At 38.1% G+C, this 110,716-nt stretch overlaps 1 protein-coding gene across 1 annotated transcript; it reads left to right on the plus strand.

Moving 5' to 3' along the window:
* Window positions 1–45,039: 45,039 nt before the first annotated feature.
* LOC121379697 (RYamide receptor-like) lies at window positions 45,040–101,930 on the plus strand. Its single transcript, XM_041508348.1, has 4 exons — window positions 45,040–45,795; window positions 52,558–52,570; window positions 66,055–66,086; window positions 101,421–101,930. Exons 1-4 carry the CDS (start codon window positions 45,040–45,042, stop codon window positions 101,928–101,930), a joined length of 1,311 nt encoding a protein of 436 aa, XP_041364282.1.
* Window positions 101,931–110,716: the final 8,786 nt, after the last annotated feature.

The raw sequence follows: 110,716 nt of genomic DNA on the forward strand, positions 1-110,716 counted from the left end.
TGTACGTAGCCCAGTGGTAAAGCGCTCGCTTTATGCGCGGTCGGTCTAGGATCGATCCCCGTCGGTGGACCCATTGGGCTATTTCTCGTTTCCGCCAGTGCTCCACAACTGGTGTAACAAAGGCCGGTGTATGTCCTGTCCTGTCTGTGGGATAGCGCATATAAAAGATCCCTTGCTGCTAATCGAAAAAGAAATATGAAAAACAAAATTCTCATTTTTTATACACGCGGAATTTATGTATTCATAAGATATTTTAAATAGCATGTTCCTACGAGGCAGGCATCGGTTCTATGGCGATGCATGCAATTTTGCCACCGTGGATCAAAGCATGAGTATAATAACAGAAGAACGCTACGATCGTACAAAAACACAACAAACCGAACCCACAATTGTCTTCATTCCATTGGCTTTCATATGCAACATTTAACTAAATAATATTTGGTCACCACTATTGTATGACGCATCCATGACATTAATATACCTACCAATGTTATTTTATTCAAGTTAGTTAAACAATAACGCAATTTTTTTTTTATGCATAGGCACCCCAAAAGTGTTACTCTAATAGTAATATAAGCGTAATGCAGAACGACAGCAAGTCTTAATGTGGGTAGCAGACGTTTCGTCCCCGAACCAGTTCACCACAAATCAGTTCGACCCCACTACCTGCATATGATGAAATAGTACACATTTGGCTATGTATCTACATAAACATCACACTAGTCCCAAGTTTGTTTGTCACTTTATTGCTAATCTGCAGGTGGGAGTCTTAAATTATTGTCTTAAACTGTAATATAATATTTGTTAATAAAGTGGGTTTTTAAGTGTTTTTTTGGTGTGTTTGTGTGGGTAGGAGGGAAGTTCCAATTGACATATAAATAATTATATACTCATTTGTATTGTCATTTTGCAAATATATGTCAAACATGACATTTTTCGCGCTGGTTAAAATTACTTTTATGAAAATGGTGTTTTCGCGTGCTTTAAATTATAGTTTTGAAAAGGACGTTCGCGCGCATAAAAAATGAAAATATCAGAAAATTCCGGGAAAATATTTCCATTAGGTTGGTCGCCCTGAAGTTGAGACAGGTAGGCCTTGGTGTGGACAGCTCAGAAGACAGAGTCGGACGAAACTGACAGAAAGGGTGGAAACAGATTGAAATCGTAGGAGAAATTGGAAATTGTTTTTTTATATTAAGGTAATGAGAATGATACGGGTGTAGTCTTACACATACCCATTGAGCCGTTAAAGCTCACTCTGGGTGGGAGCCGGTTAATGGTTAGTGAGAGAGCAAGGGTTAAATCAAAACACAGCGTAAAGAGATGTTAAATAATCCGCCTACAGAAGACACAGGAAATATCTTCTATAAGAATTGTGCTGGTCGTCTCAAAATCTTTGCCAATGACCAAAAAGTAAAGTTTGTTTTATTTAACGACGCCACTGGAGCACATTGATTTTTTTATCTTATCATCGGCTATTGGACGTTAAAGCAAATGACCAAAAATAACATCTTGATTTTTCCTTCCATTACCGTTAAACATACACCTTGTGCAGTAAATACACAGTAAATAAAATAATATTTGTAGCGCCCGTTGTAGACAGGTTGTTTTTATACAAAATGCCTTACATATCACGTTCTTTTGTTTGTAAATATTCATTATTCATATAAAGAATTCGCTAGCACGCCAACAATCAAAATTACGATTTCGCCGCAAGGGTCTGTCAAGGTCTTGTTTGACGAGCGATCGATATACGGGATTTCGGTATGCATCAAAATATTTGCTTACACGTCGATCGAGAAACAATTTAAATAACTCAGCAAACTATACGTGAAATGAGCATGTTGCTTTATATACCTTTTTTCTTGGGAGCAAATGTTTATCCGGACGAGAGCTAAATAGAGAGATCATTTCCAGTTTTCAAAGTCACACGCTTTGAAATGGACGCTAATGGTGTACCAAGAAAAGCAATAAAGCTTCTTATCTTTTTTTCAAAGTAACTACTAACCACCTGAAACCCCGCAAGCTTTCGTCTGATGCTTACATACCATTAGATGTGGATACATTAATTAATTATCTTCATGGAGATCAATATTAAACGAAAAGGTCGTGAGATTAACGGGAGTTGAGAAAAAGTGGGCATTTACGTATCGCTTGCCAGTTCCTATCAGAAATCGCCAAATTGAGCGCATCAGATATCATCAAATCTGCGAAAGACAGGCATGTTTTGATAGGTAAACAATTGTTCTGGGATTGTGTCCTTGGGGAAAAGAGCTTCAATAGCTTAGAAGAAATTTACGGAACGAAGCGCGGCTTAGGTGGTGGAACATGGTTGTTTTTCTGTATTCACATTGTACTGACGTTTTGAGACCCACAAAGATTATTTAGTAGACGTTAAAAATAAATAGTGTTTAGAAAGACCTTATTATAGTCAATTGTCCGTTAAAGTAAAAGTCTAATTTTTTTCTCCGTCTGTCTGTCTGTCCATCTGTCTGTCCGTCTTCCTGTCTCTAATTCTATCTATATATCTATCAAGCTATCTATCTATCTACCTGCTTGTCTGCCTGTCTGTCTGTATGTATATTTATCTGTATATCTACCTTATATCTCTCTTTGTATCTCCCCCTCCCCTCTCTAATTTTGCATGTTATGATTTACAATGTAAAATTGATAGAAAAGAAAATCACTTGATATTGTGTTTAAATTAAACACATACATTTCAATGCGTTACACGTCTTTAACGCACTCATTTAACACTTGTTTATTTTATTATAAAATCTTTGCATGTACTATACAATTCCATTGCATTTAATCCAAAAATACTATAATAAAAATACATTATTATTTTTTTACCAATTCATTGTTCTAGTTTTTGTTGTCCACCAGGTAATGTGAACTGGAGAACTGTAAGGCCACAACATAATGTTGTGAGTGTGTGTGTGTGTGTGTATGTGTGTGTGTGTGTGAGTTGTGTGTGTGTGTGTGTGTGTGTGTGTATGTGTGTGTGTATGTGTGTGTGAGTGTGTGTGTGTGTGTGTGTGTGAGTGTGAATGAGTGTGTGTGTGAGTGTGTGTGTGTGTGTCTATATGTGTGTGAGTATGTGCGTGTGAGTGTGTGTGTATGCGTGTGTGTGTGTGTGTGTTTGTGTTGTGTGTGTGTTTGTGTGTGTGTGTGTCTGTGTCTGTGTGTGTGTGTATGTGTGTGTATGTGTCTCTGTGTGTGTGTGTCTGTGTCTGTGTGTGTGTGTCTCTGTGTGTGTGTGTGTCTGTCTGTCTGTGTGTGTGTGTGGGTGTGTGTGTCTGTCTGTGTGTGTGTGTCTGTAGGGGGCGAGACGTATATGTAGCCCAATAGTACAGCGCTCGCTCGATGCGCGATCGGTGTGAGATCGATCCCCGTCGGTGGCCCCATTGCGCTATTTCTCGTTCCAGCCAGTGCACCACGACTGGTATATCAAAGATCGTGGTATGTACTACCCTGTCTGTGGGATGGTGCATATAAAAGATCCCTTGCTGCTAATCGAAAAGAGTAGCCCATGAAGTGGCGACAGTGGGTTTCCTCTCTCAATATCTGTATGGTCCTTAACCATATGTCTAACGCCATATAACCGTAAATAAAATGTATTGAGTGCGTCGTTAAATAAAACATTTCTTTCTTTCTCTCTCTGTATCCCTGTCTTCGTCCGTCCGTCACTCACTCAATCTCTCTCTCTCTCTCTCTCTCTCTCTGTGTGTGTGTGTGTGTGTGTGTGTGTGTGTGTGTGTCTCCCTCTCACCTCTATCTCTCCCTCCCCTCTCGCTGTAACTACCACCAACTAACCATTAACCCCTGTTATGCTCTGATAGCCATGCGTTTAGCCATATCCAGTATTTACATGTAAAAATAGGGCTAGAGTGCGCATATGTTTAAAACAGTTCATTTTGAAATTAATGGTGTACAAAGAAAAGCTATACAGTTTAAAAAACAACAAACTACCAACCACTTATGCGTTGTCCTGTCTGTGGGAAAGTTCATGTAAAAGATCCCTTACTACTGATAGAAACATGTAGCGGGTTTTCATTCTAAGACTATATGTCAAAATGACCAACAGCTGATGATTAATGCTAGTAGATCAAAGAAAGAAATGTTTTATTTAACGACGCACTCAACACATTTTATTTACGGTTATATGGCGTAAGACATATGGTTAAGGACCACACAGATTTTGAGAGGAAACCCGCTGTCGCCACTACATGGGCTACTCTTCCGATTAGCAGCAAGGCATCTTTTATTTGCGCTTCCCACAGGCAGGATAGCACAAACCATGGCCTTTGTTGAACCAGTTATGGATCACTGGTCGATGCAAGTGGTTTACACCTACCCATTGAGCCTTGCGGAGCACTCACTCAGGGTTTGGAGTCGGTATCTGGATTAAAAATCCCATGCCTCGACTGGGATCCAAACCCAGTACCTACCAGCCTGTAGACCGATGGCCTGCCACGACGCCACCGAGGCCGGTTACTAGTAGATCAATGCCCTCTAGAAACGCTGACTTGCACGAGTGAACAGCACAAAACAGGTTTGACGTCAGCAGCGATGATGCTGTCGTATACTTCCTACAGCGACGGCATAACAGTTTGTTTGTAGTAGTTTCGCGTACCATATACGGCTACGTTTGAATTTGTTTCATTGGATTACACCAGGGAAGTAATAGAAAAGATTTTGCGGCATGTCTAGATAACTCTATATCTTCAACAAGTAATCTGCATTACGTTTACTGTCACTGAATTATAAAAAATAATAAAAAATAACTACTAACCACTTGAAACCCCGCACACTGGTATTGGATAGGAGTATTGGATCTCTCCTTGTATTAAATATCATTTGTGCTATCAGCAACAGGTAATTTTAATAGTCTAACCCCTGCGCGTGCTGTAACCTCACCGTGGTGCTGGGGTGTAACATTCTCTTTGAGAATGGCCAATACAGAATAAATTGAAATTTTGAGCAAAAGTCAGTATCTATCTGTGATATTTGTATTTTTGCACAGTTCTTTACACTGTTTTTATTTAAATCTTGAATTTTTATATTGATGTTGATCATCACCTTATTTGTTTGCATTACCATAGTTTGACAGCCAATAGCCGATGTATTGTTCGTGCTGGGGTGTCGTTAAACATTCATTCATTCATTTTAATATTATAAGTGAGCTCTAAAACGATTAAAGGAACTATGCTGAGTTTTCGGCGATAAGGCCATGCGTCAGACTAAAAAAATGCTAAGCTTGTCATCCAATAGGCGATAAATAATGATTAACTAATATGCTCTTGTCGTGTCGTTAAACAAAATACTCTTTAACTGTTTATATAGACTGGCAGAGAGAAACATAGATAGACAGACAAACACAGAGAATGAGATGGTGTGGAGAGAGAGAGAGAGAGAGAGAGAGAGAGAGAGAGAGAGAGAGAGAGAGAGAGAGAGAGAGAGAGAGAGAGAGAGAGAGAGGGGGGGGATGGAGGGAGGGAGGGAGAGAGAGAGAGAGAGAGAGAGAGAGAGAGAGAGAGAGAGAGAGAGAGAGAGAGAGAGAGAGAGAGAGAGAGAGGGAGGGAGGGAGGAAGAGAGAGAGAGAGAGAGAGAGAGAGAGAGAGAGAGAGAGAGAGAGAGAGAGAGAGAGAGAGAGAGGAGGGGAGGGGAGAGAGAGAGAGAGGGAGGGAGGGAGAGAGAGAGGGAGAGAGAGAGGGGAGGGAGGGAAGGAGAGAGAGAGAGAGAGAGAGAAAGAGATGGTGGAGAGAGAGAGGGAGGGAGGGAGGGAGGGAGGGAGGGAGGGAGGGAGGGAGGGAGGAGGAGAGAGAGAGGGAGAGAGAGAGAGAGAGAGAGAGAGAGAGAGAGAGAGAGAGAGAGAGAGAGAGAGAGAGGGAGGGAGGGAGGGAGGGAGGGGAGGAGAGAGAGAGAGAGAGAGAGAGAGAGAGAGAGAGAGAGAGAGAGAGAGAGAGTTATGTTGTGGCCTCTCTGTTTATCACCCAGTAGCCGATATTTAAGTGTTAATCAATGTGTTCTATTGGTGTCGTTAAACAAAACACACGTACATTTTTCAAACTTTGCGGATCCTGACAGGTGAAACTATTTCATAAGATATAAATTTATACTCCCGCCCTCCCCCCACCCTCCCCCGAAACAAAGCGTTTTAGTTTTTTCTTCGTCACATAAATAAACCTATACCAGACGAACATCTACCCATTAGGCGGAAATATGAACTTCCATTAATGTCTATTCAAAAACCCAGACAAATGGGTATTGTAATGTAATGCACGTCTCGATTAAGGCGCTTCCTGGGTTAATAGCAATATATACTTACATTAAATCACGAATGCGCTATTAAAGTCGCAAACCCAAGTTTCAACCCGTGAAAAATGGACTTTAAATGTGGTTAATTTACAGACCTCTATGACATTTTGGGTAGAGTGAACCAAGACTCGGTGACGTCGATATGGGAAAATACCCTTACAACCAGACTGGAGCTCGTCTATATGACCGTTATTTCTCAGAGGTATATGTGCGTGAGTAAAAATAGGATGGCCAGAAACACTTCGTATGTACTGAAATGGATAATTTGAACAATGAAATGTCAACAATGTCTGATTTCAGTTATGGTCAGGTCAGGTCAGGTCATCTAGGGCTTAACGTGCACACTTAGAGCAAACTGTTGTAGCGCACGCCTGTCATGGGCGAAGGTGTCGACCCATGTTGGCTCCTCCGTCTAGGACAGGTAAAGGTTTGGGGTTGGTGGGAGGAGGAACCGCCCGCGCTGGCAAGTGCAAGAGAACACCAGCAGCCGACCAGGGTTGGTAGTGGGCGAGGGCATTTGTTGTGCTATTGAATTTTGAATGTCCCGTAGTATTAATAATTCCAAAATATAAGAAAGAAATGTTTTATTTAACGACGCACTCAACACATGTGGTTAAGGACCACACAGATTTTGAGAGGAAAACCGCTGTCGCCACTACATGGGCTACTCTTTCTGATTAGCAGCAAGGGATCTTTTATTTGCACTTCCCACAGGCAGAATAGCACAAACCATGGCCTTTGTTGAACCAGTTATGGATCACTGGTCGCTGCAAGTGGTTTACACCTATCCATTGAGCCTTGCGGAGCACTCACTCAGGGTCTGGAGTCAGTATCTGGATTAAAAAGCCCATGCCTCGACTGGGATCCGAACCCAGTACCTACCAGCCTGTAGCCAAAATATAAAGAAACGGAGCTATTTAAGCAAGTTTGACTTAGTTTGCTGAAGTGTAGCTCATAATTCAGTTATAAAACATCCAGCTTTAAGATACAGTGTAGTGTTTAAAAAACTAGGATATGTCACTTCAACATTATGCATCTTGGATCAACCGTCCTCACTTATTCTGTTTAAATGTACTGGTATAAGCAAGATGGCTAGAACTAGAAGAGACTCGAAAGCTAATTTCATTCACTCATTTATTTTCATGTCAGTGACCAGCTAAAACACTACAAGAAGAAAATGTGTTGAGTGCGTCATTAAATAAAACATTACCTTCGTTCTAGCCGTATTATCGCACATAAACAGTATACGACCAGACGACACTCGAGCTACAGTGGAACGCACATGGAAATATGCCCATGCAATTTGCAAGTGTATTGAATGTAATGGTGATTAGTCCGGGACGTAGATACACTTGTATAAATGGTCCTTGTCACGGGGATTCTATAATTCCCGTAACTGAATAAAACACGATTATCAAATATCTCTCCTAACTGTATATCTATTAGATCTCTCTGTAACAGGCTGTTAAACCCTAGTATGGCTCGTCTCTAGGTATGATCAGAGATACGATCTTATATAAAGTATATATTAATATAGCACGTTAGTTCTCTAGAAAACACAACAAAAACACAATACACTTTGGAATCTGTATTAATCTACGCTGACAAATGTACAGCCGTAGTAGTTAATTAATAACAACAATAATAACAACCCAGAACTGATCACTTAATTAGTTAATCTCTGGGTGTCTAGTTACACAATATGCGAATCACTTCACCGTTACACCACACCCACACGTGTGATAATTGAGAAACGTTTCCAGGAGAAGTTAATTAATAAAGGCATTACAACACCATTCCTAACTGGTTAATTTTTAGTTAACCCTACTACTCGTTCAGTAACGTGTGATAATTGAGAAACGCTTCTTGGGGAACTTAATTAATAAAGGAATTACAGCTCTATTCCTAACGGGTTAATTTTTAATTAACCCTTAACTACTCTTTCAGTAATCTGTAACACAAAATTAATACTGGTACCTATCACAATAAAGACAATAACCTACAGTTTACCTAGGGTCTTCTAGGATGACTGGCTACTTTATATTACCAAATACTCATATAATGTTAGAACAAAAAGTCTACGATTTACTTCGTCAGATGACCGAAGACACTGTCTAAAGAATATTGGTATAATACAGTATTAAACTATTTAAAGTCACATCAATCACATCAAGGTTATACACAGAGCAGAAATGATATTTACCAAGTCCGAACGGACTAACGTTCCCTCGGAGCCTTCCTATTCGTTCTCCTAGATATCTCTAAATTCTAGCTATTTATTATAAATCAGGATTTTGCCTGGGAGTACAAGGCGGTACCTCACGTATCATCTCATAGTCTGACTCTACTAGAGTCAGTATTATTTCTCTCTGATCGTCAGACTTACTGACGCCATCGTCGCCAAAATCACGGTTGTAAAACCGCACTCGCAGAGGTATTACGTAACTACTCGCCACATGGCCTCCGCAGCTGGACTAAGTGCATATTGGAATGTCCGATCGAGGACGGTCGTGCAGAAGTCTTACGTAACAAGTTGCCCATCTGGGCTACGGGCAATAAACTGCACACGGCCCTCTAACACAAGTAAAATCGCCACAGGCGAAAACAATTTAAGAGCATGTACCGTGACAGTCCTAAAATGAATTCTACGTCGCGGGACTTGTTGATGTGTACTAATTAGGATCTATCTACGTCCCGGTACTCGTTAATTGCCGTTTTACCTGGTTCACGGTGTGTGCAGTCAAAAGGTAACAACGAACTAATTCTGTACCACAGTGCATTTATTAGCACTAAGAATTCGTGTCACTGGTTATTTTGTAGGTATTACAAATAAATAAAATAAAATATTTTTTAAAAATGATACACAATAACATCGGCTCCAACCTAAGTTTTAACAGCTCTGGTGTAAATATTTTATGGTACCATCCTTTCAAATGGTTATTTATCCGGTGGCTGTCATTGCCAAAGTGGTTCCACTTTTCTGGAGTCCATGGCCCTTCTATCCAGGTGTTAGTAATGTTACCTTTTCATTCTGGGGACTGTCAGCAATTGTGTCAACCCAAACGTCCTCAACTTTGTCCAGCGGAACCATCGGAAGGGCTGAAGCACGCTTTACCACCTTTTGTACATCATCGTGTTCAATATAGTCTGATGCTAGTCCTACTTTTTGCGCGTACAAAGAAAGAAATGTTTTACCCCCCGAACCACCCCCCCCCTGCCCAACCTACGCCCCTGCATTTTATTTACGGGTATATGACGTCAGACATATGGTTAAGGACCACACAGACTTTGAGAGGAAACCCGCTGTCGCCACTACATGGGCTACTCTTTCCGATTAGCAGCAAGGGATCTTTTATTTGCGCTTCCCACAGGCAGGATAGCACAAACCATGGCCTTTGTTGAACCAGTTATGGATCACTGGTCGGTGCAAGTCGTTTGCATCTAACCATTGAGCCTTTCGGAGCACTCACTCAGGGTTTGGAGTCGGTATCTGGATTAAAAATCCCATGCCTCGACTGGGATCCGAACCCCAGTACCTACCAGCCTGTAGACCGATGGCCTAACCACGACGCCACCGAGGCCGTTTTTTGCGCGTACAACGCCAAATACACTGAGTTTAATGGAAAATTAAAAACAAAAAAACCCCAGCTTCTCAATCGTGTGGTGGGGAACTGGGAACTGGGAACTCTATTAACGTGCCCATATCCACCCCGGACTTAGCCTCTGACTTCGCCAATGACTAATTCCGGGGCAGGAACGGAGAGAGTGTGTGTGTTGGGGGGGGGGGGGGGAGGCAGTTGAGATGACGGGGACAATTTAGAAATGTTGATGGTATGACCATGGTCAAAACCTAATGGGGGGGGGGGTTAATAAAAAAATAAACACTTTAAAATAAAATAAAAAATTAATTTAGGATATGAATTTATAATTTAAATTAGTTGGTGCCATTTTCAGTCGGGCTGGTCTAAACATAATAATTAATATTAAACAATATATTTACTTATTAATCAATCATTACCATTTACCCTGGAGGAGAAGGAGGTGTGTGTGTGGGGGGGGGGGGGGGAGGAGGGGGGCTTCGCGCCCAATCCAGTTAGCGATTCAACAGGCAGGCAAGCCCAAGGTAGCTGGACCGGACTTCCTAAAATACTACCCAGGACAGTAATCCTTTAAAACAGTAGAGACCAATACGAGCAAAATGAAACAAAACTGAGGAGAAAAAGAAGAAATAACAATAAAAGAGAAGAAAAAAAACCCCACACATAAGCGCCTGCTCAATTGCTACCCCGAACAGTAATGCTAGATTATAAACGCTTCTCATTTCGTTGGTAAAGAAAACACGGCTCACACTGCAATGCAGAACATGTAAACCAATTAGTTCCTTCTACTTCCCGGGACATTCATAATTTGGCAAACCGGTACTACACAAAATAGGATTTTCTACGTCCCGGGCCGACACCGATGTAATATTTTAGGTGATAATTATAGACGTGCCATCTTTATAATTAGACGATCTAATGAATAACACGGAAACTGACGTACTAAATGAGATTCGCGAAGCGGACAAAGATAATGTCATGGCTGGGTGATTGTCAATTGATTTGAGGATCTGGGCCCCGCTCCACGAAGCGATCTTAGCCCTAAGATCAACTTAAGTGCTTAGGGTAGCTATGCGCTTACGTTAATCTTAGGGCTAAGATCGTTTCGTGGAACGGGGCCCTGGAGAACACAACCACAGCGACTGTGGTCCCATAAAACAAATCTTTCGTCAGCGTCGATCTGCGTTACTCGGCTACCTGTGAAAGATTTTATGGGAACCGGGCTTTGCATATCAATTTAATTTTGTAATAACATTTTTATTGGTTAAAAGATCGAATTAAAGCTGCGACTGTTCGTCCCCATCGTATATAATATTGTCTACTAATGGAAAATACAAACGCAACTACAATTGTAACACAAGTTAAAGTTTGTTTTGTTTTACAACACTACTTGAGCACGTTGATTTATTAATCGTCAGCTATTGGATGTCAAACATCGGATTATTTTGCAATATAGTCTTAGAGAGGAAACTTGCTACATTTGTCCCATTGGTAGCAAGGGATTTTTTTTATGCACCAAGCCACATCCAGGATAGTACATACCACGGCGTTATAATATTCCATTGGCTGGAAAGAGAAACAGTTCAATGGGCCCACCGACGGGGATCGACCCAAGACCGACCGCGCACCAAGCGTGCGCTTTACCATTGAGCTACGTCCCGCCCCCAGTTTTAACAAATCCGTGTGTTTTATGAATTAACAGTTTTCGGCAGTTTCCTATATCTCCGTATGACATATGAGTCGTATCAGACAGCTACTAAATGTGTTATAATATTAGAATAGTTGTGTCTCAAGTTGATTAAAATTAATTAAAATGAAGGTCAAAATTTAAAATGACAGACCCCAGTTTTTAAACACTTGAAATCAGACATAGCTTAGATTTTATTTCCGTATATATATGTTTCTGGTCATCATGGTGTTTTTAATAGTACAAAATGCTTTTTTTTCTTCATATTTTAAAAAACGCACGTGCGTCTAAGAACTATCGGTTTTGGAGTCGTGAATGGATGAATGTTTAACGACACCCCAGCACGAACAATACATCGGTTATTGGGTGTCAAACTATGGTAAATGCAACAATAATGTGGTTTTGGAGTCGTGAATGAATGACTGAATGTTTAACGACACCCCAGCACGAACAATACATCGGTTATTGGGTGTCAAACTATGGTAAATGCAACAATAATGTGGTTTTGGAGTCGTGAATGAATGAATGAATGTTTAACGACACCCAAGCACGAACAATACATCGGTTATTGGGTGTCAAACTATAGTAAATGCAACAATAATGTGGTTTTGGAGTCGAGAATGAATGAATGTTTAACGACACCCCAGCACGAACAATACATCGGTTATTGGGTGTCAAACTATGGTAAATGCAACAATAATGTGGTTTTGGAGTCGTGAATGAATGAATGTTTAACGACACCCCAGCACGAACAATACATCGGTTATTGGGTGTCGAACTATGGTAAATGCAACAATAATGTGGTTTTGGAGTCGTGAATGAATGAATGAATGTTTAACGACACCCCAGCACGAACAATACATCGGTTATTGGGTGTCAAACTATAGTAAATGCAACAATAATGTGGTTTTGGAGTCGTGAATGAATGAATGTTTAACGACACCCCAGCACGAACAATACATCGGTTATTGGGTGTCGAACTATGGTAAATGCAACAATAATGTGGTTTTGGAGTCGTGAATGAATGAATGTTTAACGACACCCCAGCACGAACAATACATCGGTTATTGGGTGTCAAACTATAGTAAATGCAACAATAATGTGGTTTTGGAGTCGTGAATGAATGAATGAATGTTTAACGACACCCCAGCACGAACAATACATCGGTTATTGGGTGTCAAACTATGGTAAATGCAACAATAATGTGGTTTTGGAGTCGTGAATGAATGAATGAATGTTTAACGACACCCCAGCATGAACAATACATCGGTTATTGGGTGTCAAACTATGGTAAATGCAACAATAATGTGGTTTTGGAGTCGTGAATGAATGAATGTTTAACGACACCCCAGCACGAACAATACATCGGTTATTGGGTGTCAAACTATGGTAAATGCAACAATAATGTGGTTTTGGAGTCGTGAATGAATGAATGTTTAACGACACCCCAGCACGAACAATACATCGGTTATTGGGTGTCAAACTATAGTAAATGCAACAATAATGTGGTTTTGGAGTCGTGAATGAATGAATGTTTAACGACACCCCAGCACGAACAATACATCGGTTATTGGGTGTCAAACTATGGTAAATGCAACAATAATGTGGTTTTGGAGTCGTGAATGAATGAATGTTTAACGACACCCCAGCACGAACAATACATCGGTTATTGGGTGTCAAACTATAGTAAATGCAACAATAATGTGGTTTTGAAGTCGTGAATGAATGAATGAATGTTTAACGACACCCCAGCACGAACAATACATCGGTTATTGGCTGTCAAACTATGGTAAATGCAACAATAATGTGGTTTTGGAGTCGTGAATGAATGAATGTTTAACGACACCCCAGCACGAACAATACATCGGTTATTGGGTGTCAAACTATGGTAAATGCAACAATAATGTGGTTTTGGAGTCGTGAATTAATGAATGTTTAACGACACCCCAGCACGAACAATACATCGGTTATTGGGTGTCAAACTATGGTAAATGCAACAATAATGTGGTTTTGGAGTCGTGAATGAATGAATGTTTAACGACACCCCAGCACGAACAATACATCGGTTATTGGGTGTCAAACTATGGTAAATGCAACAATAATGTGGTTTTGGAGTCGTGAATGAATGAATGAATGTTTAACGACACCCCAGCACGAACAATACATCGGTTATTGGGTGTCAAACTATAGTAAATGCAACAATAATGTGGTTTTGGAGTCGTGAATGGATGAATGTTTAACGACACCCCAGCACGAACAATACATCGGTTATTGGGTGTCAAACTATGGTAAATGCAACAATAATGTGGTTTTGGAGTCGTGAATGAATGAATGAATATTTAACGACACCCCAGCACGAACAATACATCGGTTATTGGGTGTCAAACTATGGTAAATGCAACAATAATGTGGTTTTGGAGTCGTGAATGAATGAATGAATGTTTAACGACACCCCAGCACGAACAATACATCGGTTATTGGGTGTCAAACTATAGTAAATGCAACAATAATGTGGTTTTGGAGTCGAGAATGAATGAATGTTTAACGACACCCCAGCACGAACAATACATCGGTTATTGGGTGTCAAACTATGGTAAATGCAACAATAATGTGGTTTTGGAGTCGTGAATGAATGAATGTTTAACGACACCCCAGCACGAACAATACATCGGTTATTGGGTGTCGAACTATGGTAAATGCAACAATAATGTGGTTTTGGAGTCGTGAATGAATGAATGAATGTTTAACGACACCCCAGCACGAACAATACATCGGTTATTGGGTGTCAAACTATAGTAAATGCAACAATAATGTGGTTTTGGAGTCGTGAATGAATGAATGTTTAACGACACCCCAGCACGAACAATACATCGGTTATTGGGTGTCGAACTATGGTAAATGCAACAATAATGTGGTTTTGGAGTCGTGAATGAATGAATGTTTAACGACACCCCAGCACGAACAATACATCGGTTATTGGGTGTCAAACTATGGTAAATGCAACAATAATGTGGTTTTGGAGTCGTGAATGAATGAATGAATGTTTAACGACACCCCAGCACGAACAATACATCGGTTATTGGGTGTCAAACTATGGTAAATGCAACAATAATGTGGTTTTGGAGTCGTGAATGAATGAATGTTTAACGACACCCCAGCACGAACAATACATCGGTTATTGGGTGTCAAACTATAGTAAATGCAACAATAATGTGGTTTTGGAGTCGTGAATGAATGAATGAATGTTTAACGACACCCCAGCAGGAACAATACATCGGTTATTGGGTGTCAAACTATGGTAAATGCAACAATAATGTGGTTTTGGAGTCGTGAATGAATGAATGTTTAACGACACCCCAGCACGAACAATACATCGGTTATTGGGTGTCAAACTATGGTAAATGCAACAATAATGTGGTTTTGGAGTCGTGAATGAATGAATGTTTAACGACACCCCAGCACGAACAATACATCGGTTATTGGGTGTCAAACTATAGTAAATGCAACAATAATGTGGTTTTGGAGTCGTGAATGAATGAATGTTTAACGACACCCCAGCACGAACAATACATCGGTTATTGGGTGTAAAACTATGGTAAATGCAACAATAATGTGGTTTTGGAGTCGTGAATGAATGAATGTTTAACGACACCCCAGCACGAACAATACATCGGTTATTGGGTGTCAAACTATAGTAAATGCAACAATAATGTGGTTTTGGAGTCGTGAATGAATGAATGAATGTTTAACGACACCCCAGCACGAACAATACATCGGTTATTGGGTGTCAAACTATGGTAAATGCAACAATAATGTGGTTTTGGAGTCGTGAATGAATGAATGTTTAACGACACCCCAGCACGAACAATACATCGGTTATTGGGTGTCAAACTACAGTAAATGCAACAATAATGTGGTTTTGAAGTCGTGAATGAATGAATGAATGTTTAACGACACCCCAGCACGAACAATACATCGGTTATTGGGTGTCAAACTATGGTAAATGCAACAATAATGTGGTTTTGGAGTCGTGAATGAATGAATGTTTAACGACACCCCAGCACGAACAATACATCGGTTATTGGGTGTCAAACTATGGTAAATGCAACAATAATGTGGTTTTGGAGTCGTGAATCAATGAATGTTTAACGACACCCCAGCACGAACAATACATCGGTTATTGGGTGTCAAACTATGGTAAATGCAACAATAATGTGGTTTTGGAGTCGTGAATGAATGAATGTTTAACGACACCCCAGCACGAACAATACATCGGTTATTGGGTGTCAAACTATGGTAAATGCAACAATAATGTGGTTTTGGAGTCGTGAATGAATGAATGAATGTTTAACGACACCCCAGCACGAACAATACATCGGTTATTGGGTGTCAAACTATAGTAAATGCAACAATAATGTGGTTTTGGAGTCGTGAATGAATGAATGTTTAACGACACCCCAGCACGAACAATACATCGGTTATTGGGTGTCAAACTATGGTAAATGCAACAATAATGTGGTTTTGGAGTCGTGAATGAATGAATGTTTAACGACACCCCAGCACGAACAATACATCGGTTATTGGGTGTCAAACTATAGTAAATGCAACAATAATGTGGTTTTGGAGTCGTGAATGAATGAATGAATGTTTAACGACACCCCAGCACGAACAATACATCGGTTATTGGGTGTCAAACTATAGTAAATGCAACAATAATGTGGTTTTGGAGTCGTGAATGAATGAATGTTTAACGACACCCCAGCACGAACAATACATCGGTTATTGGGTGTCAAACTATGGTAAATGCAACAATAATGTGGTTTTGGAGTCGTGAATGAATGAATGAATGTTTAACGACACCCCAGCACGAACAATACATCGGTTATTGGGTGTCAAACTATAGTAAATGCAACAATAATGTGGTTTTGGAGTCGTGAATGAATGAATGTTTAACGACACCCCAGCACGAACAATACATCGGTTATTGGGTGTCAAACTATGGTAAATGCAACAATAATGTGGTTTTGGAGTCGTGAATGAATGAATGTTTAACGACACCCCAGCACGAACAATACATCGGTTATTGGGTGTCAAACTATGGTAAATGCAACAATAATGTGGTTTTGGAGTCGTGAATGAATGAATGAATGTTAACGACACCCCAGCAGGAACAATACATCGGTTATTGGGTGTCAAACTATAGTAAATGCAACAATAATGTGGTTTTGGAGTCGTGAATGAATGAATGAATTTAACGACACCCCAGCACGAACAATACATCGGTTATTGGGTGTCAAACTATGGTAAATGCAACAATAATGTGGTTTTGGAGTCGTGAATGAATGAATGTTTAACGACACCCCAGCACGAACAATACATCGGTTATTGGGTGTCAAACTATAGTAAATGCAACAATAATGTGGTTTTGGAGTCGTGAATGAATGAATGAATGTTTAACGACACCCCAGCACGAACAATACATCGGTTATTGGGTGTCAAACTATAGTAAATGCAACAATAATGTGGTTTTGGAGTCGTGAATGAATGAATGTTTAACGACACCCCAGCACGAACAATACATCGGTTATTGGGTGTCAAACTATAGTAAATGCAACAATAATGTGGTTTTGGAGTCGTGAATGAATGAATGAATGTTTAACGACACCCCAGCACGAACAATACATCGGTTATTGGGTGTCAAACTATAGTAAATGCAACAATAATGTGGTTTTGGAGTCGTGAATGAATGAATGAATGTTTAACGACACCCCAGCACGAACAATACATCGGTTATTGGGTGTCAAACTATAGTAAATGCAACAATAATGTGGTTTTGGAGTCGTGAATGAATGAATGAATGTTTAACGACACCCCAGCACGAACAATACATCGGTTATTGGGTGTCAAACTATGGTAAATGCAACAATAATGTGGTTTTGGAGTCGTGAATGAATGAATGAATGTTTAACGACACCCCAGCACGAACAATACATCGGTTATTGGGTGTCAAACTATGGTAAATGCAACAATAATGTGGTTTTGGAGTCGTGAATGAATGAATGAATGTTTAACGACACCCCAGCACGAACAATACATCGGTTATTGGGTGTCAAACTATAGTAAATGCAACAATAATGTGGTTTTGGAGTCGTGAATGAATGAATGTTGAACGACACCCAAGCACGAACAATACATCGGTTATTGGGTGTCAAACTATGGTAAATGCAACAATAATGTGGTTTTGGTTTATGTTTAGCTCTTTAATTTAGTGTTTGAACATGGCATCTTTCCTGATTCGTGGCTAGTTGGCATAATCAAACCGATCTATAAATGTGGCGATAGAACTGTTCCAGAAAATTATAGACCTATTACTTTACTTAGTTGTCTCGGGAAACTGTTTACAGCTGTTTTAAATAATAGACTGAAATTATATTTAGAAACTAATGATTTGTTATGTGAAGTTCAAGCCGGATTCAGGAAGGAGTACTCGACGAACGATCATATTTTTACATTATATGGACTCATCGAATTGCTAAAAGCACGGAAGAAAAAACTGTATTGTACTTTTATAGATTTTAGCAAGGCATTCGACTCAGTATGGAGAACAGGACTTTGGGGAAAACTAATACAAAATGGTATTAATGGTAAATGTTTTAAAGTAATATATAGCATGTATCAGAACATTAAGTCATGCATTAGTGCACATAACACAATGTCGGAGTATTTTCAATGTTCCATGGGTGTTAGACAGGGAGAAAATTTATCGCCCCTATTATTCTCCATGTTTCTCAATGATTTAGAGGATACGTTTAAAACTAATGATTGTAATGGCATCCGCATAGATAACTTATTCACAGATTCCACTTTGTATACAAATATTGTTCTTTTTGTGTTACTATATGCTGATGACACAGCGCTCTTTGCCGAAAATTATGACGACATGCAGAATTTATTAAATATTTTCGACTCTTATTGTACAAAATGGAAACTAAATGTAAATTGTAAAAAAACTAAAGTGCTAATTTTCAGTGGTAATAAAAAAGATTATTCCAAAAGGTTCCATTTAGGAAACACAAATCTAGATAATGTAGAAATATACAAATATCTTGGAATTATATTCATAAATCCAATAAATTCACTAATGCTCGAAAACATCAATATGATCAAGCTCAAAAAGCTATGTATTTTACACTTAGACAAGGAAAACGTTGCCATCTTTCCATTCAATGCCAACTTAAATTATTCGATTGTATGGTTTTACCTATTGCTTTATACGGATGTGAAATTTGGGGTTTTGAAAGTCTGTCCTGCATAGAAAAATTGTATAGCAAATATTTAAAGTTATTATTGCCTGTTAGAAAATCCACCCCATTATATATGTTGTATGGAGAACTTGGATGCTTCCCGGTAGATATAACAGTAAAAATAAGAATGATAGGATTTTGGTTTAGGATGATTACTGGGAAGCAGTCCAAGCTATCATTATTAGTGTACAGAATGTTATTGAATGATTATAATACACATTTTTATGATCACAAATGGATAGCTTTTATAAAATCAATTTTAGATAATATTGGTTGCACATACATATGGTGGTCACATTGTGAGCGTATTAATAGTGCTTCATTGTTGAAAATGTTTATTTCAACAAAACTCATAGATCAATTTTTGCAAACATGGTACAGTCATATTGACACTTCATCGAAAGCATCTTGTTACAAAATATTTAAAAGCAGTATAGCATTCGAAAATTATTTAAATTTATTAGAAAAAAAACATTGGTGCCCATTGTTACGTTTTAGAGTATCAAACCACAATCTTCCAATAGAGACAGGTAGATGGATACGTAAACCATTACATGATAGATTGTGTTTTTTATGCAACACTAACGACATCGGAGATGAATTCCATTATATTTTTACATGCCCATATTTCAACCAATTCAGACTTCAATATATACCGAAATATTATCGATCCAAACCAAACACATATAAATTTCACGAATTATTTAATTGTAAAAAAACTGGTGTCCTCCGAAAACTTGCAATATTTTGTAAACATATTATGAATACTTTCAAGCCCTCCGGCTCATAGCTTTATTGTATTATTATTGTGTATGCAAACCCAAACCAATTATTTATAATTATATTCCCATGTTCGTTTTATGTAGATATACTTATGTGAATAGTTTTACTCTGTCATCTTGTTAAAAAGTGTGAATTGTTGTATTATATATTGTTCCTCATATGCCGTGGATTACGGCCTGAGAGAAATAAATGTTCAGTTCAGTTCAGAGTCGTGAATGAATGAATGTTTAACGACACCCCAGCACGAACAATACATCGGTTATTGGGTGTCAAACTATGGTAAATGCAACAATAATGTGGTTTTGGAGTCGTGAATGAATGAATGAATGTTTAACGACACCCCAGCACGAACAATACATCGGTTATTGGGTGTCAAACTATAGTAAATGCAACAATAATGTGGTTTTGGAGTCGTGAATGAATGAATGTTTAACGACACCCCAGCACGAACAATACATCGGTTATTGGGTGTCAAACTATAGTAAATGCAACAATAATGTGGTTTTGGAGTCGTGAATGAATGAATGAATGTTTAACGACACCCCAGCACGAACAATACATCGGTTATTGGGTGTCAAACTATAGTAAATGCAACAATAATGTGGTTTTGGAGTCGTGAATGAATGAATGAATGTTTAACGACACTCCAGCACGAACAATACATCGGTTATTGGGTGTCAAACTATAGTAAATGCAACAATAATGTGGTTTTGGAGTCGTGAATGAATGAATGAATGTTTAACGACACCCCAGCACGAACAATACATCGGTTATTGGGTGTCAAACTATAGTAAATGCAACAATAATGTGGTTTTGGAGTCGTGAATGAATGAATGAATGTTTAACGACACCCCCGCACGAACAATACATCGGTTATTGGGTGTCAAACTATAGTAAATGCAACAATAATGTGGTTTTGGAGTCGTGAATGAATGAATGAATGTTTAACGACACCCCAGCACGAACAATACATCGGTTATTGGGTGTCAAACTATAGTAAATGCAACAATAATGTGGTTTTGGAGTCGTGAATGAATGAATGAATGTTTAACGACACCCCAGCACGAACAATACATCGGTTATTGGGTGTCAAACTATAGTAAATGCAACAATAATGTGGTTTTGGAGTCGTGAATGAATGAACGAATGTTTAACGACACCCCAGCACGAACAATACATCGGTTATTGGGTGTCAAACTATAGTAAATGCAACAATAATGTGGTTTTGGAGTCGTGAATGAATGAATGAATGTTTAACGACACCCCAGCACGAACAATACATCGGTTATTGGGTGTCAAACTATAGTAAATGCAACAATAATGTGGTTTTGGAGTCGTGAATGAATGAATGTTTAACGACACCCCAGCACGAACAATACATCGGTTATTGGGTGTCAAACTATGGTAAATGCAACAATAATGTGGTTTTGGAGTCGTGAATGAATGAATGAATGTTTAACGACACCCCAGCACGAACAATACATCGGTTATTGGGTGTCAAACTATAGTAAATGCAACAATAATGTGGTTTTGGAGTCGTGAATGAATGAATGAATGTTTAACGACACCCCAGCACGAACAATACATCGGTTATTGGGTGTCAAACTATAGTAAATGCAACAATAATGTGGTTTTGGAGTCGTGAATGAATGAATGAATGTTTAACGACACCCCAGCACGAACAATACATCGGTTATTGGGTGTCAAACTATAGTAAATGCAACAATAATGTGGTTTTGGAGTCGTGAATGAATGAATGAATGTTTAACGACACCCCAGCACGAACAATACATCGGTTATTGGGTGTCAAACTATAGTAAATGCAACAATAATGTGGTTTTGGAGTCGTGAATGAATGAATGTTTAACGACACCCCAGCACGAACAATACATCGGTTATTGGGTGTCAAACTATGGTAAATGCAACAATAATGTGGTTTTGGAGTCGTGAATGAATGAATGAATGTTTAACGACACCCCAGCACGAACAATACATCGGTTATTGGGTGTCAAACTATGGTAAATGCAACAATAATGTGGTTTTGGAGTCGTGAATGAATGAATGTTTAACGACACCCCAGCACGAACAATACATCGGTTATTGGGTGTCAAACTATGGTAAATGCAACAATAATGTGGTTTTGGAGTCGTGAATGAATGAATGTTTAACGACACCCCAGCACGAACAATACATCGGTTATTGGGTGTCAAACTATGGTAAATGCAACAATAATGTGGTTTTGGAGTCGTGAATGAATGAATGTTTAACGACACCCCAGCACGAACAATACATCGGTTATTGGGTGTCAAACTATAGTAAATGCAACAATAATGTGTGGTTTTGGAGTCGTGAATGAATGAATGTTTAACGACACCCCAGCACGAACAATACATCGGTTATTGGGTGTCAAACTATGGTAAATGCAACAATAATGTGGTTTTGGAGTCGTGAATGGATGAATGAATGTTTAACGACACCCCAGCACGAACAATACATCGGTTATTGGGTGTCAAACTATAGTAAATGCAACAATAATGTGGTTTTGGAGTCGTGAATGAATGAATGTTTAACGACACCCCAGCACGAACAATACATCGGTTATTGGGTGTCAAACTATGGTAAATGCAACAATAATGTGGTTTTGGAGTCGTGAATGGATGAATGAATGTTTAACGACACCCCAGCACGAACAATACATCGGTTATTGGGTGTCAAACTATAGTAAATGCAACAATAATGTGGTTTTGGAGTCGTGAATGAATGAATGTTTAACGACACCCCAGCACGAACAATACATCGGTTATTGGGTGTCAAACTATGGTAAATGCAACAATAATGTGGTTTTGGAGTCGTGAATGGATGAATGAATGTTTAACGACACCCCAGCACGAACAATACATCGGTTATTGGGTGTCAAACTATAGTAAATGCAACAATAATGTGGTTTTGGAGTCGTGAATGAATGTTTATCGACACCCCAGCACGAACAATACATCGGTTATTGGGTGTCAAACTATGGTAAATGCAACAATAATGTGGTTTTGGAGTCGTGAATGGATGAATGAATGTTTAACGACACCCCAGCACGAACAATACATCGGTTATTGGGTGTCAAACTATAGTAAATGCAACAATAATGTGGTTTTGGAGTCGTGAATGAATGAATGTTTAACGACACCCCAGCACGAACAATACATCGGTTATTGGGTGTCAAACTATAGTAAATGCAACAATAATGTGGTTTTGGAGTCGTGAATGAATGATTGTTTAACGACACCCCAGCACGAACAATACATCGGTTATTGGGTGTCAAACTATGGTAAATGCAACAATAATGTGGTTTTGGAGTCGTGAATGAATGAATGTTTAACGACACCCCAGCACGAACAATACATCGGTTATTGGGTGTCAAACTATGGTAAATGCAACAATAATGTGGTTTTGGAGTCGTGAATGAATGAATGAATGTTTAACGACACCCCAGCACGAACAATACATCGGTTATTGGGTGTCAAACTATGGTAAATGCAACAATAATGTGGTTTTGAAGTCGTGAATTAATCTGTGCTCAAGGGTATGTCACCGTGTCAATGTCACAGACCCTTGTTTCACTCTGTTGTAACTTTATCCAGTTGTGTTACAGGTTTATAGATAAACTAAACTTAGTGTCCATTTTTACGGGTTAAAACTAGTGTCTGCGACTTTAATTCTTCTATTATGTTTTGTGACTTGTTGGTACAGGCGATGAAAATGAAGTGTACAAAATAGACAGATAAATGTACCAAATTTTTATTTTTATTTCAGAAAAACTAAAATAATAATGTGTTTCTGACTGGTTTTCTTTTCTTTTCTTTTTTAGGAAACGTCTCACGTTTAACTTTTTTTTTTTTTTTTTGAGATGTCCGCCTTAATAGGCTTTGCCTTGTCACGTGAATATTCCATTTTCGCTCGCAAAAGGTTTCGTCTGAGAAATGTCCATAGCTTGTAAACAATGTTTCATAATTTTTTTAACATTTCTTTAAAGGCATATAGTGGTCTTCTACATTCACTCTCAGCTTTAAGAAAAAAACACTACGAAGACAATTAATCCTTTTAAGGCTTTGCATCATTTGAGTATTTTTTGGGCCGATCGATCGATTATGCACGGACTACATGCAAGGTTTTATGTGCAGCTGCTTACACTGGCTGTTCCTACATAACTTTTACCCCGCTATAAAAAGTAATGTGTGAATTTAAATATAATTTTTTATCTTTTTATTTAACGACAGCACTAGAGCCCATTAATTTACTACTAATAATGATAATAAAACCACCCTCGCAATACATTGTTTATGTTTTAAAGTTTGTTTTATTTAACAACACCACTAGAGCACCGTATAACCGTACATAAACTGTGTTGAGTGCGTCGTTAAATAAAACTTTTCCTTCCTTCCTTCGTTCCGTCCTACCAATCTGGATAGCTGCACTGTATTTGGAACGTTATTACATACTGGATGTAGCCCGTGCTTTTAGATGGTGTTACATAGTGGGCTTATACTGGGCTTTCCCCTATAAATACAACCACTTCTATATTAAGTGACACATATGGCCACTTCCCTTGCCGTTGTATTTATGGTAGTTATATTTGTACGCAATATTTAGCATGATGTATACATGACACTCGACTTTACCTGAGCGCAAAGAGACACTTGATAAGTGCGGCATTGGGTAAGTACAAAGAAGGCTGTCGGCAGTACGTATTGCAAGAGGAGAAGCGATCAGAACGATCGGAAACTGTTAAAATGGCCTGGCGTATTATATTGTAGATTATGCATCTGGTCTGCAGTAATCTACGATGTGTTACATATTTTACTGGAGCCAGGCGTAATCTGAAATCATTTATTAAAGCGACTGTCCTGAGTTTCCTGCATTGTAAGATATTTTACTGGAGCCAGGCGTAATCTGAAATCATTTATTAAAGCGACTGTCCTGAGTTTCCTGCATTGTAAGATATTTCCGACTAATAAAAACGTTCGACGTCTTAAAATACGCATTAAATATTTTATTGTTTAGAATATCAGTGTTTGTATATTCATTGTGTTTCTGGTCGTCTTAATATTTGTAAGAAGCCCAAACTGGATTTTGTCTTCAAATAATTTCGTTTGAAATTTAACTTGTACCAATACTAGAACGATCAGAAACACGTTTAATATACCACCACTCATATTTTATGCAGAAAAAAAAATATTTGATATGTAATTACAATCGTTAAAAAGACTCTGTTAGTCAAGATATTCGATAATTCCCTGATAATTCAACTTTCCCTCTCTAATTAGTCTACTCATAATTTTGGCGTTGGCAGATATCCACTGAGATATGGAGGTTTCTTCCGACTTTAATTTCGACGGTCCGTTTTTAATTATTATGTTCGAGCCGTTGTCCAAAAGTCCAATTACATTGTTTGTCTCATTATCGTCAACCACACACCTGGGTCGTGTAATAAAGCCATCTATGAACAATGGTTTCTCACCTGGGGTGCGGTTTCTCACCTGGAGTGCGGTTTCTCACCTGGAGTGCGGTTACCCAGCCCAACTGGGCCCGGCCCCGCATAGTTTCTGTCCATTTGCAATACGTCCTTTATGTCCAGTCACATTTGCCGCGGCGGCCGTAGGGTCTAAAATATCTACGGCCAATAGCAATTATAGGGCCGCCGCAGCATTCCCACGGTCACATCCTGTAGCAGTCACATATGTTAGGGTAGCCGCATGGCGTATTTTGAATTTGTGGTAACAGAAAACCTGCGGCTTCCGTACGGCCTTTGAAGTGATGACGCACGGGCGTAGGGGGACCATACTTTTGTGACACAGCGGTGTGACGTAAAATTAACTTGTTAGAATTGTCGCGCATATGTCGGAGTTGCATGAAAAGTGAAAAGTGAAATCATTTAAGAATTGAACGTGAAATTTTTTGAGTTTCATGCTAGTATGAAACGCAAAACCGCTTTACACACTGTATGAATGGCGTAGCGCGTTAGCGCGAAGCCATTCATACTAAAGTGTGTAAAGCGGTTTTGCGTTTCATACTAGCATGAAACTAAAAAATATTCACGTTCAATTCTTATAATTCCAAACACATAACCATATCATTAATGTAAACCTCTTTAAAATAAAAAGTGAACTCTATTTTCCAACTATTTACAATTTTATTAACACGAAATTCATACTCAACATTAGCGGAATGCCTATGGTAGTTTCGGCTTTTTCCGTCAATAGCCGAATGAGAGAATGACAATGTTACAATCATTAATACAATTCATATTAATTTTTTGCATTAAATATCAATACCAAGTAGAAACATTTTGAATTCACTAGAAACATATAACGTAAGTAATTTTAATAGCTTTTAACCTGTAATAAAAATGTCTGAAGCGATCTATTTTGTATGGTATAATTTATATGTGAAGCGGTTGGTGTATGAATATTTAACTACGAACTGTGGATGGGCGCCATTTTTTTATTACTGTCCAGATTAACCAATTACGACGTTGAAATTACAGTTATAAAATATTTGAGTGCGTGAAAATTCCATGTGTTGATAGATTTGACATGGAGAAAGTGGTTTCAGTGTTTCCGGTATTGGATGAAACAGGTGTGTCGCGAGTTTCTGTGTTTACTGGCCTTGTAATTGTGGAAGTGGCAACACAGGATGGTTTTGGCTTCAAGTGGTGCGACACAAGTATTCGTGACATTTGACAGTGCCATGTTGATGTTTCGTTTTTGGAAAGTGGAACATTCTCTGTTGTAGCTTCGAATTGAAGCTTCGTTCCTGTGTCCCGACATGTACATGATATGCCTAGTTTCAAAACCCGAGTCGTTTAAAGATTGGATCGCAGTGGCTATGTGTTGTGTACCGTGTACGTCATACTATAATGCCGTTGAATGCGCGTTACTGCTAATGGTTGGCATGAACTGACTGAATTTTGTTTTTGAAATCGCTTTTGTAAAAGACCAAATTCCATTGGAATTATACACTTTTTTTGGATCGACAAAATAGATTTTTAGCTGTGGGATTTTGAATTCACTATAAACATGTAACGTAAGTAATTTCAATAACTTTTAACCTTTAATAAAAAATGTCTGAAGCGACCTATTTTATATGGTATAATTTATAAGTTGACGGCAGACGATTACTGTTTGATGTCTAAAAATAGAATCTCAAGGAAATTCCTCGGGGATTCCTTTGTTGACATAATTCATAAAGTAGTTCCGGCTATATAGCCAAAAATAGTGCTAAACTGAGATTCATGGTGCTATGAATGCCAGTTTTTATCATCACGTGATACGAATTTAACCAATCCAAGGGTTTATAATAAAGGGATTTTTAGAGATTGGAATTATAATAAAATGAAATAAAATAATGAAATCGCAATTTTTTGGGGGTCCGCAAAGGTCAATTGTAATTCATAAGACCCTAGGACAGCCGCACGGCAAACGCAAGGCCACCGTACGCCCGACGTACGGTCGCCGTGAACCGCTGTACGGCATGGCTACGGCGTGTCGAATTGCTACGGCGAACCTAGAAATGAAAAAAGGTTATAACTCCGCGCTATAATCCCACGGCGACCCCTAGGGCCCGTAAAATATAGGGATACGCCCTAGGGCGACCCTGAGGCCACAGCAGATCCTCTGCGGCCGCCGCAGGTATCTTTCGATTTCGGGGGCGTACGGCCGCCGTATCCTAGCCGTAGAGCAAATGTGACTTAGGCATTAAGGCATTAAGGTTGTTTCCCCTGCGCGTGCTGTAACCTCACCGTGGTGCAGGGGTGTAACATTCTCTTTGAGAATGGCCAATACAGCACAAATTGAAGTTTAGAGTAAAAGTCAGTATCTTATCTGTGATATTTGTATTTGTATTTTTGCACAGTTCTTTACACTGTTTTTATTTATATCTTCAATTTTTCTATTGATGTTGATCATCACCTTATTTGTTTCCATTACCATAGTTTGACACCCAATAGCCGATGCACTTTTCGTGCTGGGGTGTCGTTAAACATTTATTCATTCATTCATTCATTCATTCATTAAGGTTGTTGTGCCGATAGATTCGAGTAAACTATTCAGTTTTCTGAAGAATTTTACGTTGTGCCATTTTAAATTTAAACTGCTCAATGTCATTCTTATCTAAACCGGCTAACTCATCAGGGGATACAAATTATTCTTGTAGTATCGTTGAAATAGAACACTCGTCTAGTCCTCTGCTGCGAAGCCACTCTTAAAAATCTGCCATTTCGCTCATCTCGGGTGACTGATTTATGTTGCTCACACGCGTGCAAGCTCAACACTGACTGACTCGGGTGGCCGGCTGCACGTGCGTCAACTACTGCGCGTGCGCATAAATATTTTAAGTTAAAACCAAATAACCGCCAGCTGATTATTTGTCAAGAAAAATATATTTGATATGTAATTACAGTCGTTAAAAAGTCTCTGTTAGTCGATAACATCTTAAAAATTGCAGCAAAGTCAGGACTGTCCTTTTAAAAAACCACAACAAACCAACAAAAACACCCAAACAAAAATACACAAAAACCACAACAAAAAACCCCAAACAAACAAAAACAAACAATAACAAAACAACACAATAAAATGTTTGAAATGCTTTTCATGTTGACATTGATATGTTTAGTATTATTAAATAAACGGTAATGTGAAAATCCACCGCTTTACTTCTCATAAAAAAACACACTATATGCTTGTAGACTACCTACTCCCACGACAAACGTTGGCCAACTTTCTGTTCTCACGACTTCTCCTTCTGTCCTGTTGCTAATACGAGCGCCCTTACAACTCGATTCTCGTCGTATAACCCATTAGTTGTTGATCTGAACGCTCTTACAACTCGATTCTCGTCGTGTAACCCATTAGTTGTTGACCTGAACGCTCTTACAACTCGATTCTCGTCGTATAACCCATTAGTTGTTGACCTGAACGCTCTTACAACTCGATTCTCGTCGCATAACCCATTAGTTGTTGATCTGAACGCTCTTACAACTCGATTCTCGTCGTATAACCCATTAGTTGTTGATCTGAACGCTCTTACAACTCGTTTTCGTCGTATAACCCATTAGTTGTTGATCTGAACGCTCTTACAACTCTATTTTCGTCGTATACGACTTCTACGATCAATTAGTTATTAATCTGAGGGCGCCCGTCGTAAGTCAGGAAAGGGGGAAATTACATACAACGCAGGCGTCGAGTTGGTCAACTTCATCGTGACAGTTGACAGTCTGAGACTAGCATTACCCAACAGCCTTAGTTTTAACTATGTTGGGATGTAGTCAACCATGCATTCCTTTACTTTACGTTTTAAATATTTTAAAATTATTTTTATTTTACATAATGTTTTATCGATAAATGTATGTGTGTATTGATGTATGAATATCTATATATTGTATGTATGTATGTCAAGGTTGACTGTTACATACATAGATATTAACGCACTAGCGCAGGGGAAAATTAAATCCTTTCTGGCCTCACAAATTGTCCTATGCCGTTGCTGGGACTCGAACCTGTGGCTCCGAATCGACCGCAAATTGCAAGATTAACCACGATGCGCTCTGAGCTATTGAGGCATGTATGTATGTATGTATGTATGTATGTATGCATGCATGCATGCATGTATGTATGTATGTATGTATGTATGTATGTATGCATGCATGCATGTATGTATGTATGTATATATATATATATATATATATATATATATATATATATATATATATATATATATATATATATATATATATATATACACACACACACACAAACCACTGGCTGATCGAAAAATTCGAAAACAAAATTCAGAAGTTATCTTTAAATCTTTACTTCTCAGACAACCGACAATGCGCTGTTGAAAGAAATGGGATCAGTTTAACACAAACAAAAATACTATAACGGACGAATGCTCTAAAACGTCTGAATGAAAATGAAGCAAGAAGAATAACACTGCAAAGTGAAACGAAAGACTGAACTCCACAGAGTAATGCGCCGTCTCGTTATAAGAGTGATTACAACTGGTCATCAGTCGAATGCAATGGTACTTAATGGCAGAGGACCGTTGCACGCAGTAGACGCGTTAATAATGTGTATTTGAAAACGACTCACGAGGTGATCCAAACCCATCTCGTTTGTAACACAATATGTAGTTAAAATACTAATACTGGGGGGGGGGGGGGGGGGAGGAATTTGTGTCATACACCGCCTGACATAAAAAAAGAAATATATTGAGAAACGGAATACTATCTAATTCCAAGGACTGTATAAAATAGGACTCCCTGGAGATCGAGGCAATCTCTGTACAAGCACTTTACTGATGGGTTGACATATCCAGGCACTCTACAGATTGTCAGGAACATAATCATATAATATAAGACCGTATTTGTTTTGTGACAAAAGGCAAAGCAGTTTATTTTGCCTTTACGACACCATTAGAGCACATTGATTAATGAATCATCGACTACATGATGCTAGACATTTGGTAGGTTTGACATATTGCATTAGAGATTTGGATTTGGAACTGTATATTAAAGTGACATTCCTGAGTTTGCTGCATTGTAAGATGTTATCGACAAATAAAATATTTCTACGATTAAACTTACATATTAAATATATTTTCTTGTTTAGAATATCAGCGTATATATATTCAATGTGTTTCTGGTCGTCTTAATATTTGTAAGAAGCCCAAACTGGATTTTGTCTTCAAATAATTTCGTACGTACAAAAAAATATATTTTAGGAAATAAAATGAAAATTAACCTAGTACAAATATTAGAATGATCAGAAACACATTTAATATACAGCCACTAATATTCTAAACAAGAAAATATATTTAATATGTAAGCTTAATCGTAGAAATATTTTATTAGTCGATAACATCTTAAAACATTGCAGCAAACTCGGAAATGTCCCTTTAACATGCCCCCATATACCACTAAAGTTTCACGCATGTCTATCCAGGGTCCTGAATAGCCAGGGACCGGATCCGGGACAGAAGACGTATTAAAGAGGATACTTGCGAATTTCCCCATTAGCACACGGTCCACAGACAGGACAACACATACAACAGTCTTTTATTTAACCGAAACTGGTCGGGAGGGGGGTGAGGTGGGAGAGGGGGACTAGCAGATATAATTAAGAGAGTCAACTAATGGATAATTGTAAGCAGCATGTTTGTGTTAACACCCGTCCCTCCTCTTAGCACCCATTTCGTGTTTAATGTGTACACACGCACACACACACACACACACACGCACGCACGCACGCACGCACGCACACACACACACACACACACACACATATTAAACACTAAAAAGAAACGAGAATAAACTTTTCAGCTCTATCATTAAATTTCAAATTGAGACTCATGTGAATTGAAGGTTTAAAACCTTGATATACAGTAAAAACAAAAAACTAAAAGAAACGCGAATAGACTTTTCAACTATAACATTAAATTTTGCTTTTTTTTTAAATGGGTTGAGATTCATGTGAATTGGAGGTTGACATACCATAAACACACTAAAAGAAACGTCAATAAACTTTTTACCTGTAACATTTTATTTATTTATTTATTTATTTATTATTATTATTATTTTTTTTTTTTTTTAAAGAAGGTATAAAAACACACTGTGACTCATGAAAATTGCAGGTTGCTATTACCGTCTTTTATTTCACAGAATTGGGCGTCTGAAAGCAAATATTCCATATCTTGATTTGCATTTCTTTTGTTGTCCAGCATACAAACTTCAGTAAAAAAAAATTATGTGGTGTAAATATGTTGCCTGTGACCATGACAGACTGGTTTCCATACAATATGTAACATATCACCGATCGACGCAGATCAATGCAGACTTATGCTCGGCTCAAACTACCAACTGCCAGCAGAAAGTTGGCCAACACGACGGTTGCGTTGTAATTTCCCCAACTCCCTACTTAGACGGGTGCGCTCAGACTGACAACTGGGCGTCACGTTGAGATGTAATTCGCGATCAGACTAGCGACAACTGTCGGGCCCGATTCATCTTTTGAATCGCATACGATTGCCGTCGCAGAAGTCATAAGAGCGCTCAGACTAGCAACAAAAGTCGGGCCAGATTTAGTTTTTGAATCGCATACGATGGCCGTCGTAGAGGTCGCAAGAGCGCTCAGACTAGCAACTGGACAGTCGTAGAAGGAAAGAAGGAAATGTTTTATTTAACGACGCACTCAACACATTTTATTTCGGTCATATGGCGTCAGACATATGGTTAAGGACCACACAGATATTGAGAGAAGGAACCCGCTGTCGCCACTTCATGGGCTACTTTTTTTTATTAGCAGCAAGGGATCTTTTATATACACCATCCCAAAGACAGAATAGTACATACCACGGCCTTTGTTACACCAGTTGTGGAGCACTGGCTGGAACGAAAAATAGCCCAATGGGTCCAGACAGTCGTAGAAGTCGTGACAGCAGAAAGTTGGCCAACATACTGTCACGCTATGGCAGTTTTTTTATATATATATAATTGAAACATCCAGTAAAGATGACCGATAGGTTAACATGTGACGTTACATTTTGAATTTGACAAAGAATAATTGTCTTTTACTTTCATGCATTAAATAGAAGATAATAAACGAGTTACCAGTTATTATCAAATTTATGCCCCGAGTGAAATCATTTTAATTTTTCACGAGCTTTAGCGAGTGACAAGTGAACATTATTTCACGAGGGATATAAATTTGATAATAACTGGTACCGAGTTTGTTATTATATTTATTACCTCAGCTATTGGCGTTCTTTTTTAGCCTTCAGTTTCGATATAGCCTACATCGGCTACACGTCCATGTATATGGAAATGACGTAAACTACTTTACTGTGCTGGGTATTGCTTTAACTTTGTATTTATTTCAGTAAGAAATTATGATTTTTATTTTCCCCGTTATGAAAAAAACGAAAGAAATGTTTTATTTAACGACGTACTCAACACATTTTATTTACGGTTATATGGCGTCAGACATATGGTTAAGGACCACACAGAGTTTGAGAGGAAACCCACTGTCGCCACTACATGGGCTACTCTTTCCGATTAGCAGCAAGGGATCTTTTATTTGCGCTTCCCACAGGCAGAATAGCACAAACCATGGCCTTTGTTGAACCAGTTATGGATCACTGGTCGGTGCAAGTGGTTTACACCTACCCATTGAGCCTTGCGGCGCACTCACCCAGGATTTGGAGTCGGTATCTGGATTAAAAATCCCATGCCTCGACTGGGATCCGAACCCAGTACCTACCAGCCTGTAGACCGATGGCCTAACCACGACGCCACCGAGGCCGGTCCCCCGTTATGAATGCCTATTAGAGTAATAATATTTTTTTTATGTACTTTATATTTTTGGCATCAGCAATCCTGCTGTTGACGAACTATGGATAATTACTGTACATAGACCTACGCTATTTCATTTCAACTTATTTTCACGCTTATATCCAATTAAGGTACAAGCACTCTGTCCTGGGCAGACACCTCAGCTATCTGGGCTGTCTGTTCAGGAGAGTGGGTTAGTGGTTAGTGGCTAGTGAGAGAGAAGAGAGTGTAGTGGTATTAAAACTTGCTCTGGGTGTAAACCGGTACAGGGCTGCGAACCCAATACCTACCAGCCTTATTTCCAATGGTTTACCCACGACACCACCGAGGCCGGTGACCTGCGCTACCTTTATTCCCTATTAAGTACGGACCCAGTGGGTGGGTACTGGATGTGTGCATTGCAATCGTATTTCGACATTTTCCGTTACGTTACGAAAATTACCGAACACGTAACCATATTAACGTCAACATTCCTTTGACATGACGTCAACAATGCGTTACCGTTTTGATATGCATATTGATGTCAACGCGATACAACGTACATTCTTCCGAATATAGTTTAACTTCAGAAAATGTGCGAATAGGATCGCTGTTTGACATTTATAATCATATTTATTTTTAATATTTTTAATAAATATGAAATGACTGTGCATAGATCTAATACTACATAATGACAACTGCTAACGACTGCGCTGTTCTGAAATTGGCAATGGATCAATCAATAGAGGTAAGTGTTTGATTGTTTGTTGTTTATTATTATTATTTTAATCAGGACCGTTGAAGTAGCAGGTGTGTGTGTGTGGGGGGGGGGGGGGATAGCAAATTTTCCTAGCAACGAGTATACGGGGGGGGGGGGGGACCCACACTGTCAGTGAGTCATGTTAGGCCTCACTATACAGTTCACTTCCGGGTGTGAATTAATTAATCACGGTCCAATATAGTTCCTAATTGGATCCTAATAGTTTGCTTGTTTGTTTTGTTTACCGACACCACTGGAGCAAATCGGGTATTGAGTGTAAAACATTTCATAATTCTGACACAGTCATCAGAGGAAACCCGCTACGTTTTCACTAATGCAGCAATGGGTCTTTTATGTGCCTTTGATATACCAGTCGTGGTGCACTGGCTGGAAAGAGAAATAACCCAATGGGCTCACCGACGGGATCGATCCCTAACTGACCGCGCATCAAGCGAGCGCTTTACCACTGGTCTCCGTCCCGCCCCTGTGTCTTAATTGTGATACTACAGCGATACTACAGCGATACTACAGCCAGATGCGGTCATATAGCAAACAAACAGTGTTTAGCAGTTTAAAGCAGCATTATCCGGAATATTTTTATTATTTAAGCATATAGAACAGAAAATCCAATTACGTTTGGTGCATATATGATGCCGCACTCCGCATTGGTTTCACTACGCTGGCTTATTCAGGTCAAAAACAAAGCCAGTATTTCGAAAGTGGGACACTTTTGACGGACTCGTACCGATCTCGGTTTTCAATGGCTTATCACAAGTATAGAATTCCCCAACAAGAGATCACGTGAGATTTCGCAATTTTTGAACAAATTTAACTGTCTTGATTGAGGGGTCGTCTCATATCTCCAAAACATATTTATATCCACAACGCCTTTCCAGGAGTCGGTGGGTGGGGGATTTGCCTTGAAATTTTGACAGTGGCCAGCTGTTGGCATACGCGTTACGTGTAAGGGGGTGTTACTAATTACGTAACGCTCTAGGGGTAGAGGAACAGGGCACTGTGTTCGATTTACGTAACATTTTTGAAGACTATATGCTATTTTTATTCATTACTTACACCTAAAAAGGTGTTTTTTGGAAATGCGCGGTTAGTCTAGGATCGATCCCCATCGGCGGGTATATAAAATACCATGATATGTGATATCCTGTCTGTGGGATGGTACATATAAACGATGCCTTGCTAAAAAAAAGAAAGAAAAAAGGCGCGTGTGCAGGGATTTTAGCGGGATTGGGGTTATAGACTGTGTTGAGCGAAGTTTATATGGGGCCATGCTCCCCCCAAAAATACATTTCAATTTTTTTTAAGCTTGGGCAAGTAAGGGTTTCGACCTCCAATACCCTCCCCCTGCACATGCACCCGATTCCTCTCTAAGATTATATGTCAAAATTACCAAATGTTAAACATTCAACAGCAGATGGAAGGAAGGATAGGATATGCTTTATTTAACGACGCACTCAACTCATTTTATTTACGGCTGTATGGGGTCGGATGATTATTAAATCAATATGCTTTATCTTTGATGTCGTTAACCCCCCAAACGAAATAATATTTATTTGAATTTGTCGATTTTAACACGTAAAATTAAGAAGTGAAAACGTTCATTGTCTACTATAGGTTGCATAGTACCAAAGAAGAGAGTACCGTGTCAAAGTTCGATGTGCACCGTCAAATATTTACGGAGTAAAAGCAGCTGTGGGTGTGATTGGTAGTAATATGTGACATTGATTATTTGTGCAAATACTATTATCCATTGACAATAAATAAATACACTTTTATTTGTTATACAGTTGTTATGCAGTATATACCAGAGGTTGAAACTAATGCGGGGTACCCCCAAAAATGGAACTGCAATTTTCAGCAAAAATGACGGTTGCTATTAAAAACATAAATTAAATCTCTTAAATGATACGTGACCCCCCATTTTCTTGCAGCTAGATTAGATGTGAGGTGCCACACTTTCTATTGCTGTACTTCCTGGGTGTGTTGAAACGCTGCTTATATCAGTTTTATTAGTAAACGTTAACATTATCGGCAATAGGAATTGATTTGGTCTAATGGAACCTTTAGTATATTTTATTTTAAAAATATATACATGATTAATGTGTTACTAGTATACAAACTAAACTTTGAAAGTTCTACTAACACTTTATAAAATATCAATTCTGAAATAGGAAGGTACAACTGTCGATAATACGTTGTCAAGATCAAACCGGTTTTAACTACAGCGTAAGATTTCTCTTTTAATTTTTTGAGACGAACCCTACAATTTGAAATCGGCAAACGCACGTGTTAACTGAAACTGACAACAGGCTGTCGTTTGTGCTTTGCCGAGCTATGGCGGCACAGGCGGCACAGGCGACGAATCAAGCGTATACGTTTGACGATCTCCGTTCATAGCGAACACACACGAGTGTTTTAAAAGTGGATTTGAGCTTGTATTTCACATTTGTACATGATGTTATAATATGGTAACACACGATAATGTGTTTTAAAGGGACATTGGAGTTTTGAATTTTTAAGATGTTTCACACCTGAAGCTTTTTACATGATTGTATTACATATAAATATATTTGTCTGCATAAAATTTTAGTGGCTGTATATTAAACGTGTTTCTGATCGTTCTAATATTTGCACTAGGTTAAATTTCATTTTATTTCCTTAAATATATTTTTTCGTACGCACGAAATTATTTGAAGAAAAAATCCAGTTTGGGCTTCTTACAAATATTAAGACGACCAGATATGCATTGAATATACAGACACTGATATTGTAAACAAGAAAATATATTTAATATGTACGTTTAATAGTAGAAATATTTTATTTTTCGGAAACATTTTACAATGCAGCAAACTCAGGAATGTCCCTTTAATACAATGTATTTGTTGCTTTTTAGTGGAAACATGTTAACAATGGTCACCTTGATATTTCTGTAGACGATATAAAGAAAGAAAAGAAAAGAAACGTTTTCCTTAACGACGCACTCAGCATATTTTATTTAGGGTTATATGGCGTCAGTCATATGGTTAAGGACCACACAGATATAGAGGGAGAAAACCCGCTGTCGCCACTTCATGGGCTACTCTTTTCGATTAGCAACAAGGGATCTTTTATATGCACCATCCCACAGACAGAGAAATACATACCACAGCCTTTGATATACCAGTCGTAGTGCACTGGCTGGAACAAGAAATAGCCTAATGGGTCCACCAACGGGGAACGATCCCCACCGACCGAGCGAACTGTGAACGATTTAACCATATAGGTAATATAATGTTAGTGTACCATTGAATATTATATGTGACCTTTTTAAGCATTTCACCTATTACCAAAACAAATGCTGCATCCACCACTGATAATTGTAAAAAAAAAAAAAAAAAAAAAATAATAAATAATAATTGCACCACTAGAGCATATTGATTTATTAACCATCGGCTATTGGATGTGAACAATTTGATAATTTTGCCATAAAGTCTTAAAGAGAAAACCCGCTACATTTTTCAGTTCGTAGCAAGGGATCTTTTATATGCACTATATCACAGACAGGCTAGCAAATACCAGTCGTGGTGCACTGGCTTGAACGAGAAGTAGTCCAATAAGCCCACCGACAGTGATCAATCTAGACCGACAGCGCATCAAACGAGCGCTTTACCACAGCGTTACCTCTCGCCCTTTCGGTTGAACTACACCAAATAAAATTCCATTGGCGACAACGTCAACGTTTGTGTTGGAAAGCACTTTATGCAACAGATCAACCAAACTATACTACAACCACTACCTCAATGTATTAAAGGGATATTCCTGAGTATGTTGCAATTTTAAAGATGTTATCGCCTAACAGAGACTTTTTAACGATTGTAATTATATGTCAAATATATTTTTCTGCATACAATATTAGTGGCTGTATATTAAACATGTTTCTGATCGTTCTAACATTTGTACTGGGTTAAATTTTCATTTTAGTTCCTAAAATATGTTTTTTTTCGTACGTACGAAATTATTTGAAGACAACATCCAGTCTGATCTCCTTACAGATATTAATACGAGCAGAAACACATTAAATATAGAGGCACTGATATTCTAAACAAGAAAATATGTTTAATATGTAAGTTTAATCGTAGAACTATTTTATTAGTCGGAAATATCTTACAATGCAGCAAACTCAGGAATGTCCCTTTAACTGAAGAAAATACTGAAGAACATACTGAAGAAAATGGTACCTATACGGCTCATTTTCAATATTACTGCATGTTTTACAACACCACACCTGGTTTCGCACAAATGTGTTGTAATTTTATTTCACAGGTACCCCATACATGTTTCAAACATAAGGCTACTTGACACAGTAGAACTAGATGAAATAAAATTGCATACATTTATTGGCCAGATAAAACTTTTTTTTTTTTTTTTTTTTTTTTACAACAAACACTGTCACAATTATCACGAATGGTGTGGTTTAGTACTACCTTTAAGTAATATTTTATGCAAAAATATATATTTAATATGTATTTACAGTCATGCCTCTAATAATCTGTACCGGTTTTTTTCTGTGGATTAAAGGCATATTGTCACAGACCACTGATCTATTACATGGCCTAACACAGTATTATTTAAATATATATCTACACACACACACACACACACACACACACACACACACACATATATATATATATATTTGATTTGTCCCTAAATGTATTTATTCAACCTACGTAACCACCAAAGTATAACAAAGTATTACCTGAAACAAATAATTCGATTTGTCCCTAAATGTACTTTATTCAACCATTTTCATAACCACCATACTCCATTTATTAATGATATTTTATAAAAATGAGTGAATTATGGCAATGGTCCATAATTCAAAAACTAACATTGCTGAGAGGGTTGACATGGATTTCACTTCATCATGGTGTAGTTAAAGTGATGCAATAGCTAGGTTTGGTCTGTAATAATTAATGTAATTTTGATTTATGATTAATTTTTAGAGAAATAAGATCCTTAAATCAGTGACAGTATTGCCTTTAACGGTTAAGGCTAATAGGTAGTGTCTTCGCATCCCAAGACCAGTCCCTCCCACAAGCAGTTTCAATGTCTCAATGGGATATGTAAGATCAACACACTGACTTTGTTCTTACTAACAACTAACCATAGGCGTACGGGCATCCATTATTGTAGGAGGCAGGCTGACTTTTGCCAAAACTAAATGAAGATGCACGAGTAACAACATTGTTTTTATATTAGCATTTCTGCCAAACAGCTAGCGTGTATTATAGGGTTGCAAACGAATCACTGTGCATTTTACCCATGGATTGCAACAGTATACTGATGGAAATACTGTGAAAAGGTTTCAGTCCAACTTATTTTGCTCGAAAGAAAAAGAAAGAAATGTTTTATTTAACGACACACTCAACACATTTTATTTACGGTTATATGGCGTCAGACATATGGTTAAGGACCACACAGATTGAGAGAGAAAACCCGCTGTCGCCACTTCATGGGCTACTCTTTTCGATTAGCAGCAAGGGATCTTTTATATGCACCATCCCACGGACAGGGTAGTACATACCACGGCCTTTGATATACCAGTCGTGGTGCACTGGCTGGAACGAGAAATAGCCCGATGGGCCCACCGACGGGGATCGATCCCAGACCGACCGCGCGTCGAATATCTGTATCGATTTTGCCCAAATTTGACCCCCTCCCCCTGCCCCGTCTCGTACGCTTATGCCGAAAGACCAAACATCGCATATGTGTGCATGATTGAACTTTAACTGTAAATGGCAAAAGTTAAATAAATATGAGAAATAAGGAGATTTGTTTTTTTCTATATGATTGCGACTTTTCGCACCTCAGTGGACACTCGAGCACTGGGGTAATTGGAATGAAAACCAATCAAAGACAAAGATTTATTGCCGGGGTCTGGAACTCTATTTGTCTGCACAGATTAGTTTCGGGTTATCATCGAAGACTTAATGGTTAAAATGGTCTCTAACCACTAAGGAAGATTGCCTTCCGAGACGAACGCAGTCGGCACGCAATACTAGCGCTCTCAATTTTACTGAATTACCTTTTTTTCGCAGATGATAAGTGGCAAAACTAATCGTTCATCCTAAGTACATTTTCAAATATGGTTCAACGCCGAGATGAATAGGATACCCATGTATATCAGACGCAAGAGGCGTTAAAATAGCATTTCTGTCCAGTGACAAACGACCGACGTTAACATCAGCGGACAATTTAAATGATTTTCCGATGTGGTCATTCGGTTTAACACGAATCGCAAATTCCTGCTTGGCGAGCGTTTTCTGTGTACTGTCTGACTGAACTCGGACAACGTGTAACTAAATAGCGAACAAGTAATCTTAGCCCACGTGCGGATACCAATCACGCGGGCTCTTTAAAGGCCAAGTGTCGAAATAATCATGTAACACAAAATACGAGGTTTTTCCCATTAAAATGCGCTTCACTATACACTGACAGAGTATGTTGATAAAATTCGAAGAAAATTAATGGGGACGTAACTGCCCGTACTCCTTTCCCTCGAACCGAAGATATTTTCTCTTAATTTCGAAAGCAAAAGGCACTACGCTACGATGGCGGAAAAGAGCGTTCGTTGTTTGCGTTTGCGTTCGCTTGATGGAAAAAGCATTGAGTTACAGTGAGACACCAGATTTGCTAAAGTTGCAATTTGGTGGTTTTAGTGGTGTTTTGGGGGTGGGTTTTTTTTTTTTTTTTTTTTAATTTTAATTTTAATTTTATTATTATTTTTATTTTACTTTAGTTTTGAACTTGATGTGCAAGTTTTTGAATATCTCCAAATCTATAACTATTTTACGCAAATCCTTTTGAACATTTTCCGATAGTTCTGACCGCTTCTCCTGTTAGTGGAAATATCAAAGGCCGTGGTATGTGCTGTAGGATGATGCATATAAAAGACCCCTTGTTATTGAAGGAAAAATATAGCGGGTTTCCTTTCTAAGACTACATGCCCGAATTAACAAATGTTTGACACACAATACACACATGTTGCGTACAAAGATGAATTCTATAAACACAGCTGAAATGGAAGCCGCCATCTTTGTTACTTAACACAGAAATATATATATATATATGGGTGTTTCATCTTCTCTCTTTTGGGGTGTATGGGGTTGTGGTGTGGTGGGGTGTGTTGGTGGGAAGTCTTAGATAAAGCCACCATACAGCCATTCTAAACTTTCCAGTGCGTAGTGCGGGTTACATCTAGTGATAAGGTTGTTCGGGAACCATCGAAAATATTCGGAATTCGTGAATTAATATTATATACGTTTTTCATTTTAACAACTTTTATATTTACATCTTTTTAAATTTTTTTTTTTACCAATGGTATCAAATGAGTTGCACTGTTGCGATCATTGTAATACGAAATTTGAGACATCACGATTATGAAATAATGAATGAATGGATGAATGTTTAACGACACCCCAGCACGAAAAATGCATCGGCTATTGGGTGTCAAACTATGGTAATGCAAACAAATAAAGTGATGATCAACATCAACACAAACATTCAAGATTCAAATAAAAACAGTGTAAAGAACTGTGCAAAAATACAAACATCACAGATAGATACTGACTTTTACTCAAAATTTCAGGTGGGCTGTATTGGCCATTCTCAAAGAGAATGTTACACCCCTGCACCACGGTGAGGTTACAGCACGCGCAGGGGTCATCTTTGATTGAAGGGACATTCCTGAGTTTGCTGCATTTTTAAAGATGTTATCGACTAACACAGACTTTTTAGAAATTGTAATTAGATATGAAATATATTTTCCTGAATAACATATTAGTGGCTGTATATTAAACGTGTTTCTGGTCGTTGTGATATTTGTACAAAAATAAAAAAAATTCGTACGTACGAAAATATTTGAAGACAAAATCCAGTTTGGGCTTCTTACAAATATTAAGACAACCAGAAACACATTGAATATACAGACACTGATATTCTAAATAAGAAAATATATTTAATATGTAAGTTTAATCGTAGAAATATTTTACTAGTCGAAAACATTTTACAATGCAGCAAACTCTGGAATGTCCCTTTAAAAATATATTAAAAAAAAAAAAAATCCTGTTATGTATAAACCTACTGGGTATGAATGACAGTATGTGTACAGAGAGGTACTATAACACATTATTACGGCACTTCAAGATGGAAATGGTGTTAAATTGTGTTACATTTTGTTTAACGACACCACTGGACTACATTGATTTATTAATCATTCGCTATTGGATGTCAAGCATATGGTAATTTTTGATATATATCTTAGAGAGGAAACCACTACATTGTTCCATTAATAGCAATGGAAGGAAGGAAATGTTTTATTTAATGACGCACTCAACACATTTTATTTACGGTTATATGGCGTCGGACATATGGTTAAGGACCACACATATATTGCGAGAGGAAACCCGCTGTCGCCACTTCATGGGCTACAATTTTCTATTAGCAGCAAGGGATCGTTTATATGCACCATCCCACAGACAGGATAACACATACCACGACCTTTGATATACCAGTCATGGTGCACTGGCTGGAGCGAGAAATAGCCCAATGGGCCCATCGACGGGGATTGATCCCAGACCGACCGCGCATTGAGCGAGCGCTTTAACACTGGGCTACGTCCCGCCTTCACCCCCCCCCCCCCCCCCCCCCCCCCCTCCCCCGTCAAGATGACTGCACGTTACGATTATCAGCACGTTTTAGTGATTTTGTTGTTGTTGCTTTTGGTTTGTGTTATTGTTTTGTTTGTGGGTTTGCTTGTTTGTTTTGTTTGTTTGTTTGTTTGCAGGTGTGTTGTTGTTTTTAGGGAGGAGGGGTTCTTTGTATTTGTATTTGTCTTTGCTTTGGAGGTGGTCGATGGTTGGTGGGGTTTTTTGGGGTTTTTTTGTTGTTGTTGTTGCGGGTTTTGTTTTTGGGGGGGTGGGGGTGGGGTGGGGGGTGTCTTGTTTTCTTGTTTTCTTTTGCTTGCATACATGTGACCCCTATATATATTAGTGCAATCAAAGTATGTGATATTTTTCAAATCACAAACTTTAAGAATTTGATAACTTTGCAAATTACATGTAAATTAATCGAGGTCACGGCACCAGGTTTGTTGACACTTGGGTGGCACTCTATAATTGACGTATGCATTCATAGTCATCAAATAAAAACATTTCAATAGCAATTTTACACTGAAAGCTCCCCAGCGTTCAGAACACACACACACACACACACACACACACACACACACACACACAAACTACAAAAAAAAACCGTTATGCAGTAGTTTATTTTGATGTAAGGACATTCGAGTTTGACGTCTTTTTCATTCAAAAAGTGCTGGGGTGTCGTTAAAGATTCATTCATTCATTCCATTCAAAAGACACCGCGCTACATAATCTTATGTCATTTATATTAGACATAAAAATAATGTATTATGCGAGCGTCTGACATGTTTGTGCCCCTCCCAACCCCCACCCCCACCCCACCCCTCCACACTTTAGCATAGATACGATTTAAATTGGAGAGTGCATGCAAACTGTCTATTAGCCTGTTAGGTCCCACTTTTATGGCGGAATTCGAAACTAATAGCATTCTTTAAATGTCTTTTTAAAACCTAATCCAACCCTCCCCCACACACAAAACCCCACTTTTTCTTTTTTTAAATTATAAAACAAAATTAAGCAAACAAAAGACAACAAAAGAAAAACACCCAACAACAACAAACAACAAACATCTAGTAGGTGCTATTGGCACAGCAAGAGGAGCGAATTATACAGGTCCTTTGGACTATTTTTATAAGTGTATGGGGATAATATTGAGGAATGTGATATAACATCACACGCCCACATCATTTTAAAACGCTAGTGCCGATGGCGCGAAGTCCTTGATGAATGGTATGTGCGTTCTACGCCAGAAAATATACACCCTTTAGTACTAACCTGTCGTTTTTTGTGGTATTTTTGAAGAAATTTTTAAAACATTATTATTTTGATCTGAACCACAAAACACATCATAATTTAGTTACTTGCGAGATCGGAGTGAGCTATGCAGTGATACAGTTAAAAGGAAGGAAGAAATGGGTTACCGTACTTTACGACACACTCAACATGTGCAGCATCCCATAGACAGGATAGTACATACCGCGGTCTTTGTTAGAGATACAGTAAACGTTTGTGTTCTAGTAAGGTTTTTGTTCGTAGTGTTTAATTGAACATATAGAATTGTTTGGATTTATTAAATGTGCAGATCCTAGTTTTAACCCGTAAAAAATGGACACTAAGTTTAGTTAGTTTACAAACCTGTAACTCATTTGGATGTGATGTTAAAACGGGAAATATCCTTAAAAATAGACTAGAACTTGATTCAATACACCGCTACTTCTCAGACGCACGTGCGTTTTTAAAAATATGAAAAAAGGTTTTTCGTGTTATTAGAAACATAAGGATGATAAAATATTTCAATGATCATAAACGGAAATAGAGAACAAATATGCCTTAGTGTTTAAAAACTAGAGTCTATCCCTTTAAACAAAGTGACTTTTCAAAAGTAGGGAGACCCCTGCATCGACGTCCCTTATAAAAGACTTGGACAAAAAACCCAACGACAACGAAAAAAACTATTAATTTAGTGCCACCCCTCTGATTGAGCAAAGCTGTCCCCAATCCCCGTTTCACCTATCGTTAATACGCCCCTGCTAAAACAACATATAAATAAATTTCCGTGTGTAGAATATCGGTTTCATGATCGTATTAACGTGTGTAGGCTACTCGTTCTCCTATGCCAGCAACTATATAACGTGAATCATCGATCGGTATATAGACTTATCAGAAGAATAGTTTTTCTCAAGTCATAAAAACAGCGGTGGAGAGGGCTAAAGGTGAGACAGATAAAACAATTTATAAAGTACTTGTTCAATAACTACTGATTATGGTCTAGACAATAACCGCTGATATTAACGAAACAATTACTGCAGCAAGACGTTTTACCGACATACTGCGCAGAAGTCAGTAAGGCACGCCCACCTCCCTTTTACCCCTCCTCTTGTCCATGTCATTCAAAAAAGACATCGAACGAGTCAGCTGGCGCGAAATCTATAAGAGAGCAACGGTCGCAGCGTTGGCTACAGTTTCATTAATATTGATCCATTGTTAACCTCCCCGCGCCACTTATCTCGGAAGAGCCATACCGTTATGGGCTCCACAGCGGCGGTGGTGCAAGGTGTTGCGAACGCCACGGAGCCAGACGACGACCCGACGACAGTGACAGTTTTGGAAGGGACGCAGACGACCATCATCTGTCTGTACTCTCTGATCTGCGTGACGGCCATCGTGGGCAATGGGATGGTCTGCTACCTGGTCCTCGGGTTCAGGAGGATGAGGACGGTCACCAACCTGTTCATAGCCAGCCTGGCCACCAGCGACATCCTCATGGCGGTCATCTGCATCCCGTTCACCTTCGTGGCCAACGTCCTGCTGGACCACTGGCCCTTCGGTCGCTCCCTGTGTCCGGTGATGACCTACGTCCAGGTGGTGGTGGTCTTCCAGAACGCCTACACGTTGCTGGCCATCAGTTTCGAGCGCTACTTCGCCATCATCTACCCGTTCCACCCGAGACTGCCCAAGCGCAAGGCGGTGTGGATTATCGCGATCTGCTGGGCGCTATCCTTCATGACGCCGCTGCCGACGGCGATCACGTCGACGCTGGTCGAGCTCCCCACCGACGACGTCAGCAAGAACAAGACCGTCCCGGTGTGTCTCGAGGTTTGGTCGTCGGAGTCTCAGCGCTTCACGTACACTCTGACCATCATGATCCTGCAGTACTTCGTGCCCCTGGTGGTTCTCGTATACACGTATCTCAGGATAGTGCATGTCGTCTGGCTGAAGAATGCCGCACCTCACGTGAAACAGGATCAGGATGCTGAAGGATCCGGCGGAGGAGGTAAACGGGTAAGTTATGGCAAACTGTGATATTAACGGGGCGGGAATGTAGCTCAGTGGCACAGCGCTTGCTTGATGCGAGGTCGGTCTAGGATCGATCCCCGTCGGTGGGCCCATTGGGATATTTCGTGCACCACGACTGGTATATCAAAGGCCGTGGTATGTGCTATCATGTCTGTGGGATGGTGCATATAAAACGACCCCTTGCTGCTAATCGAAATGCCCATGAATTGGCGACAGCGGGTTTCCTCCCTCAATATCTGTGTGATCCTTAACCATATGTCCGACGCCATATAACCGTAATTAAAATGTGTTGAGTGCGTCATTAATAAAACATTTCCTTCATTTCCTTCCTGTTGAATTAACATTTTCGTTTTTTCTTTGGATTCCTACAGAAATGTAAGTAACTGTTCACATTTCGTAACATTGTTCACAAACGTATAAAAAGTACTAGTTTTACAAGCCCCTAATTACCCCGAAAGTGTACACCACTAACTACTAACAATTAACACGCTGTTCCTAGATAGCTGAGGTGTGAGCCCAGAACAGCCTACTTGAACTTTAACTGGATTTAAGCACGAAAATAAGTATAAAAAGAAAACACGTACATAGGAAATTGTGATCTTGCATAGAGTATTGTCATCCATATTGTTTTACGTTTTAAAAACGCACAATGAGATTATCCCCTCAAAGAGGAGGGTATGTGCGTTCACAAAAATGTTGATGGCTCCTAGCACAGACAGATACAACGTACATGAATGGAGATGAGCTGATTGATGGAGTTAAAGTATTTTCATTTCGGTATATGACTATTTGTTATCTCGATATTATTGGACCCCAGAATACATTGAATCTGCAATGCCTGCCAGATATCATCCCGCATGTAAAGAAAGAAATGTTTTATTTAACGACACACTCAACACATTTTTAGTTACGGTTATATGGCGTCAGACATATGGTTAAGGACCACAGACTTTCAGAGGAAACCCGCTGTCGCCACATAGGCTACTCTTTTACGACAGGCAGCAAGGGATCTTTTATTTGCGCTTCCCACAGGCAGGATAACACAAACCATGGCCTTTGTTGAACCAGTTATGGATCACTGGTCGGTGCAAGTGGTTTACACCTACCCACTGAGCCTTGCGGAGCACTCACTCAGGGTTTGGAGTCGGTATCTGGATTAAAAATCCCATGCCTCGACTGGGATCCGAACCTAGTACCTACCAGCCTGTAGACCGATGACCTAACCACGACGCCACCGAGGCCGGTCATCCCGCATGTGTCACCATACACTCGAACCCCCCACCCCCCCCCCCCCGCCACACACACACACAATCGCACCCGTGAATGAGTGAAAGTTTACGTATGATACCTTACATCTATCGAGCTTTGCGTTTTTTTTATCTTGCCCCCAGCCTTTATTGTAAAGCAAAAAAACAACAACAACAACAACAACAACAACCCCAAAACACCCATCCCCCAAATAAGTCCCCAACCCTCCCCCCACCAAAACACCCCAACAAAAACCCCAAACAACAACAACAAAACAAACAAAACAAAACTAAAAAAAACACCCTATGCCTCGAATGGGACACGTGTCCACTACCTACCTGTCGTGAATGAACGACAAAATCCCGACTTCGATTGTAACTTAGTGTGTTTTATGGCTGTCTAACATTTCACGCGACATTATAAGAATCGAACAATGTAATATACACGTACATGTAATTAGTTTGTCTTCTAAAAGATAGTAGTTTTAAAGATATATATGTAAATGAACTATATATAACTGGTGGTAGAACGTTCACGAAAACTGATAGGACCGGTCATCATTATTGGGTTATTTCCCTTTGCAATAAATGCTCGTCTGTGGAGAAAGGCAATAAAAGACCTTCTGCTGCTAATCAGAAGGACAAGTTCATATGGTGGACACGCGCTTTTCTCCTTAACACTCTAGAAATAACCCGGGCAGTCTTCTCCAACTAAGATTTAAGTAAGAGGACATTTGCTTTATTAACCACCCACTAGGTGTTGGATGTCAAACATTTGATAATTCTGATTTATGGGGTCTAAAGGCATTGCCACACGATACGAGTGCGTCATACGAGAATAGCCACGAGAATCGCCGATTGCGACAAGATAACATTACGATTTCATCGGTTGCTCTGCAATCTGCTATTCTCGTTCCAGCGATTCATATCGTGTGCTGTCGCCTATAAAGAAAGAAATGTTTTATTTAACGACTCACTCAACACATTTTATTTACGGTTATATGGCGTCAGACATATGGTTAAGGACCACACAGATTTTGAGAGGAAACCCGCTGTCGCCACTACATGGGCTACTCTTCCGATTAGCAGCAAGGGATCTTTTATTTGCGCTTCCAACAGGCAGGATAGCACAAACCATGGCCTTTGTTGAACCAGTTATGGATCACTGGTCGGTGCAAGTGGTTTACACCTACCCATTGAGCCTTGCGGAGCACTCACTCAGGGTTTGGAGTCGGTATCTGGATTAAACATCCCATGCCTCGACTGGGATCCGAACCCAGTACCTACCAGCCTGTAGACCGATGGCCTACCACGACGCCACCGAGGCCGGTACCTGTCGCCTATAAAGGAAACCCTCTAGCGAAACTAAAATGCTCCCTACCCGTGTTACCACCGGTTCTGGTTGACAGCGATTATGTGCCTAACCGTGCTGAGGTGTTGTTAAACATATTTTCCTTTACATAAAAGGGGTATTTAATGAATAAGTTAATTGAAATTTTGTAGCTTAATTGTTGTTTTTCACAGAAACTTTAATAGAAGAATGGTTATATTTGTTGAAAGATGCATTATCACATTGTTTAACCGTGTGTTATTAGGGTTGGGCAAACTTAAACTTTTTTCTTAAACGCTGAGTTTGCAGAGCTGTTTCTGTGGCCATTTTGCCCGTAGAATCTGAATCCAATGGAATTTTTTACGTAGCTGGACGTTTGATATCGGTTAATGACAAAAATAAAAAATGGCTGCCATAAATGACAATTTTCGTAATGTTAGGTTTATTTTTAATAGCATTGCTTGTAATATACTATTTGTTATGTTTCTCAGGGCGCTGATATCAAATATGATGTCCAAAATCTGATCTGATGCATTGATATTTACTGGCAAGGTATATAGAATCGAATTAATTTTGACTAGTATGTCGTCCAGGTGCCAGATCCCATATGTAAAGACTGGTTGCAGTCTTTATGCAGTTCTCAGATATGCCATCCACTGTCCTGGGTTTTTTTTAATAATTAATTACTGAGTAAATGAATATAGAAACACAAAATAAGAACGTGAAAACTATTTTTGGATGGAACATTGTATAAAAAAGAATGAGTGACGAATGATATATTTACGTAAGAAACCAACCAGAGGACCTAATTTATATATGACTGTAGGTACTAGTAATAATCTATTAGCAGAAAATATGTTACGATTGCATTCAATTCATTATCGTACCTTTGAGGTGCTTATAAATGGAGGTTTCCTGTGCCAATTGGGAAGGCAACATGACTGTTGATTGAAGCTGATGCCATACTATCAACAAATGTAGACCAGCTAAATATCTGAAAGACTCTCGGTACTATTGTTGTATCTTGTTCTAATAGTAACAACGGAAGACACGATTGCATTCAATTCATTATCGTACCTTTGAGGTGCTTATAAATGGAGGTTTCCTGTGCCAATTGGGAAGGCAACATGACTGTTGATTGAAGCTGATGCCATACTATCAACAAATGTAGACCAGCTAAATATCTGAAAGACTCTCGGTACTATTGTTGTATCTTGTTCTAATAGTAACAACGGAAGACACGATTGCATTCAATTCATTATCGTACTTGAGATGCTTATAAATGGAGGTTTCCTGTGCCAATTGGGAAGGCAACATGACTGTTGATTGAAGTTGATGCCATACTATCTAAGTCTGGATCCAAGTCCCTAGGTTCTTCTATTTATTATTTTGTGCTTATAAGTCTCATCTGTTTGATCTTTTTATTCCAGACTCATTCAAGATCTTAATACCGATGTCCTACTTTACGTATTGCGGTGCAGCTTTCATCTCTCATTAAAAAAACCCATCATGCTCCAGCTCTCTGCGATACTCTTCGTTTTTCTTATTTTATCATAGGCATTCATTCATGTTCATGCTATTATTAAATGTCCTTACCTTCTTGTACCATTTTTCTGTTTTATTATACTTATCTTCGTAGTCTTTCTTCATCTTTTGATCAAAACCCTTAGATCAGTAAAGGAATATACTGTTGTATTTATCTACTCGCTATACAATTTCTTACCTACTAGATTCTTTGAAGTATCTACAGTTAGAGCTTTATTTCCTTTCTTTGGTTTCTTTAGTATGTAACCGGCCTCGGTGGCGTCGTGGTAGGCCATCGGTCTACAGGCTGGTAGGTACTGGGTTCGGATCCCAGTCGAGGCATGGGATTTTTAATCCAGATACCGACTCCAAACCCTGAGTGAGTGCTCCGCAAGGCTCAATGGCTAGGTGTAAACCACTTGTACCGACCAATGATCCATAACTGGTTCAACAAAGGCCATGGTTTGTGCTATCCTGCCTGTGGGAAGCGCAAATAAAAGATCCCTTGCTGCTAATCGGAAGAGGAGCCCATGTAGTGGCGACAGCGCGTTTCCTCTCAAAATCTGTGTGGTCCTTAACCATATGTCTGACGCCATATAACTGTAAATAAAATGTGTTGAGTGCGTCGTTAAATAAAACATTTCTTTCTTTCTTTAGTATGTATATCATTATTGCCATTCCCTGGAGAACAGCCTCATTTTGTAGTTTGCTGGTGACTTTGAAGGAAGGAAATGTTTTATTTAACGACGCACTCAACACATTTTATTTACGGTTATATGGCGTCAGACACATGGTTAAGGACCACACAGATATTGAAAGAGTAAACCCACTTTCACCACTTCATGAGCTACTCTTTTCGATTAGCAGCAAGGGATCTTTTATATTCACCATCCGACAGACAGGATAGTACATACCACGGCCTTTGTTACACCAGTTGTGGGGCAATGGCTGGAACGAGAAATAGCCCAATGGGCCCACCGACGGAGATCGATCTTAGACCGACCGCGCATCAAGCGAACGCTTTACCACTGGGCTACGTCTCGCCCCTTCTGGTGACTTTGAATGTATATTCTGATGTTATTCCAACCAGAACTGTCTCATGTTTTCATTTTACGTTTCATTATCAGTTTATTATATAACAAATAAGTATAGGACACAAACAAGGAGAACTTCAACCAATCTGCACATCTAGGATATTGCACCTGGAAGAATGGATACAACATAATATTGGTCAATATTAATGTGATTCTATAAATAAATTCAGTAATTGCGCAGACCCTAGTTTCAACCCGTGAAAATGGACACTAAGTTTAGTTAATCTATAAACCTGTAACACATTTGGATAAAGTTAGAATAAGAGTCTGTTACACTGAAACGGGGAAATGCCCTTAAAAATAGACTACAACTCATCTCTATAACCGATACTTCTCAGACGTACACGCATTTTTAAAAATATCAAAAAAATGCCTTTTGTTATACATGTATTAAAAACACCAGGATGACCAGAAACACTTCGGATGTACGGAAATGGATAATCTAAACAATAAAATCTAAGTAAAGTATGATTTCAATTATGGAAAACGGATCTGCCACTTTAATCATAGGTCACTGTGACAGCACATTCTGATATCCATGCTTTTTATCAAACGTTTGGCATCATATTTGAAATAAGCATTCTGAAAAACGTAAGGAATCATGTATTACAAGCCACAGTGTATTGAAAATAAACACAATGTTGTGTACAATTATACTTTTTTGACCGCCATTTAGAATTTTTGCCATTAACCGATATCAAACGTCAAGATAGGACCGGAATTCCATCAGATTTTGGATTCAATAGACAAAATGGCTATAGAAACAACTCTGCTTTAAAAAAAAATGCCACCGTTCGCACAACCCTAGTGTTATGAGATTCAGTGTATCTTTCCTTTTTTCTAGTTGTTTTAGTTTCTGTATTTATTGTACCGGCCTCAGTGGCGTCGTGGTTAGGCCATCGATCAACAGGCTGGTAGGTACAGTCGAGGCATGGGATTTTTAATCCACATACCGACTCCAAACCCTGAGTGGGTGATCCGCAAGACTCAATGGGCTCGATGGGTACGTGTAAACCACTTGCACGGACCAGTGATCCATAACTGTTCAACAAAGGCCATGGTTTGTGCTATCCTACCTGTGGGAAACGCAAATAAAAGATCCCTTGCTGCTAATCGGAAAGAGTAGCCCATGAAGTGGCGACAGCGGGTTTCCTCTCAAAATCTGCGTGGTCCTTAAACATATGTCTGACGCCATATAACCGTAAATAAAATGTGTTGAGTGCGTCATTAAATAAAACATTTCTTTCTTTCTGTATTTATTGTCTTTATGAAAGTGACAGACCCTAATTTAAAAAAAAAAACTACGACGTATGTTTTACTATTGGGCTATTGTTTTTGGCAATTGAAATAAGACATTAGTTACCTTTTATTGTTAAGAATATCCATTTCCATAGATTCAGTGTTTATGGTCATCCTGGTGTTTTTAATGCCATGAAATGCATTTTTTTTTTACAATTATAAAAACGCACATACATCGGAGAAGTAACGGTTATGACGACGAGATCTTGTTTATTTTATAGGGTATTTCCCCGTTTCATCGCCACAGACTCTTGTTTCACTCTGTTGTAACTTTATCCAGATGTGTTACAGGTTTGTAGATTAAATGGACATTCCCGAGTTTGCTGCATTGTAAGATATTTCCCACTAATATAATATTTCTGCGATTAAATTTACATTTACATTTATATTTTCTTTTTTAGAATATCAGTGTCTGTATATTCAATGTGTTTCAGGTCGTCTTAATATTTGTAAGAAGCCCAAACTGGATGTTGTCTTCAAATAATTTCGTACGTACCAAAAACTATATTTAGGAAATAAGATGAAATTTAACCTAGTACCAATATTAGAACGATCAGAAACACGTTTAATATACAGCCACTAATATTTTATGCAGAAAAAAAAAAATTTCATATGTAATTTCAATCGTTAAAAAGTATCTGTTAGTCGATAACATCTTAAACTGTGCAGTAAACTCGGGAATGTCCCTTTAACCAAACTTAGTGTCTATTTTAACGGGATTAAAAGAGATCTGCGACTTTAACGAGTCTCAAATGCACATGCTTCGAGAACTAGTGTTAACATTTTACAGAGGTAACCTGCCAGATACAGGTCGTTTTTATAATTAAACGCTGTCTTCACGTGTCAGTACTGAAACTACTGGTATCGAGTTACAAAAGCTAATATCCTTTCACAATTTGCTTCATGCTAAAAATAAATAACAAAGAAAGACACCTACGCCAAGTCCTGTTACTCACAAAATTAGTTTAACTTTTTTGTGTGAGTTTCAGTTATTTTGTCTGTATGACAGTGGGGAGACAGTTTCAGTTATTTTGTCTGTATGACAGTGAGGAGACAGTTTCAGTTATTTTGTCTGTATGACAGTGGGGCGACAGTTTCAGTTATTTTGTCTGTATGTATAACATTGGGGAGACTGTTTCAGTTATTTTGTCTGTATGACAGTGGGGAGACAGTTTCGGTTATTTTGTCTGTATGACAGTGGGGAGACAGTTTCGGTTATTTTGTCTGTATGACAGTTGGGAGACATGATTTAAATTCCCGCTAGCAGTTGACCAAGATGCCTAAAATGGACATTCTTGAGTTTGCTGCACTTTTTAAGATGTTATCGACTAACAGAGACTTTTTAACGATTGTAATTACATATCAAATATATTTTTCTGCATAAAATATTAGTGGCTGTATACTAAACGTGTTTCTGGTCGTTCTAATATTTGTGCTAGGTTAAATTTCATCTTATTTCCTAAAATATTGTTTTTTCGTACGTACAAAATTATTTGAAGACAAAATCCAGCTTGGGCTTGTTACAAATATTAAGACGACCAGAAACACATTGAATATACAGACACTGATATTGCAAACAAGAAAATATATTTAATGTGTAAGTTTAATCGTAGAAATATTTTATTAATCGGAAACATCTTACAATGCAGCAAACTCAGGAATGTCCCTTTAACGATCTGCATCATTTACTGCCGGCAGCATGCACAGAGTTAATAATAACCTGGATTAGTTACCTTCTCTCTCAAGGTTTCACTGTGTACTCTTCTAAAACATCTAGGACACTAGGTGTACCCCCACTCACATACCTAAAGATAGCAAGCAAAATTAACAAAGAAAAACAAACAAACAAACAAACAAAACATGCAAGCAACAACAAAGATTCATATCTTCTCTGGTTATGGGTTCATGTAAACCCTGGCGCAAATAATTATTTGTATTTTAAAATGTCATGTCATAACGAAAATGTATACAAATAATATTTTAGGAAATAAAATGAAATTTACCTAGTACAAATATTAGAACGATCAGAAACACGTTTAATATACAGCCACTAATATTTTATGCAGAAAAATATATTTGATATGTAATTACAGTCGTTAAAAGTCTCTGTTAGTCGATAACATCTTAAAAATTTCAGCAAAATCAGGAATGTCCCTTTAAGAGACAATTTAGAGCGAGTGGAATGACAAGTATCGAACGTTGCGAACCAAAGTATAACGAATCCTAGCCAAAACATTTGTTTTGTTTAACGACACTACTAGAGCACATTGATTAGCCATCGGCACGTAATTCTGACTCGTAGTCATCAGAGGAAACCGGGCTACATTTTTACTAATACAGCAAGGGATCTGTTATATGCAATTTCACACAGTCAGGGAAACAATTACCACGGCATTTGACCAGTGTGTGTGTGTGTGTGTGTGAGAGAGAGAGAGAGAGAGAGAGAGAGAGAGAGAGAGAGAGAGAGAGAGAGAGAGAGAGAGAGAGAGAGAGAGAGAGAGAGAGAGAGAGAGCATATGCATGATTGTTGCGTATATAACGGGTCCAATTTTGCTGAAACAATGTTTTAAAATTTATCCGTGATCAAAATGTGCTAAAATAACATGACACAAGCAAAAACCTACAGACTAAAACTCGACTCCATACCTGCTATTTCTTAAATGCACGTGCGTTTTTAAAAATATCAGAAATGCAGTTTGTGGTATTAGAAACACCAGGATGACCAGAAACACTTCGGTTGTACGAAAATGGATAATCTAAACAATAAAATATAAGTAATATTTGATGTCAGTGATCATAAACGGCTCTAATAGTGAACAATATGACTTAGTGTTTAAAAACTAGGGTCTGTTAATTTAATTTAATTTCGTTTAGTATATTTTCTTTAGTTCATAAATTCTTAAATTCAATACAGACTTTAAGTCTGTTAATTTAAAAGGGTTCTGCGGTGTCATAGTTCATTGAGCACGAAATAACCGAAACATAAAATGACCAAACCCAAGAGAAATTTAAAGCAAGATCTCAAACGATTGCTACTGAATAAACTTTTCAGTTTTTAGCTGAAATGTACAAATGCATTTTGTTTAGTATTTTTCATTTCAAAGTCATTTTTGTTTTCATATCCCATTACAATTCAAGCACACTGCTCTAATGTAAGTAGCCACCTTAGCTATCTGGGTTGTGTCTAGGAGAATGGGATAATGGTTAGTTGTTAGCGAGAAAGACGTCGGTGCCTTGATCGTACACCTTTTTCATTGAGCCCTTGAACCTCGGGGAAGGAGCCGATACTGGGATGCGAACCCCATACCTACCAGCCTTAAAGCCATGGCTTAACCACCTATCTCGTATTTGTCGTTTCGTGTCTTTACCTACATATGTATATCGGAACAAAACGTGAATGGGTTTATTCAGCTGCGAAGAGCAGTTACAGTTGACTGTAGCCATATGGTCAAGGTATCACACCAGTACTATTTTGCACAGCATTTGTGGTAATTAAAGGGACAGACCCTAGTGTTTTAAACACTACAACATATTGTTCACTATTAGAGCCGTTTATGATCACTAAAATCAAACATTACTTATATTTTATTCTTTAGATGATCCATTTCCGTAGAACCGAAGTGTTTCTGGTCATCCTGGTGTTTCTAATACCAAAAATTAAATTGTTCATATTTTTAAAAACGCACGTGTGTCTGAGAAGTAGCGGTTTATTGATTTAAACTTCTAGTCTATTTTTAAGAATAGTTCCCGTTTTAAAGTCACAAACTCTTCTTTCACTCTATTGTAACTTTATTCAAATGAGTTACAAGTTTGTAAATTAACTAAACTTAGTGTCCATTTTGTTATGGTTTAAAACTAGAGTATGCGCCTTTAAGCCTGAAAACCCCCCAACAAATTAACTTTATACCTTGGAAGAATAAAATAGTCCCTGTGGCGTCATTCTACTAAAAACGTAACAAGTTCGCCACCTGGGTTTCGAAATGTTTTCACTCTTTACTTCAAGGGTTTAGGAAAGGGAAGCAACTCTCATTAAACCTCAGTATACAGGCAGCACCCTCTGTGATACTGATTTTCAGTTCCAGATGCAGCAATCAACCCTGTTTATACACCATAATTATGAGAGTCTCAACCTCCCCCCCCCCCCCCCCCCCCCCGCACTTCCTTCAACATTGCATAACCTAACAGCCAAATCGTTTCTGATACCAACAAAATAAACTAAACTAAAGGGGAACTCTGTTTTACTGGAACTAAATGATGCAAACGTGGAACAGAAATAGCAGGAGATTTTTATATAAAAAAGTCTCTAACATTGCAGTTGACGTCAGCGTTAAGAGAACTCTATAAGGAATCTAGTCTCGAAGCTGAATCATGTATGCTGGATATCTATGGCAGTATCGGTGTAGCAAAACCTTGATTAGATTGATTTATGAAGACAAGCTTAGCTATAGCTACAGTTGAGGAGTGTGTGTGTGTGTGTGTGGCGGGTGTGGGTTCGGCTAGGGTTTTTTTTAGCATTAGTAAGAAAAATGTTCGATTTTGTTTCTATGTTCATCTGGCAATGACATATGTATTTCTAACACATAATTGCGTTCTTACTCTCAATCAATATGTGGTATACCTAGGTTCAGAAGCGTAATCAAGACGAATCGAAGGTCACCCACGTATTGGCTCATCTACAAATTGGAAGATCAAGATGTCCCGAGATGTCTTATGATGTCTCGTGGTGACATGATTCCGTTCAGAGACCATGTTTGTTCTAAAGGATGTTGGTCAAAGCTACTAGCAATTATATAATTGATTCATTGATGCTGTCGGCGTTTTGATACATGGGGTGGCGATGTCTTAATGACATAGTTAGCACTGCTTAGTGCAAGTGAACGGAACGGAATCTTATTTACACTCATGGCGTTCTGCACGTAAGAAGGACATTACGTTGTTTCTCGCTGAGAAATAATGTGTAGTTTGTTCTTCATATCTTCATGTTTGCAGTTGATTAAAATGGACTTGGATTTTGGTTGTAAAGGAGGTTCTATCAAAGCTGCATAATGCTTTTAATATGTCCTCTTTGAACATTTAATATTGTTCCATGCCCATAAAATTACAAGCACATAATTTTATTTATTTTGAAGAAAAACAACCAACCCGCAAGTTTATTGGAAAATGTATACAGTGGCCGACAGGTTAAACACGTAAAGTTACAGTTATCACACATGCGTGTCTTGTATACATTGTCTGGACATAAATCTTTGCGGTCAATTCATCATGGACATTGGAAGCCAAACAAATACACACCCCACACGCAAAAAACCCATCTGCACTAAACAGAATAAAAACACGAGAAAGAGAGAGAGAGAGAGAGAGAGAGAGAGAGAGAGAGAGAGAGAGAGAGAGAGAGAGAGAGAGAGAGAGAGAGAGAGAGAGCGAGCGAGAGAGAGAGAGAGAAACATTTCCTTCCTTCCTTCTATGTACTTTGTATTTTTAGCCAATATAGGAAATCACCTAGTGGCAGCACATTGCAATTTTACTATTATTGAGTTAATTATACAAATGGACCGATTAATTGCGATGGACCGATTAATTCGAGTCACTATATTAGGGCTGTTCAACTCTACAACTGGTTATTTCGGGAGGCGGAAATGCATATCGGCATATGCAATTGTCAATGTTTCCAATCGCTCGGCTAAAAATGGAGTTCGATTCTTATTTTGACTAATCACGCAATTTATTATTGTATACCCTGACGGTATTTATACTTTTGATGGTAATCTAAGACCAGGTACTCGTGTGGAATAACCATTCAGTTGTGTCCTCGTATACATTTCAACAATGATTTTGTTTTAGGACTAGGCAATTACGTGATATTTTCCTGAAAAATAATAATAATAATAATAATAATAATAATAATAATAATAGAGCTTTAACGAGATGATACCTCGTTTTGTTTTCTCGCGGACAAAACACGCGCGGCTTTCGGCGCGGAAATACGCTCCTTGGAAAAGGGCCTTAATAGTGAAAAATATGCTGTAGTGTTTAAAAATTAGGATATGTCCTTTTAATGTAATAAATGTAAAATATTACTTTATTTGTCCATGATTATATATAAACCACACCCACTATTGTTTTGCACGTGTGTCTTTTGTATAACTATGTTGCATTATTTATGTTATGTGTTCAGCTAATGAGTTGTAAAAGTCAAGGCATAATATAAAGAACTTGCACCTAAAATACTTATTAACTTTTGCTTTTAAATGTAAGCATTATACCTTCAGTAATATACTCATAAAACTAATTTATAAACGAAATAATTGTAACTTACTGGTAAAACAAGAAGACATTTTTATTGGAATAACTCTCATCGGACGAATGACGAAACTTTTAGCTTTCAATTGAGGCGAAAATTCCGTAACGTTTTATCCGACAGAAGTTGCTGACAAGTTTGCTATCTTTGTATAACGCATGTCTCTCTGACAACCCCATCCAGTGAATTTGCAAGATTTTGTGAGTTTGCCGATTTCATAAGATTTGCTACGATGTTATAGCCATAGGTTTGTTTTGTTTAACTGCACCACTAGATCAGATTTATTTATTAATCATTTGTTATTAGATGTGAAGCATTTGATAACTGTGACATAGTCTTAGAGAGGAAACCCTTTACATTTTTCCATTAGTAGCAAATACAACTGGCGTAACAAAGGCTGTGGTATGTACAATCTATTTATAAGGAAGGAAGGAAATGTTTTATTTAACGACGCACTCAACACGTTTTATTTACGGTTATATGGCGTCAGCCATATGGTTAAGGACCACACAGACATTGAGAGAGGAAACCCGCTGTCGCCACTTCATGGCCTACTTTTTTCGATTAGCAGCAAGGAATCTTTTATATGCACCATCCCATAGAGAGGATAGCACATACCACGGCCTTTGATGTACCAGTCGTGGTGCACTGGCTGGAGCGAGAAGTAGCGCAATGGGCCCACTGACGAGGATCGATCCCAAACCCACCGCACATCAAGCGAGCGCTATACCACTGAACAACGCCTCGACCCCGACTTTGTTTAGAATGCGTACAAGCAGGTTACAATATCGATATTCCTGAGTTATTTTTGCAAAGATTATGCGTCGGATCGATTAATTTGTAAGGTTCTGTTTCCTTCTTCAAATAAATGTACAAAGAGCGAATATTGCACATGTGACTACAACAGCTCCGTTAAGTAACCTGGATCATCTTCTAATTGTCAAAAGAAGTCTTTTTTATACGTACTATGGTCATACACAAGATGAAACATATCTAGCTGTGTTCGATATACCAGGCGTAGAGTACAGATTGAAAAAGGAAATAACCAAAAGGTTCCACTGACAGGGCCCCAACCTGAGACTCATAAATCATGAGCCCGAAAATGAACGAATAAACTATAGCCTACGCATGTGAAATATTAATGCAAGTAATGTAATAAAATGGAGGATAAAAAAACATAAGCAAAAAAAAACCAACCCATAAAAAAACATTAAAATTAAAAAAACAAAAAACAACCCAACCCAACAAACAAGCTAAAACATATTCGAACGACGAAAACAACATCCTAACAATTCACTTATTGCAATGGGTTTTTTTGTTTTCATAAATTTCATTATGTTTTCAAAATCTGAAATAGTTCTCCTTCGCTTAACATCAAAATAAAATAGACATCCACGAAAACATCCACCTAAATTGAAATAGCTTAGCCAATATTTAGTTAGCTTAAACAGTTCCCGTCCGTCACCTGTCAGCTTAACAACATTCATTTTACTTTTTGCATGGTTACAAAAAGTGCACATTTACTATACATTATGACAATATGTCAACGGTGTCTCTCCTGATTTTTATCTGGTTCTGATAACCGAAGGCGTTGGATAGGTTTATTCTTTTGCTCCACACATGTTTAATTTCATCCTTTAGTTTATACTGATCAGGCAGACGCGTTGTGTGTTAAATCTGTTATAATGATTTAACAGATGGGTTATTTTACAACAGATAATAACGTAAATCTCCAATGTTACAGTGAGGTAATTGCATCAGGACGCTTGCTTGCGTAACGACCAGACGACCAGACGATAAATCTGTTCTGGCCTGAAGAATAGCTTATAATATAAAACAATCTTGTTTAGAATATCAGTGTTTGTATATTCAATGTGTTTCTGGTTGTCTTAAAGGGACATTCCTGAGTTTACTGCATTGTAAGATGTTTCCGACTAATAAAATATTTCTACGATTAAACTTACATATTAAATATATTTTCTTGTTTAGAATACCAGTGTTTGTATATTCAATGTGTTTCTGGTTGTCTTAATATTTGTAAGAAGCCCAAACTGGATTTGGTCTTCAAATAATTTCGTACGTACGAAAAAAATTATTTTAGGAAATAAAATTACATTTAACCTAGTACAAATATTAGAACAAACTCAGGAATGTCCCTTTCAGAAAACAAGTTCTACCATAGCGATTATATTTTTAAAGTTAAGTTCCAGGCACGCTCTACCCGGCAATGGGTTAATGGTTGGTTGTTGGCAACAGAAACCTTCCCGTTAAGCCGTTAAAACTCGAACAGCGGAATCCGGTATTGGCGCGCGAACCCAATACCTAATAGCTTTACAAACCGCAACACCTGAGCCCTATTTTACGAAACAATCTTAGAGCTAAGATTAGCTTAAATGCATATTTACCTCATGAACTTAAGGTGATCTTAGCACTAAGATAGCTTCTTAAAACAGGGCTCAGGTGTTGTGGCTTGTAAAACTAATAGACCTTTTCTACCGTATGTCTACCACCAGTCTTTATACGATTATTCCATGACAATTCCTAACTAGCTAACTCACAAGCAATGGCATAAAACCTCTCACAAGTCAATGAGACCAATAAATAAATGATTTAATCCAAGTTTATCAAATAATCCCCCCCCCCCCACCCACACACACACACTGTTAGATAGAATACAGAAAACCAGCTCCCGGGAGAAATCATTTTAGACCTGATTCGTGTATGACCTCAGATAAACTGATTTCTTCAACACTTACATCTGAATTGAGATCCGACTTGACAAAATGGGTGAATAGACCTTGAAGAGGATCTTGAAGATGAACTTCAAGGTCTGTATTAAAGATTTATAACACAGATATCGGGATCAACATATCAAAAACCAGTGTTTGTGGGGAAAGTCCGTAGGTTATATTTACTAAATACAATCACGCTGTTTACACTGGTACTCAATGGTTTGCTATTCTAAGTGAAACACTTTAGGCGTAATGCAAACGGAAACCAGTCAATGAAGTACACCAAACTAGATTCCATTGTAATGAAACTGATCTAAACAATGTATCGATCTTCTTGGCCAGTACATACGAAAAGTGTGGTTCCTTATATTTTATTTACCTGCAAAAAATAGGATAGCACTTGGCATTTGACATAATTCAATAATGTTAAAATACATACATACATACAATACATACATACATACACACACACACACACACACACACACACACACACACACACACACACACACACACACACACACCAACACACACATATTCGGGTGGTGGGGGTATTACTTTTGTGACGGAATATGCTCTTAATTTTGTTTTCGCCTGTGGCGATATTAATTGTTTTAGAGGGCCGTGTGCATTCTCAATATGCACTTAAGCCCAGGTGGACCTTGTTACGTAATACATCTGCGCGACGGTCGTCGAGCTGTACTTTCCAATACAGACCCGGACCAGGTGCGCAGGCCATGTGGCCAGTAGTTACGTAATACCTCCGCTAGTTCGGTACGATCGGGGTATATTTGGCGAACTAGGCGACAGTAAGTCTAGGCTTGTAAGAAAAAAATACCGCTTGGTTACTGTGGAAATATATACATCATAAGATTCGATTCCGCGTGCTGTCTCCGGACCAGTCTGGGTTTTTATAATAAATAGCTAGGGTTTTAGAGATATCGGGGAGAAACATATTGGAAGGCTTCCAGGGAACGTTCGTCCGTTTGGACTTGGTAAATATCATTTCTGCTCTGTTGTATAACCTTGATGTGATTGATGTGTCTTTAAATATTTTAATACTGTATTATACCAATATTATTTAGACGGTGCTGCCGGTCATCTGACGCAGTATACTGCAGGCTCACTGTTCTAAATAATTATTAAGGCTTAGCCAGTCATCCTAGAGGACCTAGGTAAACTGTAGGTTATTGTCTTTATTGTGATAGGTACCAGTATTAAGTCTGTATTACAAGGTTATTGAATGAGTAGTTAGGGTTAATTAAAAATTAACCAGTTAGGAATAGAGTTGTAATTCCTTTATTAATTAAGTTCCCCTGGAAGCGTTTCTCAATTATCACACGTTACTGAATGAGTAGTAAGGGTTAATTAAAAATTAACCAGTTAGGAATAGAGTTGTAATTCCGTTATTAATTAAGTTCCCCTGGAAGCGTTTCTCAATTATCACACGTGTGGGTGTTGTGTCACGGTGAAGTGATTACAATATTGTGTAAACTAGACACCTAGAGATTAACTAATTAAGTGATCAGTTCTGGGTTGTTATTATTGGTTGTTGTTAATTAACTACTGCGGCAGTACATTGGTCTGCGTAGTAGTAATACAGATTCCAAAGTGTGTAGTGTTTTTGTTGTGTTTTCTAGTGAACTAAACGTGCTATAATAATATATACTTTATATAAGATCTTATCTCTGATCATACCTAGACGAGCCAGCGGGTATAACTGCCTGTTACAGAGAGATCTAATAGATATACAGTTAGGAGAGATATTTGGACAATCGTGTTTCATTCAGTTACGGGTATTATAGGATCCCCGTGACAACTTTCTAGTATTTTTAGTACAAATTTACAGAAATAGGGCTATTAGATTTTTAGAAAATTCCTGTACGATGGATGACTGACCAAAATGATAGCTGAAGTTATTTCATATTTTGAATTTGTGCATACTTTTTAATCTCTTTGGTGAAACTCGTGTACGCTTTATGTTATTCTTGTCATCGTTTTATATGAACTGACCGGTGACAAACGATAGCTGTGGCGGCAGTACTCGTAACCGGTGGCACCGGTGGGGCAGGATATGATTACCTTTCTCGAACACCTGATATCATCACTGTTATGTTAGTGATTCCTGGATACATGTCATTACAGCTGTACTTATTCCAATGAGCTCTACCCGCTGCTAGTTTTGATTGAGTAAACTAAGTCTGTGAGTGACAGTCCTCTTTTGGCGGTGCAAGAAGGATGGAATCTCCAGTAAAGAAGCTCTTTGGGAGTGACTGTCCTCCTTGAGTCAAGACACTAGATAGAAAAAAAAATACCAGTGGTGGTGGTGGTGGAGTGGTTGGAACGGGAAAGGTTGGGTTCCCTGAGAGAAATCGATCCATCACCTGTCAAGCGAGAAGCATAACCACTGAGGTACATCATATTAACATTCCAAGTTAAAAAGTTAAAGTTTGTTATGGTTTAACGACAACACTAGAGCACATTGATTTAGTAATCATCGGCTATCGGATGTCGAATATTTGGTGATTTTGACGTATCGTCTTAGAGAAGAAACCCGATACATGTTTCCATCAGTTGCAACCTGTGATATACCAGTATTGGTGCACTGACTGAAACGAGAAATAGCACAATGGGCCCACCGACGCGGATCAATCCTAGTCAGACCACGCATCGAGTGAGCTCTTTAACACTGGCCTACGTTCCGCCCTTTATGCTTCTAGGATATTTTTTATATGCGCCATCCCAGAGACAAGATAACACATACCACGGCCTTTGATATACCAGTCGTGGTGCAGTGCCTGGAATGAGAAATACCACAATGGGACCACCGACGGGGATCGATCCTAGTCCGACGGCGCCCCTTGTACTACAGAGCCATTTGTGCTTCCAAGATTATTGTGATAATATACCGGCCTCGGTGGTGACGTGGTTAAGCCATCGGACATAAGGCTGGTAGTTACTGGGTTCGCAGCCCGGTACCGGCTTCCATCCACAGCGAGTTTTAACGACACAATGTGTAAGACCACTACACCCTCTTGTCTCGCACTAATAACTAACAATTAACCCACTGTCGTGGACAGACATTCCAGATAGCTGAGGTGTGTGTGCCCAGGACAGCGTTCTTGAACCTTAATTGGACATAAGCACAAAAATAAGTTAAAATGAAATGAATGAAATGTGATAAGAGTGAAGTCCTCACTTGAAAAAAATTAAATCTTGCGATTTCTATTACAAACGTCAAATATTTAAAAACAACAACAATAATAACCATGGCAAAAACGAAATTTCATCATTATTAAATAATAACTAATTAAAAAGAAAGAAAGAAAAATAGAAGAGAAAGATAGTTAGAAGAAGAAGAAGATAAAAACAACGAAATCCGTACAATTTCTAATTCTGTAATGCCAACAAGCATTAGATTTTGTGGAAAAATCCCTATAATTCGTCAAATACTCTTTTATTAAATCACAACGGGATAACGACTGCGCAGCAATGCTGTGGTTACCTAATACGCGATACATCATCATTAGGGACACCATGGAAGTCTGGAAGCAAATTCTGGAAGTCGATGTTTTCTGAAAAGGAGTCTGGCGCTATTTGAACGCTATCTGGCGCTTGCTTTGTTGGGTCTTTCGGTCCGCGGGTTAAACGTATTATGGTTCCGCAAGTCATGTGTGTGCGACTGCGGTCGAAAATAATATTTCCATCAATGGGAATTTCTAAAGCAATTCTAGCAAACACCATTACGCTTGTACAAACACCATTACTCCAACTGTTGGCCAGGGAGTGAAGACGACGAAACAGTTTTTATTCGAGTACTAGTAAAGCGAATACAGATACAGAGACGATAAAAAAAAGTGCATTATATTAACCCGAGCATGTTTGAAAATATCTTCTGATTAATTAAGGTTTGAAATGATCTTTTGATAAAGGCCCAAAACAGTCTCAATGGAGTTTATTTTATATCCGGTGTGTGTGTGTGTGTGTGTGTGTGTGTGTGGTGTGTGTGGGTCTGGTGTGTGTATGATGTGTGTGGGTGTGGTGTGGGGGGAGGGGGGTACGAACTGTGGTTGCGGGACGTAGCCCAGTGGTAAAGCGCTCGCATGATGCGCAGTCGGTCTAGGATCGATCCCCATCGGTGGGCCCATTAGGCTATTTTTCGTTCCAGCCAGCGCACCACGACTGGTATATCAAAGGTCGTGGTATGTGCTCTCCTGTCTGTGGGATGATGTATATATTTTATTTTTATTTTTTAAAACTTCTTTTCGTTCTTATATCTCATTAAGGATCAAACACGTTGTGCTGAGCAAACACCTCTGCTATCTGGGCTGTCTGTCCAGGACAGAGGGTTTGTTGTTAGTGGTTAGTGAGACAGAAAAGGGTGTATGTAGTACTAAACCAAATAACTTCCGGCTGGGTCAAAGTTCGAGGTGCACCCAACTTTTAATAGAGAAGTGAACACCACAAGTCCTGTGATTGGTTATAAATGTGAGTGTGTTGGTTGTAAAAAAAATTAGTTTCATCTGGGCTAAAAAGTATGCAATTTTATTTCATCTAGTACCACTGTGTCAAGTAGCCTTGTGCTTGGAACATGTATGGGGTACCTGTAAAAAAAAGTACTCAAATTTTGTGCGGAACTAGGGTAGTCATAGACGCTACCCATTATCTCAGAAATGAGCAACTTGACACCCACTTTTTTGTCATTCACTTTAAGGGTGAGGGGTGGTAGTATTTATATCCGTGGCGTCTATGTCGATTGATACGTTGCAGGTAGGAGTTTTAGCCACATATGTTACTATTGTCGTCTATGGGATTTGATTTGGTAGTATACACCCTGTAGTGGTCTTTGTATATTCAATGTGTTTCTGGCCGTCTTAATATTTGTAAGAAGACCAAACTGGATGTTGTGTTCAAATAATTTCGTACGTACGAAAAAACAATAGTTTAGGAACTAAAATGAAATTTAACCTAGTACAAATATTAGAACGACCAGAAAACGTTTAATATACGGCCAATAATATTTTATGCAGACAAATATATTTGATATGTAATTACAATCGTTAAAAAGTCTTTTTTAGTCAATAACATCTTAAAAATTGCAGCAAACTCAGGAATGTCTCTTTAAGGTGACTTTAGCGCTAAGATCGCTTTGTGGAAGGAGGCCCAGGATAGCATACTTAAACGTGAACTTTAATAAGAGTATGATAATCAATTGAAATCTGACTTAATGCACACAAAAAAAACCCACAAGAAAAAAACAAACAAAAAAAACAACAACAACAACTCTGAAACACCGAAAAAACCGGAAAAACCTAACAACGAAGTAAGATCCTATTAGCACAGACAATTGATGGAGTAGATTTACGCTGTAATTTCGAATTAGCCTACATTATGTTTGTGTTATTGGCCTTATTCGTAATCATCAACATTTAAAACAGTTAAAGTGTGTTTTGTTTAACGACACCACTAGAGCACATTGATTAATCAATCATCTTCAGAGCAATTCTGCTGCATTGGTTTCATTTCAGCAAGATATCTTTTTATGCACTTTTCCCACAAACAGGGCACCACATTCTATTGTCACGGCATTTGATATACAAATTGTGGTGCACTGGTTGTCACGGGAGACACCCATTGGGTCCCACGAGCGAGCGCTATTCGAACTGAGCTAAATCCCGCGACTGTGAGATGAACACTTTCGGCTAGAACGTGGCTCATTGGTGCTACATGAGCAACATAATAGACTTAAGACCGGAGCTGGTGCAGGTATAGTCGCAGCGGGCAACGCAACAAGCAACAGAGTCTTAGTGTCACGGTCAGCCAGCCACCCATAGTCCGCAGCATCTAGTGCAGGTGGATCTGAATCTAATGCAGCCCTCCATATGCATGCCTGGTGATGTGTCCGTCTCACATGGAGCCCAAAGGCTTTCGAAGTAGGTGGAAGAGATGGCAGCTTGAAAGATGTGGCCTTGCTGCGTCCTGTCTTAGACTGCCAGATATTGAACCGTATGTGAGACATGGTTCCTCTGCACTTAAATGCTGCAATGAAGTCAGTAGCTCCACTTAATATGGTCTCAATATCTATCTGGTCATTTCTCAATGGTGGTGGCACGTGACCTCTTTGGAGTGCCTCTACTGCCTTTACTTTCCCGACACCATAAGCTGACAGTGTCACAGCCAGTCAGTGCATGTAAGGGCAGCATATGCGACATAATTTCCTCATGCTTCCTTACTGTGGTACCAATATTAACCACATGCCTAGTCTTAGACCTTGTTGGCACCACAAGTACTTCACTGGTAATGTTCAGTGCTTTGTAGAAATGTACCAACAGTACAAATACATCTGTATCTTCACATACCCTGTCTGGCTGCCGACATCACTTGATCGACGATGATGACGTCTGCCTCCTCATGACTGTTAGCCATGTCATGTCTCTTGATATGTACTCCCATGGTAATTTCATCAGGAATGGTGTTGGGACCAGTGATGATAAGTTTATTGTTGCAGAGATGCTCCTGAAAGTGTGCTGGCAAGTTGTCACATATGACATCAATTAACTGCACTGTGTTGTCAGTGACAGTAAGAGACACGGACTGTGGTGGGAGCGGGGATTGCAAAATAAGATGATGACGGTGGTCAGCAGTAACGGAGCTCTTCGACCACGAGTGCACCCTTTTGTGCTGTAGTCTAAGTATCTGTCGAAGATGAGATGTACATCACAGTTCATCAGTCTTGCATGTACATATGCCGCCACGGCATTCACCAGATTCAGGAGCGTGCCAGATATCGGCCAGTTGATGGTCCACAGTATTGCACAAACATCAAGCACTATCAAGTCAGGTTTTTCGCCTGTGCGAGATGACTCTTCAACTTGAAGATAATTCTTAAGTTTTGATTTTGAAGAGGCTGGTCGCATGCTGCCATCATCTAAGTATAGTGACGTGGGAATTGGTGCTAGCTCATGAGAGAACAAATCATGCAGGTCAAAGTCTCCTGAGCCTATAATGCCAAGTGTTCTGTTGAAGGTGACTTCTGTGTCAACAGTTGTGGTTGCTCCCAAGTTAATCCGTTTCCTGGTTGTAGCCACTGTGACCACAGGGCTACTAATTTTATCATAGAATCCCTGGGGTAATTTGTCCTCATAGGCTTGCATACAGTCCTTGCTAATTTGTAAAGCATTCTGGACATTCACAGATGCAGTAGGCAGTTTTCCCGATACAATGTTGAACAGAGTGGTGGAATGACCAGCTGGGTCTAATGGATCAATGCACTGGTCTAGAGGTGTCAGCCTGGATACATGCCTTGGATTCCTCCTTATGATGGGTCGGGTGCTCGGACAAATCATCTCGCATAGTTGTCGGGTCTCGGATAAGTTGGCTGCAGGAATGCAAGCTGAGAGCCCATCGCTTTGTAGCATTGTCGTTCAAAGTAATTCCTGTCAGGCCACCTTAACTATGTCCATACCGCATAAATGTTGATTCTATGAACATATCAGACCAGGTTGAACTCGATGCACCGCAAACATGTCTCATTGTGTGCTGACCCTGCAGAAACAGTGACTGTAAGTCTGTTGGGAGTGATTCCATTGGCATGAGGTAGAACAGACCATACCTTGCATAGTTGTGCTGATGCAAAGAAGTATGGGACCATTTGACTCACAGCCCACAAGCGAACTGGCCAGTCCGATTCTCGTTCAGCTCGAATGAAGACCATCATTATGAGAGTGGGACGCACAAAGCAGTTTACCCATAACGTGACTGTGTCACGTCTGTTGGATATGTCTGTCAGCATTGCACCCAGCTCCTCATAAGTTTCCACATCACCCATGTGTTTACGTAGTAGTTCCTCAGTGAGCATCCTAAATGCTCTCACAATTTGAGGAAACTTCTTACCAGATAACATTTTGTCTACACCACCAAAGGCATGTTTGAGGATTTCGCTGAGACAACTGTCCATCATGAGCTTGCCAACACTGCCACTAAAGCTCATGATTGTGTGTAGTTCTCCCAATCGTGGGTAAATATTGCTGAACACCTCTGGAGTAGCCCATATGTTATCAATTATGACCTTGTAAATCTGCTGATCTGCTGTTATAACTACAAACTGCTGTCCACAATTTGAACTTAACAACTGAGCTTCAACCGTTGCTGTTTACAATAACGAAAAATACACCCCAATTCTTCTGTTATTCCTCTAGATGGGTTTATCCACCATAAAAACTTGGAAAAAATGCTATTACAATAAACTATATACAATAGAGCTCGAATTGGCGGCAATTTTGGACATAATTTTGCCAATATCTATCAATTGAGGCACTAAGTGGACTCCAATTGCTCTGTAACCCCTCTAGATGGATTTATTGACTACAAAAAACATTGAAAAGGATGTATTACAATAGAAAATCCAACTTAAACTTGCGTGTTTAGTCTTTTGGGTTACGGCGGCCACCATCTTGGAGGCCATCTTGCAAAAGTCAAAACGCTCAAAGATGCCAGCTGGGCATCATTCAGATTCAGATTCTACACTAATTCCCCTACCAAAATCAACAATAACCTGCTTTGGGGGTATTTTTGCAAGGTACCCCCCTCTGGCTGCTGGACTAAAAGTACAACAGGAGTCAGTGACGTTGACACTGAGAAATACGGTCTAAAATATATTAGAGCTGTTATCCATAACCGTTACTTCGCTGAAGTACGTGCGTTTTTAGAATTATGGATTGGTGTTACAACCCCAGGTTAACCAGAAACACACGGATATACAGATTTTGATAGTCTAAACAATAAAATGTAAATACTGATATCAATTAAGAAAAACGGATCTATTAGTGAAAAATATATGGTAGTGTCTGCCACTTTAATATTTAAAGGCATACTGTCACAGATTTAAGGACCTTATTTCTCTAAAATTGAATAATAAATCAAAACTACATTAATTTTTACAGACCAAATGTAGCTATTGCATCACTTTAACTACACCATGATGGAGTGAAATCCATGTCAACCCTCTCAACAATGTTAGTTTTTGAATTATGGACCATTGCCACAATTCAATTATTTTTACAAAATATCATTAATAAGTGGAGTATGGTGGTTACGTAGATGGTTGATTAAAGTACATTTAGGGATAAATCAAATATATATATTTTTAAATAATACTTTGTTAGGCCATGTAATAGGTCAGTGGTCTATGACAATATGCCTTTAAATATCCCAGCAGACCCACAGTCCATCAAAATAATGTTGGAGCCCACCAACAGAGGCACTTTCTCAGATGACTCTTATTTGTCCACTTAGTTTCTCAAATGGTTCTTATTTGCCCACTTAGTTTCTGTGGTTTCACACGAACTGAAGCAAAAGAACATCAATTATTAATAGTAACCAATTAAAAAATTCAATAAAATCAATACCATAAAAAAAAAGAATAAAAGAAAACCCATCTGTCTTCAGAGAAAGACCCCCACTACTGTTTAGGTATTGAAGAAACACTACAAGGTCTAACAAGGTTTCACGTGTGCCCGTTAGGTTGTAGAGGATTTTGATCACGCTGGGACTCTATTAAACTTTAAAATTAAACTCTATTGATCTGACAGATGTCGTTTATATGTGGTTCTTTAAATAACGCATGTGTGTGATCGGAATTGCCACACAAGCAAACCACAACGAGACAGACAGGTTTTGTTAGTTCCATTGACTCGTCTGATATATAAGCAAAACCACATACCAGTTGTTTTGCTATATTATTTATTAGCATAACAATGTTATGCTAGTTGGCATAGGTTTAGAACTTAATAATGTGTTTTATACGAGGCTTTGTATAATTCATAATACAATTACATGTCAATTCATCGTTTTCCTTTTGTTGACAACACACTGTAGTAATAAACAAATAGTTGAATTAACAAACCGATTTAAAGCAATAGTTTCCCGTGTAAATTTGCTATGAGTCCAAAGTTATTCGTTAGACCAGTATAACACTCTAACACAAAACTAATCATACTCTATTTTGTAGTCCGTGTGTGTGTGTGTGTGTATATGTGTGTGTGTGTGTGTGCGTGTGTGTGTGTGTGTGTGTTTGTGTGTGTGTTTGTGTGTTTGTTTGTGTGTGTGTGTGTGTGTTTGTGTTTGTGTGTGTGTTTGTGTGTGTGTTTGTGTGTGTGTGTGTTTGTGTGTGTGTGTGTGTGTTTGTGTGTGTGTTTGTGTGTGTGCTTGTGTGTGTGTTTGTGTGTGTTTGTGTGTGTGTGTTTGTGTGTGTGTGTTTGTGTGTGTGTGTTTGTGTGTGTGTGTGTGTGTGTGTGTGTGTGTGTGTGTGTGTGTGTGTGTGTGTTGTGTGTGTGTGTGTGTGTTTGTGTGTGTGTGTGTGTGTGTGTGTGTGTGTGTGTTTGTGTTTGTGTGTGTGTGTGTTTGTGTGTGTGTGTGTTTGTGTGTGTGTGTTTGTGTGTGTGTGTGTTTGTGTGTGAGTGTTTGTGTGTGTGTGTGTGTTGTGTGTGTGTGTGTGTGTGTGTGTGTGTGAGAGGTATTCAGTTTAGAGAGGTTCTCTACTGTACAGATATTTAAAAAAGGAACTATTAAAAAACGTCCGGCATTGATGGAATTCCGGTTTATAGAGAGTCCGGTTTTGAGAGGTTTTACTGTATTTATGCAAAGCTGCAAACGCCAAGCTGGGAGAAAGATTTAAGAGAATACTTGGTATTGTTGACCACATTTCAATCACTGTTAGTGTCGTAATGTCTGTATAAAATGCAAAGATGCCATGTTAGAAGTGTGACATTGAATACCGGTAACAAGATTAACATCCTTAACACCGTGAATGAAGGATTTGTTTGCAGTCTCAACTATTGTTGGTTAGTATCAATATATGCCACACCACGAGGCATTGTATTATTGCATATATGCATTTATATATTATATACTTATACTATTTTTTTTTAATACTATTAAATAATAAACAGTATATTAATAATAGTGTCATGTAAACCCTGTCCTATCTTAAAATATTGTTGTTCATGATACCCATACGCCGTTGCCTCATAACGACCTGGGTGTAATAAAGTTCTGTTCTATTCCGTTCTGATCTTTTATTTGTGTCTCTTCGTGCATCAATATTTCTTTTCTCATGTTTTTTTTATTTTATGTATAATGTTTCTTTCGTCTGGTTACATTTGGCTGTGTAACTGAAAATATACCGTTATGTAATATGGTTTTCACGTATATCATATGCATATAGGAGACTTCAAGAGAGTAAAACGTCATGGTCGATTTTTTTTGTTCTTTGTACAATAAATATGTTTTAAATCATTCATTAACTTCTTGCCATCAGTCTACCCTGTCTATGGGATGGTGCATATAAAAGATCTAGCTGCCAATATTAACGTAGACTGATTTTAGTCTAACCGAGGGTGGGGTGTAGACGAGTGGTAAAGTCTATCTATGATCGATCCCCGTTAGTGAATTTATTAGGCTATTTCTCGTTCCAGCCAGTGCAACACGATTGGTATATCAGTTGTGTTGTGTGTGATATCCTGTCTGTGGGATGGTGTATATAAAAGATCGCTTGCTACTAAAGGAAACATGTAGCGGGTTTCCTCTCTAAATGTTTGACATCTAATAGCCGATGATTAATAAATCAATGTGCTCTAGTGGCGTTGTTAAACAAAATAAACTTTAAAATGGCCGATGAGTTGTCCAGGACATTGTGCTTAAACCGTATTTGGAAGTGAACATAAAAATTAAGTTCAAATAAAAAGGAAAGCCAATAACCTCCTTATAACCTCCTTATAACCTCCTTATAACCAATTCATCCTTTCATCAAATTGAACCATCTAATATGCTTCACGATTCTTTTGCCTGTGGCCTTAAGAGAACGTGAATTCCTTTGTGAAAATAAATCCTATTACGTTAAATGTGTTTTCTGGATGATTATTTATGGCTTCAACCAAATAGTGCATCAGTAAAGCAATTAAAGATTAAAGTAAAATGATATTGCCTTTTCAGTTGAGAGTATTATATATTTTTGAAGATGTTAATGAATTACAATATAATTACTAGATTTGTTTCTATTGAGGAACATTTGCGTTAAACCTTTTTTTTATAAGAAGTATTAATTTTGTTCGTTTTACTCTTGTATGTTTACTGACTTCATGATATTTGAGAAAACGTGGTACAAAAAAAAAAAAAAAAAAAAAAAAAGAAGAAGAAGAAGAAGAGCTTATTAACTTAGCAGTTATTGGATACGTCTTTCTGAAAATATTTCTTTCTAAAAAAAAAAACTATTTCCCATTAAGTTTCATTTGAGAACTGAAGTAGGTTGATTATAAACCAATTCGTAGAGGGTGATATTTTAATAATGTTTATGAAACTGAGATTGTCCCGGGGTGGAGTAAGTTGATTGGAAGGTGGATCCTTCCCATCCAACCATTGCACCCACGACTGTTATATGAAAGACTGGGATGTGTGTTGCACTGTCTACGAGAATGTGGTAGGACAGTTGCTGACGGAATGAAAACTGGTTCTAACGGGAATTTCAGTGACCAAACTTTAAATGTCGTTAGGCTAACGTTTCTAAATGCTAATCTTTAATAATAAATAGTCCCCAAACTAAAAGGTTAGACAAGGTGTAATTAAACAGGCTCTGTTTTTTTTTTTTTTTTTTTTTACCCCACTGCCCCGTTTTCTTTCTCTTCATTGAATTCCGTCTCATTTCTTCCCAATCTGGCAGATCATCCTATCTCTCAATTTCTTTCGCTGTCCACCTCCACATCCCAGTCCTTGTCTCTCCAACCGCGACAGGTGTTTGTCTCTTGTGACACCTGCCATTTCCCATCAGCCTTTAGACGTGAGCTTAGTCTGACCACTTCGAGGAGTGATCAGTGGTGACTTCTGGCATTGCTAAGAGGCACTTGCACTTACTATACACCTCTACTATCGGCGGTCTTCAGTTAGTGTTGTCGGTCAGACCAGCTTTATTAGTGGCAGAGGACGATGACGCCAGGTGAGTGCAGGGAAATACACAGGGACTGCACCCTGCATTTAAACAGGTCCTTAATGGGCTACAGCAGTTAGGGTAATAGTTTCCTGTACATATTCTAAGAGTTCGAACCAGATGGCAAATCATTGGACAATCTCGCCTTATCAATGCTATTGCTGATAATGCTAACATTGGAAGAAGCTAGATGCGCCCCTAAGCGCTCTTGAACAGTTCGTAAAATGGATTTCTTAAAGAGACATTCCTGAGTTTGTTGCAATTTTAAAGATGTTTTCGACTAACAGAGACCTTTTAACGAGTGCAATTACATATCAAATATATTTTTCTGCATAAAATATTAGTGGCTGTATATTAAACGTGTTTCTGATGGTTCTAACATTTGTACTAGGTTAAATTTCATTTTATTTCCTAGAACATTTTTTTCGTACGTACGAAATTATTTGAAGACAAAATCCAGTTTAGGCTTCTTACACATATTAAGACGACCAGAAACACATTGAATATAGAAACACTGATATTCTAAACAAGAAAATATATTTAATATGTAAGTTTAATCGTAGTAATATTTTATTAGTCGGAAACATCTTACAATGCAGCAAACTCAGGAATGTCCCTTTAAATACATACACTAATTGGAATCATATACATACTGAATATATAGTTTTGTGTCAATATCTTTAAAGACATAATTATGCATATGACGTATGTATATGTCCTCTTATGAAAGTGCACAGTACTTTTTGTTGGCATTTACAGTTTATTATTTAGAATATGTACTTCAGTACATCTAATTTCCTGGTTGTCATAATATCTACAGAAGCTCGAGACAATCTTCATATGAAAGTTTGTTTTGCGCGGCAGTATTCAGGCCATAATGGCTTTTAAGTACTTTTTAGAAATACATCATAATGAATCTTACCAATCTGTGACAATTCAGAAATACATCAACCATGAATATTTAATTGTCTCCAAATGAAGCTAAGTATTGTTTCGATGTTGGGAAGTGCTGGGTGAGAAAAAGAAACCTATTTCAGGCATGGAATTACCATTCAGTATAACGGAGCTACGTACCTTTAAAAGGTATTGGTAACGAAGGCAATTCAGGCGAGAGAATCGCGCGGCCATTTGCATGAACTCATTTACGCCTACGGTAAACAGGAAGTCGTGACCACTACGCCAGTGATGCCTGTCTAATTGTTTTGTTTTCTGTCTAAATCTGTTCAGCCATACTGTAAACTCACCCTAAGTTTATTCCATAGCTAATAAATCTTTCATCAGGTGATTGAACATTGTTCCGTCTCATTGTGTGGCACGGGAATCGAGCATTAGCTCTTTGAAATATGATCAAGAGTAGCATTCGCAATAAAAAAAGAAGAAATAATGGGGATTTTGTGACATAATTATATACTTAATTTCAATACTGAAATGCAAACCACAAACTACTGTTATAGCTTTTCATGTAAATCGATAATTCTATTAACTTTAGGAAAGCAGGATGCGAGTATTTTTCTTATTTTGTAAATATAGACTCAGAGTACTCAAAGAAAAGGATTGTGCTCAAACATTATATCTACACTCTTGGCGACAAACAAGTGTAAATTTACAGACAGCTCTTTAAAATGATCTCCTTTCAGATAACAAAGAAAGAAAGAAATGTTTTATTTAATGACGCACTCAACACATTTTATTTACGGTTATATGGCGTCAGACATATGGTTAAGGACCACACATATTTTGAGAGGAAACCCGCTGTCGCCACTACATGGGCTACTCTTTCCGATTAGCAGCAAGGGATCTTTTATTTGCGCTTCCCACAGACAGGATAGCACAAACCATGACCTTTGTTGAACCAGTTATGGATCACTGGTCGGTGTAAGTGGTTTACACCTACCCACTGAGCCTTGCGGAGCACTCACTCAGGGTTTGGAGTCGGTATCTTGATTAAAAATCCCATGCCTCGACTGGGATCCGAACCCAGTACCTACTAGCCCAACCACGACGCCACCGAGGCCGGTCCTTTCAGATAACAAGCCGCATGTCTACAATTATCATTAATACGTATCTTCTATTCCAATCAATAAGATACAAATATAGATATTAGAAACGGCAAAAGCATCAGCTACACCTCTTTACAATTTAATGGGTAAATATTGTGAGTAATAAAGAATACAATCAGTTGAGATATAAATACAGGTACAAAGTGTGGGGGTTTGGGCAGCGAGACGTAGCCCAGTGGTAAAGCACTACTAATGAAAACAATATAGCGGGTTTCCTCTCTAATTTTGTTTGAGTTATCATCTTCAGTGAACGTGCATTATTTAGGACAGAAGGGCGGGCCGTAGCCCAGTGGTAAAGCGCTCGCTTGATGCGCGGTCGGTCCCACAGACAGGATAGCACATACCACGGCCTTTGTTATACCAGTCGTGGTGCACTGGATGGAACGAGAAATAGCCCAATGGGCCCACTGACGGGGATCGATCTCACACTGATCGCGCATCAAGCGAGCGCTTTACCACTGGGTTACGTCCCGCCCGCCCTTCTAAATAATGAACGTTCACTGAAGATGATAACTCAAACAAAATTAAAAGATCCACGAAGACGGAATGTGGCCAAACTGTGTCAAAACAAAATGTGTGTTAAAACATATTGAAGACTAAATAAACCATTCTGCGTGACAAAGGATTATTAAAATGGTATAGGTTACTATATCGCCAAAACCATTGTTTGATCATGATGGCTGGACAGGATGTGATTTACGGATTTTCGGTGGCTATACCATAGATTGTTAGGAAAGAAAATAAGTTTCCCCCCAAAAGCCGAAGCTTCTAGCCTCAGAACCTCGGAAGAACGAAAAACAGATGCTTCATCACTTTAACTGTGTAGAAAGGAGAATCATGATATATAGCTCCACATAGTTGTGCGGTGATGTAAGTACCCCAGGAACAAGATCGTGGTTTGTGTCAATGTAATGCCAAGTTACACTACACCATTGGATTGACCACCACAGTGGGAATATAAACATCATGAGTACAACTGGTAGTAAGGTACTAATCGCAATTTAACGCCGTGGTATGTGCTATCCTGTCTGTGAGATGCTGCATATAAGAGATCCCTTGCTTTTAATGGCAAAATGTAGCGGGTTTCCTCTCTATGACTGTATCAAAATGACCATGTCCAATAGCCGATGATTAATAAATCAATGTACTCTAGTGCTTCTAACTGCAATCTAAAGAATGCCAGCCAGCCAAACAATATCCGCTACAAGTTACTTGCCCGCGGTGTCATGGCTGCCATGGCTGTAGTGGATCGCATATACAATGGATTTTTTTAGATCTACTGATGGAGACTTTAAGTCATAATGGGGAGTAAGATCCGACTATAGTTAAGAGTGGCAACGTGTTCTAATTGAAATTACACACTGTAAAGCAATTACTTCACCACACAAACATCAATTCAAACTGAACGTGTTCTATCTTTCTCAGACCTTATATTTTGTCCAGAGCGCAATACATATATAGCCCAGTGGTGAAGCGCGCGCTTGATGAATGGTCGGTCTGGGATATATTCCCGTTGGTGGTCTCATTTGGGATATTTCTCCTTCCAGCCAGTGCACCACGACTGGTATATCAAAGCCCGTAGTATGTGCTAACCACTAACCAACTAACAGCTAACCACCTGTCCTGGACAGACAGCCCAGATAGCTGAGATGTGTGCCCAGGACAGCGTGCTTGGACCTTAATTGGATATAAGCACGAAAATAAGTTGAAATGAAATAAAAGTATGTGCTATCCTCTCTGTGGGATGGTGCATATAAAGGATCCCTTGCTAGTAATGGAAAAAAAAAAAAAAAAAAAAAAAAAATATATATATATATATATATATATATATATATTATATTATATTATATTATATTATATTATATTATATTGTTTTGTTTTCTGTGTACATCATATCATATTTGATGGAATGAAATGGCAATACCTTTGACAGTATTTTCCGATATTCTTTATCGTAACTTCCACCTTTTGTAGGACTTCCCCCAGATTAATTGAGAAGTTCTGCAGGAAACGCGCCTGGTGCCCAATAACCCCACGAGTCAACTGGTCGATGTATTTCTCTTTGGTTCTAGTTAATAATGGACGTGTTCACACTTACCACTCAATGTGCTGAGGTCTCCATAATGAAGCCGCAAACCCCGGTATTGCAAACCGATGGTTCTGACATTAGAGTATTGGTCTTTAAGTGTCAATATCTTGGTTTTGTCACTGATTTGGCAATGATTAATGAGCATCTGAGAAGTCCTAATATAATCGCCAGACTGCTATGTCGATAAATGTTTGGTAGAGCGTTGAATATCTGTGTAATTTTAGATTCTAGTGTACATGTATCTTTTATATTTAAAATTATAATGTAATTTTATTTGTTCTAGGGTTGACCACCCCGTAACAATAAGTGGAGTATTACATGTATATAACACAAAAATTAACACACATACATATACACTTTTAAAAAATAAATATACATTTAAAAAACCTAATTAAACATTTTACTGCATAAATAACAAAATGCTTGGGCACAAGCATGCCAACTTAATCAGGCCCTCTAATATATATATATATATATATATATATATATATATATATATATATATATATATATATATATATATATGTGTGTGTGTGTGTGTGTGTGTGTGTGTGTGTGCATATATATATATATATATATATATATATATATATATATATATATATATATATATATACAATATAATGGCGACAATTACTTAATTATAATATAATAGTAATGTATACTTATACAATTTGTATAAAATGTATTTCAATACCAATCAAATTGAGGAAAAGAGGGTATTATGTACAACAGGATTTTGAGAAAAAAAAAGAAAGGAAAAAGAAAACAAAAACAAAGAAGTGTTAGACTATAAAACGATGTGTTTGTTTAAAAACATGTTTTAACAAATATAAATATTTATAAACATACTTGTATGTGCACGCGGTCATTACCGATAGGTATTAACCTCTTGTAGACAAATAAAGTAGCCAAACTACTATTATTAGGGCGGCAAGAAATTTATTGCCCCTTATCCGAAAATGTATTGGTGAAGTAACAGGGTCAAACATCAGTAAACGTCAGTAAAATGTTACTAAGTGCTAGAATGTCCCTATGTATTACCAAATTTATCTATTTACTAATAGAGTTCAACTCAGTCTGTCTGTAGGGGGTTATAATTACATAACACAGCTCGAGATCTGAAAGTATCATAAATAACTTTACTTATTTCACATTTGAACGTTTTATAACGAATACGAGACTTTTGTCTGTCCATATTTCTATCTAATCAGAACAGACTTTGCATTACGGTTCTCCTTCAAAGACCACTCGGCAATGCCTAGACAGGAATTCGAACTTTATGACTTTGACATAGTATACAGCCACGTGTTAGAAGCTTGCGTCTTAGATTATCAGGCCAAAAAATCAAGTCATCAAAGAAACGTATACTCGTCGATTAAACTAACGGTACACTTAGTCTATGTTGAAAAAGGTACTGGAATGAAAAATCCGCATTGCCTCAGGTGGTACGCAAACCCAGTACCTACCAGTTTCAAATCCGATGGCTTATTGGAAACGTGTTCTTGAAGCATTAACTGATCAAAATGTTTCTTAAAATTAAAGTTTGCTTTGTTTAATTTTTTTAAAATGTTTTTATCCCAGTGCCCCCTTTACTTTCTCTCCTTTGAATTCCATCTCATTTCTTCCCGATCTGGCAACTCCTCCTATCTATCAACTTCTTTCGCTGTCCACCTCCACATCCCAGTCCTTGTCTCTCCAACCGCGACAGGTGCTTGTCTCTTGTGGTTATCTGTGCCACACACCTGTTCCCCATCAGCTTTAGCTGTGGGCTTAGTCTGACCACTTCGGGGAGTGTTCAGTAGTTACTTCTGACATTGTTAAGAGGCACTTGAAACCACCTACTATGCACCCCTACTACCGGCGGTCGTTAGTTAGTGCCGTAGGTCAGACCAGCTTTATTAGCGGCAGAGAACGCGGATGCCAGGTGGGTGCAGGGATATACACAGAGACTGCACCCGTGGAGGAAGTTGAGACAGGTAGGCGATGGTGTGGACAGCTCAGAAGACAGAGTCGGAGGAAATTGTCAGAAAGGGTCGAAACAGATTGAAATCGTGGGAGAAATTGCAAAGTTTTTTTTTATATTAAGATAATGAGAATGATAGGAGGGTGATAGATGAGAAAGATGAATGAATGTGTGAGCCAGCTTTGACGGGATTTGAACCACTGTCGTCAGCTTGATTGTCCAGCAGCTTATCCACTAGACCACGGAGCTCACTTGCTTTGTTTAATGACAGCACTATACCACATTGAATAACTAATCATCTGCTATTGGATGTCAAGCATGTGGTAATTCTGACACGTAGTCTTAAGAGAAAACTCGCTATTATGTTCTATGAGCAGCAAGGGATTTTTAATTTCCTACAGACAGGACAATACATACCACGGCCTTTGATATACCAGTTGTGAGGCACTAGTTGAGACGTGGTGAAAAAGCCCAATGGGTAAGCCTAAGGATTTCGATGCTATAGCCCAATCACCTCAAGTAAACGCTCTATCGACTGAGCTGAATCCCTTCCCACGTCCTGAAAGCGAAAGTAGTAGAACTGCTGACGAAATGAAACGCAAATAATCGTGTATCCTATAGACGACAATAGCAACATGTGTGGCTAAAACTCCAACCTGCAGCGTATCAATCAACATAAACGACATAAATACTACCACCCCTCACCTTTAAAGTGAATCAGACAAAAATTGGGGGTCAAGCTGCTAACTTCTGAGATAACGGATAGCGTCTATGACTACCCTAGTTCCGCACAAAATTCGAGTACTTTTTGTACAGGTACCCCATATATGTTTCAAACACAAGGCTACTTGGCACAGTGATAATAGATGAAATAAAATTGTATCATTTTTTTTTAGCCCAGATGAAACTATTTTGTGGTTGTTTTTTTGTTGTTTTACAACCAACACACTCACATTTAAAACCAATCACAGGACTTGTGGTGTTAACTTCGAACCTCGAACTTTGACCCAGCCGGAAATTATTTGGTTTAGTGCTACCATCAGAGGTAGTGCTGACGAAGTGAAAAGTTAAAGTTTGTTTTCTTTAAAGACACCACCAGAACATATTCATCAATGAATCTGATATCAGCTGTTGGATGTAAAACTTTTTTTTAATTCTGACTCGTAGTCATCAGAGGAAAGTCCAAATCGGGGTTTATATAATTAGTCTGTAATAATTATTAGAATACATTTACTTGATTACAAACGCTTGATTCAGTGAAATATTTATAAACGGTGTATGTTGGATACCAATTCCATTTGTCCTTAATCCGAATACATAATACGTCATGTGTAATCCAGTTCAATCACTTTCTGTGCAAATGGGTTGAGTGAACTTGGAAGAAAACCCCTTAAATTAATTATCCAACAAAGGATGATAAGTGTCTGGCCTGTCACGGGGATCCTATAATACCCGTAACTGAATGGAACACGATTGTCCAAATATCTCTCCTAACTGTATATCTATTAGATCTCTCTGTAATAGGCAGTTATACCCGCTTGTGGCTCTTATATAAAGTATATGTAATATAGCACGTTTAGTTCACTAGAAAACACAACAAAAACACAATACACTTTGGAATCTGTATTAATCTACACTGACAAATGTACTGCCGCAGTAGTTAATTAACAACAACAAATAATAACAACCCAGAACTGATCACTTAGTTAGTTAATCTCTAGGTGTCTCGTTTACACAATATGCTAATCACTTCACCGTGACACAACACTCACACGTGTGATAATTGAGAAACGCTTCCAGGAGAACTTAATTAATAAAGGAATTACAACTCTATTCCTAACTGGTTAATGTTTAATTAACCCTTACTACTTGTTCAATAACGTGTGATAATTGAGAAACGCTTCCAGCAGAACTTAATTAATAAAGGAATTACAACTCTATTCCTAACTGGTTAATTTTTAATTAACCCTAACTACTCGTTCAATAACCTTGTAACACAGAATTAATACTGGTACCTATCACAATAAAGACACTAACCTACAGTTTACCTAGGTCCTCTAGGATGACTGGTTAAGCTTTTTATAATTATTTAGGACAGTGAGCCTACAGATTACTGCGTCAGATGACCGGCAGCACCGTCTAAATAATATTGGTATAATACAGTATTAAAATATTTAAAGCCACATCAATCACATCAAGGTTATACAACAGAGCAGAAATGATATTTACCAAGTCCAAACGGACGAACGTTCCCTGGAAGCCTTCCTATGTTTCTCCCCGATATATCTAAAATTCTAACTATTTATTCAAAACTCTCAGAGACAGCGAATATCGCCTGGGGGCACAAGGCGGTACCTCACATATTATCTGAATTTCCACAGCGACCAAGACGGCATATCTTTCTCTTAGATCGCCAGACTCAATGACGCCAAGTCGCCAAATCACGGTTGTAAAAACCGCACTCGCGGAGGTATTACGTAACTACTGGCCACATGGCTCCGCACCTGGGCTGGGTGTGTATTAGAAGTACAGCTCGACGACCGTCGCACAAAGGTATCACGTAACAAATTGCCCATCTGGGCTAAGTGCATTAGGGAACTGCACACGGCCTTCTAAAACAATTAATATCGCCACAAGCGAAAAGAAATTAAGAGCATGTACCGTCACAGGGCCTCTAATTGTTTTTGGAAAACAAACAAAAACATCCTTCTTATTGTACAAACTAATGTTGCACGACTCTAACATATTTGGATATAATTATAAGTGGATAAAACACGTGGAAAATATATTTAACCAACTAGGTATGACCAGTATTTGGATGTCACAAAACTTTTTATCTATACCACTACTCATTCATCACGTTAAATTAAGACAAAACGATCAGTAACTACAACAATAGAATAGCGACATTTAACAATTGTAATTACATATCAAATATATTTTTCTGCATAACATATTAGTAGCTCTATACGTGTTTCTGATCGTTCTAATATTTGTATTACGTTAAACTTCATTTTATTTCGTAAAATATTTTTAATATGTAAGTTCAATCGTAGAAATATTTTATTACTAGGAAACATCTTGCACAGGAATGTCCCTTTAATGTTACAGCTGGACATTATATGGGCGTTTTTTTTATGTTCAGTACACTAGAGCGAAATTATTTGAATGGATAACCTTTATCTTTTGTCCTGTCTTCAAACGGATTACAACTTTGTCGTACTACTATTATTCTGTTTAATTATTTAGACCCAAAGTTTTTTGCAAATGATACGTTTATTTCCTATTCGATATTTGTTTTCTTTGCATTTACATGAAAACAAACCCAAACCCCGACAGGTTTTATATACAAATCATCATATAAAATGCACGAAGTTGACTTAATTCCACTTTTAAAAAATCTCTGTGTCGTTTGAATGCACGTTATTTCTCCTATAAATAACTAAGGTCATTTGCATGTCAAAACATTGGGATCTGAGGCTACGTGAAGGCCATTATAGCTTGTTTCACTAAATCAAGGTTATTATTGTTTTGCAGTATGTAACAGCATTGTCTAATCTTTCCGTTAAACATAAATGTAAACAAACAGAACATGTAACCCTTTTTTGTAGGTGCATTATATTTAATAAATTTAGCTAATGTATTATGTATTTTTATTTTATTATATCAATTATATATTAGCATACCATACCTAACCTAACACAACTGAGGTGTAGCACAGTAATAAACACAAATCACCTCACACACCGCAGGAATGTGCTTTCCAAATGTATAAATAAATTTAATGCAGGGCCGGACCCAGAAGACCGGGGGGGGGGGGGGGGGGATAAAATGTCAAAGGCCACCAACATCAAATAATAATTAAAATGTTATTTAATTTGCCTCTAAATTGGGAACTCATACGTATATATATATTATATAGTATTTAGGGTGGTGCTAGGGGCTGGGGTTTGGGGGTTGGGTGTTACATTTGTAATGCGAAAAACCAAAGGGCTATTGTTCGGACTCGTATGGGTTCAACCACTTTTTCATCCCGCAGACACAGCCCTGAATGTTCAAAATACGATAGCATTCCTTGGTCAATAACATCATTATTTCGATCTATGACTGCACGTGCTATTGTAGCAATGTGTAAACCACGTAAAATACAAGTTAGGTAGGGTATATAAATTCACTGAAAATGTAGTAGTCGACATTCTTGTTATTGTTATTTGAGGAAAAATATGGGTAAATCGAAAAACACTTCATTTTATTGTGTATTAAGAACGTTTTCGATTATTTTGAAGATGAATATCAGCGTGGTAGACCTAGGTATGCTTCTTATCGAATTGTCGATCGAGTTGCCGCTGCACTTAAAGTTTCGGTTTCAACAGTAAAAAGAACTGTGAAAAATCTAAGCTCTACGAATCCAAGCACAGAAATCACTGTTAAAAAACGCGACCGAAAACTCATCGATTTATTTGATAAAGATGTTATTAGACGACGAGTATACAGATTTTATAGAGGGCGAATTACCTACATTACATAAGATTAACGTGGCTTTAAGGGAGGAATGTGGAATCAACATATCCATATCAACTTTACGAAGAACACTCCATGACCTCGATTTTAAATACCAACATATGTCTACAACCGGAAAAGTGATTTTTGAGGACGCCAATATATCAGACAGGAGACTGTCCTATCTCCATGAAATATCCAGTTTACGAGAACAGGGGTATTTAATAGTGTATCAAGATGAGACTTGGGTGAATAAAAACACAACATTTGACAGATATTCACCCGGGCACAAGTACCACCAATCACCTACCGAAATCAGACGCTGCTGATCGAGTTCCTAAACTCTGTTCGGTGACTGGGAAGGAAAAAAGACTTATTATTTGTCATACTGGCTGTGATAAATATGGATTGATAGATGGCTGTGAATTGATCTTTGAGGCTAAAAAAACAGACGGAGACTATCATGGTGAGATGAATCATGACAATTTCATCAAATGGTTTGAAGAACAACTTATGCCTTCTCTACCAGAACCTTCTGTTATCGTCATGGATAACGCAAGCTACCACAACAAATTAACTGAGATTACACGATGTCCTGCACTAAACGCTAAAAAGGAAGAAATTCAGTCGTGGCTACGAAACAAAAATATACCTTTTGAGAGTAACATGACAAAGCCAGTTCTTTATGAACTTGTGAAAAGTAACAAATGTGCAAAGCAATTTGTTACTGATGATATTGCTGAACGCCATGGGCACTTGTGTCTAAGACTGCCGCCAAGACATTCTGAACTCAATCCGATATAGAACTGATCTGGAGTCAAGTCAAAGGGCACATAGCTCGTCATAATGATGGTAAAATGACCACGGTGCGGAGAGAACTTGCACATGCATTGAACTCTGTCACACCTACACACTTCTCTGACGCAGTTAAACATGTAATAAAGATCGAAGAAGATTTTAGAAAACAAAATAGTTTTATAAGAAATAAAATACCCTCTGTGATAGTCCCCCGTAAAGAAGATAGTGATGAAGAAATGAGTTCGTCGACTGATTAAGTTATTTCTCCATACCCATCAGGAGTATTACTTTAATGTATGCATGAACTCTTTAACACCAAAAACTATTTATTTCCATATCATTCACTATCAAACAACCTAACAACCTATAAACTAATCGACTAGAAAAGTAAAGTTTGTTTTATTTAACGACGCCGCTAGAGCACATTGATTTTTTATCTTATCATCGGCTATTGGACGTCAAACATATGGTCATTCTGACACTGTTTTTAGAGGAAACCCGCTAACGCCACATAGGCTACTCTTTTTACGACAGGCAGCAAGGGATATTTTATTTGCGCTTCCCACAGGCAGGATAGCACAAACCATGGCCTTTTTTGAACCAGTTATGGATCACTGGTCGGTGCAAGTGGTTTACACCTACCCAATGAGCCTTGCGGAGCACTCACTCAGGGTTTGGAGTCGGTATCTCGATTAAAAATCCCATGCCTCGACTGGGATCCGAACCCAGTACCTACCAGCCTGTAGACCGATGGCCTGCCACGACACCACCGAGGCCTAATCGACTAGAAATGCATATAGACTACACATACATACGAGAGAAATGTCTATTTAACGACACACTCAACGCATTTGATATACGTTTATGTGGCGTCAGACAAAACAGTTAAGGAGCATTATGACAGTGAGAAAGAAACTCGCTACCGCCACATTGGCCACTGTTTCCGATAAGCAATTTTGATAAGCAATAAGGGACGTTTTATATGCACCATCCCATAGACAGGATAGCACATACCACAGCCTTTATACATCAGTTGTGGTGCACAGGCTGGAACTAGACACAACCCAATGGGTCCACCATGTGGGATCGATCAGTTGACCTACCATGAGCGAACGCTTTACCTCTGAGCTACGTCCCGCTCCATATACAAAAGAAGCCTTAAGTGGGGTTGGGGTTATGCAGAGGGTCACACCTCCACCAATCGCATGCATACCATATTCTTCTCTCTCTCTCTCTATGACCATATAACCATAGATTAAAATATGAGTGCGTCGTTACATAAATGACGTCTCTCTCTCTCTCTCTCTCTCTCTCTCTCTCTCTCTCTCTCTCTCTCTCTCTCTCTCTCTCTCTCTCTCTCTCTCTCTCTCTCTTTCTCTCTCTCCCTTCAGCGCGTGCGCTTGTGTATTCCACAATATAATTATAATATTTGATACATATTTTTTTTTCAAACTGAAGTTTTGTCACTTGAACTCCCCACCTGAATCCGCACCTGCTTCATGTTTACAGATATTTTCTTAAATATAGGTCATACTACGATTTGTGCGGATAGGACGATAGAACCGAACATTAGTTTGAAACGCACTATAGAATGATGCTTTTGATATGCAGATGACCTTAGTTATTTATAGGAGAAATAACGTGCATTCAAACGACACAGAGATTTTTAAAAAGTGGAATTAAGTCAACTTCGTGCATTTTATATGATGATTTGTATATAAAACCTGTCGGGATTTGGGTTTGTTTTCATGTAAATGCAAAGAAAACAAATATCGAATAGGAAATAAACGTAGCATTTGCAAAAAACTTTGGGTCTAAATAATTGAACAGGATAATAGTATATCCTGAAGCAAAGACATAGCGCCAAGCAAATCAGCTGTTCGGCAAATCGTAAAGTGCTATGGTCTCATTACACATTTTACTTCCGGTTAGTTTATTCATGACATTTCACGATAGTTCCTAGATGTGCGTGTGCGGGGTTAACAAACTCACTTCTAACTACTGGAGAAGAATCGAAGTGATACTAAAATCCATTACAAATGTCACATTAAACCGTACATAAATCCATGTGGAAATCAAACAGGTCCCACGCGAGGTCCAAATTATAGGAATGAATGAATGAATGAATGAATGTTTGTTTAACGACACCCCAGCACAAAAATATATATCGGCTATTGGGTGTGAAAATGGTAAGTATATGGAAATATTATTTATATATATATTAATGTAAAACCACAGTGTAAAGAGCTTTGGGGGAAAAGTATAATATAATACATAAAATCAAGGTAAGTACATTTTAAAACTTTGTATAGAAGTCAAAGTGTTTATAAAACTTTACAATTAATTCTGGATGGAATTTAAAAGATTCCAAACATTTATAGGACGAGGTCACTTCTCTCTCAAACGTTGAGAGCAAAGTTTTTAACGGGGGAGGGGGAGGGGAGGACTTGATTTTTTTTTAATTCAACAGTACTTTAAAAAGACATAATGTTCATGTTGTTAGAATCGTAACAAATCATTTCCTATAAAACAAATAATACATTTGATGGAGCTGTGCTATACCGGTTAGAGTTATAACATCTAGACTTTTTTTAATCCGCATTAATGGCTTTGACCTACTTTTACAGCTTTCCAGTTGGCTGGTTTCTACAGACCATTCTTATCCATCAGCACACACAAACAAAGTAAAATCCGTTAAAATACCCAATTTGCACTGTTTTGAGGGTCAGACGATATTCGAATTAATCTGTTCGTATTTGGTTTTAATGTTAGGTCCTCTATTTGATATTGTTTGTTTATATTTATTTTCGTTCTTATATCCAATCAAGGTTCAGGTACGCTGTCATGGGCACATACGAGCTATCTGGGCTGTCTGTCCAGCACACTGGGTTAGCTAGTTGTTGTTGATAAGTGAGAAATAGTTCGGTGTAGTGGCCTTACTGCTACCCATTGAGTGGGAGCGGATATCGGGGTGCGAACACAGTGCCCGATGGCTTACCCACTACACGACCAAGGCTCGTGTTCCTGATATTTTATAATATCATCGTGTATGTATATTTTGAATCAAGCATAAAGATTACAGTCAGATGTGGTTTATATAAAAAAAAACGCACACACACACACACACACACACACACACACACACACACACACACACACACACTCAAACAAGAAACAAAACAAAACAAAAAAAATTCTATTTTGGGTGAAACTAAATAGAGGGTATTTCATGTTTTTTGTCAAATATGATTTATATCTCATCGAGTGAAGTTTGCATTCATAGCTCACGAATCGCGCTTGCGCGACGAGTGTAATATGATTGCAAACTCCACGATATGAGATATACACATGTAAATCATATATGACAAAACACATGAACTTTTCTATTTATTATATAACTTTTGACAATTTACCTTTATTTTTAAAATGCCAGCAGAAAAATAGTTTCGGTTTTCTTACTATGAAGATAACATTTTCTACAGTGACGATAATACATTTTAGAGTGAAATAATGAAATTTCACTCTAAAATGTGTCGTCACATTGATTGATAAAGCTTTCATTTCGCTGATATTTTAAAATATTTCACTAAATGTTATAAAATAAATTAAAATATCAACTATTTTTTCAAATGGTATATTCATACTTATACAACTTAAACTGGATTAACTATACTACATGCAATTTAGCTAAAACACTTTTGGTTGGAAATGACGAGAGAGAGAGCGAGAGAGCGAGAGAGAGCGAGAGAGCAAGCGATCGATCGAGAGAGAGAGAGAGAGAGAGAGAGAGAGAGAGAGAGAGAGAGAGAGAGAGAGAGAGAGAGAGAGAGAGAGAGCAATATGCTGATTAAGCACGTATATGTTCAAGAGGTAGAGCGGTCACAAGAAATTTGACTGGCACCATCATATTCTATCACATCGCATTCATCAAATATTAACAAAGCGCAAAACACCAGTCTAGCAAAGGACCGCGACCACTCGCCTTCCTCAACATCCCTCTGATCAATGTGAGTCAAACAAAACTAGCTAGCTTTATTATTACTATTGTGAACTGCGACATCCGTTCTCTCTCCCTATTGCCACCCTCGGCTGTCGTTTGATTACATTGTTCCAAGGTGATTTTCTGACACTTTCCATAGATGGGATATAATCAGATAACTCCGCTTTCATCCCTTTATTCCATTATCCATATTAGACCTAGTTCCACTGCGGCGGACCGATCCGGTCGTGAGCAATCAATATTGTCTTATTTCCCGTTCGTCCGTCGAGATCACAGTGTCACTGCGGTGTGAAATTGATGCATGTATGTATTTCTCGAAATCTGAAAGAGATCTCTTGATAGTGTTCTATTTTTCGTCAATGTTTATCATGTTTTTATAATAAGTTGCTGTCATGTTCCGTGGCTTTCTATGTGTTTTTCTTGTGTACTCTTTTATTTAGAATAACTTGTTGTGGAAAGTATATTGTTCACGATAAGTACAACTGTAGATATGCTGGGGTCAGGCAGGACGATAGTTTTCACAACAGTGTTCTTTTCACAACAGGCCACCAGGAACCATATCTGGACGGGGGAGTGATACAATCTCTAGTGAATGGGGGGGGGGGGGAGGGAGATGGGGCACTGTCAGTCTCTAATGGATGGGTGGTGTGTGTGTCACAAGCCAGATTTATATCTATATCTATATATATATATATATATATATATATATATATATATATATAGAGAGAGAGAGAGAGAGAGAGAGAGAGAGAGAGAGAGAGAGAGGGGGGGGGGGGGGGGGAAGGACACAAAAATAACCCAAACCCTGTACTTTCGCCTTCCCTACACACCCCCCTCCCCGTTCCTACAGGCCTGAAAATCCATATAATTTTATTATTAAACACCGCGTTGTGTTTTACAATTGTACGATCAATAATAAAACGTTGCTATACCCCACAAAAATCATAGTAGGCCATATTTAAACTTGCATGCATTGTAACATATTTGCGACTAATAAAATATTTTAACAAAACTTGCATATGAAATATAGTGACACCTCTCAAAACCAGACCCTCTGTAAACCGGAATACATTCAAAACCGGATGTGTGTCATGTTCCCTTTTTAAATATCTGTACAAAAGACAACCTCTCTAAACCGGATACATCTTAAACCGGACTTTTTATTTGGTTCATAGAGTGTCCGTTATAGAGGAGTTTCTTATATGTTCTTGTTTCGAATACCAGTGTCTATATATTTATTGTGTTTCTGGTCGCCTTAATGTTTGTGTGTAGCCCAAACTGGATTTGGTATCCCAATAATTCCGTATGTACGAAAAATATATAATGCATATTAGATATTAGGAAAATGAATTTTGACCTAGTACAAACACTAGGGCGATCAGGAAGGAAATGTTTTATTTAACGACGCATTCAACACATTTTATTTACGGTCATATGGCGTCAGATATATGGTTAAGGACCACACAGATATTGAGAGAGGAATCCCGCTGTCGCCACTTCATGGGCTACTCTTTCCGATTAGCAGTAAGGAATGTTTAATATGCACCATCCCACAGACAGGGTAGTACATACCACGGTCTTTGATATACCAGTTGTGATGCACTGGCTGGAACCAGAAATAGCCCATCCAGCTGACCAGATGGTATTGCATTTTATTAAAATTAAATGCTAACAACATAAACAATGGAGGGAATATCCGGCAGAACAGAGCATGGAGTGGGGTGTGGGCTGTGGCGGCCTAGCTCCTCGCCCCCAATAATTCTGAATCAAAAATATTATTGATAGTAAATCTTAAGGCAGAGATGAATGTTCCTTGTAGAAAGCAGGAAATTGCATTTTCTGGAAATCCAGTTTTCAAAATTTACAGGAGAGTATACACCTGAACCCTCTAGAAACTTTTGTTATTGTCCCCATAGCAATATGGCCATGCCAAGGTTGGGGTGCCTTGGGATCATGACCTTACAATATCAAAATATCATCACATATACAATATATTGAAATAGTAATAATAATATATATTATTAACATAATACAATATTGTTGAATATCCGTAAGATGGGAAGTTAAATGCTCTTGAGTTCAACATGAAAATGAGGAAAAGAAGAAGGAAAGAAAGCAAAAGGAGTAAGGATTAAAAGAAAAAGGAAAGAGGAATGGAAGAATCTAGCTAAAAGGAATATAATTTGTACTGTATCTGTATTTCCAAGCAAGCTGTGTTTATATATATATATATATATATATATATATATATATATATATATATATATATATATATATATATACATATATATATATATATATATATATATATATATATAATTCACTCATTGATATTTATTATAAATACTTTAATTAAAAAGTTCAAACCAGGGGGTTCATTGTTTAATAAATAATTCATTGTTACAATTTTTTATTTTTTTTTCTATATAAAATTTTGTTTGTAATATGTCTTTAACGCTGTTAAACTGTTACTTTTTTGTGTACTTACATACTATAAATATAATATTTGACGTTAATTGTTAACCAATTTATAAAATAACTGCTTTTGTTATTAATCATACCAAATAAGACAATATCTTAGCTGAAATTAATTTCAATTCCTGTTTTCAATAGTATCCATGCTTTTACATTTTCCCACGTATTATGAAACTTTTCACATTTGAAAAATAGATGTTGCAAGGTTTTTGGATAATTATTACAAAATTTGCAAATATTAGAATCTATATAATGGATCATGTGTAAATATGTATTAGTTGCCAGGATTCTATGTAAAAATATATATTGAAACCAGGATAAAGTCGTATCTTTTACGTTATGAAAAGGTATAACATAATACATTTCCCATTTCTGTAGATCACATACAGACCCTTCATTGTCATACTTTACATGTGCTTTTGAAGTTACTGTTTGGGTGTTTAGTACATTTTAACATAATAAAAGTGTCGTCGGTTAGGTCGTGTGAATTATATATAAAATATTTAACAGCATTTATTAATGAAGCATATTGTAAAAAATTGTAGTTTTTTTATATATTTGTATGAATTCTTCAAACACCATAAAATCTCCTAATTCATTTAATAGATAACTTATAAAAATAATACCATTTTTGATGTATTTATGATAGAACATAAAATAAACATATAAGGGGACAGAGGATCAGTATAAAACATAATATCGTATATCAATCTTATATTTTCTCCTATATATCTACCCTTAATAAATCCTATTTGGTCTTTCTCTACTATTTTATCAAGAACTTTTTTGATTGTATTTGTAATACAAACAGAGGCCATTTTCTAGGTGCAGTTTAGAAGTGTTATAGGTCGCCAATTTTTTAAAACCTATTTGGGTTTATTCGGTTTTGGAATGCATGTAATTATACCTAATGTTTGTACGTCAGACATCTCTTTAATAGCATAACTATAATTAATGGTTCGAACAATACGCTGTCCAATACCAGAACAATTTGAACAGTGCAGTTGTAAATCCATCCGAGGACTGGGCTTTTATAATTTTCATATTTTGTAGATAGTTAAATACTTCCGAATATGTTATTTCTCCCTCTAGCTCCTCAGCTTACTCGTCCGTTAATGTATCGAATTTAAAGTGAGACACCATTTAAAAAATATCATCGTCATTTCGTCTAGTTGATGCGGAATATAGATTTTAATAAAAAAAAAAAAAAAATTCTTTTAAAATTTCTTCTTGATCCTTAACTTCTCTTCCATTGTTCAATTTTAATTTTCATATCAATTTACTATAGCAATTTCTAGATTCCAAATTACAAAAGTATTTCGATGGTTTTTCACCTTCTTCAATCCATTTGGATCTTGATCTTATATAATGACCTTTTCTTTTCTCAATTCTAGTAATTAATTTTTCTTTTCTTTTCAATTATTTCAACATTGGATATATTTTCATTTCTCTCCAGTGTTCTTCATTTCATTTCATATTTTTTGTTCTAATTCACTTCTCTTTTTCGTTTCGTAAACAGAAAAAGCTGTAGTTTCCCCCCTTATTTTCATGAGTAGTATTTCTGAAAAAGGTTGACTGTTTATAACAAATTGTAATTCGTCATTGGGAACAGTGTTTAAATTGTTTAAATCATAAACAGGTACAGCATATTGACGTTTTACTTTATTAATTGTTTCTTTCACATATTCTCTATCTTTTAGCAATGAATTGTTAAATTTCCAAAGTCCTCTGCCTTTCTTTATTGTATACCGGCCTCGGTGGCGTCGTGGCAGGCCATCGGTCTACAGGCTGGTAGGTACTGGGTTCGGATCCCAGTCGAGGCATGGGTTTTTTAATCCAGATACCGACTCCAAACCCTGAATGAGTGCTCCGCAAGGCTCAATGGGTAGGTGTAAACCACTTGCACCGACCAGTGATCCATAACTGGTTCAACAAAGGCCATGGTTTGTGCTATCCTGCCTATGGGAAGCGCAAATAAAAGATCCCTTGCTGCTAATCGGAAGAGTAGCCCATGCAGTGGCGACAGCGAGTTTCCTCTCAAAATCTGTGTGGTCCTTAACCATATGTCTGACGCCATATAACCGTAAATAAAATGTGTTGAGTGCGTCGTTAAATAAAACATTTCTTTCTTTCTTTATTGTATTTAAATTTAACGTCAACACGACGCCTGCATGGTCTGACCTATAACTGTTTTCAATATCTATCCTTTCAACCAAACATATTAAGTTATTAGATATTAGGAACTAATGTAATCAAGCTTGTTTAACTAGTGTTTTTTTCCCTCCACGTATATCGTTTTAAATTCGGGTGCAATTATCTAAATGGGTCCTTGATATCAAGTATTTCTATAAGTTCCAAACGTTGTTTTGTTTTTCGCTTTTGGATGGTTAACATGTTTATAATTCTTATTGGTTTAAAACTAAATTGAAATCTCAACATATTATATATTTTTCATTCTGAAATTCTTCAACATAATTTATAATATTTTGAAAAAAAAAATAGGGTCATCTACATTTGGTCTATATAAGTTTACAAGTGTTATTCTTTCTCCTTCGATAGTTATATCAACAATAATAAAATTTCCCGAATCGTCTTTCTTGGTATTGTGTATTTTAAATTCAAAATTATTATTAAACATTATTATAACACCTCTTGCGTTTCCTGTATAAGAACTAAACCAACATTTGTATCCCCATTGAGTGTGAATATATGGTTCTAATTCTGTTTTAAAATGCGAATGTTGAAAACAGTAAATGTTGATTTTTTTAATGTTTTAAATAGTTCAAAATATCTCTTCACTTTTGAGGATCCCCTAAACTTTGGCAATTAAGAGTTAAAATTTTAAAAGTAGCTATGATGGCCGTCTATCTGCTAAAATTTCATATGGTTTGCTTGGAAATATTCTCTGATATAAACTATGTGAATGGTAAGCAAAGGATGAACATTAGAGGAGGAAAAACAGAACACGATAAAAATAAGTACACTGGGGGAGTGACCCCCCACCTCCCGACCCCACCTCCACCTAGTCTCGAATGCTAATGATGTTCCTAACGGCCAGGTATAACAATACAGAGACCCTTTCCCCAACTCGTGTCTTATGCTTATGATGGTCAAAACTGCTATAAGACAGTCAGTGATAACTAATTTCAAGTGTTTTGAAGCTATTTTTAATTGTTCATCAGTAAAAGGTAATTTTTCATGTATTATTCCTGTTATTTTTATAGTAACAACTTTGGGCTATAGTACTAGTTTTTTAACTACTAAAACTAATACAGTTTCTCTATTTCAGGGATTTTGAACACATAGCCTACTTTATATCTGTAGTTGCATGACTATATAGGACTGAAAGTTTAAGGAAACCAGGAATATTCGTCCCACCGGACTTATATGCTGACAAATGTAAGACTTAAATTACAAAAATTCACTCAACGGACTCTGATTCCACAAGTCTAGTGATCGGGACAAAGATTAAGAAAATCACAAATAATCAGGATTGTGATTTACCGTCAAAATATAAACTTATAAAACATATTATTAAAAAATTATGTTGGGTTCGTCTTCCCAGTGGCCAAATGAGTTTTTGGGATTTTTAATCCATATATATATATATACTTCAAACCCTATAGTATATATTATCCGCAAGGCTCAATGGGCTACATATTGTTTTTTTAGATATAATCCACGTTGCAACGCTACCCCACTTTGATCTGTAACTGGTTCAACAAAAAGCCATATTTGTGCTACCTCCTGCCTGTGGGAAGCGCAAATAAAAGATCTCTTGCTGCTAATCGGAAAGAGTAGCCCATGTAGTGGCGACAGCGGGTTTCCTCTCAAAATCTGTGTGGTCCTTAACCATATGTCTGACGCCATATAACCGTAATTAAATGTGTTGAGTGCGTCGTTAACTAAAACATTTCTTTCTTCCTTTCACAAGTCTATGACGTAAAAAAATAATTAAGTTGATACTCAAACTTAAAAATAATATTTTGACATAGAGATTTGAACCCACAATAATCTGAAGAAACTCGTACACCAATCCATCACACTAAGAGGGAAGGCTGCCAAAACCTCACTTTTTTTCTCGTGTCTTTCTGGCAGCTCGTGCAAATTGTTGAGTATAACAAACAGACTCTAATTTGTCAGACTAGTATTTCTGTCACTGCTGTAGAAGGAATTTAAGTCCGGTAGGAATACAAGTCCTAGGATAAAAACAACTTAAAAATAAATCAGGTATGAAAGTCCGGGTAGGATTATGGTTCCTAAGCTATGGAGGTCCGATAGGACTACTGTTCCTACGGACCTCGGTTCCTACGGACCTGCGTTCCTTTTATACCGGCTCCCACCCAGAGTGAATTTTAACGACTCAATGGGTAGGTGTAAGACCACTACATCATCTTCTCTCTCACTAACCATTAACAACTAACAACTAACCAACTGTCCTGGACAGACCGCCCAAATAGCTGAGGCGTGTGCCCAGGACAGCTTGCTTGAACCTTTATTGGATATAAGCACGAACATAAGTTGAAATGGGCAGTGCAGTAAAGTGGTCTTATGCTGTGCTCGCATCGGCCATACGTATTTTATTTAACCTATTTATTTAATTAAAACAAATTATCATCATCCTCAGTGTGAATATAGCAAATGTACACTGACATTGCGACACATTTTGGCGGAGTGTGATCACCTGAAGTTGATGAAAAAAACAAATACTTGGCGACACTGTTACACAAATTAGTAGACTGTTTTAAATTCCAACCAGAATTAATTTAAAAGTTCTTAAAACCTGCACATGTTACAATTATGAGCGGTGTCTCTATTTTAAAAATAGATGGTAAAGATGGTTGTAACAGTAATTAGGCAATTAGAATACAGTCGCATTATAATTAACACCTTTGTATCCCATCACCTTTTATATGTGTACGTCTTCCCCAAAACAGGACGCATAGTGTGGGTTTCCCACCAATATAAAAATCAGGCTATAATTACATATGACGTTCTCGATACATTTTACTGGCATCCTTCAGCATTTGTGTCTAATACATTAAATATATGACATAAGATGTAGGCCTTATTAAATCAAGGTACATAGGTACACTATTTTTCTACACTAGTGTTAAAAGTGCTCTCTAATTAAAAGTCTGGGAAATGTATATAAAATCTGAACTGGAAATGGTTTTCATTGACCATTTACAGACAGTGTCTGCAGACAAAGAGGATGACCTTGTCAATATTAAACACATCTGTGACTGACCAGTTCTTTCGTCCACCTGTCAGTCATTTTAAATGATGTGTGACTTCTTTACTTTCATGTCCTTTCTCTCTTTTTCTGGGTTTTTTTTTTTTTTTTTTTTTTTTTAAATTTTTTATTACTTGTTTCCCCGTCTGCTTCCGCGTTTGTCTTGTGCATTTCTTCTGGACTGTATTCAGAATTCTTGCTTTAAAGGAACATTCCTGAGTTTGCTGCATTGTAAGATGTTTCCGACTAATAAAATATTTCTACGATTAAACTTACATATTAAATATATTTTCTTGTTTAGAATATAAATGTCTTTATATTCAATGTATTTCTGGTCATCTTAAAGAAGCCCAAACTGGATTTTGTCTTCAAATATATAATTTCGTACGTACAAAAAAAAAACTTATTTTAGAAAATAAAAATAATACAAATATTAGAGCGACCGATCAGAAACACGTTTAATATACAACCACTAATATTTTATGCAGAAAAATATGTTTGATATGTAATTAGAATCGTTAAAAAGTCTCTGTTAGTCGATAACATCTTAAAGATAGCAGCAAACTCAGGAATGTCCCTATAGAACCAATGCGCTCCCTCTGTACATAACACTATACCTATAGTAACTTAATGCTGATATTAAAAGACACCCAAGCTATTATACCTAAAAGTTACCTCAGGTGTCCTCTAGTGGTATTCTGTTTATAATAATGTGACAATACGGCTAGTGTGCGCTTAATGTTAAAAACTGTCAATTTTAGCATGTCCGACAAGAAGTGATCATTAAATACCGTGTTTACAAATGCACTTAGTTTCTTCAATTTGACACCAGAAACCTTTAGTCCGATTATGTTGGAGTTCACTCATAACTTTTATGTTTGCGACTAGTACAGACGCTACAAGACGAACCCCGACACATTTATCCGAAACGCATGGTGTCGGTTTTCTTTTTATAGTGTCCGAGTGAATCACTAACGTACAAATGTAATATTATGAGAACACTAAAACTGATCAAGCTAAAGGTCTGTGGCATCAGAGTTTGGAAAATATATATGTGTGTTGTAGATAGATCACTTGGTTGTTGAAAATTGACAATCTGTTACACAGAATGCTGTTAGACGACGACACTCGAGGTTGGAATAAGCTTATCATTAAGTGGTTGTTATAAAAAAATGTCTTAGATTTAGGATGATATTTAATTCTTAAAACGAGTTCTTAAACGGAGTACTGGTCGCTGTCTTCGATATCCTCAGTACATTGTTTTCATTTTAATGTATTATATCCAGTTAATGTCCAAGCATGTTTCATGTTGTTCTGAGCACACCCTACTATGACAATTGGCTATTTTAAAATGTCGATTTTCTTCTCCACGCTGAGTGTAGCACTTAATATGTGTATGAGAAAAAAGGAGAGAGAAACAGACAGACACACACAGAGAGAGAGAGAGAGAGAGAGAGAGAGAGAGAGAGAGAGAGAGAGAGAGAGAGAGAGAGAGAGAGAGAGAGAGAGAGAGAGAATATGACTAAGACAGCGACAGAGATAGAAGGGGTGAAAAAGTGACAGGCGAGACAAACAAATAGACAGACAGCCAGACAGAAAGAAAGACGGGGTAAGCCACTGTTGAAACACAGCCTTTCCTTCCGAAATAAAACAGCGGGGCATCGTCCACATGCACGTCCATAGAGACAGCAGCACATACCATGGGTTTTGATCTTTCAATAGTGAGATACAATTGGAATAGAAACAAAAGCCGAAGCCATTGAGGGTGATTGATCATGCGACCCCATTGAGACCCCTCTCCCCCGACCCCCATCCACTTCGTCCAAAGGATGTAACTCAATAAAAACAGCTATCTCTCGCTGAATACTCATAAAGACGAAACGAAATTATACGATCTCTTGCGACCATTTTACATCGGTACAAATAAAATTGTTACTATGCTTTTATGTAATAAAATTCCATTTGCTCGATGACAATCGATTGGTAGGAAGATATTATAGCTAGGGGAAAACGAGTACGTGAATGAAGCCGACTCATAAATGTTGACAGAAACTTGCTAAAACATTTTTTATTGAATAAGCAATGAAAGCGGAGTTGTTGCTAGACGGAAGGCTATTTTTCAGTTAAGAGAATTACTTACCGGATACTGGTTTTTAAAACAAAATAAGAAGCTTTGTCGTGTTTCCGACTTAAAATTATTATCGAAGCTGTGTGTGCAATATTAATAATATCCAACCTCACAGAAAGATTGCTGGCTTCTTTGAATGAATAAATGAAAGTGTAACGACAAAATAGCACCAAAAAAAACCCACACTGGCTATTGAGTGTCAAACTATGGTAGATGCAAACAATGAAATGATGACCAGCATTAATATAAAAATTCAAGAGTTAAGTTAAAACACAGTGTAAAGAACTTGTGCAAAAAAAGAAAGAAAAGAGTAAAATAATGCAAATATCGCAGCTAGGTAAAATTAGAATTTATAATAAAATTCAGCATCACGAATAAATACCAACGAAAGTTTAGGATGGAATCGAAATGATTCCATCACATTTCTTCTACCAAATATGTCTTGCCTGGGTACTTGCTTCCTTGATTGACTGATTGACTGACCGTCTGACTGACTGACTGACTAACTGACTGACTGACTGATTGATAGACTGGTTGATTAATTTATTGACAGAGTTCCTAACGGACGTACGTATGGAAAGATGGACCGGCCTCGGTGTTGTCGTGGCTAAGCCATCGGACATAAGCCTGGTAGGTACTGGGTTCGCAGCCCGCTACCGGCTCCCACCCATAGCAAGTTTTAACGACTGAATGGGTAGGTGTAAAACCACTACACCCTCTTTTATCTCACTAACCACTACCACCTAACACACTGTCCTGGACAAACAGCCAAGATAGCTGAGGTGTGTGTCCAGGACAGCGTGTTTGAACCTTAATTGGATATATGCACGAAAATACGTTGAAATGAAATGAAATGGAAAGATGGATGATCAGCCAGAGTTGATCGATCATTTAGTCGGTCATCCGGTCAGTTTTGCTTGTTTCGATATAATTGGCGGAAATGACCGAATCTTAAGTATGGGTATCACGCGTTAATCTCGGCAGTAAAACATATTAGAAATATAATAATTACTATTTTAGGAAGATAGTCCGAGTGTTGTTCAGTAGAGTTTAAAGGGGCAGATCCTAGTTTCAACCCGTGAACATTAACACAAAGGTCAGTTAATCTACAAACCTGTAACACATTTGGTTAAGTTACAATTGATTGAAACAGGAGTCTGTGACTTTGAAGTAATGAAATACTCTCTAAAAATAGAATAAAACTCAACTCCATAACTGTTACTTCTCAGACGCACGTGCGTTTTTAAAAATATGAGAAATCTATTTTGTGATATTAAAAAGACCAGGATGACCAGAAACACTTCGAATGTATAGAAATTGATAATCTAAACCATAAAATCGAAGTAAAGTATGATTTCAGTTATTAAAAACGAATATAATAGTAAAAAATATGCGTTAGTGTTTAAATACTAGGGCATGTCCCTTTAACGTACGTGATACAAGAAGCGGCAAATTCCACTTGTCAATAATCTGTATGTGTATATGCATAGAGTGATCGGATACGTAAACACGTACGGAGGACGCATTTATAAATGGAATCTACATTTGCATAGAAAGTGATTGGTGCGGATTACGGATTACGCCTACGGATACGTCTACCCATTACGGATTACTGATTACGAACAGATGGAATCTGCGCCGACTACGTTTGAATTGATTATTTATAATATTGATCAAACTGTCAATTTCAGTATCAGTTTGTCTGTTTATGTAAAACGGGAAACTTAGCTTCCAACACAATTTAGTTTGGCCTTTAAAAATAAGATACTGAAATATGCTTCCACAAGCAATTAGCAAATGTTTCTGGGTATGTTATCATTCATATTATCATCTACGTTATCATTTCATCTTTCAGGCTATCAAGATGATGATCACGGTGGTCAGTATCTACGCCATCTGCTGGTTACCGCTGCACGTCATCACTTTGGTTGGTGACGTCATACCTTCCATCTACGACGCAGGCTACATCAGAGTTCTGTGGATCGGATCTCACTGGCTGGCCATGAGCAGTTGCATTTATAACCCATTTATATACTGGTGGATGAACTCCAAGTTCAGAGATGGATACAGATACATATTCACAAAGCTCAAACACTGTTGCACGGGTAAGGCATGCAGTTCGTATCACGAACAGACTAGGTTAACATTTGGAGGAGACAACTTCGGTATAGGGAGGTGTTCCGACATCAACAGCAAGACACAAATTACGTTGAGTATGAACAAGCTGGACCATCTTGAACCAGATGCCAAGTCATGTACAAAAAGTCCAACGGTGAAGGACATACATGGGAAAAATGGATTTAACAAATCATCAACACTGGATGTAACAACAGGGGAAAAGACACCTTTAAATTTAACAATGTAACAAAAGCATTGGTAATGCGAATCAACATTTGTGTGAGTGTTTGTGGGGTGTGGATGTGTGTGGGAGAATGTCTTCTGCCGATTGGCAATCATCAACATTGGATGTAAACACAGGCGAAAAGACTCCTTTGAATTTAACAATGTAAAAGAAAAACAGCATTGGTGATGCGAATCAGCCCTAGTGTGAATGTCTGTGGGATGTGGATATGATTGTTGGAGAATGCACCATGAACATCAAAACTGGATGTTAACACAGACAAAGACAAAACAAAAACACCCCTGAATTTAACAATGTAATCAAAAAAGAAAAGAAAAAAAAAAGCAAAAAAAAAAAGCATTAGTCATGCGAATCAACATTAGTGAGTGTCTGTGGACCGGCCTCGGTGGCGTAGTGGTTAAGTCATCGAACTACAAGCTGGACGGTACAGAGTTCGCAGCCTGGTACCGGCTCCTACCCAGAGCGAGATCTTAAGGTCTCAATGGGTAGGTGTAAGGCCACTACACCCTCTTCTCTCTCACTAACCACTAACCAGCTAACCACTAACCCAGTGTCCTGGCAAGACAGCCCAGGTGTGTGTCCAGGACAACGTGCATGAATCTTAATTGGATATAATGGCCAAAATAAGTTGAAATGAAATAAAATAAGTGTATGTGGGGTGTGTGTACATATGTGTCAGGAATGCCTCCAGCTTATCAACATGGGGAGATGCGGAGTTTACAGACGGGTACCTTGTACTTAAATTAAACACCCATGTTAGATAAAAATTGGTACCCTCGATTTCATTATGGTTGGGACACGTCAAACCAAAATTACTACTCTCGGATATTGTGACTACTTCAAATGAACGAATAATAATAAAAAATAACAATAAAATAATAATAATAAAACATTGAAAACCAAATAAACTCTAATGACACTGATAACTAAAGATGTGTTCTGACAAAGCTTTTTGCAATAATGATTTATTGCATACATGCGCAATGTAACATTGTGCTGGCATTAACATCATTGGATTCTTTTATACCGTTATGTGATCTCATACCATATATCCAACTGAATTTCGGTAATGGCAGTTTCAATTTGGATATTACGCCAAGGTGGCACCCTTCCAAGATATTAGAATTACACACACAAAAGAAAACTCCCGTGGGGGACGCTACTGCAAGATTCCCCCCCCCCCCTCCCACCCCGATCTATTCAACTTATTATTTGTTTCGCACTTTTTCCGGAAACACATATTTTTTAAACCTTATTAAATGTACACGTATGTAAAAAAAAAAAGAAACACGTGTGTGTGTATGTATGTGTGTATATTTTAATGGGTATAAACTGCAAGCAGAAGTCTTCATCTTTCCTCAACGGGGAATTTCGCCCACATTGTATTCTGTACAAATCTATAGTTAACGACTTAACCCTCCTACACTAATCACACAATTTACAAATTGTAACTGCAGTTCCGTGTTCAGGAGGTCAAGCGCTTGCGAACAATTTGACTGTTACCATCGTCTTCTGTCTTATCACATTCATCTCAGGTTAGACGCAACAACAAGTCTAGCAAACGCTCACTCCCCTTAACACGCTTCAGGTGGCTGTTTGAAAACGCAGTCTGCTTCAATATGCATATATCTGGAAATGTGATTGGCTAATCAAATCCATTTGCTGTATTAAAACCAACATTTACGTGTAAAACATTGTGAGGATTCCACAAGAGCCTATATACATACGAAGTGTGGAAGGGAATAACCTGTGATGTCCAAACACAATTTTGTAAAGATCGTGTATGTCAAGGTCACACTCACACAAAAATATAAAAGGCTATGATTATGGCGGACCGTTAAGAGTTGTTGATAAATCATACTTGCTTATAGTCCGTCCCACAGGGCTCGCATTTTTTGTCATACTATATAATTTGCTAGAAGTTATTTATTTCCGAGCCGATTGATTTGAAATTTGCACACACAAATTGTATTTATTTTTTATTTTTAAAACACTTTTACTTTTCTTCTTACGTCAAACCAAACTGAAATTATCTACAAAAAACATTTTAATAGAATGATGGGACGGACTATAGGTATATATTAGTTCAGAAAATAAAAATGTGACAGCACAGGCTATCATTCCCTTGGACCCTTCATATTCATACGCTACCTCGTGTTATTTAGTTAGACGTGCTGTCTTTAAAACATATTACCTCTGAAACATTTCTCATGCAAAATGCTAGTTTCTTTAAACAATATAACCTAAATGTTGTTTATAAGGGTCTGTGTTACGCTTAGTCTTACTAGTACTGGCATGGCAATGTAAAGAAAAAACCCGGCGACAATCACAAATCACCTTGGCCCCGTTTTACGAAGTGATCTTAGCGCTAAGATCACCTTTATGTAGCTATGCACTTAAGGTGATCATTCTAAGATCGCTTTGTAAAGGCGGCCCGGTTCCACTGTCGTCGGTACAATTCAGTCTGCGACTGTGAAACCAGCATCAATGTCCGCACTTGTACGAATGCAATGTATTCTAAGACAAAATTTGTTTAGCAGTTTGGTACATGTATTTAAATGAACGAAAACTCTTTGACTTTCAAAGTAAAATCAGACACTGGATTTAACCGTCATTTGTCAGTATAATTAACATGATATTCTCAATTTGCCAACTGTAATAACACTATCGTCATTGAATGTAGATTATACTTTAAAGAGACATTCCTGAGTTTGCTACAATTGTTAATATGTTATTTTAACGATTGTAATTACATATCAAATATATTGTTCTGCATAAAATATTAGTTGCTGTATATTAAATGTGTTTGTACTAGCTTGAATTTCATTTTATTTCCTAAAAAAAAGATTTTCGTACGTACGAAAGGGACATTCCCGAGTTTGCTGCATTGTAAGATATTTCCGACTAATATAATATTTCTACGATTACATTTACATATTAAATATATTTTCTTTTTTAGAATATCAGTGTCTGTATATTAAATGTGTTTCAGGTCGTCTTAATATTTGTAAGAAGCCCAAACTGGATGTTGTCTTCAAATAATTTCGTACGTACGACAAAAACAATATTTAGGAAATAAGATGAAATTTAACCTAGTACCAATATTAGAACAATCAGAAACACGTTTAATATACAGCCACTAATATTTTATGCAGGAAAAATACATTTCATATGTAGTCAATAACATCTTAAAAAGTGCAGCAAACTCGGGAATTTCCCTTTAACGTACAATGCAGTAGTGACAAATAGCTACACTTTTTTGTCATAGAATAGTTATGTCTAATTTGTAAGGCAAAAACATCTGTATTAAAATCTGTATTCACACTAAAGCTATCTGGTACATCTCTGTGAAGAATATACGCAAATAAAAAATGTATATTTTCTTTAAGATCTAGCGACTTTGTTGGTTTTGTAAGGTATTGTATAACGCGTTCATGATTCGATTTCAACAAGCAGATGACGCGATAATGACTGATGGAGAGGGTAACGATAAAAAAAGGAAGTGTTTTATTTAACGACGCACTCTACACATTTTTATACGGTTATATGGCGTCAGACATATGGTTAAGGACCACACAGATTTTTTTAGAGGAAACCCGCTGTCGCCACATAGGCTACTCTTTTACGATCTTTTATTTGCGCTTCCCACAGGCAGGATAGCGCAAACCATGACTTTTGTTGAACCAGTTATGGATCACTGGTCGGTGCAAGTGGTTTACACCTACCCATTGAGCCTTGCGGAGCACTCACTCAGGGTTTGGAGTCGGTATCTGGATTAAAAATTACATGCCTCGACTGGGATCCGAAACCAGTACCTACCAGCCTGTAGACCGATGGCCTGCCACGACGCCACCGAGGCCGGTTGGGTAACGATAATGTCGCAGTACAAATATTGGATTTTAAATTCTTGCTTATATTCAGTTACGTTTCGAACACGTTGTCGTGTGCATACGACTCGCGTGTCTGGACTGTCTATCTAGAATGTAGATGGATGTTAATTTAGTAATTAGTTAATGAGAAGTTGGTCTAATGGTGTTATAGGGCCCCATCGAGCTGTGTAGTCACCCTAGCGGGGAAGCCGACTTAAACGGAATATTCGTTGTTACCTACCCCACGCAATAATCCTAACAATACACATCTTGTATTAAAAAACAAACAAACAAACAAACACACATACACACACACACACACACACATACAAACACACACACGCACATCCACACACACACACATCCACACACACACACACACACACACATCCACACACACACACACACACACACACACACACACACACACACACACACACACACACACACATCCACACACACACACACACACACATCCACACACACACCCACACACACCCACACACATCCACACACATCCACACACACACACACACACACACACACATCCACACACACACACACAAACACACACACACATCCACACACACACACACACACACACACACAGACACACACACACAGACACACACACACACACACACACACACACACACACACACACACACACAAACAAACAAACAACGAAACCACGCAAACACCCCACCGAACAAGCCAAGTTCAAGTTCGAGTAGCACTACAGGCTTGTCGTCGTTAAAGGGACATTCCTGAGTTTGCTGCATTGTAAGATGTTTCCGACTAATAAAATATTTCTACGATTAAACTTACATATTAAACATATTTTCTTATTTAGAATATCAGTGTCTGTATATTCAATGTATTTCTGGTCGTCTTAATATTTTAAGAAGCCGAAACTGGATTTTGTCTTCAAATAATTTCGTACCTACGGAAAACCTTTTTTTAGGAACTAAAACGATTTATTTTTATTTGAGGAAATAAAATGAAATGTAACCTAATACAAATATTAGAACCATCAAAAACACGTTTACTATACAGCCACAACTATTTTATGCAGACAAATATATTTGATATGTAATTACAATCGTTAAAAAGTCTCTGTTAGTCGATAACATCTTTAAAAATGCAGTAAACTCAGGAATGCCCCTTTAAATTAAACCAGTAACAAAGGCAAAAGGAAGAAATGTTTTATATTTAACGATGCATTCAACACATTTTAATTACTGTTTTATGGCGCCCGACTTACATTTAAGGACCACAGAGGAAAACTATATCTAGGACAAAAGATGGACAAAAATACACTCAGACAGACAGATAAACAGACAGAAAGACGGAAGGAAGGAAATATTTTATTTAACGACGCACTCAACACATTTTATTTACGGTTATATCGCGTCAGACATATGGTTAATGACCACACAGATATTAAGAGAGGAAACCCGCTGTCGCCACTTCATGGGCTATTCTTTTGGATTAGCAACAAGGGATATTTTATATGCACCATCCAACAGACAAGATAGTACATACCATGGTCTTTGTTACACCAGTTGTGGAGCACTGGCTGGAACGAGAAATAGACCATGAAGAACATTCGGTTTTGAGAGGATTCTGTTTTACAGAGGGTCCGGTTTACACAGGTTTCACCATATAACATCGATTATTTACAGTGTTCGCCAAAACGCCAAATGCGAAATACAGTTGAATTTGGTAAATTAATTTCATTATTCATTCGTCAACAATCTAATTCTAAATCCCTTGATAAATGTATGAATCGTCATTCTTCTTAAGATAATTTTAAGCCGATCATTTCCTATTCACTGTAAATGGACTACATTCCGAGAACATCGGTCTTTAACACATTAAACATTCGATCGTTGATGACAAATATGAATACATTTCTTTAAACCGCTTTAATTTGTTATTGAAATTTTAATTTCACTAAAGATTTTCGCAGGATATCCGACCAGACCGTACGGAACCGCCTACGTGAGGTAGGAATTCGTGCCAGACGTCCAGTTCGAGGTGTCATCTTAACACCACAACACCGTCGACTCCGACTGCAGTGGTGCCAGATTCATCGACAATGGCCTCAACTGCGATGGAGACAGGTGTGGTTCAGTGACGAGTCCCGATTTCTGCTCCGACGTCATGATGGAAGATGTCGCGTGTATAGGCGTCGTGGTGAACGTTATGCGGCAAACTGCGTGCAGGAAGTGGACAGATTCGGCGGGGGTAGTGTCATGGTGTGGGCAGCCATCTCACACACTGGCAGAACTGACCTGGTCCACGTGCAGGGCAACCTGAATGCACAGGGCTACATTGACCAGATCCTCCGGCCACACATCGTTCCAGTTATGGCCAACGCCAACGCAGTGTTCCAACATGACAACGCCAGGCCTCACACAGCACGTCTCACAACGGCTTTCCTACAGAACAACAACATTAATGTCCTTCCTTGGCCATCGACATCACCGGATTTGAACCCAATTGAGCATCTATGGGACGAGTTGGACCGACGCCTCCGACAGCGACAACCACAGCCCCAGACCCTGCCCGAGCTGGCAGCAGCCTTGCAGGCCGAGTGGGCCACCATCCCCCGGGACGTCATCCGTACTCTGGTTGCTTCAATGGGCAGGCGGTGCCAGGCAGTTGTCAACACACGCGGAGGCCACACCCGGTATTGACTCCAGATGACCTTGACATTGGTGGTGTGTCCTATCACTTACTCACAATGGACTAGAGTGAATTGTGAACAATCCTGCAACATTTGGTAATTATCGGACTCACCATTCAATAATTAAATCAATTCTCCAAATGTTACGACAATGTGGTTTTGCGTTTCTTCTTTTGAAGAGTATATATATATATATATATATATATATATATATATATACATAATTAAAACCTTGAAATAATATAACCGCCAGCATTCTGTTTGCGTGTAGAAAACGTATTTATCAAACTGTGCGTCCATCTGTTGGTTATTAAAGAGACTCAGACATTGGCAGTCCATTTCTGTTGAGTTGCTTAATTCTTTTCAGCTTCCGTCCATCCTGACATGTTATCGACTTACGGAATAATTAAAGCGACGAAATCACTGTCATATTTAAAGTAGTAGTTGTGTTTAAGACAGTCCAGGGAATTTTCACACAAATCAGCCTCAGGCATACATATCTCTGTGTTTTGTTCGACAACAAAACACGACTAAGTACACAAATGTACAAGTTGTTATGAGATTTACCGAAATGAAAGGGAAACCGAAAGTAAATGTTACTAACAATCAGGGCTTCTAGATTATGGTAGCCCCACTTCCATAGCTAGTGATATTCAATGTTGTGCTAGTAAATAACTACTATTGCAATGCCCGACGGCTAGTGAAACAAAAATTGTCAAATGTTGCAGTTACGTCTATTTTGTAAATATGAATATGCTGTCCCCACCCCAACCCACCAATGTTAGTGTTTTTAAGCTCTATCTCCCTCTTTAGGTGACATATTTGATCATTACTATTATTTAGCAAAATTGTATTAACTTAAAGTAAAGTAGGGCTAGTGAATTTTTAATTGTGCCTAGTATATTTTTAAAATCACTGATCCCATGGCTAGTGGATTTTATAACAATTCTAGAAGCCCTGCTTAATAGTAACACGTTTTCTGCCGTGAACAAATGATCATAAAATTCAGCCATCAAAATGGAAAATAAAAGTAAAGTTTGTTTTATTTAACGACGCCACTAGAGCACATTGATTTTTTATCTTATCATCGGCTATTGGACGTCAAACATATGGTCATTCTGACACTGTTTTAGGCTACTCTTTTACGACAGGCAGCAAGGGATCTTTTATTTGCGCTTCCCACAGGCAGGATAGCACAAACCATGGCCTTTGTTGAACCAGTTATGGATCACTGGTCGGTGCAAGTGGTTTACACCTACCCATTGAGCCTTGCTGAGCACTCACTCAGAGTTTGGAGTCGGTATCTGGATTAAAAATCTCATGCCTCGACTGGGATCCGAACCCAGTACCTACCAGCCTGTAGACCGATGGCCTAACCACGACGCCACCGAGGCCGGTCAAATGGAAACTAAGTTTAGTTAATCTACACACCTATAACACATTTGGATACAGTAACTGTACTCTTAAAACAATAGACTAAAGCTCGTCTCCATAACCATTACTTTTCGAAGGTACGCATGTCTTTAAAAATATCGGGGGGGGGGGGGGGAGGATGGATTTTGTGGTATTAAAACTTAAAGAATAACCACAATACGTCGGATGTACGGAACTGGATAATCTAAAAAATAAAATCTCAGTAACGCCTCTAATAGTGAAACCGGCCTCGGTGGCGTCGTGGTTAGGCCATCGGTCTACAGACTGGTAGGTACTGGGTTCGGATCCCAGTCAAGGCATGGGATTTTTAATCCAGATACCGACTCCAAACCCTGAGTGAGTGCTCCGCAAGGCTCAATGGGTAGGTGTAAACCACTTGCACCGACCAGTGATCCATAACTGGTTCAACAAAGGCCATGGCTTGTGCTATCCTCTCTATGGGAAGCGCAAATAAAAGATCCTTGCTGCTAATCGGAAAGAGTAGCCATGTAATGGCGACAGCGGGTTTCCTCTTAAAATATGTCTGACGCCATATAACCGTAAATAAAATGTGTTGAGTGCGTCGTTAAATAAAACATTTCTTTCTTTCTTTTTTTCTAATAGTAAAAAATACGCAATAGGCTAAGTGGAAATACGGTAAGTCTGATTGCTTAATCACAACAACACTAAGTTGAGGAAGGAAATCTTTTATTTAACGACGCACTCAACATTTTATTTTACGGTTATATGGCGTTAGACATATGGTTAAGGAACACACAGATATTAAGAGAGGAAATCCGCTGTCGCCAATTAAT

Source organism: Gigantopelta aegis, chromosome 8 (genome assembly GCF_016097555.1).
Source record: "Gigantopelta aegis isolate Gae_Host chromosome 8, Gae_host_genome, whole genome shotgun sequence".
Taxonomy (NCBI): Eukaryota; Metazoa; Mollusca; class Gastropoda; order Neomphalida; family Peltospiridae; genus Gigantopelta; species Gigantopelta aegis.

Coding starts and splice junctions, on each gene's coding strand:
- LOC121379697 (XM_041508348.1), top strand. CDS start 45,040: ATGGGCTCCACAGCGGCGGTGGTGCAAGGTGTTGCGAACGCCACGGAG. Junction 66,087..101,420: donor TTATATCCGTGGCGTCTATG/TCGATTGATACG, acceptor TTCATCTTTCAG/GCTATCAAGATGATGATCAC.